Below are 134,418 nucleotides of genomic sequence, written 5' to 3'. Positions count from 1 at the left end.
CAAGCATGCTGCATGCTTAATGACTCACTGACGCTGATGAGATTTACTCCATAGGTATTGAAATTTGGTATCGAATGGCAAAGCATTTTTTGATACTCAGCATTTCAGCTGAATAACAGGTTGGTACCCAACACCCAATTTTTTTGCCAAATTTCTACAGTCCACACTGCTCCTATGGGTGTTACCACATCTAAACTGAGTATAGGTTGCCCCTTAAAAACAAATATGTAGTATCTATGATATCATGATTACCTGTGCCAGGTGTAAGCCTGGAGTCAATCATGCATTTGTGTGGTATCATATGAAACTAGATGACATGAGGCATCCATTGGTCCCATGTCGAAAAGAAGGCTAAAAACACTCCATACTTCTAGACAGTTGGCTGTAGATCTTTTCCACCTTCAGCTCAGCACACAGGGGTTCACAGTCATACATAAGTACACACAGCTGCTGAGCTTCTAGAAAATGCAGGGTCTCCTTGACCATTAACTCAGCCGAAATGAGGTGTGGATTCATTCTCTTTAGAAAATCTACTGCAGCTGCTGCTCTTATCCAAAGGACTGTACTCTAATTTGCAACAAGTGAGTAGAAAGTGTCCCACTGTCTTGCTCAAGGACAGTTTGACAGGCTGTTGATGGACATTTGATGTCACACCAGTCAGACCTGTGGCCTTTTATTTCCCAGATCTTCAGCCAGTGCACTCCATTCACTCTCAGCCTCTGGTCCCCCCTGGCACAATGCTGAGTTTTTGTAGGATGAATGCACAGGACTGTCAGAAGTCCCATTAGTGTATGCTGAGCATGTCAGAGCACACTCAGTGTTCAGTTTGAGCAGTCAGGCCCAGGGGCTATGTATTCATCAGGGCATTTAAATATTCCAGCGGTTGCCAAATGGCACCAAACACAGCCGTCCCAGCTGAGCTGGATGCCAGAGTAGCTGCAAGCTTGTCAGAGTACAGATAGCCACTGTGTTTTAATTTAAAAGGCAGTCAAAGTGGTTATTTAGCATTTATCCTGTAATTTAAGCAAAGCAAAGCAATTTGTCAAAAATGTTCTGATATTTAGATATTTCTAAGAGAACATTTGCGTTGTAAAAAGAGTATTGGTGTGTGATAAAGGGAAAATATACAGGGTTTTTCATCTTCAATGCCTCATATATTCATTTGCCTTTGGTTTGTAAATTTTCCAAATCATTATAAGATCTATCAACCAGTGAAATCACAGAAATATCCTTTGTTGTGTCTTTTCAAAAACATCACAGTATACTGACAGATTTATATAAAAATATAAATGCAACAGTTTTGCTTTTGCTCCCGTTTTTCATAAAGTACAAAAATCTAAGACTTCTTCTGTGCACACAAAAGGTTTATATCTCAAATTTAGTCACAAATGGCACATAGAGAAGCTGATTAAACAGCAAGATTGTTGTACAGGTGTGCCATGAACTGGTGACAATAAAAGGCTCCTCTGGCTACAGATGATATTTTTTTTCCCAGGAGGGCAAAGTCATGACCCGCGCTACTCTGCCTCTGATTAGCTTTCCCTAATATTTTAACCCTAACCATAACCAGTCACTCTCCATGTCTAAATCTAACCAACCCAACCAGTCACGACAGTGAGTACCAGCAAGTCGGATGCAAAGTAGGGTGGGTCACGACTTTGTCCTCCTAGGAACAAAATTTATCATCTGTAGCCCTGTGTGAAATAGCCTCAGTCTAGTGCCTAATAATTTTCATTTTTCAAGATAATACTGCACATTTTAGAATGACCTTTTATTGTCACCAGTCCAAGACACAACTGTGCAATAATCCTGCTGTTTTGTCAGCATCTCTACATGCCACACCTGTCAGGTGGATGGAAAAACGCTCACTAACATGGACTTCAACAGATCAGCGAACAAACTTTGAGATAAATAAACCTGAATTTGTGCACAGAAGAAGTCTTAGATATTTTACTTCACTGCATTTAAAATGGAAGCAAAAACAAAAGTGCTGCATTTATATATTTTTTTTAATATTTAGGACTCGTCATACTGTATGGTGGTGGTCTGTGGTGATCAGAATGACGGTCATCCAAGGTGCTGACACACTTTATGAACACGCTTCATCCCAAGAAGTTCCAAGGTCATTTCAGATGATTGGTGTTGACACAGGGCTGTGCAGATGATTTAATTACATCGTCTGTGTGTTTATGGATTTACTGTTTGGATCAAGTAATTAGCATGTGTCCTTAACAAGGTTGAACAACTCATCCGGCATTTTTGTTATATTTTTCTGATATTTTTTTGCATGGACATCAACTTCAAAGATGGAAACCACTGATGTGGATGTACAATAAATCTGTAATTCTCGGAAAACATGCAGACATTATGGTTAGCAGTGGCTTCCAGTTAAAATAATACATAATCAGGCTCTTGTCCTGTCGGGCCAGATAGTCCCTGATGCTGACGTTTTGAACTTGTACCACTGAAGTGACGCTGAAGCCTCTGGGATTAGGTTGTGTAACAGGATACATTTTGTAAACAGGTTCTTAAGTGTGCTCAGTGTTGTAACGCAAAGGCATGCACCCAAAACAAACACACACACACAGACTGTCCTTTAGACATTCATGTGGGAGCACGCACACACAAAGCCATCTTTTTTGCATTTGATGGTGACAGCAACAGTCTGTCCACTGTAGTACACGAGTGCAGCCCACACTGCGGCCTGTTTTCTGTATTCTATATTTAGTCAGGTCCAGCTCAGTGATTGAGATGATTAAACAGATGAGTCCCCTTCACTGGAGACGTGCCAGGGCTTGTTAAGGAAGAAGTGAAGGGGCAGCCGCCATTTGATCCGGGTCATCAATAGAGAAATTCAAAATATTTGAAGCTATTGGAGCGGTTTTGTGAGTTTGAGCCAGAAATAACACACGAGCAAGATGATTCATGTACAGTACAAATATTTGCTTGAATGCCTACAACGCCTTTAAAGACAATCATATAGGCTCAGTGCTCTCTGCTCTGGGTTGGTAGTGGGACAGAGGTCTAGTTCAACCTCATAATAAACTTTACTTTTATGGAGCATTTCAACGAGATGCAAAGTTCATGACAGGTGATAAAAGGGTAATAAATAAAAAGCCAATAGGACGAGCAGTAAAAATCCCAGAAAGGGAGAAAAAGGTTAGGCACGAATAAAGCGGGAAAATTACACGTAGTACCCTATTTCAGGCCTGGAAACACCCTGGCATGTTTTATGACATGCTGCTAATGAAGTCATGAATCGTCCTCATGACCTCTGGGCACAATGACATGCTGATATCCTCAGGTGAACAGCCCGCAGCCTCGCAGCCCATCTCCCGCGCCACGTCATCTCCCTCAGCTGCCTCTGCCTTTCCTCGGCTCTAATGAGTTATTGACCCCCTGCGGATGTGTAAAATAGAGTAGGTCTTCTTGTTTCTTTATTGCACATGGCAGCTGGTGTGTTTGTGTCTGAGTCCCTGTGTCCATGCATGTGCCTGTGTGCGTGTGTACACATGCATGCAGTCATGTGTGAAGCTATTTATATGTGTGTTCATGTGTGTATGATATGTTCTGCAGGGAAGGGGAGGCTGAAGACTGTATGACTAGTTTTATCCGCCTCAGGATTGCTGGCATAATCTGTAATTTAACAACTGCTGGTTGTCAGGATGATACAAACAGACCATATGGATATGTGTGGTTCATAGCACACGTAACGCTACATATGTCTTATAGTATTAAAAGCATATTAAAGGGATAGTTTGGATTTTTTTTAAGTGGGATGTAATTGTTACTGTATTACTGTATTACCTACTGCAGATGGTAGTCAGTATGCCCCCATATTGGAGATTTATAATAGTTTAAGTGTATTTACTTTGTCATCAAACAGCCTTTCCTGATGAGAAACAACTGTTATAAGCCAAATATCACTCTCTCTAAACCAACCAAACTCCATAGGCAAGATCAGTAACTTTACCTCCAGTGAGGTGGCTTGGTCGCTCAGTTGGTAGAACATGCGCCCTGTTTACTGAGGCTCTCCCTTTCCTATAATATTTTCAGCTGTCCTATCCATAAAATGCCACCAAATTGAAAAAAAAACCCTCCAATAGTCATTGAGGTGAACAGTAATTGTTGCTGGTTAGCTGCCAATATGTCATTTCTACTGAAGTATGGGTTTACTAAGCCGTCTCAAACTGCTAACACAATCCTTACAGAAGAACCAGACACACAAAAGGCAACTATGAGGAAATTATACAAAAATTTAGGAGTGAATGAAAGCAGGAGTTCAAGTGGCGAGAATATGACATATCTAATGACATAATGACAACCAGATGAGAAAAAATACCTCATCACAGTTCATGGGAACAGTGAACAACACGTCACAGTTAAAGCAGTGCAGAAAAGCCTGTGTTAAGTTGAATTAAATGGCCTTTTCACTAAGTTTACATCTGGGCCACCAAAAGTCCTTTTGCCACCAAACTTATGGGATTGGTGGCCTGTGAGATGTGAGGTGTCATAACACAAGCAAACTAACCAATCAAAGCATAACAGTGGTTCCTGTGTTCTGTTAGGTAAAATTACTGGTTTTGAATATGGACTTTGGTTCGTTTGGAGAGAGTGATATGTGGCTTACATAACAGCGATTTCCAGCCAGAAAAGGTCGCCTGGCGGCAAAGTAAAGCAGTGAAAATTTAGTGTACACTTAAACTGATATTGATTTTTTTTTTCTAGGCGGACCATTTTTTAAGTGGTTAAAATACCTTTTGTTGCTGGCTCTGTCCACAGCAGCACATCGCTTAGCTTCAGTGCTGGTGCTCCCCTCTGCTTCTCCTAACTGGGGGCGTTGCTCTAGGCTTGGGCGCAGATCCCAGGGAGGACGGAGGGTATGTGTCCGCCCCATCTCTGAAAAAAAAAAACAGGAGGTAAATTACTTTAAAATAAATGATGTAATTTTAAAGACATACTTAATAGAAGCCGCCTCCACTTTTGAAATAATTCACACCTAAACACAGCACTTTTTGAAGGTTTTGTTTATGTTTCTCCTATCTGTCTTGCTAAGTGGTATGAACTGCATACATCAATTTCGCCTGGTGTAAATTAGCGCTGTAGTGCTATAAATAGTAATATAAATTGAGCTGACCCACCTTTTAATGATGAACCTTGTAAGCAGCATAAAGTAACGAAGGACATGTGGCGAAAAGCCAACAGTTTTCTTCTTCTCTTGGCTTGTAATTAAAATTCACATAATCTGGGCAAATTGCAATCACCCCACCCCAGCTGCTCTAAGCAGATAGGTACAGGGCTGATTTTCACCCTTCAAAATTGTTGTGAGGTTTGCATTCTTTACTAAAGGTAACACACTGACTAGTACCTCATAAAACCCCACATCAAATAATCCAAACTATCCCTTTAAGTTTCGCCACCTCACAGTCTGTTACATGGGAGACAATCAAATATGTTAAAGCCTACGTAACTAGCAGCATTAGAGGCTGGCAGAAACACAAAATTGCTGTTTAAATATGGTCTTTCTCATTAAACCATTCTATCATTTATATACAGTACATTCTGGATGGGAAACAATGAGATGGGGATAAGTGTTCCACCCACTAGCGCTTTTTTAATTGTTTTTCACCTAGCTCCTTCTCACTGTGTCTATAGGGAAAGTAGCTCTTGTCATCTGGTGAAGAGGTGTAGAAGGGATTAGAAAAGAAAGGGAGGTGTCTGTCACTGTGAGTGCTTGTGCCTATAGCTAAAGCACACACACTGCAGCAAGTGTCTGGGGCTTTGAGAACTCCTCGAGTACAGTACATCACTGCAAGATCAGCCGCGAGTCCCTTAACTGTCGCTGCACGCGGGCACATCAGCAGGAAAATGTAAAGCACGGCCATGAGACTAAACTGAACCATACTTTCCCTCACCTTGCCTCATCAGTTCAACCTTGTAGCATTTCCTTTTGGCCTTGTAGCAAAGCAGAGAAATACAGATGTGTGTTTATCTCATGGTGTGTAATTAAAAACCAAAGACAGCGTGGCACCCAACTGGCACACCGACATTGAAATAGTAATTCTTTTCCAAGGGCATCGCATTGTTTGCCCGCCTCATCTGTTGAACACAATCCCCCCATTGCAGAGGTGCTGAGCAGATGCTATGTGAACATCTAAACAAAAGGCTTTTAACAGGTTCACACTGTCTGTGCAGTCGCAGCCCCAAATTGAAATGAAACTGTGGCAAGTGTTGAAACCTTTCTGTCCCTGCTGTGTCTGTGCACCGAAGTGACGGTGAAGAAAAGGGCTGTAAAGTTCGGCTCAGGATAGTTCAGATTTTTTCTTTTTCAGCGGGGCTGTATGAGGAACTTATCGATAGTCAGTGTACAGTATTATCTACAGTAGATGGCGGTCGACTCGTTCCCAGTCTGGAGAAGCAGCAGGAGGACTGGCGTAAGCAAAGTGCTGCTGTGGACAGGGTCAGCAGTGAGAACCAAACCAAACCAAACCAACCAAACTCCATAGGTGAAAGAAGTAACACAATACCACAAACAAACTGAAAGACTGAGGCAGCGGTACAACAACATTTCCCGTGTTCTGTGGCCTTTGCAACCATTAAATTCTCTCTTTTCCTCTAAGACATTTTTTTTTTTACATCCACAGCTAGCCGAGGGATGCCAAGGCACACCGAGGGGCTATCCAATATCTCAAGGCGCACCTGTTGTCATGTATACATGCCAAATAGCCTCTAAGATGAACCTAAACAACAACCTTTAACAGAAGCACAGTTCTCAGAGTGTGGGTGGGAAAAATACTCCCAAAAGTACCAAAAAGTAGTAAATTAAAGATTAATTCTATTTAAATGCCCTTAACTATTTTTTTATAGTTGTATATTACAATAATAATGTATGGTTGTCACAAAATCCCAAGGTACACCACAGCACATCACTGTGCCTCAGCACACTGTTTGGGAACCATTGATTTAGAGGATAAGATGTAGGCGTAGGCTACGACACACATTTTAGTTGATGAAATATTAAAACATTTTTTTATTTGGTGGGTAGGCAACACTTTTTTTTTTTTACAACTGGAGAATGTGAGAATAACTTTGGGTCTCTATCAATGATAAATGAAAATTAAAATGTTAAAAAAATAACTGTTATTCAGCTGCAGGTTGCTGAGCCTTGGCCTATGAAGTCTGGTTGGAAATGTGGAAAAATTCACACAACACTGAGGGCATAAAATTTTACATTTTTATCAAAGATAAATATAACACGACTACAACTTGACAGTGAGAAAAACTTTTAGAAAAGAAATGTTTTTTAGTATTCACAAGCCCTTAATTAATCTTAGAAAGTTAATTACGTTTATAGTACTGTGTGTTAAGCACATCATCATCAACGTTAATTCAAATCTGACCTCAGTCAAAGGAGATGTGGCTATGTGAGCACAGCAGCTTGTCTGTGTGCATCAACTCGCTAGCATCTCAAATATAACTACCTTATGCAAGCCTACTTAAAAAAAATGCAAACTGCCCCTTTAAGCGGCGCATTCAGACCTCACTGCCCATAATTGGCGCACATAGATTTAAACGACAGTTATGTTGGAGTGCACAGGACTGCAATCCAACACAGAAAAAATATTATCTAATCTACATCTGCATTGGAATAGTATTTGTTTGGCAGATGTGAGGTAGCATTTCATTGGATCGTGTTCAGAATTTCATCACCATTCAGCTGATTGATACTTAAATGTCACTGGATTTAATGCGGTTGGCACAGACGGAGATATTTAATCTATTTTTTGGATCTGCTCTCTGTTGTCTTTTTACATGACCTGACTGGCATGACAGTCCATAAATACCCATCAGTGTTTCCTCTGCACTCCCTAAACTTCGGTCTAATCCCTAAAGATATATTATACTTGTTTTTAGGCGTTCAGCTCTTTTCCAGAGGGGCTGTCTGTGACTGAGTGCTACGCTAGGATAAGCTTTAATTCCTAGATCACCACCACCATCATTACAAGGAACCAACAGTGAGGCAAAAGGGTCAGGAGGGGATCGGACTCGGTGGCAGGGTTGTTTGTTTGGGCAGTGACAGTGTGGGCTACTCCTGACGTCATTTGTCGGGACTTGGCATTGGCTGCCCTGACCAGTGACATTTGCTTTCCCACCATGTGGCCCCTGTACTTTGAGGCCAGATGGCAGATGATGCCTCCAAAGCAGACGACACACAAACATTCACGCAAGCGTCTCCACGCACACACGCGCAGACACATTTACATAAGCACACACACACACGCACAGACACACACACAGGCACGCTGTTCACAATCACAATTTTCCCTTCACTCAGCAGAGCGAGGGGCAAAGCAACAGATCGATTTGTCACCCAAAATAATTTATAAAGTCCTGATAGAATGCCAGAAAGTAAACTTGGGGAAAAGTGGATGTATTATGATTGGAGCCGGGTAGATCGATGCTTTCCTCTCTCTGTGAGGCTCAGCTTGTTTGTTCAGGGTGAAATATCATCATGAAGGCGCAGCACACGGCTCCTCCACCTCCCCTTTATCTGGACTGCAAAATTTGTATCCCTCCATCACATGTCTTCTTCCTTTTTCTGCGCTTGTATCCATTCCTTTAGTCCCACATGGAGGAATCGTCAGCCATCTGTAAATATATTCAGTGCAACCACAAAGACTTGTCATTGATGTAGTCCAGAGACCCACGCTCTTTGAAATAAAGGTTCTAACTAGAACCATAAAGGGTTCCTTGGCTTGGGGAACTTTGCAACCACTGAATTCTCTATTTTCCTCTGAACCTTTTTGGTTCCTAATATAAAGAATATATAGAGAAAAAACCCTTTCTGGTTTCTGGTAGAACCTTTTTAGAAAAATTCTACTTGGAACCCTTTCAGAGAGTTCTATCTAGATCCTAGATAGGATCCTAGAACCATCTGTGAAAAATTTCACCCCAAAACCCCAATGAGAGGTTCTACAGAGAACGCTGCTATGGTGTAATGGGTCCATCCAGAACTCTCTCTGGAATTTATTCTACCGACAACCTTTTTATATTCCAGGGGTTTTATCTAGAACCCATCTAGAGGGTTCTACAGAAGACCCTTTTATATTATGATAAAAATAATGGTACAGGATTTTTTGGCTTGACCCCATTGGAGATCTCTTTTTGGTTCCCGGTAGAACATTTTATAAAGGTTCCACTTGAAAGCCTTTCAGAGAGTTATACCTAGATCCCAACATAAAGGGTTATACTTAGAACCATCTAGTTCTATCTAGAACCTTACCACTGTCTTTGTGTTCTCAGCCAGGGGTTTCTATGATCACCTTTTTATATTCCGAGGGGTTTTATCTAGAGCTGGCCTAGAGGATTCTACAGAGAACCCTTTATATTATGATACAAGGAAACATAAAGGGTTTTTCAGCTTGGCCCCATAGTAGAACCCTTTTTGGCTCCTTGTAGAACATTTTAATAAAAGTTCCACCTGTAACCCTTTAAGAGAGCTACAGGTTTCACCCATAACCCCTTATGGGAGGTTCTACAGAGAGAAGTTCCATGGTGTAGTGGCTCCACCTAGAACCCACTCGGGGGTTCTATCCAGAACCTTTCCACCTTCCTCAGCTGCTAACAAGAACTCACCCAGGGGGTTCTACTTAGAACCCTTCTTTTTTTTTTTTTTACATACAAAGACCCCTTAATGAACTGGTTGTTTGCATGAAGAGCAGTTCTTAATGGAACACTTAATCATACAAAGAACGCTTGAATGCTTTAATCAAAATTGATTTCTTCAGACACAAAGAACCATTTTGGAACTGTTATTTCTAACAGTACAGAGAGACACGTGTTGGAACCTGAAGTGAACACTTTGTTGGGTGTATATAAGTGCGGCCTATTAACCCCGCTGGAAGGAGGCAAATCAATTTACTCCCTTTGAAAGTTTTATCAATCATAGGCATCGCAGCTCGGAGGAAGAGTAAATGAAGGGGGGCCTTTCTCTAAATACATCATATCAGTAAACTGTGATAAGCATCAGCACTTTAATCCAAAGCTTCTTTGAGCCGCTTTTGTTGTAAAATCATTTTTGTGTTACTAGAAAGCGCACAGAGAGGCACAGAGTCACAGGAAATTATATGGACAGAGAGGCGACAACGGGCACATGGTGATCAATCCATAAGAAAGCCCAGTGCGAGCCGCTTCTCTTAGCATATTTCATTATTTCCACATTCACTTCCCACTGCTTTTGTTGTGTAACTCGCCAGACTATAAATGAACAATTATTTTCTGCGGGGAACTGAGCCCAAGCAATCCAGAGTTTGACCAAATGAATGCACATGGCTTCACATAAATACTGTGTGTGCGTGAGGGGGGTGATGTTTCAAGCAGCGAGTTAAAGAAATAGTTCGACATTTTGGGAAATACACTTATTCTCTTAGATGAGAGGATCAATACCACTCTCATATCTGTCTGTTTAATATAAGGCTACAACAAACCAGCGCCTCCAAAGCTCGCTAATTAACACGTTATATCTGTTTGTTTAATTTATACAAAAACTGCAGTGTGAAACAAATGTTATACACCAGACTGTTTCTGGGATGGGAGCAATAACTTTCTGTAGTCTCCGCCGGTTGCCTGGAAACTACTCAGAGCCCAAAAAAATAGCTTAGTTCAGCAGGTGACCCCCGTGAAATGAAAAATTATTGCTTAAAGAATTCTGTTTTTGTAAAAAAAAAAAAAAAAATCAAATAAGGTATAAAATGTTATTTTGTGAACTTCAGAGGTGCTGGTAGGCAGATTTGTTACCATCATACAGAGCCATGTAAGCTGTTTATCCCTGTCTTCCAGTCTTTATGCTAAGCTAAACTAAACAGCAGCTGGTTGTAGATTCATATTTAAAGGGTATTTTTAGTGGGTTTGCATGAGGTACTTATCTATAGTCAGTGAATTTCCTACAGTAGATGATGGAGGCAGCGTCAGCAGTTAACATATTTTCACCAACCTAAAAAAATCTGTATAATTTTAAGTGTGCCCTATATTTTGATTTTTTTTTTCTACTTTACCTTGCCGTCACACAGCCTTTTCCGACGAGAAACTGTAGTCATATAAACTATGTTCACTTCTATGACAAAAAGCAGTTATTTTATCTTGTAGAACACAAGAGCTGGAGGTCTACAACCACTTTGATCAGTTTTTCTGTTACTCTCTGACCTCAGTGTTTTACAGGGTTAGTTCAGATTCATACTAGTCATACAATATCACAGATTGAGGTAACTCAATTGATTAGTGTTCTCTGAAATAAAATTACGGTTGTTTTTGCCAAAGGAGTAGGCAGTGTTGTAGCCATTGATTTCATCACGACACGCGGATAGATAATTTTTTCACAACCTAACTGACGGCAGGCCTCTTTTCCGATACTTGAATTATTGGCTACACCAGTGCACCCACACTTGCCAACCTCGAGACCTCAAAAATAGGGTATCGAAACCCAAAATTTGTGGTGCATTTCAGAGACTTTATTTCATGCATTCTTGAACATAATGGCATATATACATTGTAACAGTATTTTTGTGTTGAATATTTTTAATTTTACTTTAAGAATACAGAATAATTTGCCCATCTGGCGTGAACTTAAGTAAATCTCTGGCATAAACTGATAATTGTCAGTTTTCTTTTATTCAATTTTTTTTTTTGCCCTGCCCCTAAAAGAAAATTGATGTAGCAGATATTAGAAAAAGCATGCTCCTTTCCTTTAAAACTTTCCTTAAGAAGCAGGAATTCTTCTTACCAGGATGTCAACTTTGATGTAGCTGTATTGTCATCTGGGTGGAAACAGTATACTTTCAAATTATTTTGTGAACTTTAGAGGTGCTGGAAGGCAGATTTTGTTGCCATTGTGCAGAGTCTTGTTAGCTACTTCCAGTCTTTGTGCAGAAGCTAAGCTAACAAACTGTTGGCTGCAGCTTTATATTTAATGGATACGTATAAGAGTGGTAACAATCTTGTCAAAATGTCAAAATATTCCTTTTTTCTGGAGGTTTTAGAATGACATATGCAGCTATAGTCAGGGTAAGATATTAATGAGGAAATCTTGTAATCAGCATCTTTAGCGAGGCGAGTGAACACAGTGAAAGCGAAAAGACCAGCGCAGATAGGCTTTGTGTCATAAACTCAATTGAAATTCCATCGAGCACACGATTGTCTTACCCTTTAAAGAAAATCTTTACATGGAACCACTTGATACAAAGATAATGATGTATTTCAGTCTTGCAGAAAGAGCAATATAGCAAATGAATGGGTGAGCTGCAATGAATAACGAGATAACCTGCCTATTAAAGATAAAGGGGAGGTGTCGAGGTCATCAGCTCAGGAGCAGCTGCTATTGGATGGCAGTTCAATTTAAAAGGGGGTGGACCATCCTCTGAGAGTTTTGTAATTAATCAAAGTCCCCCCTTTAAACTCAACTATTTCACGTTCAATTTTATCTGCTCGTCTCCCACGTGCAAAGCCCTTGTGTGATGTGAGCCCATATCTTAATTACTCTCAGATCACTGATACCCCCCCACACACACTCGCGGTATCTCTTGAAGAGACAGAAAATCATTTTACAGCTGAGCAGATAAGTCCCCGTGCTCCCTTTAACAGCCCCCCTAGCCAAAGCACATCTGACAGTGTTGTAATGACAGACAGGCAGCGAAGGGCCTTGTTCCGATAATTCCTCGGCTACATACTAGTAATGAGCCCCCCACACCCGTGATGGATTTCAAATTGAGCCTCTGCAAAAATATTATAATTTCAAAGCAGACATACATCGTTAATATGTTATTAATGGCAATGGCTGCTGGAACTGGCCGGCTGCTGTATAAGTTTTTCAAGTTGAGTGAAGGATCATTATCGGATGTGTGTTTGGGCATGCGTATGTGCATTTGTGAGCGTTTACTGTCCGGCTTTATTACTGACCTATACTGAGGCCACTAATCACTGAGTCTAATTTGGTGTCATGTTCTACTTAATGCGACGTTTGATCGCATTCGCAACAAAACAGTGGCGTCGTACTCCCTCAGTTCCCTCCATGTCGAGTGCAGATCAGTCACCCAAAGCCTTCGAGATGTTTCTCTCTTTCTCTTTTTTTCTTTTGTTCGGCTGCTGTGATGCACTCAAGTCCCTTTAAAATGATCTGATGAAGGACGTTAAAACTTAATAAATAAAGGTTTTAATGTATATTTGATGGTTAATTAAGGAGCGACTGTGCAGTGGCTGCAAAAAGCAGTCGCAAAGGTATGTGTTTGAATTCATGAATACCTAAATGGAAAATGTTTGGAGCTGTATTACAGCGAGCTTTATTGACATCCCACAAAAACAGTCACACACACACACACACACATGCACACACACACACACACACACACACACACACAATGAAAGTGCCTGGGGCAACTTGTCAGATTTTACAGTTTTAGAAATTTAGAAATAAAGGTACTAACTAGAACCAAAAAAGGGTTCTATAGCTTGTCCCCACGCAAGAAGCCTTTTTGGTTCCTGGTAGAGCCTTTTATAAAGGTTCCACTTTGACCCCTTTCGGGGAGTTCTACCTAAAGTCAGTACCTAGAACCATATGTGAAAAGTATCACCAGAATTCCCTATGAGAGGTTCTACAGCAAACCCTTCTGTGGTGTAATGGTTCCACCCAGAACCATCTCCTGAGGTTCTATCAAGGGTGTCAACAAGAACATACTCAGGGGGTTCCCAGGGTTTTATCTAGAACACACTCGGGTTCGACTGAGAATATTTTTATATTCCAAGTGTTTTATCTAGAATATGCTGAGGTGGTTCTAACAAGAACCTCTATATATTCAAAGGGTTTTATCTAGAACACACCCAGGGGGGTTCTACCAATAACTTTTTTTATATTGTGCTACAAAAAATCCTTAATGAAAGAGGATTCCAACAATTCTTGAACAACTCTTTCCTCTAAAAAAAAAAAAGGGCCTCTTTAAATGAAAGAGGTTCTTAATGGGATCCCTAAGTATTACAAAGAACCCTTGGCAAACTGTTTCTTCAAAATAAGTTTTACTCAAAAGCACATGGTTCTGGGTAGAACGTCAGTCCTTCAGGAAGAACCCTTTTGGAGCCTTTATGTGTAAGAGTGTATGATGGTGAGTCGCACATACGAGCTGTAGAATGGCACAGCATGTCTTTTGATGCTAAAATAATGATAAATCCTTCATTCTATAAATAAACCTGCCACATTAAAGTGCAATGTTTTGAATATTTTGATATGCTGAACCAGGGGTTTCTTTATCTGTAAAGGGAAAAAAAGGCCAGAGGGCAATGTTGGGGCTTTGAGCGTAGCTCAGGGGCTACGCTGACAACACAAGTGTGCGGTTAAATTAAACAAGAGACTGAAATAAACACAAGGTGAACGACCCAAACTGAACTGCTGATATTAAATAGATTTTCGACTTTCTGATCTGCCTGAACACACACAGCAACATAAAAGCACTTCCATTTCACTGTGCCTCGGTGTGCCTTCTGTCTAATTTAGAGTAGTAAAACCACATTTTATTACAATTTAAGGTTCCCGTAATGTCTGGGCTTACCACCACGAGTATAAACATCGTTAGAGCGACTATTACCGCATAAAGCCACACAAATATTCACCTGCAGTGGTTTGGTTTCTCCCACTGGCGGATGAATCAGCACGCAGTTGTCTAATCACCTCCTTTCACTCTTTCAGCTTGTTACTGGCTAATCATGCTCATTTAAACGGCTCACATGTGTAATTACCGCCGTCAAGCAGTCCCCGGCCTAACAGGTCAGCTTGCTTAGAGGGCCAAGCCTATTATGGAGACGTTAAGTTATGATCACAGCTGTAGGCCAGCTGTAGTAATACAACCCCAGGGAACAAATGCCAGCCCTTCTCATTGGGAAAATAAAGTGTTTGTTTAACATAGAGCGAGGTATGTGTAGTGTGTAGCTTCGATTAGCATAAATGACCATCACTCATTTATGGCTCATCAGTGGCTGCTGTTTTCCAATCAGAGCGTTTCAGTGAAACTCAGCAGGCCCTAATGATGAAAACAGTGACTTTGTGCCTCTGCTTGTCTTCCAACAGTATAAAAAGCCTAATTGTGTGAAAGTTAATGATGGTCATGATGAAGCAGAGCTCATGCAGTTGATTGTGTTATTTCTTGCTTTTATGGACCGTGGCATTATGTGTTTGGGCTGTCTGTCCTCCCCATTTCTTGTAAATGCGATGTCTCAAGAATGCCTTGATGGAATTTTCTTCAAACTTTGCACGAGTGTCCAATTCGACTCAAGAATGATCTGATTGGATTTTGACGGTCAAAGGTAAAGGTCACTGTGACCTCACAACTGTCCCATTTTTGTGAATGCGACATTTCAGGAGCACGTCGATGGAATTTTTTCCAATTCAGCACAAACATCCGCTTGGACTGATTTGAATTTTGTGGTCAAAGCTCACACAGTTGATCGTTATGCTTCTTCACCAAAAACAGCCATGATCAGAGGCATTATCTTTTGTGGTTGTCTGTCCTTCCATCCGTCCATCTTTCCTATGGATGTGACCACGATATCTCAAGAGTGCCTTGACGGAATTTCTTCGAACTTGCCACAAACGTCCACTTGGACCCAAGGATGAACCGATTAGATTTATGAACTGATTAGACATTAAGTCTGTCCCAGGAATGTTCAGAGGGAATTTCTCCAAACTTGGCACAAGAGTCCACTTGGACTCGATGATGAACTGATTAGAATTTCGTGGTCAAAGGTCAAGTTCGCTGTGACCTCACAAAACACATTTTTGGCCATAACTGAGAAATTCAGACACTGATTATGACAAAATTTCACACAAGTATCTAATCAGATGAAATGATGCGGTGATGACATTTTACTTCCAAAAGGTCAAAGGTCAGCTTCACCATGACATCATATCATTCAGCTCTGTGTCAGTCCTCTGTACTTCAACATACAAAACAGCATGTTTCTCATTTAAAACTATTCACTGGAATTGGGCATGTCAATATAGTGATAACTTCCGTTTTGCCAAAAAATACCCTCACCACCTTTTATTAAATTCCTTTAAAGTCCTCACTACATACATCATTAGAGTCTGGACAGACATGGGTGTAAACTGCAACTTGACTGGTTAGCGGATGCATACAACCATAAGGCAACAATTCTACTTTGTTTCTGCGAGAGTAACGGTAAGGAGAGGCGGGAGGAGTGACAGAGATAGTCACGTCTTGGGAAGTGTCTGTACTTACCACACAAAAAAGGTTCTTATTTAGGATGCGGAGAGTGCAGTGACACTCAGAGGATTAGCCGCAGCGTTTTCCATAAAGCAAAAGCGCTCTCAGGACACCTTCAAGTCTTTCTCACTTTCCCTTCAACTCCCTGTTTCTTCCTCTCACTTTTCTTTTACTCCATCGCCACGCTCCCAGGAGGTGAAAGAAATAAGCCCTGAACTGTTAGAAAAGAGGAGGAAGAGGAAGTGAGAACAGGGTGAACATAAATTCGCTAGGTGTTTCACTAAAGATGTGTGTGCAAGCTGCATGGGTGTGGGAATACACAGCCAGACATCTGGGGATGTCATGCTTCCTGCAGGCTATAAACCAATGTTAAAAAAGCAGTGCAGATCCGCGGCTGGATTAAACCAGTGTTATGGCTGGTTTATGGACTGTGCCCATCCAATCAGCGCTCTAATTAAGCAAGAGCAGTGTGGGAATGGTGGGAGCAAAGCACCTCATAGCCCTCAAGATTATTCTGCTGTTTACTAGAGCCAAAAGACTTTCCACTGTGCTGCAGCCAGCGCCATGTTGACATGGCTGTTTTATTATGAGCAAATACAGTTTTTTCCTGTGCCTTCTCTGCTTAAAAGAGTCTTGGCGAGGCGGACCCAGGAGGCTGTACATTCTATTTCATTTCCATTTGAAAAACAGTGCAGTGGAAATGACAAATGTGTGAGGCCTATTGAGAAGCCTTCAGGGCAGTAATGTAAATAACAGAAATTAATCATCTTCTCCAAAGAGGGAGAAACACGCCTCACAGTCACAACAAAGGTCACAAATCCGGCCTACGCTTTCACATCTTCCAAACAAGAAATGACAGACTTCTGACACGCCACTAATGTTTGACTGTGTGGTCTGTGTGTTTTACTGTGTGTGTGTGTGAGTGAGAGTGTTTACCCAGTGTGTGTTGTCATGTTTGTGTACTAGTGTGTGCAAGCGTTTCTCTGTGAGAGCTTTTTTGTGCATTCTGGATCTGCCTTTGAATTTCTTCGGTTTATTTGTTTACGAGCGGGAGGTTGTGCGTGTGCATCTGCATCCGTATGCATATGTGCATGCACGCCTCCATTGTCTGTCTGAGTGAGTGTTTGGTCGCAGATTCACAGGATACCTTTTTCTCTGAGGCTGAACCATCTACTTTTAGCTGACAGCAAATAGTTGAGCAGAACCAATTTAATCTTGTTTTTCAGCCCAGGATGACATACGGAAGAATAAAGCAGTGAAGCTTGTCCTAACTCTCCTGGTGGAGGCAGCCACTACGGGCAGCTGTACACTGAGGAATAGATGGTAATTGCAATGTGTTGATTTGAACTTTATAGGCATCATGGGAAGCTGTGGCAACACACTGTGGTATTACCATACACCGGGCAGGGCAGAGACATACTGCAACCCTCTCATAGCAAGTCTAACAGCTTCCAGGGAAACTAATTTGCAGCTCGGGAAAATACTACCTGACAGATCGATTCACCAGTTGTTCCCACAATTAATGGACGATTCACTCTCATGGAAAAAAGAATCCTCTGGGTAGCTTTGGCACAGGAGAAAGGGAGCACAAATGTTGCTCTCCCACATCTCATAAATGTCACAATTAAAACCAACCACAAGCTCTGTGTACATTACAATGCCTCTCGGGGGACAGCTTGACATTTGGACAATCATGTTGAGTTTCTCATCACGAAAGAAGTTGGATTTTATGTACCCTGAAGAGCTTGCGCATTGCAGCATTATTGGACTCATTTGGAGAGAAAAGAGGTAATTGCATTGGAAATAAAGCACGGCACAATGTTGCACATATATTCATAGCAGCAAGAGCCGCTGAAATAGGCTTTCTCAATGACGGCGATCTATACATAGAGCTGGTCTGAGCTGAAGTGTTGCTGGTGAAGAGCACACACCAGCTGTCAGTGTGGGGAAAGAAGAAGAAAATAGCTTTCATCACTGAGGGGAGAGGACTGTCGGGCCACGGGGAGGCAGAGACTGAATCAGTCATACATTTTCAAATAAATTCACATGGGTAAACTAGAATTTTACTGCAGGAATCCAGAGTGGTATACGTAACGTAACCGAACTGCTCATCCTCCCCAGAGAATCCGCAGATGAACAGAGTAAAGCTACAAACAGCAAATCCTTTCAGCTCCCAGAATTCTGCAGAGTCCAAACCAGATTAACTTAGCTTTGCACCAAGCAGTCGATGAAAATTTAAAGGAAAGGCCCTCTGATTGTTTTACATAACATCAGGACGCGTGTGAATGAACTTGTGTTGACTCTATCTAGACTTCTTCCATGTTGAATGGCTGAAACCGGGTAGCTTAATCATTGCCCTGTTGCTTATGTTTTTGTTGATGGACAAAATTATGGGATTTGACTAAGAGGATTAAAATGACAGCAGTTAATGAGACACAGCTGGGACTGGATCACAACAGACAAAATTGTAACCCCCCCCCCTTCCCCTCGCCCTGTCGGAGTTACAAATCCATAAACACATAAACAGACAACACTCGGGCATACACATCAACACACAGGCGCATATGTTCCCTCTCTGTCTCCCTCTTCCTTTTTCTCTCTAACGCACACCTAGAGGCCAAGAGACAAGCTGCCACTCACTCCCATATAATGCTTATTACACAGGGTTTATTATCCCATTCAAACCAACCAGATTAATTCACGCCTTTTCTGCTGGATTTGAAGTATTTAGCCCAACAGGACACACTGAGAATAATAGCATAATTGTAAGCTCTCCCTAACCCTTCCTCCCTTTAAATGTTGGTTATAGGGACAGGGCCAATATATGTACATGACAATGAGGCCTCAGATGCAGTAAATGAAATTCAAGGTTGATCCACATCGCATTACCACATTGATCCACGTTATTATGTTATAAAGTCGGCTACCGTGACAGGATAAACAGGAGTGGCTGGACTCTGTAAGATAAAATATGACAACACCTGACAGCATCTCTCTCCTTTGACATGGAAACAGTATTGATAGGTCCACAGGAACGAGCTGTAATCACAACACTGACATGTTATCACCTTACAGGCCGAAAGTGTTAGCCAACAGTCACCTATTTAAACATCGAGCAGAGCAACATTGGCATATAGGTTGCAAATGGTTAAGCACTTTCCTCAATAAATCCTTGTAACACTGGCGATCAATTAGTCAATTAAAGACATAATATGTAACTTTTCACCATTAAAATATCTGAAAAAGCCAAAAGTCCAATATTCACTCTCCTTTTAGCTCTGTTTTGGTCTCCACCAACTCCTGAGCAAAATATCTGGCTCTTTAAATGGTAAATTCTCCAATATGGTCTCCAGCTAACCACTAACTTTACCTGTTAGTCCTTTCATGCTGGGCAGGTAGCAAGTGGAAGCAGGAAAGTTGCTAAAATGAGCTAAAAGGCACTAAAAGCTTCTGAAACCTGAGAGGAACAGCCAAATCAGGTGATAATTCTCTGTGGAACTTCACCCCCAGGTCCGAGTCTAACTCCACCCGGTGTATAAAAATGCTAAAAAGTGTGCAGAGGGCTGAGAGGGATGCTGTCTGAATCCTTTATCTGACTGAATCTATGACCCCAACCATGGCTCTGAAATATCAGCAGCCTAACTGTGCTACATCCAAGGTGCTATCCAAGGTGCTGAAGTCGCAGATGGATTTGTAATGGCACCTTTTTTCTCAGAGTAAGGACCTTCTGTCAGTTTCATTATGGATTTATAATATTCTTTTAACTATATGGAACCAAAAGAGTCATTCATGAATCAGGTCGTTAGTCGCAGGTGAACGAGAGGAACCTGGTCCATCCCCACCAGCACTAACATTTTTTAATATAATTTTTTGTAATATAATTAAGTCCAAATCCATTGACTATATATCAGCATTGGCCTTGCAATGTTCAGGGCTGATTTAAAACTATAGATGATGTGTTGAGCCATTTTCAACCCATGAAATCTTTATAAATTTGGTTTGAAATGTATATATTACCAGCAAAAATGTTTCATCACAGTTCAGTCAATAAATTTAGTTTATAGCTTAAAAAAATGTTCAAAGGACCGATCTGTGGGATTTAGTGGCTGTGAAACTGGAAAAAATGAGAGACCCTATCTAAAGCCAGTGTCTGCTTTGTCCAGTCTGGGCTACTGTAGAAACATGATGGTGTAAGATGACAGCCTCTGTGGAAGAGGAGCTGCACTCTGTGTAGATATAAATGGTTCATTCTAAGGCAAAGAATATACAACAATTCCGGTGATTATACACTAATAAAAAAAGATAACTATGAATATTATATTCAATTTCTGCCACATTCTGCCGATAAATCCCTGTTAATCTTTCAAACTGAACCCTTTAAGTGTGCAATACCTCTTTAATTATTAATTAAGGATCCAACAAAATGCTCATTTTCATAATCCAGTGAAAATCGTCAGTTTAATATTCAAAACTCCTTCTAATTTATAGGGCTAACTATTGGAGACTGGGCCTTTAATGACTTTTATAGGCACAGCATCGCCTTATGTCTTCTATCTAAATGTCACCATGTGATATTTAATGCAGTAAATATAGTATCATGATCATGTGATTGATTCCCTGGGATGACGATCGCCATCATGAACATTTCTGTCACCAGATTTGTCCTCCAATCTTTCCAATTAGTCAAACATTCAATCCTTCCAGACTTTATCTCTCCACTCCTGAGCAATGACACATCTAATGTATGTATCTGATGGTGCTGTGGGATGTCCGATGTACATAAAATGTTGATGACTTTCCTGGACATCGTGTCCCCGCGAGCAGCCTGCAGCAACCCCACGCACACACTAAAGACAACATGCTTAATTAAATTCACAGGGAACAAGATGGCTCTACATGACACTAATGTGGCCTGAACCTACATGATAATGTAATATGCATGTTAATAAAGAGGCATCTAGTTTAAAGATTCTAAATAATGTAAGCAACACATTATTAATCATGGCTGGGAGCATGTCTAGAAGACAGAGTGCCTGCAACGCATGCATTCTGAAGCAGTCCTGATGTGTGTGTGTGTGTGTGTGTGTGTGTGTGTGTGTGTGTGTGTGTGTGTGTGTGTGTGTGTGTGTGTGTGTGTGTGTGACCATCAGTGTGGGCGTTTTAATCTATGTACACCTTGCGACTTTCACACACAGCGATGATGCATTATATTACATTTTCTCATGCAGCAGTCAAAAATGACATTCCCAGCATCAATTTGCCATGGCACATTTGTTGTGATTCCTCTCATCTTTCGATCTTACAGACGGCCCGGTGTTCAGTCGGTACATTCAAAAGGGGGCAAGTGTATAATAATCAAACTTTGATAAAAAAACTGGCTGTGGCTCTGCCAGAGATGCATGCATTAAAGGGAGCCCTGCTAGTCAGATGCAAAGGACAAAATGCAGAGAAGGCCTGGAAATCAGAGGGAGATCACAGCGGCGCACGCTGTGGCTGTGTGAATTTCACCATTACATGGTGTGATGTGAGCTGAGGAGGAAGCCAGCAAGATCAGAGGGATAACCCATCCGTCCACAGCTTTCCTGCAGTCAAGCCTGCATGACGGACACGACATCTCCCCATGCAAGGCTGCCCGCTTGTATTAAAATTCAACAATTAAGTCCAGCAGTTGTTTAAGCTGTAAACAGTCAATCTGCTCTAATATTGGGAAACATATCGCCCTTTCAAAGCTCAAGGGCCACAGCATTATTTAGCTTGGCCTGATGCTGTGATGAATTACTGAATTTCTGTGAGTGTGCTCTGAATTACATTATGCTAATATTAACAGACGGCCCATCTGCAACAAGCATCAAATGGGGTGTATTTCTGTTCAACCAAGATATTTCTATCCGGTGGAACGTAGATTTAACCACCTGTGCACATATTCTAATACAACATGATTTTCATAGAAGCGCTGTGGCCATGACTGAAGGAATGTTCTGTAACCGGAATTGGCATAGTCACTGAAATGTAAAAAGCAGTGCAGGTGGTGCCCAATGACCCACAGGCCTCTATCATCTCTGGGTTAAAAGCTGATTGAGACCAATGACTTTGACTCTTACAGTAAGAGGGAACAAAAAGTTATGCCTCCATTTCGAATCAGGCTGAGTTTGAGCCCATACACAGGACATGCTTCAGTGATCTGAGAAATTACAGGATACCACCCCTTCCAATTTCGCCATCACTGGACCAGACTGTTGCAGGCTTTTGAAACAATTACCCCAAGGGGACCAGAGTAACCTTGTTTATAGCTCATTGAGCATCCACAGTTCCAATTTAGCGCAGGTAATTACAACATCGTTATCTTCCCCTAAATCTTCACCAAAGGTGTTATCACAGAAAGCTACCTTTGGCTCAGCTGTTTGCCTTTTGGACGTTGATCGAAACAAACACGGCATCAGTATGCCCGTGCGTTTCTTGGACAGGCTTATGTTCGTTCTCCAGGTGTCGGTGACCCAGCGCAGCCTGCTCACCCAGAACACATCAGTCACACTAACACACATCTGTCGCGCCGGTCCAACCCACTCCATCACAGCCATGGCTGGTCTCTCTCCTTGAATGTCCCGCCCTGCTTGGAGAGGACAAACAAATCTTCTGATTTGCCTCTAATCTGCAGTCTACCCTCAGCGTGGGCCACCGTCAAACCAGCACATCAAGGACAAGCACTCCACAGGGGGGCTATCCATTAGCACAGCATCCTGCTTCCACCATAGTGTGATAGGGACAGGGCAGAGGGATACGCTCCAATTAGAGATGGAGACATGGGGACTTTGCCCCTGACACGTCCCCGCTGCTTCACAAAAGAAGTGTGAGCACACCTTTCTCATACAAAAGGAAGGCTTTCCTTCCTGTCAGTCCTTCTGCCTCGGGCTGTTGCTGTTCATTCACCTCATGAAGCCAAACCATTTCGTATCACGCTGTTTCTTTGCGTGTGTGGTGCCTGTAAGTATGAACTGCTGGTCAAGCTTGTGTGTACGGAAGAAAAATGTGTGCGATCTCGTGTATGCGTGTGTTTGTGGTGGTCTTTGGCATGCATGTCTCGTCCGAGGCTCCCATGAACAGAAATCAATCCCTCTATATGGTACAGCATGTTCAGCTTGCCTGTATACTGGCTTGAGAATAATATTTTAGTTTTGTCAGTTATTAGTGCAGTTTTTTCACATTATTTAATCACATTCACTGACCTCCTTCTTCACTCTCTGACGTATCCAACATATCCTGTGTTTTCGCATAAGTTAAAGCAACTAGCTACCAACGACTGGCAATAAAAGTGACATTACCTTGGATAAATTCCAGATTCCTCTGTGTTTGAACAGTTGGAAATATTTACACTAATGTAACTACACAACTCAACAAAATATATAACATATGTCAAGTGTTTTTAGACATTTTAACTGGGAAATGTTACATATTGGCATGTAATCTAAAGCCTATGTGTATGGAAGAAAATGTGTGTGTTTGTGGTGGTCTTTGGCATGCATCTCTTGTCTGAGGCTCCCATGAACAGAAATCCATCCCTCTACATAGTGCGGCATGTTCAGCTTGCCTGTATACTGGGTTGAGATCGGTTGGACCAGCTTCATGCTTCATGCATTTGCATGCTGCATGAACACAATCTGCTGACGCCCGGTGGGAACTCCTTCCATCCATTTGCATTGTTTTTACGGTCCTAAGTGAAGGGAAACAATTTGCGGCCATAGTCCGTCTGATTTGTAATCAGGATTTGTGTACATGGGAGATAAGAGACACAGAAGAAAGCATAGCAACAACACTCTGGTATGAATATTTCATCTTTGTTCTATATGAATAAAACACAACATGGTCCTGATTCATCTACAGGACAGCATACCTTTCACCGGTCCCATGTGGATCGGTCCATTCTAAAGGAGAGAGATGAGCACTCAGATATGAATGAGCCTTTCCATCACAAGGCGCCTCCCGCAGACTCCAAACTTCACCAAGCAAGTGCAGCCTTCCACATAAACACAGAAAGAATCTAGTGTATTTGGTTGATTATGCAGTGTATCAACTATGCATGAAGCAATTACATAGCAGGGCCTTGGGGCTCGGATAGAAACCGAATGGATGAATTCCTACAACGATCCCTCCCTCCCCTCTCCCTACATGTCCATTCATTAATCCAGCCGGGCAGCCATTTGTTTGTGCAAACATTCGTTTAGCTGTTTGTTTGTCTGTTCGCTCAGCCATGGAAGTTTTCCTTTTTTTCCCCTTTTTTTTTATCCGAGACATCAGTGTCTTGTGACTTAATCTATAGGGATTTCCACCAGAGTTAAAAAAAAAAAAAAACGCCAGCCGCATTGATAAATAAAGGTCAAAGGTAGAAGAAACAGGCAGGCCCTCGGACAAGGCTTGTGGTGACAGAAGAAGCGAGACGAGAAATAAACCACTGGATCTGCAGAGGCTTAGATTGATTGGAATTTAGAGAGAGGGAGGAAAAATTAAATTGGGGGATCGGAGGGAGGGGGGAGGGCGAGGCTGGATCAGAGGAGATGGAGAGAGAGGGAGAGGAGAGCAGGAGTCAGCATGATAGGGGCAAACCAGAGAATGAGATTTCTGCCCTGAGAGCACCAACTTCAAAAGCTTTTGGGGGCATGCCTTTACACAATTTTACTCTTAACATAATCCAGATTTCTGACAGTGTGTGTGTGTGTGTGTGTGTGTGTGTGTGAAAGAGAGAGAGAGAGAGACAGTGAAGATGGGTGTGAGAGAGATGTAAAAGAGACAGAACCCCCACCACTGATCCCTGCTCAGAACAGAATTAATAAGTCATCACCCATTTCACTAACTCCAACATTTATGATTGCTTTGAAGGTTAAGCTATACACGCATTAGCATGTTTCAAATGGATTCAGAGCAGTGATTGACTAATATGCAGTAGAGGTATTTGTATTTGCATATGTATCTGTTCAACCAACGAAATTATCTGTTCTATTTTAAAGCTGTGACAATAATCAGTTAACTGGTTCAAGTATTTTATTTTATTTTTTTAAATGAAGTCGCAAAAGGACTCCTGCACACTATTTGGTCTACTCACCCCGGACTGCAGTTAGCTGCACAGCTAACTGAGCTGATTAGCTAGTGGCAGCTACACAGTGCAGGGCAAGCTACTTGGAAAATGTAGTGAACTAAGCTACAAGTTATTCTACATTAAATGAAGCTTCACTACACTGAAGCTACCCACCAGAGAAATGTAGCAAGCTAAGCTACAATAAAATGACAAAAATAGCTTAATTACATCAAAGCTATTTTCTAAAGTAAAGATAAAGTATCCATGTATCTGTCTGTCTGTGTTTAGTAGTATATTTATTACCCCCCTTTTGTACTAGGAGCCATCTACACAAATATCAAATTATTTATTTAAATTGACCACAACAGGAAGTCTGTAGATAAGTTTAAAAAAACTGCACAAGTAATATTTCTGAGTAACATAACCCGAAGTTATACTTTTCAGCTTCCCCTGTCTTCTTATTTTTCCTACCTCTTCCTGCCTAAATTCCCTTCACACACATGCACACGCACACGCGCGCGCACACACAGTCTTATTTCTGCTGTCAAAGGACATGTTGCTAGCTAGCGCCATGTTAGCTGATGGTGTTTGCTGACTGAGTTGTGATGATTACCGATTGTTGTGTTAACTTCGGGAAATACCTGAATGTGTGTCCTTAAATTTGTGTTGGACGTCGTTGACAGGAGCTTCCTTTTTAGGGTTCCACAGTAAACACCGGAACGTGTAACTGTTCTGTGAGGACTCGATAAGTAACATGAACTTGTTAAGGTTTGGCCATGGAGATTCACGACACGTACACGTCTCTGCCCCCTCCTCTGCCACTGTCTCCTGCTGCGCGCGCTCCATCTTGCCCCGCTGCGACAATTCGCGGGCATTTTTTTCTACAGTCGGGCACCAGCAGGAGGGCAGGTACGTGACGTCACATGGAAGAGACGCATTTAAGGTTCAGAAATGCGTGGGGAAATGTAGCTTCTGTGGACGCTACCGCGTTATTTGATCACTAAAGTAGCTTAACTACTGAAAAGCTATTTGATGAGGAAAACAGCGACGTTACGACTACGTTACTGAGAAATGTAGTTAAACTAGTAACGCCGCTACTTGTAACGCCGCTACTGCCCAGCACTGCAGTTACTCTGACATGCCGCCCCACATTTTGATTTGTGTATGAAGTCAACAGGTGCGTACAGCTGGTAACTTCTGCTGCTCAGGATCGCTCTAACACTAAAACAATGACAAAATACGTCGTTTGATGATGTCGTGTAGAAGTGTGGGATCATGGGAGTTGTTGTTTTCACTTTTAAACAACCACCATAGCCAATGAAAATCAGTCTGACATGTCTCAGGCAGAAATCATGTTCATGGACAAGGTCATATTACGGTTCTGCTCACATTACATTTAGTTTATTCTCTGACCTGAAGTTATAGCAACTGGCTAGCAATAGCAAGCTGTAAAGGCACCATTGCCGTGGATAAATTATGAATTTTGCTGTGTTTGAACATTGATGAAAACATTTAACGGCCCCTACAGTATTTCAAATGCTTTTTGGGATTGTTGCTGTGGAAAAAAATGATGATGTCATGGCAGTTTTCCACAAAAATATAATGCACATTGCTGTGCTTTAGGCGATTTTGCATTTCAATTGTGGGAGCAAGTGAAAATTACCTCTTTTGTTTGTGTAATTCATGAAATCATAGGTAACTTATTCTGGTCAGAATAAAACCACCACCAACCCGAGTGTTCTAATTAACCTTAGCAAAAAGGACTGCAAAAACTTTAACAAAATATGCTTTATTTGTAAATGAAGAGGTGTGCCTGAGGGGTATTCAGCAGAGAAGCAAATTTTTTTCTGGAGCTCAAACTCGGTCAAAACAGCAAGCACAAACCTGTATAAAAGTCTGTAGAACATTGATAAATGTCAATAACAATGACAAACCTGTTATTTTCAGTTCTCATGACTCACATACGCATATGATTGGTGGAACCCATGGGAAGCTACAATATTTGGTGAAATCTGCAGAAGAGTTGTGGTGATTGGACAAAGTTGCAAGGTTGTGGAGAATTCATGGGGATTGGTTGAATTTGCGTTTATTGTTGTGATCGCAACATCACATCCTTGAGAGACTGAGTACACAACTCAACAATATGTCTGGTATTTTTAGACATTTTAATGTGGAAATTGATCCAGGTAGATGCAACATTTTTAACTATTACCGAGGTAATCATGGAGCTGACTTTTATCGAATAATAATGGAGAAATATCTGTTTCCATTGCATTATTTGTGCTTGCCAGAATAACGTATTCAGATCTGGATGCATCCCTAATATGCAGTTTGTGTATTTTAGCTTGTCTCAAATGCATTTTAGCTTGTTTGTTTCTGTGTTTTTTGTGTCTAAACTGTGTGCCTGTCTGTCTCCCCTTCTTCCATCTGGATTCTTTTAATCCCATTCTCTTCCTCTAATCCATCTTTCTCCCTCTCTTCCTCCCACACTCTCTTTGCCCTCTCCTCCTCCCTCCCTCCTTCCTCCTCCTCTCTATCCTCCCCACCATCTCTCCCTCTCCCATCTCCCTCTCTGCTTGCTTGATCGCTGCTGTCTGCATAGCGAGGAGCTGTATCTTCCACGCGGCTGTGATTCACTTGGCAGCCACTCCAGATAAACATGTTGTGGTGGACAGACGCCTGGGTCCCGGTCCGGAGGAGCAGGACGGAGGACGACAGACTGACGTGGGTGGCGGGCCCTGCCCTCACTGGTCCCAACGTCAGCACGGGCAGCAGCGGGCAGCGCCAGCCACTTGGCCAGATGGTCCGGAGTCGAGCTCTCGCCACTGTTCATCAAATGCACCCGCGCGCTCGCTCTGTCTTGCCTCGCCATGGCCCCCAGCATCATGTCACAGTGGAACCAGAGAAAATTAGCACCTAATTATAGGCTCCTCTCTGTGAAGAATGGTACTGGTGCTGCTGGTGTGTGTCAGCGTGTGGAGGCTGGGTGGTTGACTCACTGTGGGCCTGCAGACCACGCAGAGGACATGACAGAACACACACACGCACACTCACGGGCCATGGAGGCGACACTCACATATGCATGGGAACACACACATGCAAAAGGCTGAAGCTCCCTCCTCTCTGGTTGATTTGTGCCTCAGCAGGGTCTGCCCTCTCCCCCCCATGAGGATGCCACAACAGAAACCACTTGTGTTCCATCTCTGATCCAACAGGATTAATTACACACACAATGGAAGCTGATGCCTCTGGTTTCTACGCTCTGCGGGCTCCCCTGTGTAAAGGCTGCTGTAGTTAATCTTCACTGGGAACAATGGAGATTTGGGTCTGGTGTATTTGGTTTAGAGGAGAGCTTGACTATGCTGCCATCTTGTGATTGCATCTGGACAAGTACAGGATGTAAATGAGAGGACAGGAAGAACATCAACTTCTCTATTGATGAAATCTTAATTAGTATTGTTCAACTAGTGTCAAAGTAGAGCTGCACGATATGATAAAAAAGTCTTATCGTGATTATTTTCACTGAAATTGCAATTGGCAATACGATTGGTGGAAATGATCAGTTTTTGCATTACAATTTTAATTTTTTATTGAAAAGAAAACAATTAAAATCATGATTGTGTGACATTTGTTCAGATCTAAACCAAACAAACATTTTCTTTCATGTGCAGATCAAGATTTTTAGGCCAGAAAACCCCTGCAACACTACAGTACCATCTTATAATATATATATATATATATAGCACATTGCCATTTTGGGATTTCAATAATATTGCAATTAATTGTGCAGCCCTATCTAGAAGGTAAAGAAATGCCTATAGGAGATGTGGAACTAAATATTGAAAGCCACGAAATTCAACTGTCCATTAGACACTAGTTGTACTAGATCACATACTTCCGGCTGAGAGCCTCTGTGATCAAGAGAAAACATCCTGACAGCAGCTCAGACACAAGATCCAGCAGTGGTCCGAAAATAGCTGCATGATGTAACTGTTAAAACCTAAAAAGTAAGAAATGCTTCCTGCTGAATTAGTGCTGCAAGAAATCAAATAAATTCACAAAAATCACTTTTGTCTGGAAAGTTAGCCATTAAATCTTTATTAGGTCTGCAAAGACTTACCAAAAATAGGTTAATATAACAAAAAAAAGTCATTCTTAAACCATACAAAACCATATTGCATCACACTTAAATACTGCTGATTACTCCGATGTCCCTTAACATTCATATATTATGCCATTCTTTTACAACATAACAGAACAGAGAGAGGAAATTTCATGGACTGAGCAAAACACTCAAGGACTCACACTGTTGCCTTTACATCACTCTGACTGTGGATGCATACTTTCTGTTAATACAAAACTTTGGCACAATTCATCAAGAAAACTGTAAGTATATGTCCTTGCAGGTTTTAGTGCTTGTTGAGTATACTGTAATCCGCTGAAGAGGAGTTTGACTGATGCGTGCACATGACGAGAAAACGGTGGTGGTGGTGGTGGGTGTGGGTCAGTGTAGGACGGGGGGGACGGGGGCATTGGTGCAGTTTATTTTAAGGTGCAGCCACTTTGAAAGGGCTCCCGGGGATGTTGTCGTCGCCCCATTTGACGATGATGGTGTAGCTGCCCTTGTCCTTGACGGCGTAGGTGACGTTATAGAGCTTGTTGCCCATGTGCTTGACATACACCTCCTCGCAGGGAGCATGGGGTCCATGCACGCCCACCATCAGCATGTTGGTACCTGGATGGAGCAGCGAGAGGGTGATTTAATGATTGAGATGTACAAAAGTTGCAGAGGTGTAGGTGTGTGGGTTGGTGGCAGGGATTTGGGGAGTAAAACAATGTTCCTGGAACTTAATTTAGACTCTGGTTCTTGCGGCTGAAACATATTGAGTTCCTCCAAACGTTCCTAGTTCCAGGGGAAAGTTTCTGCAGTGAGAAGCACGGCTTTAACAGAGCATTTAGCTGCTAAAGAGCTACATATTTCCCTCAGGAGTTGGTGGAGACCAAAGAGAACTAACAGGAGAGTGAATTCTGGACTCGGTCTGGTTGCCAGAAGCACGACTCCAAATGCATGCTAATTTTGTTCCATGTTTGCTGGATGTGTAAACTGGCAATTGTTTGCTCACACATTCACCACAACAACTTTGTGGGGTGATAACACATGAGTGTTGTGTTTACAGCTTGCTCCTCTGCCTTCAAGTGGCCAAAAATCAATATTGCTCTAGTCTGTAGTGTCTGTGAAAACTGTGTGTGTTTGCGTTTTTACTGCATGAATATAAAGTCTGTCTTTGTGTTGCTGATCGTCTCACCTGCTTTGCTGCAGTCGACTGTAAAATTGTTCTTCTGTCCGACCAAAGCCTTGGACAGCCCCGTTCCACGACAGACCACCTTGCTGGCATCAGATGTCAGTTTCGTCGAGGTGGTGGAAGAGGAGGAGGAGCTGTAGGCACCGCCCACTTTGGAGGTCTTGGTGACAGTTTCGACCAAGACGGAGGAGGTCTCGTGGAGGCTGTGTCCCCCTGACAGCCGGGCGCCTGTAGGGGAGGCAGAGAGAGGGAGAGAGGTTATCTAATGTCATCGCGGCTCAGTCCAGACATTATATAATGCACTCAGTATTGACAAAGACATGAGGGAAGCAAACATGCTGCTGCTCGTGGGGAAAGTTTCCCTCTACTAAAAAAAAGTGCCTGAGCTCAAAAAGGAAAACATTTCATACCACTATCAAATAAAGGGAACTTCTAGGACTCAGGGCATTATTATATTACATGAATAAAAAAAGGATTTTGTACTGTATATTATGCCATGTAGTGACAAACAAGTTGATGTAGTGCTAGACAAAGACAGCTTTTATGTAAGCTATACACTGTAGCAGCTAATATCACATAACATTTTCCTGACTTCCACACATTTTTGTTTCATAATCGAGACACTTGTCATCTGAGATCAGCAGATCAGATGGGAGAATGACTGTTGAGCAGACCTGTGATTTTAGCTTTGAACGGGCTGCCCACTATGTGCTGTGGTCCTCCGTATTTGATAGTGATGAGATAGTTGCCAGGCGCCATGGGTGTGTAGGTGATCTTGTAGCCTTCAGGACACTCCCGACAGTCCATCTTGACCTTGGATGGCCCGTCGATGTTGACCGATAAGGTGGCAGAGCCGGCGTTACAGGTGTTGACCACAAACTCTGAGGGTATGCCTGGAAGAAAGAAGGCAAAAAATTAAAAGACCGTCCAAAATTCTTCGAAGAAGTGGTTCATATTTGTATTTGTGGCGCTGATATGTACCTGTGGTTCCTCCCTGCAGTCCAGGGCCGTGTGCTGTCACCATGCCGGGGTCTCCGATCAGCCCGGGGTCTCCCACTCGCACGTTAAAGGGGCTTCCAGGAATGTGGCATCCATTGAACTTGACATCTATGGAGTGGACTCCGTTCTCCCGTGGAATGAAGCGGATTGCATTCTTGTCTGGACACAACACAGGAGGAAAGGTTATTCAAAAATGATGCTAACAGACAAAAAGCTCAAATCTACTTTGCGCTATGAATAAAAGACACTAAAGATTGATTTTTACTTGTTTTTAAGGGACTGAATGGTTTAGCACCTTCATACTTCTCAGATTGCTTATGCTGGCTGTGTTCCAAACCTTTCTCTTAGGTTGTTTAATGCTTTCTTTATCAATATACAAAAAATTACTGAAGCCGGTTTATAAATAAGCAAATAAGGCAAGCAACTCCTGAAGATAGTTTTAAAAAACAGCATTAATTTTGGCTTATAACAAAAAATGTATGCCAAAATGAATGGCATGCCATAGCAGGAGCATTTTGTGATAAAAACTTTTGTTAAAAACTGGTTAACGAGATGAGGGAGGGTGTGTAGCCGGCAGGTCATTCCAAGACTCGGGGCTGTAATAAGAAAGTGCTAGTATCATCCTGACACTGTTATTGATTTGTCTCTGCTGTGAAACACAAAGGTGTTACATAAATAAAGTTTCTCCTCAGTATCGTTATTATGAAGTGAAATTGGTGCATACCGCTGTCAAGCTCAGTGACATAGCATTCCTCACAGGAGCCAGAGGGTGTGTGAACTTTGGCGTCCACCACACCTCGAGCCCCGTTGCGCTGCACCATGAAGGAGGCCTCCTGGTTTACCTTCAAGTCCTTCTCCTACAAAAGACAGGAGAGAATATGATCAGAATACGTGTGTGTGTGTGTGTACGTGCATGTGTGTGTGCGCGCGCCTGCACCTCGAGGGACACAAAGTGTGTGACTCATGCCTGAACGAGAATAGATTGAGCGGTTGGGTGTGAGAGGCAGAAAAGGTCAGAGTTTACAGCGAGGCGTTTAGTGTTTTTGCCCCACAGGCGGATGAGCAGTCCTAGCAGACATAAGAGGTAGCGTGACATTTTAAACGCCGGTCTGATATTGCACTTCCCCTGGCTTCTTGTGGTGGAAAAGCACTCTGAAGTGGCATTTGACTTACCTAAAAATACATGTTTTTAGCATTGTTGGCAGTTGTAATGGAAACTGAAAGCAAATAAAGCAAGCATGTATGGAGTGAGCAGACCAATAATGTGAGCTGTCACAGGTATCTTCAGAAGAGTCTTTATCTACTGCTCCCACTTTTCTGGCTCTCTTCCTCTCAGACAGAAACACAATCATAGACGAGTTGCATGCCCACACATAGCACAGCTTGCGTTGCCCCACATTAGCAAGGGACAGTTAATCCAGCCCTTCATCACTGGCCAGCATCACAGTATTATAGTCGTGGATAATGCTCCAACACTGGCATTCAATTACACGTCAAGGGCAAAGTCCTGTTAGACAGAAATATCTACAACTACTCGTGCATTATTTTACATGCAATCTGTTCTTCAGCCCTGATATTTGGTGTCTGTGATAGTTTGTGCAACAAATTAATGTGGATTTTGTCAACTCTGTGTGTGTGTGAGAGCGTGATCTTACCTGAAGGCTTGTGACAGTGAGCCTGCGGGCCTCGTCTGACAGTGTAGCAATTGGAACGATGAATGGGCTGTCAGGGATGTGCTCGTTGTTGAACTTGATTGACACCTCGTAGTCACCTGGGGAAGCAGACAGGTTATTTACCATCGCCGTCAAATGAACTGGAGGAAGTCTGGAAGAATAGCTTAAAAGTTTAACAGTTGACAGACAAAAGAAAACGTTCAAATGAGGAAAAGTCTTGACAAAAGTTCTACCTGGTTCTTTAACTATGTAGGAGACGCCACAGGAACCATCCTTCCTGTCCTCAAAGGAGATTTCTGCCTTGCTTGGGCCCTCTACAGCGATGGACAGACCACCAGCGCCTGCCTCTCTGGTCCAGATACTAAATTCAGCTTCAGAGGATGAAACAAATATAAATTAGAAGGTTCATGAAACATAAAATCACGTCTTGAATAGTCTTTCCAGAAAACACTCTGTCAACTTACTGGGTGCTCCGGCCACGCCTCTCTCCAGGCCAGGCCCTCCTGCGCGGACCTTGTGCGCTCCTCCCTCCCCCATGGGCCCCACGGTGAACTGGAAGGGGCTGCCGGGGACGTGCTGGCCTCTGTACTTGACGTTGACAGTGTGGGGTCCCATTTCCTGAGGGATGAAGCGCACGCTGTAGGTGTTGCTCCCTCCATCCACGATGTCAGCGTCCACCGTTTTCCCGCTGGGGCTGGTCACCTGAGCCGTCATGGCCTGAGAGCCGCTCTCAACTGCAGGAGCACAGAGGGGGTGTTTAGATACAACCAAGACATTTGCAAAAACAATATGAAGCGTGTTAGTCAGGGGTTGTTCCACCATGACTCTCCAGAACAGCTGCAGTGCTCCTTGTCAGAGATTCTCCAAGTGTTAAACTCGACTAGAGGGACGGTGGTGGAGAACACTGTCAGACATGCTGCTCCAAAATCTCTCATTGGTGATCAGCCCCTAAATTCCCCTGAAGATCCACTAGAACCTCTTCAATGACCAGTGACTAAAACCTCACAAATACATCCTCAATGGCCATCAAAAGAGTGCCCCAGAATCCCATCGATAATTAGTAATATTTGGTCCCTAGAATCTCCTAAAGGCACTCTAGAACCCAGGAGCACTTCAGGATCCAAAGACCCTCCTTAAGGACTACTAGAACCACCTCAATGGCTACTTAAACATCCAAAACAACCCCTAAAACCTCTTAGAGGACTCAGAACTTTCTCAATGCCCAACAAAACTCCTATAGCACCCTAGGACCTCCTCAGTGACTACTTAAACCTCTAAATCAACCCTAAAATCTAAATAACTTACATTAAGTGTGTTTTCCTTTAACCTGTCACCTGTCGGTATAACAGGTGTCCTGCATGTCACATTAAAAATTGGGTTTAAATTTGGACTCTCACCCTCAGGTCTGGCAGTGATGCCGGCGAAGCTGGTGAGGCTCTCTCTGCCCAGAAAGTCTCCGAACACGTCTCTGAAGGGGCTTCCTCCTCCGCCCACCTGGGTGCTCTCCTCCACTCGTACCTCCCTCTTGGTCTCTCCACCTCGGGTTTTGCTGATCTCCGTGCGCTCGGTGCGCGTGTAGGTGTGGCTGCTGCGGGTGAACGTCCTGGTCAGCCTCTCCTGAGCTGAAACCATCTGGAACCAGTTTCCTGTGGCGAGAAAAAAGCAGCGAGAATACAAATGTGAGTTCACAGCAGGTTCATCTATTTTAAGGTGGTTGCCCGCTGCCCTCTAAACACTTCTGACTGGTTTCTGTACTCACCTGGGATCTTGAGGTTAAGGCCACATGTGCTGCCCACCGAGGCAATAGAAGACGCCTGTCTCTTTCTGGTAATACTCTCCTTCATCCTTCCTTCTCCCGTCACCTTCACTGTGAAAGGACTTCCTGGAGGGAAACAAATACATTTATAGTAAACAAATTTCATTTAGGCAAATGCTTTTTGCACCCAGGGTAGAACAGACAATGTAGCTTGTAGTTTAAGATGTAATATTGTTGTATTTGTGCATTCTCCAAGTAAGATTTTCTAACCTGGAATGTGCTTTTCAGCAAACTTGATGTTAACAGTGTAATTTCCAGGTTCTGTTGGACAGTAAGTCACTCTGCACGTCCCGTCCTCCATATCTTCACAGTTGATATCCACTTTGCTCGGACCCTCGATTGACAATGCCAGACCTCCATAACCTAAAGGAAGAACAGAGGTAGAGAGGAGTTGTAATTTTTTCCAACAATGCCTGTCATGAAGGTGAAACGTGCTGCTTCTAAAAGCTTACCTGCATTCCTTGTATCCACAAAGAATTCAGCCATTTCGAAAGTGTGTGCTTCAACCAGGCCTTTCCCGAAAGCCTTCACTCTGCTGGCCTCGCCAATCTCTGACTGGCCAACCATGATTTTGAAAGGGCTGTTGGCCACGTGCACGCCGTTCTTCCTCACGCTCACTTCATGCTCGCCAACCTCCTTGGGGGTGAAAGAGATACCTGCGAAGAATAAGGAGGTAGAAAGAAAAAAAAATCAAGACAAAGCAAAGAAATTAAATCTAAATGCATTAGACGAATCCAGCAACGTCTTATCTATGTTCTGCTCTTGCTGTTATTTCACATATCTCACCGAGGTGTCTGTTGGGCAGCTTCTTGAGCAGACAGGGCTCCTCATTGCCTGATGGAGCTCTGATACTGGCACTCAGGGAGCTCAGATCAGTCTCTGCGATCTTCAGGGACACGTCAGCCGCTGTGCCGACATTCAGCTGGGACGTCCTGGTTATGGAGTCATCGCCTTGATATAAAAAAGGTGGTTTAGACATTTGTCAACCCCCTAAAGCCTGATTTATATTATGCACACCCACTATAAATACATATAAAAAAGTCAGTCTGTGGGAGAAATTATTTATATCCTCACCAGTGATCTTGGCAGTGAAGGGACTGCCAGGAATGTGCTTGTTGTCAAACTTGACGATGATGTTGTAGTCTCCAGGAGCCGTGGGCAGGTAGGACACGGTGCAGGTGCCGTCTTTGTTGTCCTTGCAGGTGATCTCGGCCTTAGATGGACCTTCCACTGCCAGTGACAGACCGCCTGAGAGGGACAAAAATGCCAAGATTCTTAATTTCCTGCAGTTTTTTTTAGGTTTAACTGTACACTGTGCAATAGCAAACATCTCTGGAAAGGTAAAGGTACCTTCTCCTGCATTCTTGGTGACCACGGTGAAAGTGGCAGCCTTGTTGACCATGCCGTAACTTAGACCTGGACCGTAGGCAGTCACCACTCCGCTGTTTACAGCATCCACAAAGAACTGCAGAGGGCTTCCTGTAGAGGATATAAACATTGGTAGCAACAGCAATGAGACTGTGTATGGTATTGGTGAGACATCTACCATATTTGGCATACAAAAATCCTCAGAGAAATCTTTTTTTTTTTTTTTCAAAAGACAGCCACAAATGAGGTCTGGGTTAAAGTGTGTAAAGAAATTAATATCATATTCAAGAAAAACGGCCCTTGAGCATAATTTCTGCATTCTTGGGATACAATCAGCCACATTGAACCTTGGCTCCTCTTCACCGAAGCTGTTTAAGGTGCGTCTATTCAGTGCATGAAGATGAGTCCTTCCTCTTCCTCTCGGTGGATTTCAGACACTGTTTTTGCAGTTTCACACTGGACTCAGAAGATTATGGAACTTATCTTGGGCCAATGATTGTTGTGATCATTAATAAATTGATTTTCTTGATTAGTTGTTTGGTCCGTAAAAAGCCCAAGATGACGTCCTCAAATGTTTTGTTCACAGCTTAAAGATATTCAGTTTAATGTCATACACGACTAAAGAAAGTAGAAAATATTTACATTCACATTTGAGAAGCTGAAATTAATTTAATACTTGACAAGTAATCGACTTGACTGTATTGGAGATGACAGGATCTAAGCCCTTCGGTGATCAGTATCGACTGAGATCTCGAGGTACATCTCCATGATAATCTTTGTATTTAATATGGCATTATCTAAAAATCATGCCTGATTACCCTTTTTACATCTAATTAACCTTCTGTCTTGGTGTGTTGTTTTTGTTTTATATTTTTAATGATCTATTCATTACATTTCGCCACCCCCTTCCCTTCCTTAACATCAGCGCTGGCACTTAAACTGAAATATGCACTTCTCTCAAACTGGAAGAGGAACATCATTTGTTTGATTTAGTTGTATATATTTTAGTTGTTGTTTTTAAGAGATTTTTACATATATACTTATTTATCTCTTGTGTTACACTGCAATGGGCCAGAAGGAACAGCCTTTTGTTTTTTAATGTATGCAAGTACACATGCAAATGAACTGAATGAAACTACTGAATTTTTCTCTATGTAGTTATTTGTTGTATTTAATTCATTTTATTTTTTGGTAAATATGTAGAATGTGTTCTGTTTTGAGGATAAGTTGGAAAAGAGTTTATGTATTTTTTCATGCCCTTTCATCTGTGACTGTTTGACCCTCTGAAAGCAATAAATATCCTCTTAAAAAAGAGAGGGCAGTCACTTCACATCCTTTCAACGAGGTGCGTTTCTGACCTGGAATGTGGTTGCCCTCGTATTTGATGTCCATCTCATGCAGGCCTCTCTCTGTGGGCTGGTACTTGATCGTGATGGTGCCGTCCTTGTTGTCGGTGATATGTGGGCGCGCGGTCTTGCCTGAAGGCATCCGCACCTCACCTAAAAATGACAGTGGTTCGGTTAGATGTCAGCGACCTAACAGAGACATTTTGTGGGCGTGTGTGTGTTGTTTCTGTTTGAGCTGTGTTTGTCACACCTGTGATTTCTCCTTGCTGTGGCGTGAAGGGGACGAGGAAGTTAACAGGACGGAAGAGAGGGTCCACAGTGTCGCGGGGAACGACCGGCTCATTTGTGGCCTGTCAATACAGAGAGAGGGGAGAGAAATAGTTGGTTTCATGCGACTAAATGTCAGAACTGTAGCAGCTATTTAAACGCTCCTTCACTCACCACCACATGGAAGGGGCTCTTAGGGATATTCTGCCCTCCGAAGCGGATGGTAATAACATATTTCCCAGGTTCAGGGGCCGTGTAGTAAATGTCAAAGGTCCCATCGTGATTCTCCACCACATCCATGTCCAGCTCCATCCCCTGTGGCGTCTGCACCTTACAGGTCACCTTGCCTTTCCCTGCAGCCTTGGCGTCCACTGTGATAACCGTATCCTCGGAGGTCTGCAGCTTCTGGAGGCTCGCTGTTAAGCACAGAGAGGGAATGTGAATGAAGTGCTGCATAAAAGCGCGGATTATGAGATTTTCTAGCAATGCAGCATTGAAATAAAAACAAAAGGCTTGGTTACTCACACACGCCGTGTCCTCCGATGGAAACTGGAAAGGAAAAATGCAGGTTGTTAATATAAATATGTAAGTTTGTTTTTGCCTGTTTCAACAAATTAAATAAAGACATTTTAAAGACAATTATAGATGCAATTTAAGACCTATTTTATGTCAATTCTGGAGTACAAAGTACAAAGATTTTAGCGATATCAGAATCAGGGATCATTGCTTGAAACTTCTCATCTATGTCTTCATTGCAGGAGTTAACATTAGGTCCATTTTAGTTGTTTTGTAGTTGTGATAGCGTGAGTGATACAATTTGTTCTCAAAAACATGTTTAAAAGCAAGACTGTGGTTAATGAAACATAATAAAGGTAACATTAACACAACTGTAGTTTTTAAGGCAATTTGAGGAAAGAAAATCATATTATCGGATGTATTATCTGTATTTTTGGTAAGTAACCATGTAATAAATAATATTGTTCAGGATTATTCGAGACCCTTGCGCTTCATCAAGGATTTATTTTAGAATAATGACAATAATAATATAGTTTGTTTTTTACCTGTGAGGAGACATTTGCTGGCGTCTCCCGTAGGCAGCGACTGGATGCGATATGGGGAGTAAGGGATCTCATCTCCTCCATATTTAATGGTGATGGTGTAGGGGCCTGTAGAGTCAGGCACATAGGAGACAGTGTATGTGCCGTCCCTGTTGTCCTGGATGGTTGCATTCTTTGGCTTGCCCTCTGGGTCCTGTCAGTAAACAATATGGAGTTATTTTAAAGTTAATGGCGCTTTATGGTTTGGAAATGATCATGTAAAAGGTGGCTGAACGCACCAGGATCTGCACGGTGAGCAGTCCCTCTCCGGCATCACGAGCGTCGATGGTGAACTCAACAGGCAGGCTGGCAGACACGCCTTTCTTGTCCAGACCGGGGCCACTTGCTCGCACCTTGCTGGCGTCGTGCCCAGGCTGAGACATTACCTTGAATGGACTGTGGAAGAAGGAGAGAATGTCAAGTGTAATTACTAAACCCAGTCCTACAAAAGACAGAAATGGGAATAGAGAATTTGCTGAACTACACTTTTCTTTTTTAAAATCCAGCCAGATGGAGCAGAACTTTAATTAAGACATATCTGTACACTCTGCCTGGCCCTGTGGGTTTCTTTTTTAAATTCACACTGTACCTGTGTGGGACTTCCTGATCTGCATATTTGACATCAACAGTGTAAGGACCATCCTGAGCTGGAGTGTAGTGAACTGTGTGGGTGCCATCACCGTTGTTCTTCACACCAACTGGCTCCACAGTACCTGGAAATAAGACAATATGGAAATGATCATTTAAAAACAACTGGCTGTTATATATCAGCTGTCTTTTTCACTTACCATCAGGCAAGTCGTCAGAAATCTACATGCCCAAAGTCATTTTTACTTGTCCCTATACAACTTGTTTTATTTATTAGGGGTTATCAAATTACAACAAAGACAAAAATTAATTGTCATGTTTCATCTACGGCTAAAATGTCTGTATAAAGCCAGATATTGTTCAAAATGTCCATCCTAGTTTCTCAAAGTGCAAGGTGATGTCTTTAAATGTCTTATTTTGGGCCCACACATATTCCATTTTATATTATAATAAACAGAAAAAAGGAGGAAATCTCAATATTTGAGAGGTTGAAAACAACATATTCTGCCATTTTTGCGTGAAACATTACTTTGATTTGATCAATTACATTGTAGTTTAATAGTTTAAATGCAGGGCATGTGAGTTGTAAGATTTACTATTCTTACTCCTCACCTGATGGTCCGTAGAGTTTGACATCCAGCGGTGCCTGTCCTGCCTTGGTGGCGTCGACCGTGAAAGTCTGAGGAACATGAGCTCTCACTCCGGCGCCCAGACCTGGACCTGAGCACTTCACCTTGCTGGGGTCCACCGGGTCCCTCACTGGGACACGGAACGGACTGCCAGGGATCGGGTGACCACCATAGTTGATGTTGACGTCGTAGTCTCCGGGAGTGAAGGGGATGTACTCCACGCTGCAGCTGCCATCTTTGTTGTCCTTGCAGGATATTTTTGCCTCTGAGGCTCCCTCGATGGTCAGGCCCAGGCCTCCTGTACCAGCACCCCTGAAAAAGAAGACAACACTTTTACTTTTACTGCCTTTTTTTTTTTTTAGCAGTTGTGCTATCTCACCATGTTGATAGCTTCCAAAATCATTGTTTGGAACCTCACACCAACCTCGACCTCAAAATCCAATATGGCATCAACGGTAGTGAAAGCTGTTTATTAGCACCTCTATCTCATTAAATCAGTTCAACACACAGTACTGTCTGTGGACATGTTGCTACGGTGTTATCAATCACAAAAAAGTTTTTTCCGACTTGTTGTACTAGAATGGGGTCAACCCAGGTGTGACCTCATTCCCAGCTCCGACTTCCGAGGCAAATTGAAGGCACCATTACGTCCACAGTTATAGAAATATAAATGCATATGCAAGCACTGAGAAAAAAATCTATATATCTATGTGTTTATATATATGCATGGTACATTTTAACAGTCCAGAGTAAAAAAAGAATGGAAGAAAGTGCATTGTACCAAAAAATATAGTTTCTCAGCCCTATTTTGTTTCAGTTGATTCATAGTCATTTTCTTTTAATTCTCAGGGGATGAAAAGGAGACATAACATAATTAAATACATCCAAAGAGGAAGATATAAAAGGAATAAAATAAAATAAAGTGCTTGTAGCAGTTAGACTGCACCGTTGCATAAATTTGACAGTTAGATAGAGAGGTTTGAACTAAGGTTGTCAAAAGACCAGAATTTTAAGCTTTGATAAAATGCTAGAATTAAAAAAGGATACTCAAAACCTCTTTTGATACCTCAGCAAAAAGAAAGTCCTTGGTCCTAAAAAAGATTTTTTTTCCTTCTTTTTTTTAGTTTTAAATTAACAACCTCCACACAGTGCTGGTACAGAAAAAGTCACTGAACGCTGCCTGGGTTTGCTCTGCAGTGAGCCAAAGTTCAGGAAGGATAGTAAAGACTGAACTGAACTGACATCTTTTTTTTTTATAGCATCGGTACTTCCAATATTTTAAATGTTACCATTTTATTGTTTTTATGTTATCTTATGTTGTCCTATGTTATCTTATCTTATCTTGCTTCTTGGGAATGTATCCTAAATATATGATTTTGAAATCTGATGGTATATGTATGATCTGTGTTGCCTTATGTCTTTCTTTCCAGTAATTCTATATGTTTAGACTTTTCCACACATTTCTCCTTTAAATGTGCTCCAACAGTACCTGGTCTCCACAGTGAAGCAGTTGGGCTTGTTGGTGATTCCTCCCTCCAGACCTGGTCCGAAGGCACGCACACGGGTCGGATCACATCCCTCCACCACAGACACTTTGAAGGGACTCTTGGGCACAGGTGCATCGTCGTACAGCACCTCAATCAGATGAATTCCTGCACACAAACAGATGCACAAGTTTGATGGTTGATCTGCCTCTCAGCTCGAGTGTTCTCTAAGCAAGCAAATATTTCCTGTTATTGCCCCTTGCTTTTAATTATGGGCCAGACAAACTCCCTTTTAGGGAGATAAACATCTGTTTATTTATAAAAGACGCCATCTAGAGTGCAGACGCTCTGGTGAACGTACAAGGCGTTACATCTGTTCCCTATTCATTATTCTGTTACAACATTTTTCTGACAGAGCCCCCTCAGTAGGCCTATATGCTGGATTCCCAGCCGCACTGCGATGATATTAGAGCATGTCTGGTGGTGGAGAAGTGCTCTGTGATCTCTTTGCTTTGTGTTATAGGTCTCTATTAATATCCCCTGTCATATCCCTGCTGTATAGCTGTGTGCAGGCAGCCTTCAGCACACATACCTGCCTGGTTAAGAGCTTCTGTTCCAGAGCACACTATTTATAAAACACAGCCTGTCTGCCTTTCTGCCTCCCTGCTCTCTGCCCCTCACATCATTGCTCCACTGCATCATCCTGTATTTATACCCCACTCCCTCACTGCTTTCTTTTCCAACTCTCCCGCTTTATTCCCAAACGGCGCCCAAAATGAGCACCTGTTAGCGATTTCTCTGTCTGTCTGTCTGAATGCACTCCTTCAGTCGGTCTGTCTATGCAAAATCCTCTACCTATCTGCAGCAGGTTGGGTTTTATTAATGTTACACTTATGTAAGACATTTTTTTCTTCCATGTTATGATGTTTTAACTGTGTGAATTAACATTGTTAAATAAAACATTTTGTAATGTTTTTCTCCTACCATCCTCGAAAGCTGTGTACTCCACTCTGTAGGTGCCGTCTCCTTTGTCAGTGATGTAGGTGTCTGTGTTGGTGCCGGAGGGGTTGATGATGCGCACCTTCACATGACTTCCTCCAACCTTGTTGAGAGCACGGGCATCAACGATGAAGTGGGTTGTGACTTCTCTGAGGACCCCTGGAAGCAGAAGAAAGTTGCCAAAGAGAAACAAGACAGAGTACGCTGAGTCTTGACATTATAAATCTTCATAATGCACTAGTGAGAAGTTTATGAACTGGTTGAAATAGTACATACTAGGACTGCAACTAAAATATTTTCCTTAAAGATTATTTTTTTTACCCTCAATTTAGTTTCTAACCTAAAACGAGATTAAATTTAATTCTGTTGCACAAAACTTAACAACTCCAATTTCATGCTTTCTTCATGATTTCAGCAAGGAAATTATATCACTTTTTTTTTAACTTTTATCCTACCTAGCTAACAATGTAATATTTTGTCAACATTTTAGCTAGCTTACTTTTTCTCTAGGTTTGTTTATAGCTAGCTAGCAAACAATGCTATATTTTGTCAACAAATACGGATCTGGGTGAGAAAGCATTTCCATATTGATTAAACTTGATTAAATCTTATATTAAATTATCTTTGTTGGTGCGACCCAGCCTCAGACACCAGAAAATACTGTCAAATATCCATTACAATCTGATACAGTCCGAGGTGATATCTGATAATAGTGTTTTTCCTGAGCCAAAGCACAAAACTCAAATATATTGAAATTACGATGATATAAAATGGAGAAAAGCAAGAAATCTACACATCTGAGAGGCTGAAACCAGAAAACTACTAATTCTTTGAGCACTAGTACCCTTAGTTTATCTAAAACCTACATAAAGTCCAAACTCATTTTAAGCTCAGGTTTTTGTTACCTCTAGGCTCCACTCCAGGCCCATAGACATGCACCCCGCTGGTGTCCACAGAAGGCTCGACCTGCAGGACTTTGGGAAACTGGGGAATCATTTGGCCGCCATACTTGATCGTGATGGTGTGTGTGCCATGGAAAGATGGGATGTACGTAACAGAGAAGGTCCCCTCTGCAGTTTTCTGGATGTGCACCTCGGCTTTAACCCCGGTCTCTGACACAATCTCGATGGTGAGCTCAGCATCGCCTGCCCGGGTGCAGTCCACAGTGAAGGTCGCTGGTTCGCCTGCCTTGGCCCTCTCCAGACCAGGCCCGCTAGCCGTCACTTTGCTGGGGTCCAAAGCTGCGCGCGCCGCAGCCTTGAAGGGAGAGCCGGGGATGTGCTTCTCAGCAAACAAGATGTTGATGGCGTACTCGCCAGCCTCGGTGGGCAGGTAGTACACCGAGCATGTGCCATCACCGTTGTCCTGGCACTCAATCTTTGCTTCGCAGGGACCCTCCACAGTCAGGCCCAGCCCGCCTGCACCAGCTCCCTTTGTGTCAATAGTGAATGGAGCTGGTTTACCCACAATGCCTCCCTTCAGGCCTGGGCCATAAGCTCGCACCTGTGATGCAAGAGTCAGGTCAGTTTTTGAGGTGTGGTATTACAAACTTGTATTCAGAAACATCGAAACTGTGTATGTCATCTTTCCTGAGTCTCACGTTAGGACAACGTGAAGAACTGCATGCAGCTTTCATGAACTTTTACCTTTGAAGGATCAGCAGGCATCACTGCTTCAACCCCAAAGGGGCTTCCCATCACCGGGTTGCCATCGTAGCTGACATCAACCTTGTACTGCCCCTCCTCTGGGGGAATATACTTCACACTGTGAGTGCCTTTGGCTTTGTCTGATTCCAGCTTGCATGGGATTGGTCGGCCAGAGGGTGAGGTCATCTTCACACCTACATTACCCTGCCCACCAGCGCCCTTCGTGTTTACTGTGAACTCCTGATCTTTTCCGACCTCCACTTCTGCAGCAAAGATTAACATGAAACACTTAAACCGACTGCACTTAACTATTTATTATGGTAAATGGTTCAAATAGTAGTGTTTGTTACTCACTGTTATCTAATCCCTCTACTTTGACCTTTCCGATATCCAGCTGTGGTGCCACAGTGATGTGGAAGGGGCTCTTGGGAATGGGATCTCCTCCATGAGTGACTGTAATAGCCATGTTACCCTGAAAAGACACAAGAGGAAGAATGAATACTGATCGATTTGAGGTGTTATTGTGAATAATCTCTGTGCTACATTAATGGGCTTCAAACAAAGGCCTACTGTACCTGTTGAAGAGCCGTGTACTTGACAGTGTAGGAGTAATCGTGGTTATCGATGATCTCAAAGTCACGAACCGCCTCTCCTGGGCCTGATGCTGCAAAATGCACCTCAGGCTTGGCCTTGCCAGCTCCCTTTGTGTAGATGGTGAAGTGGGTTGGAGTGCCCACCTCCACACCTGAAACATGCACGTGTTTTGTCAGTGATACCAATCCAGGTCTAATCAAATATTGTATTACAGTGTGTAATTGTTGCAAGTGCATACACCTGTACACTGATTCTGTTTTTTTGTGTGTGTCAGTGGATCTCACCTGTCTTGTTGAGTCCGGGGCCTTCTGCTCTCACCTTGCCAGCATCATGGGAAGGATCCACTTTGACTTTGAATGGACTGATGGGAATTTCCTGACAAAGCCAGTCATAAAACAGTTATAAGAAATTACTTGAGACGAAGGCTGGGTTGAAGCCAATTTTTCATGCTTTAACTTTAAATTATGTTGCAAATGAAGAAACCTCTCTTAAAACCTCATTTTAGTTTTTAACTTAAGTTTTTTAACTTTTAAGATGTCTGCCTTGATTGACAGCAGAATAATTGAATAATTGAAGAAAGTTAATGAGCTATCATGAGTAAGTCAGCTAGGTTAGCTAGCAAAAGCTTTAAACCTAAATTTTCTTAACTCTGATCAGAAATAATCATTGTTGGTGAAACCCCGTCTAGATAAAACTTCATCATCATTCTTCAAAACTGTCTTCACCGTTCTTGAAAACTGTATTCTTACCTGGTCTGCAAACAGCACCATGATGGTATATTTGCCTGGACCGGGGGGAGTGTACTTGACAGTGAAGGTGTCATTGTCATTCTTGATGATGTCAAAGTCGATGTCTGCCTCGGCAGGGCCAACCACCCCTGGGGCGCACTTGATTCCAATGCTGATGTCCCCTAATGGTGCATAGCAATGAGCACAGTTCACTAAGGTCATTCAAAAGTAGATGATCTGAATAAATACATGCAGCCACTCGACTGCCCACAGCTTCACTTTAAATACATTTCATATATTTCAAACAACTTTCCTCAGCTTAGTCAGCTGAAGTGCACATATTTGCTTATTCTTTTCATTATGTGCTTTATATTTTTCTTAAATTTCATTACGAGACAACTAAACACTGAAGGGTTTTTGTAGCCACCCACGCCATCTCCTCGTACACGCTCACCTTGACCAGCCTCGCTGCAGTCCACAGTGAAGTACGTTGGCTCGTTAGCCTTGAGGCCTGTCTTCTCCACTCCAGGCCCATAGACCTTGACTTTGTCTGGATGAGAACCCTCTCCAACCAGCACCTAATGAATCCACAGTGTACTTGAGGCAGAAGCAGTTGGTTCAAGTACAACTACCGCAGTCCTCTTACTTTTCTCTATAATCCGTGGAGAATCATTACATTAAACTGGACTATAAGTGCAGCTGTTGTGGGTGTGTGTGTGTGCGTATTGTCATGTGTCTTACCCTGAAAGGGCTGTTGGGCACGTTGACCTCCCCCCAGGTGATGATGATGGTGTGTTTAATGGACTTGACAGGAGTGTACACACACAGAAATGTGCCGTCTCCCTTGTCAGTGATCTTGATGTTGATGGGGCAGCCTTCAGCATCCTTAGTGGGTACAAAAGCATGTCAGCACCGCGCCGTAGAGCCCCATGAAATATAGATGACATGTTTTTATAAATAAACAATGAAGGTTTCACAAACTGGTGCTCTGCGTACCTGCGCGTAGATCTTGAGGTGACCCTTCCCTGCCATGCGGGCATCGATGGTGAATTCAGTTTGTTTGTTCACAATGACGCCAGTTGGCTTCAGGCCTGGGCCAAAGGCTTTCACCTGCAACGAGAGAGAGAGAAAGAGAGCGTATCACCACTGTTTTAACATGCACTGGCTTCCACTATCTTTTAGGGTTGATTTTAAAGCTCTATTACTTGTTTACAGGGAGATTAATGGTTTGGAACCGGCTTACATTAACGATTATTTGTCCTTCTATAATCCTTCACGGCCTCTTAGAACCTCTGCTGCTGTCTTTTTTAAACTACAAACTATCACACAAATAAGAAAATCAGAAGCTCAGCTTTTCTTTAACGATGCACCAAAACTGTGCGCTACCCAAGGCTATACAAGATGCAGGCTCTGTAACCAATATCAAAAGACAATTGAACACTTATTTATTCAACTCGGATTGGACCGTGAACATCAAAGACTGGAATCTTCAGCTGGGGACCCCTCAGTCGACTGAGATTCCTTCAAGTCGATCAGTTCATTGGTTTTGTCTTTTTCAGTGAGTGTGGACTACAATAACAGAATAAAACAGATACAGCTGGTGCTCTTATTAAAAAACTCCCAGTGACATCCTGCACTGGTGAGAGATGGTGAAACGAGTGGCTGGTAAACAAGTTAGAGCTCTTGTTTTTTAGCTGCCTCGTTGCACACAGAGCAATGGAACAGCACTTAGCATATCTGCTCTTGCCTTTTGCTGACTTTTATTTGTTCTTTATTTGATTAGTTGGTGCACTTGTTTTAATTTGACTACTTATTCTCATGCCTCTTTACTTTATGAAAGTACTGTATTAAAGGTGCTATATAAATTAAGATTAATTTATTATAGTATTATTTTTATTATTGTTATTTATTTAATTGTTTTAATGCTTAGAATATGATCAGAACAGGTCACCAGGTATATGCGTCTTATATAATTGGGAATTACCTTCTCAGGGAAGCAGTCATTGACTGCAGGGAGGATGTGGGCCATGAAGGGGCTGTCCTTGATGTCCTCGTCATCACAAATGACATGGACAGCATAGTCACCAGGCTCAGTGGGCCAATAGCGCACATCACAGGAGCCGTCACCCTTATCATCACACTCGATTTTAGCCTGTGACGGGCCTTCAATGGAGAAGCCTGAAATAAAAAAAAATAACAAAAATGCTTGCTCAGATTTCACATTCAGAATACATTTAAAGAAATCCACTTTTCTGCTTCTATAAGAGCTCATAACAGTTGCAAATGTCTCACCCAGAGTTCCAACATCAGTGCCGATGGCCTCGACCACAAAGTCAGCAGATTTTCCCACCATGCCGGTCTTCAGACCAGGACCCCAGGCCCTCACCTTCTGAAAACCTGCCTCCTCACCCACCTCCACTTCGAAGGGACTGCAGCGCACAAGAACACACAGTATTGCCTGGTGAAAATGTGGATGTGCATCGATGCATTGTTAATGAACAGCTAAGGGCAGGAATCGGACCCTACCTGCGTGGGATGGCCTGGCCTCCCCAGGTGATGCTGACTGTGTATTTACCAGGCTTAAGAGGGTAATATTCACATTCGTACACGCCGTTCCCTGCATCTCGCACTTTCACTTGCTCCTCTGCTCCAGCTGAGGATGAATAATAGAGTTAGTATGGATTCCTCTAAAGTTGGAGATGCATTTTATTCAGTTCTTTATGATACACAGATGAGAATCCTACCCCATGAAACAAAAACCCAAAAACAGGAAGGAATTCTAAAAATGTACAACGGCGAATGATCCAGAGAGGAAAGAGCTGTCTGACTCACTTGGTCCTTTGACTGAGACACTCAGCTCTCCACTGCCAGCCCCCTTGGTGAAAACTTTGAAGTCTGCAACCTCCTTCACTCTCACGCCTTTGGGCTGAAGGCCTCTGCCTGTAGCTCTGCAGGCATTCGGGTTCATAGCTGCAATGAATAACAACAAGTGTGAAAGAAATATTTAGCAAAAACAAACAGCAACTGAGAGTAGCCAGCAGTTGACAGCAGTGTTAGTAGCAAAGACATTAAAATATCCAATTCATGAGAGATTTCTTAAAGGTTGACTGACTGAACCTGTAAATGAGAATTATGCTTTTTTTTTGCTGCACGTATAACTCAAAGTGCAGAATGTTGAAGTGGATATTGACACATTTGAGAGCATCGAGGGAGAATCTGACAACATTTCAGTCACTCTGAAATGTTGACTTCAGGCTTAAACTGAATGCTGGCTGATGCAAATTTAGCTGCGATAAAAACAAACATGTCAACAGCAAAACAAGCAAAGATATTGAACAGAGAAGAACAAAGTAGACAGAAATGCAAAGTGGGGCAATCTGTAAACTATTTGTACAACGTCTCCCTCTGAACATAAGTAAACCATCAAGCTGCAAGATGCAAGAAGATGGAGCAGGCGACCAAGCACGACACTGAGCCGCGGCATCTGCAGCGCACGGCATGGGGAAAGGTTTGGGGCTGAGCTGAGCAATGGGCACAGGCTCTTCCCAGCAGGCCATACTAACTTGGGCGGCCAGGTTTTGGGGGAGGTACCCCCTTCCCACCCTTCGCTCCAGGAGGGGTGCGCACTGACTGAGGGACTATGTGCAGTGGAGCTCCCGTGGGAGGAGCAACGGACGGAGCTAGAAATGACAGATAGGAAGGGTTATGGCCTGCACTGGGTGGTTGTTCCCAGGGAGAATGAAGATGACTGCAGATTGTGATGGATGGATCACCCTGACACTAACAGCACGTTAAGAAATCAGATTTGTCTGACAGTAATTTACAACGCAGACAGATGGCTCACCCTCAGCGATGTTGACAACAAAAGGGCTCTTGGGGATCTCCTGGCCCGCAAACAGCACGTGGATGGTGTGAGGTCCTTCCAGCACAGGACGATAGGTGCAGCGGAAAACGCTGTCGCCCTTATCCTCCAGGATGAGCTCCACCGTGTCCTTTTTGCCCTGAGGATCGACGATGACCACGCTGACGTCCCCATTACCAGCACCTGAGCGTGACAGGAAAATAATCTTTAGTCTCTCTGAGGAAATTCTCTTGACTTTTCATCAGATCAGAATCCTGTCTACATATCAGTATGTAAAGTGATTGAATTTTTCATAGCAGATGAATTTTTCATACTAACCAGCTGTGTAGATGTCAAAGTAAGTGGGCTTGTTGGCCACGTTGCCTGTAGCCTCCAGACCTGGTCCCCTGGCATGCACTTTGCTGGGGTCACCCATGGCCTTCGCTACGTTCACTGTGTAGGGACTCTTGTCAATGTCCTGACCGGCAAACAGCACTTTAACCTGGGAGGAAACAAGCAGGACAAATTTATGACACATTTAAACAGAGCGGTTTGTCCAGGTTGTGCTCAGTGATGTGTGGACTCAGTCTTACCTTGTGGACACCCTCAACTTTAGGAACATAGGTGACGGTGTAGGTTCTGTTTTTGTCTTTGTTGGGCTTAACCTTAGCCTGCAGAACAAACAGACAAAGTAATAATTAGTAATCATACTCTTATTTAATTACTTTATGTATTTGCTAGTATAGTGCAATCTTATCTTTTGTCTTTTTTATTTTTCATTCTTTTAATATTTTCTTTTTCAAATACTAGGCACTGGAGAGTGTCTTTATCAAGCCCCTCTGAGGACTTTTTGTACTTTTCTGTCACATTCTTTGCAATATCAATATTTCTCCTGTGCAATTGGTGTAAATTCAAGTGTTGAGTCTGCTTCTTGTTTATATTGTTCCTATTTTTCATATTTCCTCCTGCTTGTAATGCTTCTTTACCCACCTATTTATTATTTACTTCTTGTTATTGCTGCGTCTTTCTATTTTTCCTCCTCTTTTGCTGCTGTAACACTGCAAATTTCCCCCATGTGGGACTAATAATTATTTTATTTTATCTTGTTGTTGCATATATTAAGTGGTATCTTTTGTTTATGTGTGAACAAACACAAATCAAATCAAGGCTAAAAATCAAATTAAGAGAGGGTGTGAATAAAGACTACATGCTACACTTTGCAAAACTTTAAAACCTGGCAGGAGTTGGCTGTAGCAGGCTGTACGCCAGTCAGGTATAACTTGCCTCCTCTTTGTGCCCCTCAGGATCCTCCACGTAGACCAGGACCTCACCACTGCCAGCTTCCAGAGTATCCACAGTGAACACAGCTGGCTGCAGCACCTTGTTACCATGAGGCTCAATACCTGCAAAGTTAAGGGCAATACAAGATTCTTAGCAACGGGCAACAAAGTGAAACACCGACAGAAACTTGTAGTGTTGTTAAGATGCCCATGTGGAACTGCTGCCTAGCATTCAGGTGAAAAACATTCATTATAGATTCACACTGCTCATATGAACTGTTGTGATCTGTGCAGGTGTTCATGACTACTGCTGCTGCTGCTGCTGCTGGGCTACCCACCAGGTCCGTAGGCTTTGACTTTGTTTGGGAAAAGCTGTTTGGGCTTGAGAGGAGCTCCGGGCTTCAGCTTGGCTTTGGGGAACTGAGACAGGTAGGTCATCACTGAGTGCTCATCCACATCTGGGTCCACAATCTCCTCAGGGGCGATCACCTACAGCACAAAAAAAAAGACAACCAGCACATCAGGGGTGTGGATCACTGGCTGGGTTTTGATTGAAAACTACAACATAAAGGCTACCATTCAGTTTTTAAGCAAACTCCATAGCCTTATATGAGCATAAATTGGCTGTATTATCATTGTAAAAGGGGTATGATTGACTCTTTATAGAACTTGCCCTTATTAAGCATAGTGCAATGGGATTAAACAAGGATTAAACTTATTTATTCCCTCAACCTCTGACTCCTCTCTCCCTTCCAGCACTTGTTTGCCTGTCCATCACACAGTGGCACAAAGCCATGCTCCACGCTGGTTATATTTAACCCCAGGACAGCAGGGTTAAGGATTGTTGCCCTCAATAAGCCAGCCACGGGGATTTATCCTGAGCCAGACCTCTCCCACATCTCCTTAACACCACCACACTGGAATCCAGCCCCCAGGCCTGCAGAGCCATGACATACAGCCCACGGCTATCTCGCCAATGCTAAGCCTCATGGAGAATAGCTAACCCTGTGTCTTAGACAAACAAGTAAACAACCTGCATAGTGCACATTACAATACGGAGACGCAGAGTCTCACAAACGGGACTGGAAATATTGCACTCTGGCTCTGTTCACATTGTTATTCTGATGAGCATGGGCATATTTACACCTCTGTTCAGCGGCTGGCTCGGAAGGTGTTAAAGAAATCTCACACCTCCACAAATTCATGAATCTACTAAATAAAACTCCTACAATAAACTCACTTACTAAGAGCTACAATACAGTAAATGGAAATATTAGGAGTGAGCTGGGTAATAAATATTTCATGACACCCTGCAGCACGATCTCCCTGGAAAAACACTAGGCTCCATATCATGCACAGTTCTCTTTTTCTCGGCTCAGTGTTGCCTCACAGATGCATGTTCAAGTGGTGAGGCATGTTTGCAAATGAAATGTGTAAATGTGTCTTGGCGCTTGCTTTAAACTGCTTGGAAATGACTGGTGCTTGGAGTATAAACTATGACGCCAATCAGAAAACAGAAAAGACACCTGCTTCTCTTGTTGTTTTGCCCAGTGAGATCAACCCCACCCCATCTGACACAAACTACAAAGCACTTTGTGACTGACATCTATCATGCATCTTACCTGAGGCACACCCAACCAGTCGTCAGCCTGCTGCATGGCTTCTCTGGCATTCTGCACAGGCTGGTTTGGGTCCCACTCTGCCCAATCAGGACACAAACCTGATGGAAGCAAACAGACTGATTAGACAATTCTGCACTGCTATAATAAGGTCACTGGGGCAGTCACTACTATCACCACTATCTGTCTAACACCTCCAGCTACAGCATCGTATGACCTTACCCACGCTGTGAATTCAATAAAGGTCTCCCTCGAGTGCTCGAAAGAAACAAGGAGACGTTCTGGCACTTTCACTGTGGCTAAAGCTAGCCTACACCACACTGCTAATGCCTAAATTGGATTAGTGTTGGCGATGGAGTGGCCAGTCACTCAAAAGGCCCATACAGGCACACCAGAGAACACTATCATCCAATTAACATAGACTCAGGAACACAGTATTAACACGGTTGTGTTTACACGCATCTGCAAGGAAGGAGGGTGCAGTGACAGACAGACAACATTATTGGTCAGGTGATTTTATCAGCCTGATATTGGCCTCGCATGGCTATATTGGTCTTAGGGCTGTGTATTGGCAAGAATCTGGTCATACGATTCATATCACGTTACAGGGTTTACAATCGAATAAATTGCGATAATGTCAGCCAGGTGATATATTGCCTTTTTTTTAAATCTAATTTTAGGAAAACTTTCACAATATAAAGAACGCACCATCGTTTGCATAAAATCTAAGTAAAAAGTTCACATTTTTATGCAATCAGAACAGCAAAGATAGAAAATAAAACTGCAACTAAGCAATCAGGGGTTTAACAAAACACTTTTTACTCCCTAATATTGGTATCGGCAACAACCCCATAAAAAACATTATATCATTACTCTCAATGTAACAAACATATTTGTTTGGTACTGACCCCGACAAATGTCAAATCATCATGGGTGTTTTCAATGAAAATGTACATTTTAATGCAAACGTGATTCATGCGAGTCAAAATAATCCCCATATGATTTTTTTTACCATACAGTTCAGTCCTAATCTGCAAGGACTGTGTGTGCAGCGACAGTACAGAAATGACTTACATCTGTCTGTTACTAAGGGAAATCAGTGCTCTTTAAAGTGATGTCAGCTCTGGAGCGAAGCCATGTATAGACAAGTCGTCATAATGCAACACCACTGCAATACCAAAGGAGGTAGACGTATGTAATGGTTGTATAAGATCATACTGGATACACCAAGGGAAATGGTTGCTATCTGTCAAATAGAATAGTGGTTTCTTTCTGGTCTGGACAATTAAATTGTTTTGCACATTCGTGTCTGAATTAAAAGCAGAGCTTCTGTGTTTCTGTGTTTGAGAACAGAGCTTGTTTCGTCAGTCACCCTGCTGTTTGGTATTAGCTGATGAAACAACACAACCTTGTATGGTCAGTATTGCAGCAGTGTTTGAAAGATGCGTCTCCTCAGATCAATGGCTCATATAAACACAGTTAAACACAGTTCTGTCCTCCTCTTGCTTCTCCTCCACCTTTCGCTCTGTGCAACACAGCGAGGAGACGATTCTCTGCTGTTCAGTGCTGGAATCAGTAGCTGACACTGGCACTGACTCAAATAGTGGCCTTGTGGTCCCTTGGATCTGTGGCTTAGGCACCTCCCTGTGACAGATCACTCTGCATTTTGATGCGGAGCCAAGCATCCCCCCTTGACAGAAGAGGAGGAATGGTGCCCAAATTTGGGGGTGTTGTGTAGCAGCGAGGCTATAAACACTAAAGCCGGGGCTTGGGCCTCAGGGCCCGAAACAGTGAGAGTGAAAGCTTCAGTCATTGTGGGACAGCTGGCAGGGACGTCCTCCGGCCATCAGCAACCCCTCTACAACCCTCTGACACTACCTGGTCTCCAGAGACACATTTCACTGGCTGACGTCTGAATCTGAATCTGGAAGTGCGTGTGTTTGTGTGTGCGCGCTCCAGAATGTGTGAGATATATATACAGCCCTCCTATCTAGATGAGGAGCAAAGGAGACAAATTCTCATGAGAAGGTGATACTGTTTCAGATACGGTGACTGACAAATGCTTGACCCCGACCTCCATAGCAACCAAGGAAAACTGTTACATACAACAAGCCCGTTAACAGGCACCGCACGTCTTCTGACTCAGCACTTACTCCGCCCGGCCTGTAGACTCAACTCAGACCCCTACGAAGGGCGGGAGTCTCCAGGCACCTCACGATCCGAGTCGATTCAGATTCAGAGGACTACGATGGAATTATAAAATGATTATGATTGCATCTCAATGCATCAACATTTTGTGATTATATATATATATATATATTATACATGATTTTATTTTAAAGCGTATTTGCAATGATCTGTAATGAGTTTGGTTGGATGCATCTTGCAGATTCTGGGGCTCTGGTCTAAGTGCTTTTCCCTTCACCTTCATTCTAGCCAAAATGCTTCCATATGCTAGCCTTTTCACCCGGAGGTGCCGGTCAGATTGTATCCATCTGCAGTTGCTCACGCTCAGCCATCCTCACCAAAACCCAAGAAGCAGCCTAGCTTACAATCAAATTGTGACACACATGTTTAGGTCTCTTACCTTTCACCATCCAATTGATTGTTCAAATCATTCGTAGCTAGCTATCCAGCATTTTGCTAACTTTGCGTCAGCTATCTTAAGATGTGACCCTATATGTTGTTTTTTACAGGAAAAGGAGAAAGTTGATCAAGCTACCAACGTCGCTCAGATATTATTGAAGCACAGACTTAGGGAGGGTCATTCGGTTCAGCTGGTCACCCCTAGTGATTACACACTTCTTACCGGGTGCACAGTTGTCGACCAGAGCTCCCAGGGCTTTGCCATCCCGCCAGTCACGGTTGAAGTTGTTGATGGGCAGCTGGGGCACCTTGTTCTGTATCCAGCCCAACAGGCGCTGTTTGGGGGTGAGCTTCTTAGTCTCCTCGTCATCCTCGTCATCCCACATGGGCATGGAGATAGAGTAGTGCAGGATGAGAGTCCAGATAAGGCCGAGGATCAGCTTTAGATTCCCATCCACAATGGCTTTGCTATCTGTAGATGGACAGTGGAGACAACAGCGTTCATGAGGATTTATAACTTTCAAAAGTTCAGATAACACTCTAGTTAACTCCATCTTCCAGCTGTATTTTCATATTAATGTCATGATTTTGGGTTTTAGTTTGCTTGCTTCCTGCTTTATTTTGAAGTTCTTGTCTGTCGCCTTGTTTCTGCTGTTTTACTTCCTGTGTTTTCCATCCTTATTTGATAACAGATCCCCTACCTACCCCTAATTAGCTTTCCTGTGTATTTAGTCTTGTCTTTCCGTCCCCATTCCCAGTTTGTCTTTGTACATTTGTGTCAAGCATCCTAGCGTTTTCACCCGGATTTCCTTGTGGGGTTTTTTTGGACTTTCTTTGGATTAGGTGGACTTTAGACTTGGTCTGTGCGCGTGGATTTGTTTGCCTTTGGACTACTCTGTGTAAGCTTTTGTTTTGTGAGTATGTGTTCGAGTTTTCATCAAATCGCTTTAAAATGCACCAGTCTGCCTCTTCCCTACATTTGGGTCCAAGTCTCTGTTTTCCTGATACCTCGCTCACATACACACGATTGACTCTCTGTGTCCCACCCCTTTTTGCTCTGTGGTCCAATGACAGTTGAGAAAGCTTGGGACCTCAGGCAACTTCCCTGTTTCCTCTACTTAGATATTCTGTTGGCTAGGCTCATCTATGAAAACCAAATTTTGATAATTAAAAAAAGGCATGGCTGGGGAGCCTATAAAGGCAACATATATTTCCATCTTAAGTTAGCTAAAATTAGCAAAACACTACCTAACTGGCTAGCTAATAGACATCAATCATTAGCTGGCTAGTAAACAAAGGTTATGCTAACTTTAGTTCCCTAGATAGCCAATGTTTTGCTAAGAAAGGAAAAGGAAAAAGTTGACCAAAGTACCAAATTTGCTCAACTGTTACTGGAGCACAAAGCAAAAATGGGAGATTTGTGTATCTGTTTGCATCTATCTACTAGTAAATCAGTTTACAGTCTTTCCTTGCTGTTCTGCAGAGTTCACCCGGCTATTCTGAGTCGAAATATAAACAATCATGATTGACTGCTGAGGAGACAAGAATCTAATGCTCCTCACTGCTTCCCCCGAGCCCCTTTCTCTCAGACAGCTGTCTGGCTGAGGACCCCTGACAATCTGTCATCCAGTCACAATGGTACTCAGAAGACAGTGACAGCTGAGGATATGTGCAAGTGGATCCCCTCTCTGCATAAATACCACTCGGATTTCAATTACGTCCAAAACTTGTAGCCCTAGTGTGTGTGATAAATCAAATAGGTGGAGATTAGATTCATTGACAGCGAGCACGCGGCTCATTTCCTGACGTTCTCAGAGGAAAAGTTTGGCAAATAAGCCATTTTGACTCCTCTCTCATTTAGAAATTCAGCCATTTAAGCCGAGAAACCTCAGAGGAGAGCTAGACTTTAATGTTTCATCGACTAATCTTGTGTGATACACTCCAGTTAATTCAGTAAGACTTTAATAACGGAGGGACTCTGATGCCAGTCGCTTATCACGGGGCTGTTTTATTGAGACTATTTATCTTTTCGTAGATGAGTGCCTCCCATAAGAGGGTGATGTTTGATGTGTCACCGTTTGACTGGCACAGGCAGGTGGCATGATGTGGCACAGTCAGAGTGGTTTTGATCCTGCCGTGTGTCCCCGGCTTTAAGGGCAACTGTGTGGTCAATCCATCATCCATCAAATTGTATCAGTTACACACTGACACATGTTCAGCTAAGCCTGCGGTGATTTTTTTTAGTAGGGATGTAACAATATATTGACTGTGGGGATGACCTGATACCACTTTTTCACTTCCAACACTGCAACCTAGAGTATCTGCTGAAACAGATGCTGTCTTTCTCCCCTTCTTAAACAACTAAGCCGTTAATACATTTGTGTGGATGGCCTTTGCCATCTAAAAAAAACATCAGGTCAAACTGTCAAACAAACTTCCTCAAGGAAGAATACAGACCTTTTAGCTGTTCTTTTGACTGGTCAGCACCATCCAAACATTCAAAATAAAGTTAATATCAGCAGCAGTATCAGTCCAATACTGATACTGAGAATCAGATCCCTAACTGAATATCGCGATATCTCAATAAATTAATATCGTTAATTATTTTTATTGTATTTTTATTATTATTTAAAAAAAAGAATTAACTGCAATTTTACATATCTAACCAAACATTGACTGCAAGACGATTCATGCCAATTTGCTACTTTTATTTTATTTTATTTTATTTTATTGAAGAAGGCGCACAAAACAACTTTAAGTTAAAAGGAAAAACAAATTTTACACAATCTCAAATAGCTCTACCAATCAGTTACTGCTCAATGAAGAATATTCTTTCACATTGTTATTTTTCTTTGTTTTTTAATATCGTGATAAATATTGTATCATGGACTTTTTATCACGGTATTATACAATTCAGTATGTATTGTATCTATTTTTCGAACTTACCACTCTGTTATAACTGTTCATGTCATTATATCTACAGTAATGAAGATTATTTATCAAATATCTTATTATATTAACATTTTGTGAAAACGCCAGTAGTCATCCCTATGATGTAGCTGCAATATTTGGTGAAAAAACATCCTGATATTTTTATTTTGTCCAGATCACTCTATAAGAGCAACATTTGCTTGCACTATTTGAGTATTTACGGTGTGTTATTTTTGAGAAAATTCATATATTGTATATCAGACAACAGCCTAAAAGTAGCCTAAAAATATTGACATTTAAAGCTTTATCGCCCCATACTAGTTACATCTCTGTTTTTTTAGTGTCTCTGGGTAACTGGAATGAGACTGAGACATTATCTTAAGAGGGCTGCACTGACCCACTAAAGCTGCATGCAGAGAGAGGGTGCTAGGAACTAAAATGCCAGGACTTCTATTATCACGCCCTATTTCTGTCAAAACAGTCTGACCCAGTGTGTGTCTACACAGCTGGGACACTAACATATTAAGTCCTAGACACACTATCTTGGACACGCAGACTTTGAGGTGATAGCTATGATGGTAACCTTTGCCCCCCCTCTCTCTCTCTCTGCTCATCAGAACCCCTGAAAGTTGAGCTGGTTTCCCCCACTATCATCGCACACACTCAAAGTAACACACTGCTGGACACGCTGTGGCCTTCACAGTCCGCCGGCCAAAGCCTCAGCCACTCCGGGAATTTCACTCAAGTGTGTGGCAGGCCCATTAGTCACCAAAACAGAAAAATACTCTGTCAAAATCTTAATAACTCTCCTCCTGTATGAATTGTGAGGTTGTCTACAGGTGTATAATTAAGCCATAACTCTTCATCTTACTATATCTGTGCTGCTTTTCATATTAGGCTACTAGTTACTCCTCAGCTATTATTAAATGTGTCTAAGAGGTGGCATTCTGTCCACTGTGCCGGAGTGAAGTCTTGTGGATGTGACACATATCCACAACAATTTACTGTAAGTTCAGCAGCTATCTGTACCACAGTCTGATCCCTCAAATCCCACCGGAGTTAATCCTCACCTCGCAGTGAGGAGTTGCTGATGGCTCCGGCTGTCAGCGAAGAGCCCCAGCGAGTCGTTCCGACCCCTGACCTGACAGAGACGAGTGTGTGTGTGTGTGTGTGTGTGTGTGTGTGTGTGTGTGTGTGTGTGACGCTGTTGTCCACATGTATAAATTGTTCTCATTAGCACAGTCTTAGTGAATTTCCAGCCCATAGTTCACCACAGTGCTGCAGCAGGAGTAAGCTAAAGCAAACTATAGAGGCCTGCTGGATCTGACGCAAGTTAATGACCTCAGTGACACCTCTGCTGGAACTTTCCAATAAGATGTTGACCTCAGTTCAATGCAGCTTTCCACAATGTAAAAATAAACTGCTTCTTAGTTAGCGTCTAAAAAAATTTCAGTTGGCTAGATTCAAAAAGATAAGTTGAGCTTAGTTTGTAACGACACAAAACAAACTTTTCTATTTGAGAAAACACGTTCGCTAAACTTAAGTTGAACCAACAACTCTTCAGTCTGCGTCCAGGCTGCCTTAAAATTTTAAGTTGACTGAATTTGAAAGGACAAGTTGAGGTAACGATTCAAAACAAATCAACTTTTCTGGTCAAATAAACTTGAGAAAACATGTTGAGTAAGTTTAATATATTCCATTTAACCAGCAACTCTTTAAATTCAAGTCATCACGTCAAAATCATGCCACCACTGAAAATAAATACTAGAAATTTTAAGTTTGATTAACCTAAATATTTACGTTAAGTCAATGAGAAAAGATGTGTTGATTCTAGGGTTGTAACTAATGATTATTTTTTGTTGTCAGTTGATCTGTTGATTATTTTTTCAATTCAGCAATTATTTGCTCTATGAAATGTCAGAAAATGGCAAAAAAAAAGTCAAGCAGTGTTTCCCGACACCCGAGATGACATCCTCAGTGTCGTTACCCCGCCAACCAAGTTTGTTTTAGTTTACTGTCATATAGGAGTGAATAAACTGGAAAATATTCTTATTTAAGATGCTGGAATCAGGGAATTAGTTGGCGATTCATTTAATAATGGATTCATAATGGATTAGTGGATTAATTGTTGCATCTCCAGTTGATTCCACTAATTTCTTGTATGTGTTTTTTTACAGTGCAGAGGCCTGTAAAAGTCATGAGTCACTGATAACATGCTGCAGAGCAGCTACAGAATGTGGATCTGGTGCATCCTCTTATGAGGCAGGCACACATAAAGTCATTTTATTACTTGTTCCTATCTAATAATAGCCTGGTAACCTTTATGTTAGCATTTTATACTGTAGCTGAATTGTTTCCTATCTTTTAAATGCCAAGTCAAACTTACCTATTGAGACCAGTTTGATGCGCTCTCGGTCCAGGAACTCCAGTGCCACAGAAACATTTTCCAGTTTCATCTGACGGAAGTTGGGTCTGGTGTGGTACTTTCTGTACATTTTCTTCTGGCTCAACACCTCCAGGAGTGAAATGAGCTTGAGCCCGTCAGTGAATTCCCTCTGCAGGTCGGTGATGTTCTTGTTGACACACTTGAGGTGCTCGTTGCACCACCTGGTGAAGGTGTTCTGCTGGATCTTCTTCCATGGCGCGTCCTCGGCCAGGTCCTTCTCCGTGGCGGGCATCTCGTCGTCCTCCTCTTCCCCAAAGTCGGTGGCCTGGTAGTACTGCGGAGGCAGCTGGTCGTCGCTGTAGTTATTGCTCATCATGATGGCTTTTTCCGAGTCCACTTTTATACCTCGGTGACACTCGCCCGGCAGCGCGGAGAAACTTTTAGCAGGTCGATGGCAAAGCGCGCTCTCGGAGGAGAAAAGTTCAAACTTGGAGGAGTTTAAGAAGCAGCTCAGAGATTTTTCGGACCTACTTGTGAAGACGCTTCTGGTGTCAGGACAGTGATGGATTAAATTATCCGATTTACAAAGCTGGTCGTCCGCTTTTTTTTTTTTAATTGGCACCCTCTCGACAAGTCGTCCCTCTGTAATAAGAATGTCGCTTTTTGAAGAATGGAGTTTGGTGGCAGGTGAGCTGGAGCAGCAGTGTTGGAGTTGACTCTGTGAAACTTGACTGTGGAGGGAGGACAGACCTGGGTATATAAAGGACCCGGGCCCACGTCACTCAGCCTCTGTGATCATAGTCTATTTGTTAATCCATAAGGATAACGGGAGTCGGGCTCGGTTTACCGGAGGATGGGGCAGGGATTGGTCAGACCCCGGGCAGCGCAACAGTTGCGGCATGCTCCTTATTTTTAGGCGCTCCTATTTGGGCGTCTGGGGGCTGGGACTGCGCGATTGTTGCGGATGTGTGTCATGCTCAGGGTCCAAGTGTCTGAACAATTGGACTAAGAAAAGACAGTGAGAAGTGCAGAGAGACGCTCTGTCTCAATAAACTGTCTTTTTTTTTTTTTAATACACGGTATAACAGTTAAAAAGTGGGATTTAGCCCTTCTGATCACTGAGGCCTGAAGAGAGGAACATTTTAAAGTCTGAGGTCACCCTGGTGAAGATGAAGCAACTGCATTACGTGTGATTCACAGCTATCTGCCACCACTGAGTGAAATATATCTCTATGAAGACAAGCAAAGGTCAATACGAGCTCAGGGAAGGTTATAGGATTATGTCTGATAGTAAAGAAAAACAGCTGATTTGGATTTTGATGTACCATAATTCATCTTTCTGCATGATCAAGCAAAACAATCGATTCAATATACTGTATTATCACAAGAACTGAGAGTTGGTAGTCTATAACTTTATATGATACCCATGTCTGTAATGAATTATAATGATTTAGAAACATTTTAAAGCATTTTAATAACTTGAGACAAATAAATATAATGGAGGGAGGATATTTTACAATTTAACAATAAACTGTATTGTCTAAAACGAATATCAGGACACTAAAACAGTAAACTTTCACTGGTACACAAATAGAGCAAAATATATGTATATATTAAACCTGAATTAAGAAAAAAGTATCAGATATACACAGGATGCTGCATAGAAAGCTAAAAACTAAAAACAATATGAATTATGTTCTGTTAAGCAAAATGTTTTCATTTCAGTTTAGTTTAATTGATTTATAAAAGGACATGACACTGATCATTTACAAGAAATTAAAACATGGTTACTTTATAATGCAATATAATCACTGTTATAATCCATGGTAATGTGAATATAAGTTATTCTAAACTGTCATCAGGTGCTTTAAATAAAGTAATGAAATTCCTGCAGTATAGGCAGATATAATGCGTAATAAGCTGGTCATGAGTTATTTTATGGGGTCATTGTTTAAAGTGGGAAAAAAAAATCTTTGCTATAACGACACAAAATGTTGCAAATTTGATTTATTTGTTTAACAAGTGTTGATGGAACTTGAATACTCTAATCTGACACAAAGTTTTGATGATGATCATAGTTGACATAGTTGTGTTATATTATAATAATTTTATGACAAATTATTATGACATTATATAATCATAGCAATTACTATAATGCATTATAAAATGGTTATAGTCTATTACAACTATAAGAGTTATAATACACCATGATCCTTACCAAAAAATCTCTGTGACCAGACATTATAAAGTATTATGATACTTGACCTAATAAGTCATTATAAAATGCTTACTGACTTATTATTGTTATTATTATAAAGGATTGTGAATATTTATGAGTGCTTGAAGCTATAATTAGACACATAGATATGTTTATAAATCATTATAATGCATTAAAGTAATGGTTTTCTTAGAAAGTATTGCTAAACTCGACGTTTACGGCCCAGTTTAAACATGTAAAATGGTCCTTCTTTTAAATGTCTTTTTTTTGTACAGAACAAGAAAGGACAAAATGACTTCATGAGTCGACTAAAAGCAAATTAGTGTCATCTCCAGCTCTTATCGGTGACAACATGACAGCATCCACCGGTTGAAGATGAGGCCGTGTGTAGAAATACACTGAGACGCTTGTCAGTGTCTGTGCATAGTAAAACAGATCACATATACAAAATGAGTCAGTTCCAATAAAAAACGTGTTTTCTGCAGGTTCCTGGACCGTCAGGGTGTTGTGACTCAGCAGTCAGTGACATGGCAGTGACACCAGATGCCAGCACCATGCTTGATGAAGTAGTGGGAGGTAATAATAACTGTGTGACACACGCAGAAGGCATTCTCAGGATTCTCAGTCCACAGACGGCCAGGGGTCCCCATGTTGATCTCCCACCACCAAGTAATGAGATACTCTAAAGATTTTCTGTTTGTTCTTTTACCCATTTCTATTTAAAACAATTCCGCATATGAATCACAGACTAGAACCATGAGCCAGAATATTCTACAATAACATCTGAAAATAAAAGTAAGGAATTAAACTATAAATACCGGTGTTTCTAAATAGAAATCATTCCGTGGTGTCGTGACACAGGGGTGGAAATAATTCAATTATACCACTGTAAATATCATTAATCTCCATAAAATTCTCTTCTATTCTAATCTCATGTTTTAACAGGAGTGGAAGGAGTATCTACATCTTTCAGTAAAGTGAAACTATCAAGGTAAAACATAGTAGTAGAGAGATTCAACCAGCAAAATCTATTTGAAGAATCAAAAGTAAAAGTACGACAAGTCCTTATACTTTTGATGTTTGTCAGTGTCTGTGTTGTTTATTACTGACATGTTGCTGTGTATGCTGCATTTTATGTTGTAGCCAACCAAAGTCGATCTAAATTTTACCACTTTATTTACTTTTTGTATACTTTATCATAAGTTTTGCATCTAAAACCTTTTTTTTCTGTTGTTGTTTACTATAGTCCAGTGTTTTTTAAATTTTCGTGCCCAAAACAAACCTGTCTCTATAACAAGTTATCACTCTGTAAATGTTTATTTTTTTTATTTATTAATGCCAAATAAAATTTGACAGGAAAAAAAATAGATCACTCATAAAATATTTATTAACAAAATAATTTAAGAACTCATTTGAACTTCTGTAAAATTACATCAAAGTAGCAACACACCTTTTTAAACCAGGTCACAATATTAAAAATGAGGTGGTGAAACTGAAAGGACGATGACACAACAATAATTCCCACCATCCCGCAGCTGCATGAGAGTATAGAATTTGCCTCTGTATTGGAAAATGAATGCACTCAAGTCCTGATATGGAAAATTAAATATTCATTGATAACTTTTTGTGTAGTTGTGTATTTTAGTAATAATTCATGATTGTCACAAAATCCCACAGCACACCTGGACTTCCCTCATGGCACATCAGTGTATCGTGCCACACTGTTTGGGAACCGCTGCTGTGGTCATGTAAATGCAGTGGAGTAAAACATTCAATATTTGTAAGGAAGCATAATATGAAAATACTCAAGGAACAATACAAAAACCTCAACTTATACTTGTAAATAAATGCTTAGAAAATTTAAAATTCACAAAATCCATCACATCTGCATGAAATATCTTTCTAAATCATAATATTATTTTTTCCTGAAACAAAAACTCATGTATTAAACAAAAGTTAAACTTTTCATTTTGTGATTTTTAATACTTTGATACATAACGCCACATATTAACTCAATAAAAAAACACAGAGATCTGTTGACCTGGACACTGTTCACCTGACATTATATCCTGAGACACTGCCCATGGCTGCTCTGACGCTCAGCTTCCCACCTTTTTTAATTAGCTTTTTCCCGGTTAGTCTGTCAGTCGAACATATTAAATATTTAAGCAGGGATTTGGGTTGAATTTGTTGGACAGATAGGCCGGAGGCCAGGACCCAGCTGATGAGGTTTCATGGGTGATCTGGATCTGACATCATGAGCGTTAGGACTCTTTTAAACACAAATCTGACACGGACTGAGACAGAAACCTGATGTTAGAATATGTTGGGGATATTTGCAGAATCGGGAAACTAATTAAAGCTGGACCTCGAGCGGCACACGGCTGTTCAGTGAGGGTTTACGCTAACTGTACCACATGACTACGTCTGCACATCCCGGCTACTTTTAGATCATTAGGAACACCTAAACTCAGTAAACCATGAGTCGTGTCAACGCAGTAATGAGTGTAGTTCAGAGACCCTCATCAACAACGTTGACACACCAGTTCCTGCCATCTGTAAAGAATACGTGTCTGTGAGCTAATGTCACGTCTCTGGAGTGAAGGTTATTAATATCCCTACAACCCGTGTATGTAATGCGAGGCCAAGCAGAGAGATGGTCCCCACTCAGGTTTACTGCTGGTGATTTCATGAATGGGATTCTTCTACGACACTTTTAAACCCTGAGACCCTGCGGTCGCCAGTGAGGCCACCGACCAAGAAAAGACAACTCTCAGACATCATGTGGGGTGGGTATATTTATTTTCTCAAGTCATTTACAGTACAAAATAGACCTCCAGGTAACAAAATAGCCACGACTATATTGAAAACAACGACGCTATCAATATGTAAAGCAACAAGCTGAGAAACACAGAGCAATATAGAAGCTTGTGGAACTAAAGTTGATGAAATTAAGTCAAAAATTAATGAAAAATAATGTTCTCTATCAGACAACATTCATTATGTACCATTGGAAGCAATGGGAATGTAATTTCTCTTGCAAACTGATCAATTTTTTAAAATAGACAGTGACAACATTTGCAGTCCAGTGGCACATTATTACCGTAGTGTGTGTTCATATGCAGAAATAACATCGGTCAGGCATTGCTTATCAAGGTTCTGTTTAATAACAAGTGCTTCAGAAAAAGATTTCAATACATTTCTGAATTTCAGCAAACTGGAAAAAACAGGAGTCGTATTGCTCTGTCTGGCAACTAATGTCAAATGCAATCTAAATGCATGCAATGACTACACCACCTTTGAACAAAGAGGTACTGAATATGAATGTGCTGAGTAACGTCACCATAAATAAACATTTGGACAGCATTATATTTTTGGCTATCAAATATACGATGCTCTTTCAAAATAGAATAAACTTTCTACAAAGCTAGTACAAATGGATTTAAGAAAGATCTCTCCCATAGTACTGTATGTCACATCTATTTACATGAAATACAAAGTAACAGAACATAAATTATATATTGTGCTTCTGTATGTTTTCTAGCATGCTTTTTCAGTTTTAAAATATTTTCACAAAAAATAAAAACATTTCACAGATGTAAACAATAATCGGAGTCCTTCCACATATACATATATTTATTTGAATTGATGCTTGAGCAGACTACATTTTCCTGACACCTTTCTATTTACAGGATTTGGAACCAGATCAGTTTTTCACAACTAACCCTGATTTTGTCAGTTCGGTCACATCAGTGGTTTAATCTTAGGTGTGACCGGATCACGTGGCCTGCGATCCCATAAATCTGGAAAGCCAAGCTATTCAAATCCATCTCCACTTTTAAATCAAAGCTGAGTTAAAATATTGTATAAAACATAATAATATAGCTTAATATGCTCCTAAACTTGCACGTAACAAACACTATTATAAGTGTAACTGTGCAGCTGTGGATGTGGGATTTCAGTTTGTCACAGTGACCTGTGAGCAGGTAAGATGAAGCAAAACTGCAAACTGGCTTTCAGGCATCTTGCTTAACCGATAATTAAAGGGGAAGGTGGGAGTTGTCTGGTTTCAGATGCAAGACAGTCGTTTTGAGGCAGGTGGAAGCGACAGAGCCTGGAGCAAAGCACGTAACTGAAAATCGCTGTGAAGAGGAGCTGGTTCTGCCACATGCATCAGCCATATGCACTGAGCTTACATTGACAGGTGCTTAGTTAGCCATACCTGTTCTCCATGTCATAAAATATCAGTCGGTTTGATACTGGGGCAGAGATACAGTGGCAGGATAGATGTAACGGTAGGCTGGCATTAATTCATGGAGATTTTTGCACATTTTAAATCAGCTTTGCACATACTTGCCAACCGTGAGACCTCAAAAAATAGGGAGGATTCTGGGGTATGGCTGCAAAAATAATAGAAATGTTATCAAAACTGCACTACGGCCAAGTGCAAGATCCAAGTCACATAAAGGAAAAATGTGTGACAAGGCAGCATTATAATGAAGCAGATATGCACTGGCCTGATAATCTTGTCTTGGTACAGACTTCACATCATTATGATTTTAAGTGTTTTCTTTTAGTGAAAATTAAACTTCTGATGCAAAAATGATCACTGCCACTAACTGTGTGACATGATAATCACAATATCTGTTAAAATAATTGCAATATGATTTTTTTTTTACCATATCATGCAGCCTAAGTCTCGGGATCCTCCTCCAGAAAAATTTGCCTTTCACAGACTCTGTTTTCTGCATCCTGGTGACTTTAAATTTGGAGACTAGATTATAATTCTGACATCTGGTGAAGCTTATTGTTCGGTTCCTCAGGGAAGCTACAATGAATTCTGCTTGACCTGACAATTTTGTCCAATCGCCACAACTTTTCTGCAAATCTGACCAATCACTGTAGCTTCTCTTGAGCTCCACCAGTACTAGCTCACTGCTTTGACTGAGTTTGAGATCAAAAAAGATTGCCTGCTTGTGGGATACCCTTCAGGCACAATTCATTTACAAATAAAGTCTATTTTGTTAGAATTTTGTAAAATAGAGTCTTTATGATAAGGTTACTTAGAACACTCAGAACAGAGTGCAATTTTATTCTCCCTGGAATAAGGAGGGAAAAAAAGGAGGGAAAATTTGTCATAAATCGGGAGGATTGTGACCCTGGGGGGAAAGGTGGGAACTATGAAAAACAGGAAAACTGGGAAGGTTGGCAAGTATGGTTTTGCAGCTTTTATTGCAGCTTGTATATGGGGGCGGAGCAATGATGAATATAATTAACGGTGAACTTTCCGATTATTTCTAAGGGCACATGTACATTTCAGGGATTTCAGTGCATTAAATATGTCCAGACTCCACGTTCGTCATTATTATCAGAGACAGCTATGAACAATATTTAAACAAACGAACAAACAAATAAATAAATAATGGTTAAATAAACTGAAACCCAGTTGGTGCACATTTAGAATCAAAACCTTCATTTTATCACATTGTAGCTAAAGGAGAGAAAAAGAACACGGACACAGAGGAGGAGTGACACAGCACTAGCAAACATTTAGTGGAGTGAGATCATGTCCTCGCGTGGGCTCTCTGCTCGTCAACTCTTCATCAAAACCGTCTTTGAGACTGGGCGCATTATTCTCAATCTGTGTGTCGATGTCGTACCTTCTCATTAGAGACCAAATATTTCCAAACTTTTTTTTTTTTTTTTTTTTTCACTACGCAGTCAGTCGTCAGCTCTATCACATTTAGAGAACTCCGGGTCGGTCTATAGACGTGGCAGGAGAGAACGAGGGCTGGTCTGAAGCAGACGTCTGTCCCTGTGCAGTTGTTGCCCATCCAGTCAACATCGGACGAGAGCTCTCAACAAGCTAGTCATCATCAGCAGCACTGCTGTGGCTGCAGTGATAGTCAAAATGGAGTTCCAACCTACCTCACTCCCCTGAGGGAAGACAGGAAAAGAGCGGTGTTAAGTCTCGGTCGAGGCTTTCCATCAGCCATAGATGAAACCGTTTGGGAAACACTCTTATTTGCTTTCTTACAGAGATACCTGCACGTTTAGCGTGGAGCTGGAGCCAGGGGGCGATTAGCTTAGCTTAGCATGCAAACTAAGCAAGTGGAAAGCTAGCCTAGCTCTGTCCAAAATTCAAAACAAGCACATCCAAAGTTCACTATTGAACATGCTGCAACTTGTTTGTTTACTCTGTGCACAAATAGAAATATAAAAACAACACATTGTGGTTTTAGGGTTGTGACATGCTGTTACTAGGTCTTTGTTTATCTGTCCGCCCAACACTTACATGCTTTCTGCTGTTGTGGTGACAACAGAGAAGTTACAGCGCTTGGCCGACAATTAGCTAGTACAGCTTTTAACTCCCACAAAGCCCATGCATTGCTATTTCTTCATTTCTTTTTGTGTCTAGATTGAACAAACAAGATGCAATGTGTTAATTACTGAGCTTCAGATGTGTTGGTAGGAATGTTCTTCAGTTTTGGGCAGAGCCAGGCTGGCTGTTTCCTATTGTTTCTCGTCTTTATGCTAAGCTAAGCTAACCGTCTCCTCGCAGAAATGAGCGCGGTGTCAGTCCGCTTGTTTAACTCTTGACAAGAAAGCAAACAAACATTTCCTTCATTGTTGAATTGAAAAAATTGAAAAAAAATAAATAAATAATTGAAAAACTTTGCCAAACTGCCCACCCGCCCCATGTCCGCTTGATCTACTTTCATTCACTTAAGATTTTCCCAGTGAGTTTAGACCCTCCCATAACAACAAGCACTCTAAATGAATCTCGAGCAATGATTTATATTAAAGGATCACTTCACCCAAACAACACAAAAACATATCTTCTCTCTTAACCGCTTCCACTATTGAACAACGCAGATGCAATGCCCAAGTTTGAGATATTTCTGCCTCCACTCAAACAAAAAAGGAAACAGTGTCCTGATTACTCTGGATAATCTACTAGCACAAAGGTCTTCGGTGGTTTTCAGTCCATGGACCTCTTAGCTGATAGAGAGACAGAGCAGGGACCTTCTGCTAGAGTCCTGCACAAGTTCAGGTACCCACGAGTATTATATTCAGATAAATTCATGAGTGCAGTCGAGGGTAAAAATGAACAAATTGCATAACACATACAATGCAACAATATGCTTTTTTCCCCTGAGGAAATTAGAAATGAAAAAGATTATTATAATAATCATTCTGGCAATATAATATTATTTTAAAAACATTAACACTGTGCCTTTTTTGTGCTGTATGTCCATTATGTCTACCTTTATGTCGCACTTTACAAAAAAAAAGGAATGAAAATGACGGGGTAATATTTTTGACATTTATATCTGCTAATACAGTAATATCAAGCCTAACCAGCCTGCAGGATCTTATTGTGAAAGCCTTTGACACAACAGCTACAAACAGTGGGATGTCACTATCTGATCTGACAGCGAGCTGATAGCTTAAACTAATGACATAAAGGCAAAAATATCCAGTGGAGGATACATTGTTGAAGGCCAAGTCGGACGTATGGGAGGATTTCGGTGCACTCAGATACATGAGACTAATACTGTCACAGGCTTTGCTGATGGTAAAATGTTTCACGATATATTAGCTTTTGATAGCCATAAGTAAAGCTCGCCGTCACTATGGAAACACATCGACAGCTGCAGGCCCACAGGCACTGCACCAGTTGAGAGCACAAATGAGTGACTCTGCATGTGTCTATGTATGTAATCACATGTTCGGGTCGGGTCGTAGGGTTTATATTAACGGCTTGAGGCGGTAGCAGATATCTCGCATTGAGTACTTTCAGATCCTCTTGAAAAAAAAAAAAACTTTCAGAAAATGAATCATTCATCTGGACCCTTGCAGTGACACAGACCCCCTGTTGAAGACCCACTAGAATTCACTAGAATATGCACTAGACTAGAGTCTAAAGTTGTCACTGAACTACTTGCTTCTGTAGTATTTCTGACATACTCCCTCTGAAAAGTGTTGACAGTGTGTGTCAGCAGTTGTTTTGAATTATCCCGAGTAAACAGGAACAAAATTCTTTCTACCTCCTGTACACAGGTAAGACAAACATCTCAAAACCTGAGCAAATAACACCGAAACCATCTGCACAGCTAGAGAGAATCTATGTTTTTTTTTTATGTTATTTGGGTGAACTGGCTCTTTAATCTGCGTGTAAGAACCGTACGAAGCACTACACATCAGGTAGAGATAAGCTCCTCCCATTACCTTGCCCTCTGGGACGCCAGCTCCGACAACCAGCACCAGACCACAGCCACTATTACAATCATTCCTATGAAGGGGATGGAGAGAACAGGGTGCTCAGACGGATGGATGAATCTCTGAGGAGGGAACAAAAACAAACACAAGGACCATGGCGATGAAGGGGATGAACGGACGGATGGGCTGAAGAATCAAAAATAATAAAAACACGGATAAAAACGGTGTGACCACAACAGCAGGAATGGAGCACTACTACACATCACTAAATTAAAAGTGTGACATGGTCTATGGCCGTGAAATAAAGGGGGAGGGTTGTGATGGAGTGATTTACATTTCACGTTAAACAAACAATGCATAACTTCATGGTGACATACACATCAACTCAATGCGAGTATGTGTGAGCAGTCCTGTGTGGCATTTATTGGCCGCGTGTGATGTTATGGTGACAAATAAAAGAAAGACATACATGGTGGTATTTTTGTCTCTCTATCCTCATTTTATGGTTCACTTGTTTTTTTGTGTTTTTGGCTAAATTTGTTAGAATACAGGCTGAGAGGTCATGGACATTCAGAGAACAAGGACAGCATCAGAGACAGGCACGGGTAGACAGTTTGACACAACGCAGAGACATCTCATCACGGCTGTTGTAGACAAAACACACAGTTTTAGTCCTGTTTGTCAAATGCAGAAGACATAAAGGACTGTATGAGTGAAAGTGCAAATGCAAATGACTTCCAATCACTGACATATGTAAAGATGGACGACATGACAGCTCCCCAAAAGTGAAACATCTTGATCGCCGCCTGGTGGCTGGTTGCAGTATACGTCATAAAGCCCACTCCCTCAATGTCAGCAGAGTGGACGTGAGCCAAACTAAAAAAAAAAAATCTGAATACACCTCATGTTTCCCACGATGGTTTCTGTCATTTTAGGTGGTTTTATCACGTTGATGCACAGGGATTTACCTCCGTGTCAGAAAAATTATTTCAATGCAGTTTCTTAATTCATCTCCAACGTGATGATAATTGATTTTTTACACTTTGTAGAGGACTGCTGCAAATCGTGGTGAAATATGGTCTAAATTTGAATGTTTTTTCACTGGTGACCGTAGGTTTTAACAAATTTTCAATAGAAATTTTCTGTTTAATTGCTTATTTTTTTGTTTAATTGTTTATTTTCCTGTTAAGTTTGTTTTAATTTGTTATTTCACACTATAAAAGGGAGTTTCATGTCATGATTGACAGCTGAGCAGATATTTTCTTTTCATGTTTGTACAGTTTGAGGAAGTGGAGAAGTTAGCCATGTTTTTATGTCAGAAAGCTCTTTCAGGCAAAAAACTTGCTGCCTTTATTTTTTTCCCCTAAACCTAACCTTTCTGGCAGAAAGCCTTGAACGCTAACTTCTCCCCACAGAAAGTGGAGCTGTGTCGTCCATCTTTATACCGTCAATGCTTCCAGCCAATTTCCAAAATACGGCATAGTTTTTATTTAATTTCATGTATTTTGTATGTTTGTCGTTGGAGATTTTGGATGCACATTTCCTTTCAATGAAAATCAACTTGCAGAATACTGAGCAGCTGAAACCACATGTTGTCCCCAGGATGATGCATTCAAGTGCCACACTGTGCTGCGTTCACAAAGGGTGTTATCAAAAAGTTAAATCTGGAGGACAAACAATAAGCAAAGAAAGATGTAATGGAAATGACAATAAATTTGGCGCATAGGTCGTAACACTGCCATGACCATGTCCCATGAGCACTTGAAAACAGAAACGCAACAGTAATGTAGCTGTGATAAAGTGAAACAGGGAATTCTGCCTATTGTTTCAAATTCTGTTTCATTTCACTGCAAGTTGACTCTCAAACTTATTAAAACGAATAGAAATGAGTCTTAAAACAAGAAAAAAAACATCCAAAAATCCAACAAAGGTCCTTTAATTACTTTTTCATACTTCGCTTGAAGCCTGAATGCCTTTTTTTTTTTTGCAGATTTTGTGTTTTTGTCCAACAACAGTATTAAAGCACTGCCGTCACAGAGGAGTTAGAACACAGACACAGTGGGGGGAAAGGTTCCCCAGCCCAAAGCACACAATAAATACTGATATGTGCTGACAGGCCAGGTCAGTTCATATCACAACAGATATTGCTACAGTATGAGACACATAAAAAGTGGGCTCAACAGACACAGGGTGCAGTAGGTGTGACGTGAAGTGTGTTAGGTGTTAGTTGACAGCGTGGGTGCAAAGAAAAAGAGTTATTTTTCTTTAATCATGTAGAAATCATGGCTGGAAATTCTTAAAATTATTCTAGAATAAATTCACGTTAATTTGAAAATGGACGAATTGAGATCCAACACAACCGGCTCTATAGAAGCTGAGGTAAAGAATGCAAAACTAAACAGACAATTTATATGTCCTACAAATTATCATTTGAAGGAATAGTTCAGGCATTTTTTAAGGAAGGTCGTTTGAGGTATCGATCCACTGTTAGTGTATTACTGACAGTAGATGGCAGTCGGCATGTCTCCAGGTTGAAGAAACAGCAGGGCACTGATGCTGGAAGCTAAACAATGTACTGCTGTGGACAGCTTCAGCAGCAGAGTATTTTAACTACCTGAAAAATATGACCAAACCTGTGCATGCTGTTTTGCACTGCTTTCTATACATTTCACATTTTATAACAAGAACTGTACCTCTGGACTTTGTTTGGAATCCTTTTATATATTTTGGTACCGTCACACATTTTATTGATCTTTGATTTTATTGTAAAGTCTATCACATTGTTCTCACTGTTCTACACTTCTTTTTTTTTTTTACTTTTTATGCTTATACTGATGTACCCTGTTCTTGAATTAATATTATTATAGTTAGTATCTTTATTCTTTTATCATCTATTGCCTAGTATGTTCTTTTTTTCCCCCTAACCCTTTATGTCTCTGCTGCTGCAAGACTGAAATTTCCCCACAGGGATAAATAAAGCGCTACCCATCTACCATTTAGGATATTTTCACCACTTTACCTCGCCATCAGACAGCCTTTTCCGATGGAAAATTGCAGATACATAAACCAAATATCACTCTCTCCAAAGCCACCAGACTCCTTTGGTAAAAACAGTAATTTTACTGGCTGATCTAAAGCTGCCTTGATCAGTTAGTTTGTTTGTGTTTTTGTGTGACTTCAGTGCATCACTACACCGGCATCACACAATAACACAAACAGACTAAGTGATCAAGGCAGTAAAACAGCAACTCCTGTGTTCTGTGAGGGTATTTGGCTTCTATAACAGCAGGAAAAAAAGCTGTTCCACAGCAAAATAAACCGGTGAAAATATTGGAAAAGGAGCATACACTTAAACTGATGTGTGTTTTTTTTAGGTGTGTTTTTTTAGGTGCCTAAAATACATTTTGCTCCTGTCCAAAGCAGTACACTGCTTAGCTTCCCACACCAGTAATACACCGACTATGGAATCTCATACAGTCTCACAAAAAATCCAAACTATCCCTTTAAGTTGCATAACATTTAAATCAGTTTCCCTGATTCTGGTATCAACTGTATGCTACTGTGTTATTCATGTCTGTCCCTCACCTGAGCCCCCCCTGACAGCTTCTCCAGCTCTGCCTTGCAGCGCTGCAGCTCCTCCTCCAGCTCTGCTCTCTCCCTCTGACTGCTGTCATACAGTACCTGCAGCTCCTGCAGCTCCATCTTCAGACCGTCACACTGAGGACACAGAGACAACAAATTATCTGTCTTCTCTTTGCAGCAGTGCATTTATTTACACCAATGTATCTGTATTTTTTAGTGTATTTGACTGAAAACATTGTACCTGAAATCAAAAGAATTTGCTCATAATGCCTGACCCAAATCTGTCTATGTTTTATTCATGCTTATAACCCCCGAGGCATTGCTTAAAGGCATCATACCTCTCTCTGAACCTGTGACGCCTTCTCCTCTGCCTGTTTGAGCTGGTCCCTCAGGGAGAAGATCTCCCCGATGCCTCCGTTCCAGCCGGTCGTTGTCATGGGCTTCCCATCGAATGAAATATTTTTCTGGATGGAAGCGTCCACCAGGCGACAGTTCTCAGACTGGGCCATGGTCATGTAGCTCTCTGTCATGACCTCGTCGGAGCCGGTCTCCATCTCCTTCCCCTCTGTGCCCTCTCCTGCGTCCTCCTCCTTCAGTGACAGGTAGACACTGGAGCTGCACGACAGGGGGAAAAAAATGGTGAAAAATACAGTTTACTTTCAGTTTCAGCTGAAAATGTCTGAAAGCTCATAAATGGGCTCCAAATGGGGTAACAACTTCTGTGATCAAAGGCAGGAAATGGTTGCTAATGGTGTTTTATGTGATAATCTACAGGATGAATATGCCATTATTCGAAACAGAAAAAGGCTTTGAAAGGTTGAAATCTAATAAGAAAGGTTTTGCAAGATTGAAAAGTAATTTTGAAGGCTTGTATCATGTTTTGTTAGGCTGAAAAAAAAACAGAAACATTATTTTGTATTTAAAGGGACAGTTCAAACCAAAATAGATACATGAAACTGCTCACAGCAGTGTGGAATATCTTGAATATTATTTTTCAAATGTTTGTTTTTGGCGCATTAAGCCAGTGTTTCCCAACCCTGGTCCTCAAGGCACACTGCCCTGCGTGTTTTAGATGTTTCTTTGCTCCAACACACCTGATTCAAATGACCAGGTTGTTATCAGGCTTCTGCAGAGGCTTGATGACGAGCTGATCATTTGAGTCAGGTGTGTTGGAGCAGGGAGACATCTCCAAATGGCTCCATTAAGCAGCCATTTAGTTCCATTATATCAGACAGAAATACTTTTCATATCTGCAGAACTCTGCAGCTCACACACACACACAAAAAAAAAAAATCAAAATGGATAATTAGCACGACAGGCCAGAAGAATTATATGTATTTTTGATTTTGAGGTGAACTGTCCCATTAAGTTTTTCTTACTGCAGCTCTCTATACAGTGTCTCTCCAACACATTTTCAGAGTTTCTAATTTGTCACTGTTCTCCCAGTGTATTATTTTGTTTTCCAGATGCAATTGCTTTGAAATTCAAGTTTCAACCTTTCAAAACTTTTTCCATACATATGCGCACAAGTTTTCAGATCAAAACTTAAGGTGACAAATTTGAAACCATGTTGGAGAAACACTGTTAAAAGAGAGCTAAACATAATTAAACTAAAATACAAATAATGTTGCAGGGATTTCAATTTTTTGCAACCTATCAATACATTATATAAGCCTTCGATTCAACCTTTCAAAGCTTTTTTCTCTTTCGAATAATGACATTATATTCACCCCATCATAATCTGAGAACTAGTTAGCATTGTGTTGTCACATTCAGTACACAGAGATTTCATTATGTTGTACACAAAGTCTGATAACTGTTCTTTTCATTATTTGTGCTTCTGCTATAGACATGCCACCACATGTATCTAACCAGCCTTGAAATAGGACTGCATCCAAGGATTACTTTCATTTTTGACAAATCACTTTTTTTTTTTTTTTGTTATTATTATCAGATAATTGTTTCGTCTATAAAATGTCAGAGGAAAAGAAAAAGACCCCATTAAAGTTTCTCGATTGCTTGTTCTGTCTGACCAACAGTCCAAATCAAAAACCCAATGTTTTAAATTACATTCAAAAAATATGAAAAACAGACAAAGGTAGCAATCACGTTTAAGAAGCTGGAACTAGAGAATGTATTTGTCATTTTTGCTTGATAAATTAAATTTGATTCATACTGTTTTTAAATTGTATTGTTGTTGGAAAAACAATTCAATCACAGGGTCCATTAAGAGCCATTCTAGTCATCATGCTGATGTTACTTATCGACTCTGAAATGACAAGGTCTCAGTGCACAAAAAAACAACAACTTATAGACTCAGTTGTTTTATGATATCTACAACCTTATCTGACCTACTTGATATTAAAGAGCCATTATCCTAAGCTGAATGATAACCTCTTCATATGAAAGCCTCTTCGTTCGCTTTCCCTGAATCACTGCCTACAGTCTCTGTTGGATATAACATATAGATCTTCAGAAGCAGGAATGCAAAAGTTTATTCAAGAAAGAAAAGTAAATTATCTCCACATAACATTATTAATTGGTAAAACTTTTTTCAAACCTTAAAACTTTGAGTTGAACTCAAAACTCATACATCTATTGACATAAGTTGCCTTCAATTTTAGAGTTTTTTTCATCTATTTCATTTTTACATCGTATACGACTGTTGATATGCAAATAATACCATGCAGCTAACGAGGGCTGGGAGTTAATTGTTGGGCATTTGTTTGTGTATGTTGCTTATTACCTATTTAATACACTAAAAATGTAATAATAAAAAACCTCATTTGTTTTATTTGGTGTTTTCTGGATTTTACAAGCAGTACTTTGTGCATTATTTTCTCTGTTTCTCCTTTGTCTCTTAAGTCTCCCTGCTTCTTCCTCTTCTTGTAAAACACTGTGCAATTTCTGTTTCGAGTAGCGCTATAAATAAAGTTTGCTTTTGCTTCTGATGCATCACAAGATCTTCCTCAGCAGATGGAGCGTGCCCAGTTCTCCATCTGCTGAGGTAGACTGTGTGATATGTTCATTTCAGATGCATTTCAGAGCAGCTACTGAATAGATCTTGTCTGGTGATTATTATCAAGGTCAGGAATGAACTCTCAATCTCAAATTTGCTGATTATTCCGCCAATCAATTAATGAACTAACGGTTTCAGCGCTTATGCAATCCCTCCTATGATATTACAGTTATATTAAACAGGTGGCCGGTCATTTCTAAACGGGACATGACGAGAACGGCGAGTGACAAGGGGGGTAGTATTCCAGAGGGTCTCCCCTCCAGCTGATCCAGTTAAGCACAGCTGATGAATGAGCAGCCATCGACCTCTCACCATGTCCTCTGTCTCTGCAGCAGCTGCAGCCGCTCAGAGAGACGTCTGTTGTCCTCCTTCAGGGTCTGACACTCCTCCTTCAGCATACGGCACTCCTCCTTCAGCAGGTCCACGTCACCTGACAGAACAAGGAAGGTCGGAGATGAAGACATTAAGAGGACGCAGGAAGTAGAGCGTAGCATATATCTTACTGCTTGAGGCTTCAACATCATTGCAACGTGTATAGAATATATTAAAGGAATAGTAGACATTTTATGAAATATGCTTATTTCCTTTGTTGCCAGGTGTTAGATGAGACGCTTGACACCAGTCTCACATCTGTATAAATATGAAGCATTGACATAAACAAAGATGGATAACATGACAGCTGCAGTATAGGTCATAAACCCTGCCTGCTCCATGTTAGCAGCTGGGGACAAATTTTCCCAGAGACAGTTTCCAACATTTTGGGTAGTTCTTATCACACCAACGTACTGTTCAGTTTCATTACAGCTGAGCCCGTCAGCGCAAGATGGCAGCGCTCGTACCGGGATATTTTGCACAGTGGCAGGAAGTAGAGATGCATCATCCATTTTAATAGAGTCAATGATGCAAAGCTACAGCCATCAGCCGATTAGCTTAGCATGAAGTCAGGAAATGGGGAAAACACAAAGTATAAAAATGACAATTAGCAGTTTTACATAGGGTGAGGGGCTGGACTTTTTCTTGGATGGGTTCAGTTGCCAGGCAACCACCAGAGACTCCAGGAAGTTACTGGTCCTGGGTGAAGAAATAATCAAGCACAACCCCCCAACACACGGTCAAATAGGGCATTCACAACCAATGCACTTTGGGAGTCATCGACTACTCCCAAAAAGTAGCCGAGACTGTTTCTCAATTCTTATTTTTCTTCATAAATGTCTACCCTTGTAAAGGGTTTGGTGGGACTGTCTTGGGAGTAGGTCCTCAATTGGCTCTGAGCTGTTAACAAAATAAACCGCAATCTGATTGGACTATAACCCCAGCAAACGTGCCAGAGCTGAAGACACTGGAACTGCTTTCTTACAGGAAAAGAGTTTTTCCTCCTCTAATTACCTTGAATGCTGCTAAAACTGCAGATGAAAGATCAGCCAACAGCGAGGCACTAGCGTCAACTAGTTGACCAGTCTGTGAAACCTCTACCGTCAAGGAACCTAAATGTCAACCTGCTCCTTTAAAACAAATGCCAACTGTGAGTTAGATTGTACTTGAATATAAAACACATTTTGGTTAATGTGTCCATGAAAGAGCAGAACAATGAAATAAAATGAACCCTCCTCCCTTGGTCCCACCCCAGCCTCAGCTGCAGAGCGATGACATCATGTGTTAGAAGTGTGCGTCCCTCCTACTCATGACTTCATGTCCCTGGTATCCTAAATGCAGACACACATCTGCACACACACTCACACACACACACACACACCACTCCCCTCGCAACACTCAGCAGTCACATTTGTAATCTGTAATATTCATTAAACCCCACAAATGATTTATGTGCTTGACTGTGGGATGTGAACATGATGTGAGCATGAAATAAGAACATCCATAACATCATGCTTTGTTTTCATACAAACACTGATCATGGGCTATTTGTGCAAGTTGGATTAAATCCTCAGTCCCAGCAGAGACAGTGGGTTTGTGTTTTTAGTGTGATGGTGTTAAGATGAGGTGTAAAACAAAGATTTATTGTGTTTTCACTTTGATGTACTGCAAGTAAAACAAAGTTGTAAGGGAGGAGAAGCGCTGAAACCTCCTCCACCCTTCTGTCTTCTTCATGTTCTTCCTCCTCGACCCTCACCCTCTCTCCTCTCGGCCTCCCTGCGCTGGCTCTTCATGCTGATCTCGGCTCTCAGCGTGGTGATCTCCAGCTCGTACTCCTGCGTCTCCTCGCTGAGGCGCTGCAGCTCGGCCCGCCGGCGACACAGCTCCTCCTGCAGAGAGGCGATGTCGTTCTCCCTCTCCGCCGCCGCCTCCTCCGCCGCCTGCTGGAGCAGGAGCACCTCCTCCTGAGCCACGCGCAGCTCCTCCTGGGCCTCGGCCAGCTCGCTCTCCTTCTCCTCCTCCAGGCTGTCCATCTCCTCCTGCACAGAACGCAGCTGTGCTGTGGGGAGACGAGGAGGAGGAGGAGGTTATGGGGGGTGTGTGGGTTAGACTGCAATGTCAGGATGGGTGCATATGTGTGTGTTTGTATATGAACCTTACCTGGAGTTTTGTAACAGTGTGTGTTTGTGTGTGTGGGTGGTGTGTTCTTGCATGTGCACGCGCTTCTGTCTGTGTGTGTGTTTGTGTGTGTGCACAATTGTTCTGTATGTGTGGGTACTGTTTGAAAGAGCAGCTGATGTAACTGAGGGTAACAGACTGTTTTTTTTTTCAGGGTCAGATTCAGATTATTAGTTTAGTATTTTCAGGAAAGGAAAATCTCCACCTCCATCTCTCCGCCTCTCACAACAAGAGCATTAATGCACGGAAATGGCAATAAAACCAGTAGAAACATTTAGACATAATTCTCAAACTAACGCAGATGCATCATGAAATAGTTTGGCATTCAACAAATATCTAGCAGCTTTACAAAGAATGTTCTCCTCCTTTTTTTTCTTTTTCTTCTGTCTCTCTTTTTGTGAAAGGATTGGGCTCGGAAACAAACATTTTACTGTAATGTATAGTTTTTTCTTCCTCCTTTGTATCTTTTCTCTTTTTCTCCTTTATTCATCAGTCCTTCAGTCATTATGACTTCTTGATTTTTTTTTTGGATGAGTTGTACTGTGTTGGTGTGTTTTATTCACCCTTCATGACTGAGCACATTTAGTCTATTTTAAGAATAAATGTGTCTGTGTGTGAGTTTTTTAATTATATATTTATATACAGTACCAGTCTAAAGTTTGAACACATTTTCTCATTCAGTGTTTTTTTGGAGACATCAAAACAATGAAATGTGGAATTATGTCTTAAGCAAAAAAAGTGAAAACAATGCATAATATGTTTTATATTTTAGACTCTTAAAATACACATACTCATACACTGTCTTCTGCATCTGCTATATAAGACTTAATAATGTCACATTATTAAATCTTTGATTGCAAGTGCAGAAGACTGCATGAGACTCTGCTTTTTTTTTGTCGATCTACAAGTGTGCAAAGGGTTTTTGCTCTTTGATTTTGAGTTTGAGTGGCCACCTTTTGCTTTGATGACAGCTTTGCACACTGTCGGTATAATCTGAACCATTAAAATAAAGAAAAAAACACTGAATGAGAAAAGTGTGTCCAAACTTCTTACTGGTACTGTAATATATACCAAAATGTTCATTAAAAAAATAATAAGGACATGTCACAATGAATGCAAGCAACACTTCAGGGTCTTTGAAGGGGGTTGTATGAGGTACTTATCCAGCTGTGGACAGGCTCAGCAACAAAATGGATTTTAGCAATCTAAAAAAATCAATATCAGTTTAAGTGCATGCTATATTTAGAATATTTTCACCACTTTACCTTGCTGCCAGACAGCCCTTTCCAACAGAAAACTGCTGTTACATAAGCCAAATATTGATCTCTCCAAACCAGCCAAACTCCATTGGCGAAATCAGTAATTTTACTTTGCTGAAAAACAGGAGCTGCAGGTCTACCACCAAACTCCAAACTAATATTTTAAAACACTGAAGTCAGACAATAACACAAAAAACTAACAGATCGAGGCAACAGAAGACGAGCAACTCCTGTGTTCTGCAAAGTAAAATTACTGATTTTGCCAAAGGAGTCTGGTGGCTTCGGAGAGAGCAATATTTGGCTTATAAAACTGCAGTTTCCCATCAGAAAAGGCTGCTTGACAGCACAGTAATACGGTGATCATATTCTAAAAATAACATTGCTTAGCGTCCTGCACCAGTAGTCCTGCTGCTTCTACAAAACCTGTGCTGTGCTAATTATATAACACCGTCTGTCTGAGACTATTCAGTAGAGAGCTAATGGGACAATATAACTCAAGAATAATCAAATAATTAAATGAAAATAAATGCATTGGTTATTTTCTGGGTTTATCAAAGAACAGAACTTCTTGGCTGAGTGTTTTATTATGTCGATACCTTGTAGATTCTGAATCTGACGTGTGAAGGCTTCAGCCTGATGGGCACTGGCCAGACGCTCATCCTCCAACAGACCTGGTGGAGAGGTGAGGAGAGGAGTGGAGTGTGGAGGAGAGGGGAGGAGTGGGGAGTGGGCACAGAGATAAGAGGTAAATGTCACTTCAGCAGGCCAATAGAAAGATGACAACTTGATAAGCTGGTCAACCTTGAGACATGTCTGAATTACACAAGCACTTCTTGTGTCTCTGTCTGTCTCTGTTAAATACAATACAAAAACCATCAGCATTAGTTCAAATCATCAGCCTCAGCTGCACTTTGTGTTTAGTGCTAATTAGCAACTATTGGTATGCTAATATGCTAACATCTAACATCAACATGTTAGCACTGTGATCATGTTAGCTTGGTGACAAGTGCAGCCTCATAGAGCTACTAGCATGACTATGAACTATGAACAATTTTCATGAGGACTGTCCAGACAAACTTTTTGATCCTCAAGTTTGTTAACTTGGTACATATTATTAATAATAACTGTATTTACTGTTCCTTTTTTGTGTCTAGTGTTTTAAAGATTAATTGCCTCAGTGCATGTCTTAGATAACCGTTAGCAACGTTAGCGATTTCATTCACACGCGACAGAAACAAAATGAAACTTGCCAAAACTGTTTTGGTTCTCGTTTCCACCACTCTAACCACTAACTCTGGATTGGTCAAAATAAACCCTTAATTTACCACGCTAGATATGAAAATATCAAGAGTCAAGACGGTTTTGGTAAGTTTAACTTGTTTCTGTTGTGTGTAAATGAAGATGACAACGCTAGTTAGCTAACGTTGCAAACAGTTACCTAAGACACTGAGATGATTCTCAAAATTCTCAAAACCCCTGTGTACAAAATGGACGGGAAATGCAATTAACAATATGTACCAAGCTAACAGTGAAGAGTAAATAACTTCAGGATGAAATATCACAGAGTTTGTAGGCGAAGGTAATGTTACTTTAACTTAGCGTTAACAGGAAGTAAACAGACTGTAAAACTGATATACTTCATGTTACATTATGCAGATTTTTCCAACTGGTTCAGAACTTTTAGTCACACACCTGCCATCCCTTGTGTTCTTTAATATATAATTTGTGAGTGCAGGATGATTGGCAGCTTTTACTAATCATCTGTAGTCATAGATACCCCTGATCTGTACCTCCACTTCACCTTACATCATCCTTTGACCATGCACACTCAGGACCCCCACCACGTCCACCCCACCAACAGCTGCCGGCAGCCTGAACAGCTGACCGTTCCCACTGGGACTTGACCAACAGTGATTTCTCGATGTGGACTAGGACAGCCAGTCTGGAAGCTTCCCTCACGCAGTTGTCTGAGGAATGCCTGTACCGCTGCCAGACAAACAACTGAGCTCACCACGCCATGTCTTTTAGCGTGACACACACTCATACACACATACACATACACTGAGCACACAGCGGCCCCATACCCAAGGCCTTACTCACTGCTGGTGTCCCTGAACGTTAAGCTCATCATTTCTAAGGTATGATGTGATGCTCCATTTAGCGGTTATGAGGAACAGACCGTGTCAGTGACCGCATATAAACATTTACGCTTCTACGTGTCCAACTAGATTCTGATGAACAGGACGTCTCGGGTGGAAAGTTAAGATGTCCAGGTAAAGGACAGGTTTTTCTTTAGTGGTTGTGTGTTTAAGGAAGTGAGAAAATGTAAACAATCACTGAGATACGGAGTGAAATGTTAATTTTATAATAGTTAAGGTTGAGGAAACCATTCCTTTGACATCTTAGAACGTAAATGAAGTTGATACAGAAGACTCCAGATGGCAGATGGGCCATAAATGTCAGTGTTAAATTGCATTCTCACTATTTAAACTTGTTTTGCTCGTTGATAATTCTCTTGCGATTAAAGAAAAACTCAGTTATGTGTCCATCTGGATCTTATTCTCACAATTTGTCCACTTTTTTTTTAGGTCTAGATAGATTTTACTCACCATCTCCAGTGTAGAGATTTAGGACACCTGGACTCAAGAAACGCAAATGCAAAAATGATGCTGATCAGTTGTAGTGAAGTGAGGCCCACTGCACAAACTGCCAGTGTTTATACAAAGATTGAAAATGGAGACAGTGTCAAGTTAAGCCACATTTTCACTGCAGTAACTTTCCCCAGGGACGAGGAACCTTTGGAGGAATTTACAGAGTTTCCACCACAGGGACCACGGTCTAAATTAAGTTCTGAGGACATTATTTTATCAGCTAAAAAGTCCCTGCTCAGGAGGAAGTACTTTCCAAAAGTATGGGGATTTTGGGGGGGTGGGGCTTGCAGAGCTGACATTTCTGATGGCACCAGAAGATGGTTATGTCTGCACAATTTAATGAAGTAATTGCAGAAGTAAAGCTACACACCGTGCAGGTTCTGCCTCATGCTGCAGGTACGATATGCTAAAACCCAACCTGCACTCTATGGCTTTCGTTACACAGCAGTTGGTCGGACCTTATGTGCCGCGGCAGCTTGTATGCAATCCAAAACCTGTCTGGTCTTTGTACTGTGAGACTGTGACCCTAGGGGACAGTAGACCATGGGAGACGACTGTTAAATAAAAAAAAAAAAAAACTCCAGAGGCCAGAAACCATCGATGGTTTAGCGTAAGGCTTGCAGCACCCTGTAAATAAAGCGTATGGTACAGAAACTGCAACAATTTCACTGCACTGAAGATTTTTGCAGCCATGCATCCCACCTGGGATGACGAGGATAAGTTAGTTAAGTATCACTGTGCAGATTGCATTGAATTTCTCTGGCAGCCACTGCACCTATATGATTAAAAGAGATTTTTTAATTGCACCACAGCTGCTCTGCAGTAGCAAGGATTTCCAGGGGTTTACTTTTAGTTGGACTGATAACACAAGAAGGGTTCAAAATAAGTTGCTTGTTGCAAGTTTGGTGGAAAGTTTTATCTAGAACCCACCCAGAGGGTTCTACTGAGAACCCTTTTATAGTATGGTATAAAGAATCCTTGACAAACTCTTGATGAAAGAGTTCTTCAGTTCTTTCAACAGCCCTTCATCTCTTAATCCAAAGAACCCTCTTTTGGATGAAAAAGGTTCTTAATGGAACCCTTTCTTCAGAAAAAAAGGTTCCTTAGAAGCAACTGGTTGCAGGTGGAACTTCAGGCCTTCAGGAAGAACCCTGTTGGAGCCCATATTTCTAAGAGTGTGTAGCTTCTTTGGCTCCTTGTCCCAATCGTTGTCATTTTTGCCAAAGTCTAAATTTCACAAATCTCTTTAGATGATGAGTGAAATATTGTCATGACCTAAGAGACAAAAATGCTGAGAATAAGACAAATGGCGGAGTTTCCCTTTAAATGCCTCTAAATGTGTCCAGGATGACAGGCTTGTTGGTATGTGGAGGATGTTTGTAATGTAGTCATTTTCATCACTCTTGATTTCAGGTCAGATAGCTGTCAGTAAACAATGAATAAAAGATTGATAGAGGAAGATTAATGATTCAAGGTTTTAAATAATGAATCAACACTATAAGAAGTGACAGTCACATCCGGGGCTGCTGGAAGTCTCACCTTGCAGCTCGTGGAAGCTCTCCTGGTGTTTATTGGACGTCTCTCTGGCGTCTTCCAGCTCCAGCAGCAGCTGCAGCACCTGGGCCCTCAGCTCCTCCAGCTCCTGCTCCTCCGTCAGCGGCTCCTCCTGCTCCTTCTTCCTCTTCTCCTCCCCCTCGCCCTCCTCCTCCTTCAGCTTCTTCTCTTCCCCCTCGTCCTCCTGAGCTCTCTCCTGGTCCATCTCCTCCTTCTCGTTGTTCTCCTCCAGGACGCCTCTCTCCTTCGCCGTGATCTCGTTGTCCATGGTGGGGCTGCACTCTGCTTTCAGATCGCACGGGTCATCTGATGGAAAGATGACAGCGACATTAAAAAGGGACGCCTGACAGGGAACAGAGAGAGACACAGAAAAATGAGATTACAGGTGACAAACCCCTCTGTCATCACCCAAATTCAGTCATGCTTTAATCACGGCAGAGATTGCGTTTTCTTTTGAATCAACAGCACCATCTTGTGATTAAAGAGGCATCGAGTCTTTTATACAGCAACCTCTATTCTACTTTAATTCAACACACCGTCTGCAAGACAGAAAGCTGAAACATCAGACACTGATACCATTATTATGCACAATATTACTTTTCAATATCATGGGTAATATTATGTTCATCATAAAGTGCAGTATTACTTTTCATTATTATTATGATGTACAATATAATGTTTAATATCATATGCATTTTTACATTCATTATCTGGTGTAATATAACTTTTTATTACTTCTCAATATCACTGCCAGTATTATTCTTAATGCCATTGCCAATACTACTTTTTCTATTGTAGTTAAATTTTTTACTTAACTTAGTAAACTTAACTATTGTTATTTTATTAGGCACAGTTTCTTTGCCTTTACACTTTATATTTAATATTTCACTCTATTGTTTTTATTGGTATGTTACTTTCATTCTGGAGCAATCTAGCACAAGAATGTCTTATAACTACTGACAACCCTCTTAAGAGATTAGAGCTGAGATTTTGATCTTGATTTATATTTTGATTTATACCTAAAACCGTCTGATATGTCCAAGTTTTCATTCTATGTTTAGTTTAGTTTAATTTTGTGTATTTCACTAATTTCTCTGTGTTTTACAGCACCTGTTTTACAAAAACAGATCGTACACTACAACACAAACTACTTACACACTTTCCACGACCGAAAAGAGGAGGAGCAGGAAGAAGAAAAATCTTATATGGCCTCTCTTGATAATAGTGTAACATAAATATGGATGACCTTTTTCCCCACACATTCATGATTCAACAATAAATGCTACATACAGTTTCTTTCTTTTTAATAACATTTGAGCAACATCTTAAATCACTGTCCAAAGATTTCCACAGTTTTTACTCATATACTGAAATGCACAATTGCTTAAATGTCGTGAGCACATTCATTAAATTTCCTTCTATGATCCTATAAACAACACACAGTCTATTTCTGCCTTTACACCTGACTAATAATGTTTTTAAATTGACTAAATCTTTAAATTTCAACACATGTGATCTGATAAGCAGTCCTTTGCTGCATAACATCCCCCGACTCCCGTCCCCCCAACTTCCTGTATATCTAAAGCTGACCTGTTAAAAAAAGATCATCCTTTCTTTGATTACAGAAAACCATAAATTTAGTTTTATTCCAATTCTAAGATAATTTATTTCTATCAGACATCTCTTAAATTTGACCATTTTAAATATATACTGTCTGTAACTGCCTTTAAATCACACCCAGAACAAAAAATATTTGTATCGTCTGTAAATAGTAGATAATTATTATTAATATTAGCAATATTTTGGATATTTCACAGATCTCAATAATACAATAAAGGCTTTTGGGCCCCAAAACTGACCTTTGGAATTGTTATGTGAGGCATTATTTATATAAAACACCGTAACCGTACATCTTTGCTTTACATTTCTCTATTTGCACAGTCAGTTAAACTTCTGACCAGTAGGTGGAGCAAGTTAGCTGACACACTGTGGGGAGAGAAGTGGGGAGGTGGGTCTGTATGCTGAAGCAATCACTGTGACTCACCACTCAGCAATGCACCTCAAAGTTCATAATAACACGAGCGAGCGCTCATAGTAAGACAGATGTGACAAACACACATCCCTCTCTTATTACGCTGTCACATTGCATCGTCGTCTGCCTCTTTTTTGTTTGTTTGTTTTGCTCGTCCTTGTAGACAGCCTGGGCTGGGTCAAGATCTGCTGTTAATGCGAGTCTATAAAGCTAAATTAGACATTATATATGATGTAGTAATAGACTTGATTTGAAATTAGAGCAGCTGTTGCTTGCGAGAGCTGCAAAGAGAAATGCAGAGCAGGTCAGACAACTAGAAAGGAGGGCATCATTTACAGCACAACAACATGACGTAAATTCCCATTTGACTGGGATGAAAAGTCTTTTCCCATTAGTCAGATGAGATTTGCTGTGAGGCAGAAAAGGCCGCAGCTAAATGGAGATTATATTCACAGTGTTAGTTTGTTCTGATGTGCAGTTCAAAGGTAAAAAAGAAAAAATCACTTTTGCCCCAGTTGTCTCATCCCAGGAAATTCTGCTTACATCTCACACACCGGCCTGCTACCATTCCTCTCTTATTTCTCAACAACGTGCCCTCCGGGGTCGAGTCCATCTCAGAAATAAATTGATATGTAGCATCACACATTCATGTTCGAGTGCTCTCCGAGTGCCTCAAAATTGCTGTTTGTACTCGGTGCGAGGAGGACGGGAGAGGGGAACGGTGTTTACTGTGAGGGGTGGGAATAGAGAGATGTGACGAGAAAGAAGGTGCAGCTGGGGACGGGGTAAAGCATTAACTAAAGATCTACCTAATTAAGAGTGATGCTCACCGGTGTAATCTCGGCCTCAGGGGATGCTTCCATTTCTTCTGGTAATTATTTCTCTGCCTTGTTGTTCCCCTCACAAGATGTAACTATTTCCATCACAACCGAGCACATCACGCAATATACCCTTTATCATATCTCTATGACATCAGCAGCAGGCTGCACCCTTATTCCTTCCTGTCTCATAATAATGTTAATTTAAACAAAGCAGCCCCTGAGAGGCCAGTGAGAGGTTTCATGAGCACTGGGCTATTTTGTCATTAAACTTTGATGCTGCTGTAATGAGTTAGTCATAAAGAAGAGCGCTGGAGCCGGGTGGCAGGGAGAGAGAACCGGAGCTGCTTGTATAGCCAGCGGCAGCTAAAGGCCATCAAGAGACAAAAGGCTTCCCACTGAATATCACTCACATCCAAATCCTCCAGGATGTCTAGTTCGGGGTGTAATAACTCGGAAAAAGCTTTGGCTCGTGTGATTTGTGCTGCGTTTTACTTCTTCGGTTTTGTAGATGAGTGTCCTCCAACGGGCACAAACTGTAGCTGATCAGAAACAGTGATACTGTAATCAGATTTCGGTGAAAACACGGCAAGAATGAAGCATTATACACACTCTTTACAGGCTTTCTGTACTGCTGCTGGGCGCTGAGAAATTGTTTGGGACGTCCACTGATACTGGACAGATGTGGAGGGCAAGAAAACCCATCGACTTTCTTCAACTTCCTCAGCATCTTTTCAAAGGATTAAGCCTCTGCAGATGTGAAATGTGGGAGTACCCCATGGCTCCTTTCTTGGGTCTTTGCTCTTCTCTGCATATATGTCACCCCCTTGGGAAATTTTATGCAGCTATGGATTAAATTTTAACTGCTTCACTGACGATATTCAACATGATCACTCTCAAATTATAAATTTGGAGGCCTGCTTGTTTTCCTTACCAAAATCAAAGGTCTAAGGGCAGATAGTGCCATAAAACCCCCTGAGGGAAATTGTGTGATTTTGGGTTATATAAATAAAATTTGGCTTGACCTTTGAGTTTACCCCCTTACTATCTTTCCACATAATTCTGCCTACTTTAGCTTTTCCTAACTGGCTGGGCACTGAGAAATCATTTAGGACATCTGCTAATACTGGACAGATGTTGAGTATTTTGTGATTTGGATATATAAATACAATTTGACTTGAAAACTTTCCCCAGAGTCAACTCTGATGAAGACAGATCTGGTGTTGAAATGTTAGTCTTTGAATAAAAGTTTGTGGCCTTGAGACCGCGTGCTCAAGTAGACTTTGGACTAATTTTCCAAGTTTCTCCTGTGGCAACATCATCCTGCCCTTGAGAGCACTGGACAGACCTGCAGGTCCTTGTTAGCTGGCTGCAGCACGTTTACCTCTTTCTTGACACCCCTACGTCCATATCTTTCCAGCGTCTCCCTTCTTAGCTTTTCCCAGCTGGCCTGTTAATCATTTCCCTCCTTAAATAAGCTTTATCACCTCACCTTGTGAGTGAATGTCAAACACGTTGTGCAGCAGAATCAGCTGCAGTGACACCTGTGATCACTCCGCTGCATTCTTGGCACAGCGCTGGTCTTTAGTCACGCAGGGATTGCATTAGACATGGACGCTGCATGCATACAAGAGCAGGGACGGGCAGGAGAGTCATCTCAGGAGCGGTGTTACCGCTCCAGGGAGAGGATGGCTTTATCTAGCCACAGCACATTCCTTCGTAATCACGTTGCAGCAAAACACATTGAGAATGTCAGTGCAAACACTGTGCCACTTTCGAAACAAGACAACAAGCAGACTGAGTGTTCTTTGTCAGCATCTCAGAATAGCTGTCTGAGATTAAATTTAAACATTAATGTAGCAACACAGGCCCTTTGTTTTGCCTCTGATTTGGTGTTCGGTGATGGAGTGAGGAGGAGGAGTGTAATGAAATTTGCACTTTGCAAAATTGAGGAGCAGAGTGAGGATTTTAGTGAACAGAGGCATGCTGGGAGAGGCGTGGATGTGGGACACAGAGGAAAACCATTGTGTGATTCTGCAGTTAGAATTATAGCTCTTTATATTAAATATGCAGCAAAAACTGACAGTGTGATGGAGTGGATAACATTATACTGTAGACATGGTGTGTCTACTTTTTTTACTAGCTTGATCTCCATTTTTCATACTGCTTTATATAATCAGGTGTTATACATCACTTAAAATGTGGCACAAAGCAGTTTTCAAGAGAACTTCCCCCCGTAGTAAATGAGTCTACTCCATTCTCTCTCCATCACTGCTACTTGAATATCTAATTTTACGGTATCGAGAGGAACATCTGGAGGTAGATCAGCTGCGAAAAAAGAAATGACTGCTCGCTGAAACAGGAGCTGGAGGCTGTCTACAGGTGTAGTGTGATGGGTGACTTGTGCTGAGCCACGCTGAAAATGGGACTGAGCAGCAGACAGGTGCTGGTGGTGCTGGTGGCAGTGTAAGCGGTTCGGGTGTGCGCAGCATTTTTGTGTCCGTGATTCTGTGCATAAAGTGTTTGAATGTGTGTGCATGAGTTTATACTGTGGGCAAACACCTCTGTGTGCTCACATACTTGTATGAGTCGTCAACCGATATGAGTTTTCCAGTGTCGATGTGTTCATGTAGAATTCCAGTATTCCATGCACATTACAAACAAATTCACATGGTTATTGTGACATGTTGTTTTAGACGGAATAGAGAAACACACTGGGTTATACTTTAGATTTTACAGCATGAGCAGGGTTTAGTATGTCAGAAGTAATGTTGTGGTAGTCGGTTTTGGTCTTGGTCAGTTTTTGACATTCTTGGTCTCAGAAAAAGAGAACCAGGGATTTTATTTCAAAACCAGTCAAGACTACAACTGAGGGCTAAATTCCCTGAGCGCAGTCTGATTCATTTGCTAACATCATAACTGTGACTGAATGTAAAATTTCCTGCTTCAAATGCAACCAATGACGTGACTCATTTCTAATTTTACATTTTTGTTACTGTACTCCATGAATGAATGAGGGAGGCAAGAGACACAGCTGTCTGGGATGAGATGTCAGACAAATCGTCTCTGATAATAACATGTGGCTAATTAAACCACAAAGAGTTCACACAGCGGTGTGTTAATTCTGCAATGCAATGCTTACTGACACAGCTCAGACCACATCAACACTTATAAAGGAAGCATAAGAAAAGACAAGTCAGGTGCAAGTGACACTACCAAAGCTAGCTACCATTAGCGATCTGCAGAGCAGGGCACTAGTTTCAGGTACTTTCCAGCTATTTGCCACCTAGCTAGGTGTGCAAGCTGCCCTTAACTAGTGTGTTTCAGCTCAGATATAAATGCCACACGCTGCAACGCCACTCTCAGAGATGTGACAGCATTTGGTCTTGTCTCAGTCTTGGTTTCATTTACTACAACATAGTCAGAAGCGATGTTATTCAACTGCATTATTCTAGACAGTATAAAATAATATATGTTTAATGCTATCCAAAAACATGTAATTTCAAATGTCAGAAACATGTTAAGATGAGGAAAGGGCAAATGCTTACAGGATGCATGAGAGTAAGAGCACAGGGCTCAAAACTAACTTTTTCACTTCCTTCCCAAAACTCACATTAACATTGTTCCACAGCAGCCACACTGACAAGGCTGCCTGCAGATTCGTCTGCAAACATTTTATGTTTATCAGCCCTGTGACTGCAGGCATCAACTGATGCTGATTATCTCAGTGCCAACTGATTTACTGGTTTATCACTAGTATGTGTATACATTATGTGGGCATGCAGGCTTGTGAAACAATGTTTTATGATCTCTGAGCTCCACTTCAGGTGAGCCTATGTACATGTACACATATATCATCAAACAAGTCTGCTATGTTGAAGCTGCGTGTGTTAGGTATCTGTATGTATGCCATGGATCTCTGCAGCTGTGTAGGAGGCCATGCATAATGCACACCACCCCCTCCTACCCCAGCTTTGAAGCCAGCCCAGCGCTGATGTTGTAGCTCTTTCCCCTGCACTGGCACACTTCCTTGGCAACACATAATTCGGAGCGGGGAGGGGGAGTTGAAAAAGGCGGAGAAAGCGTGTGCGAGAGCAAAAGAGGAAAGGAGGAGAAGACAATAAGAGAGATGCAAGGAAGGAGAAGGAATTACGATACGGCCCGAGGGCACTCGAGCTGCTCCCTTGCTCGGGAAACTAACAGGAGTCAGGTGAAGCTGTACACAAGTTCATCTCCATGGTGACCTGCACACCATATGGAAAGTCACCGTGGTAATAAAGCTGTGTTTTGGTCCACAGTTCTGCTTACCATGGAAACCTTTCTGCCTTTGCCCCAGAGAAAAGCCCAAGTGATCTTATAAGGTGTCTTGCATAGTCAGGACACCATCATATGAGATCTGCTGACTTCAAGCTGCGTGAACTACATGGGGTGGAGGTCTTGTGAGGTTAATGTGAGTTTATCTTTTCCTCTCTCGGCACTTTGAGCCTGCAAACTCCAGGGAGAGTGAAGAACAACCGCAGCAGCAGAAGACAAGAAAAGAAACAGGAACCACAAGCACCCAAGAGTTGGGCCGACTTAATGAGCCGCTCTGTTATTTAAATGGAAAATCCATGTTTGCACTTTCAAAGGGAAATAAGAGAAAGTGGGTCAACGGGATAGAGATGCATTGCAGAATGTGCTACAATTTGGCCTCATTAGATAAGCATGCACAAATAGCATGTCAGTGTGTACATATCATACTGTAGGTGATTGATCCAGGGAAGATGCACATTTTTATGGGAACACGTGTGGATGTGTGTCAGTGGATACATGTGTGTTGTTTGTTTATTCCGTTGAGGGATATGAATAGCGACAGATAACAAAGCATGAAAATGACTGATGCAGTAATAATCCATTTGATCACATATCAGTGCCTCCCACCTGAAAGCAATCTCTCTGGAAGGTTTTCCATCACTTAAATCACAGAGGGAAGCTGGGATACCACAGCGCACCATGCAGGGGCATTTCCAGACTTTTGTGATTGGGGTGACCCTGACCTGTATGCAGGGGTCGGATGAAGTATGTGGACTCCTTACATCGCTCTCATTGTCTTGTTTGAAAAAAAAACAACGCAAAAAAGTCCTCTTGGGTGCCCCTATGGTAGATAAAACATGATTAAGTGTCCACTATGGTTCCTTTCTAGTGGATACAATCTGGTAAAGTGCCTTCCAGGGTGCCCTCCTAGCGGACAAAACGTGGTAAAGTGCCTTTCCAGTGCACAAAATATGATAAAATGCCCTCTGGGGTGCTTTTCTCATGGGCAAAACATTGTTAAATGCCCCCAAAGTGCCCTTCTAGGTTAGGCTACATTACACACTAAAAGATTATTTGGCCCCTACGTGCCTTGAAACAGTTAAACAGTTCCTTGTGTGTTTTTATTATGATAGGTTAGGGTTAGTGTGTTTTTCGCCACACTGGCGCCCCATCACATACAAGTGGTGTCCTTTATATTTTTTTCGCCCTGCTCCTCAGACACCCTCTGAGTCTGTGTACACATTTGTCATATCTACTTTAATCACTAACATTACATTATCTTACAGTTTCTTACAGTTTCTTACATTACTGTGTTTTAACTTTTCATTTAAAAGATATATAGTTCTACCAATCATAACACAACCCAGTGGCACCAAAGTGTCCAAACTTTATTCTGTAAGTCCTCAAAAGTTCCACTGTACCTCCATCTTCATCTTCCACATTCCATCATGAAAACTACTTTTATTTTTATGATTTCTTATTTTTGTAAATTAACTTTGTAAATAATTAAAACTAGGTTACATACAAAAGAAAACAATGACTAAAACTAATTTCCGGCCTTTCATTGGACAGAAAGCCAATCATACTTGAGGATAAAGGGGTGGCACTTGGGGGCGGCCAATCAGATTTTCGATATGACCCTGTCACAGAGAAGCTGCCAATTCAAGAAAGATAAAGACCCAGCGGGAGAAAGCCGGAGCACTAATGATAGGGTGACAATGCCGAGCGTTTCTGGAGGGGAGACAAGAAGTAAGGAAAAGAATCCGTAGAATAATCTGTAAGACGGAGCCACACAAGCTCACAAACCTTCTCTATTCACTCCAAAGTTTTAGGAATTTTTCCATTATGCAACAGAGAGAGAATAAAAAAAACATGTGGCACACTCACTTTTGTACGGGAGTGCCTTGAAAGCCTGTTTTAAAATGAGGCACTGACAGTCTGATGGGGGAAACAGGGATAGGGTGGTGCAGCAAGGAGGCATGTCACACTTTTTAGGGCTCCTGGGGCTGAGAGAGAAGGAGCTCGGGAGGCCTGAGGGTGGAAAAACATCCATTATTTGTTTTCATTTAGTCCCACGACTGGCCATGTTAAACACCGATGTGAGAATCTCACTTTGTTGTTGTTCTCAGAGGTTTGAGAGTTTGTCTAAGGCAGCAACTTTGCTGTTTATTAGTTCCAGAGAGCCGAGAGAAATCCTGTTTGTGTGCACCCCTTAGGAAGTATCACTGCTGCTGATGTGGATTTCACAACGTGAGGGCACAACTCTGGAGAGGACAGGAGAGAAATGCTGTGTGGGCTGAGGCACTGCACGGCAGGTGCAAAGGTTTGCGTGTCTCTGCAGGCGCACGCACGTGCATGTGCATGTGTGTGTGTGTCTGTGTGTGTTGGAGGGTGTGTGGGCGCTGAAGAGAGCAGCGGATTGCGACTGAAAGAGGGGGAAGAGATATTGAGTGGGAAAGCAAAGAGAAGGATGGAGAGAGATATGGTCAGCGACTCGTGCAAGTGGGAGGAACAATATGGTGTCCGATGGTTGTAAAGACACACAGACAGCTTGCAAATGTCAAAGCAGCCTCTGATGGTGTTTTATTGATCAGCGGGAGCGTGTGTTTGTGTGAGAGCATTTGTATTCCCTGTTGGTAGATGTAGCGAGTGATTTAGAAGCGTCTCTTCCAGTGTAGCGTGGCATTCATTCCCAGCAGGACTTACGAAATAAAAGCCTAGAAAATAACTACTGTTCGCAACAAACAAAACCACCTTTTTGTTCTGAAGATCCCAGATTGATGTCTCAATAAAAAAGACCTCAGCCAGGGTAGAATAAATGCACCTCAAACCATTTAGATCCCCAACTGTATTTATTCCAAAATGCCCTTGTTAATACTTGCCATCGCCCGCTGTATGTCTATCCTTATTAGGGTCAGTCAGCCAGGATTCACGCTACATTAAGACCAACACTTGCCATCACTGGACGCTGAGTTTCCGGCTTTAAAAGCATGCCTCAGGCTGTGATGAAAGGAGAGAGGTCCCCAGAGTTAAAGATAACAGGAACAAGCTTGTCAGGGTAGAAGAATTTCTCCTGAGACAAACAACATCCACGTTACGAGTGTCAGTACACAGGCTTCAGCATTATAAACGTCATATAGCAAATTAGAGCTGCAACAAAAGATTATTTTCATTAACGATTAATCTGCAGATTATTGTATACTCGATATAAAATAGAAAAGCATGAAATCTCCATGTTTGAGAGGCTTTAAAACAGCATTTTCTACTATTTTTGCATGAAAAACCAATCAATTGATAATCAAAACAACCATTCTTTTTCATCACTTGTCCTGTTGGGCAAATGACTTGCTAGATTTACTCGCCCAACATAGCATTTTACTTGCCCCGGGCAAGCGGGCAATCTTTATTGTTGAGCCTTGATGATCTCCCAGAACCCAAAGTGAACAATCAACAACCCAGAGACTCCTCATTTACCATCAAAAATGACAGAGAAAAGCAGCAAATCCTCAAATCTGACAAGCTGGAGGCAGCAAATGTTGCTGCAAAAATGACTGAAACGATTAATCAATCGTTGCAAGTCGCTGCATCTAAAGGCAATTACTCACTGAATACTCTCAACAAAGTGATTTAATAAATCTACAGCTAAGAAATAAACTACCAAATACATGTCATTTAAAGTTACTATGAGGAAATTTAACATTTTGTTGATTTTGGAGGCCCCTGTGGACAAAAGCAGTAGTGTTTCCACCATAATAGCCATAAAAATATAATGTCAAAAATAAAATTATCTAAATAAAAATCTCCACCCACTAACATACATGAAAACAAACACAGGCACAGGTCATCTGATTTTTTTTTATTCTTCTCATGAATGTAGGTCATATAGAGGCCTCAGTATTAAACTGAGATTATTCTATAACCAGTTAAAAACTCCTTATAGTAGCTTTAAATGATTTATTGTTTATGTTGTATGTTAGTTGGCAACACATTTTTCCAATCTACTAGCCCAACTGTTGCCACTCTAAAGAGAATGACTCACCTAACACTCAGAACAAGGTGACTTAATAAGTCTACAGCAAAGACATAATCCACCAAATTCATGTTGTTTAAGGCTACTTGCAAGGAAGTTTAATATTTTGTTGATTTTGGAGGTCTGTGTGGATAAAAGTGGTAGCGTTTCCACCACCATAACCATGAAATGTAAATTATCTAACCAAAAATCAACCAGATCCCCCAAAAATCCTCACATTTAAGAAGCTGGAACAAATGTTTGACTTTTCTGCTTGCAAAATGACTGAAATGATTAACTGATTCATGGAGACAGAAAGAATAAGTCAGCTAAGAGGAAGTACTCAGTGAAACAAAGTGGCTTAACGCGCCTACAGCTGCAAAGCAGCAAACCAAATAATACATGTCAATGAAAGTTCAGAACTGCACAGGAAGAGGAAGCCTGCATCTGGCAACCTGGCCACCGGTCAAAGGGCTGCTGACCTGTGCTGCTTTCCACACCAGTAAACATCCTCCCAGCAGCGTCCCACACAGAGCTGCACTGTCCGCACGCCCATCCACAACATACAGAAAACACACTCTTCTTCTTTGTTGGGACACACTGACAGAGAGAAAAACACATTCCACGCATTCTTCTTCAGATACACAGTTAAAAACAGCAGCATTCAGCGGTATGAAGTTTCTAAACAAGCAGCTGCGCAACTGAAACCACTGCATGCACGTCAATTTCTGACTACAAAGTGTAAAAATAATTCAGAAGCTGTGCTGAAATAACATCCAACACTTTGCATCAATTGTCAATCAGCCTCAGAATAACATATGCAACTCATGTAACACAGCACAGACTACTGCTCTGGCTGCCAGCTCTCCCTCCATTACCTGGCAGCATGCAGCCTCCATCAAATGTCCACAGATGCCACAGCTGACAGCAAAGCCCACTCTTCAGTCAGTCAGTCAGTCACTCAGTAAGTCTGTCAGCTCGACCACAGCAGCGCCTAATAAAGACACGATAATCCCTCCACCTCCTTCCACCACCTGACCACCTCCTCTCCAGCTCCTTCAGTCCGCCTCCTCAGTTCAACATCACTTTAGGAGTAAACACTCTTTCCTTGCAGTGGTTAAACATCACCTCCTCTACCTTTTCTGCTCATCACATCTGATCTGATCTGTAGTGCAGGGCTAAAAATAGCCACCGTACTGCATCCATCCAGATAAACACACACACACACAGAGAGAGCGACAAAGCTGCACAGACCTGTAGAGTCCAAAGCCTCCTCGATGAGTGGAGGTAAACGCAGTCCATCCATGCTCCCCTTTAGCTGCAGCAGAGAGGGAGAGACACAGAAAGAGAGTGGGCGAGAGGAGAGGGTCAGAGGCTCCACACGCCCACCTCAGCTGCAGGGAGAAACACACACACGGAAAGTACTGAGAGAGCACAGCGTCAAGTACTCAACGCAGGCTGCACACACACACACACACACACACACACACACACACACACACACACACACACACACACACACACACACACACACACACAAACAAGGCTGCACCTCGGGAGATTTTGGGAGGATCCGGGGAGCTGAAGGCTGAGCTCTGGAGCGTGGGAGAGATGCCGAGAGGGGAAGAGGGGAGGAGCAGAGTGGAGGGAAAGATGCTGTTTTCCAGACGGCAAGCTCCGTCTCTCCCCGCTCAGACCTCCCTCTCTCTCTCTCTCTCTCTCTCTCTCTCACATACACACACTCACACTCTCTCTCCCTGCCTGGTTTACACTCTGTTCACTATTTTTGTACTCTTCTTTCAACTTCTTCCCTCTTTTCAATTGCTCCTTCCTCTTCCCCCCCTATTTTTGTCTCCATTATGTATATACTGTAGCTATAGAACAGATTTAGAAACAATAAGGGAACCTATAGATGAATACACACAAAAACACATGCAACAATGCACAGTGAAAATGAAGATTAAAATAAGGTCCACATATCAAGATATCTGTTTCCAAAAATCCAAATTCACAGGGAAATCATAGAGTTTCCTTTTGATATAATAGACTTTATCAGGTGTTAAAGAATTTGAGGTGCAAAACATAAGCAGCATATCACCAGAATAACCCCCAACTGCTGCTAACTGTTAGCTTTTTAGCTCATTTAGGGCTTGATTACACCGCTTCCTGACTGGAAGCAAGTGACTGAACTTGGGCTGAACTTGTCCCGTATTTGTAACTCCCTGGATTTCTTTCCAAACCTTATCTTTTTTCAGGATATTCACACAAAAAGCTGCTGTGGATCATATAAAAGGTAACTCTTCTCAACCTTGTTAACAAGTCCTGGTTCATCCAATCACCTGTCAAGTGTTTTTTTTTTTTTTAAATGCCTGCCCTTTTCCAGACAGCTTCTCATTTCACTAAAATTCACCTTTTAAATTCTGTTTTTATCAGTTCCATCCCCAATTATTGCTAAAGAGTGATTAAAATTTTGGGGGTTGGGGAGATCAAACTTTTATCAGCTTCTGAAAGGGGACATGCCAGAAAACGTAGTATCACAGGAGTATCACTGGAACAAGCAACAGAACCAGAATCAGCCTCCTTGTGAAAACAGCTGGACTGAGACCCAACACAGCCTCGGAGACTGACGGAGGCCTGTTTGACGACATGTAATACAGTACCAAGGTGTTATACAGCAGGTCCAACCAGGGACGATACAGCGGGTTCAGGAGGGGACTGGGAGCCGTGACGTGAGGGAGGAGCGAGAGGGAGGTCGGACATCAGTCAGCACCTACCTCCAGAGGCTTGAGTGGAGGTTACGGTGGGGTCAGTCCTGGTGCCAGGAGCGAAACCCGTCAAGAAAACCAACTGAGTGTTGCTGAACTTAGGGCAGACTGGATGCTATAGTGACTCGTTATCGTCTTTTGAGGTACAAAGTGGTGTTACGAGACAGGACGTGCCAAAACTAGCTGCTTAGCATAGATATCTCTGTAATAATATATACAGATATCTTTGACATAGCGTCAGAACTGTTATTTTCTCACATTCTGTTGCTAATTTCAGTTCATTTTTCAATGTAATAAATTATAACTCTTGCATATTGTACCTTTAATCCAACAGTGTGTAAGAGTTGGCAAAACAGTAGATCTCCAGTGAATGGCAATGCATTTAGCTGCCAAATGCTAAATCTCTATTCCAATTGGCTTGTCTAGCTCCAAATAAACAAAGTGGAGGATTCTAATATGTGTCACAATGAGTGTAAAGACATAAAATATGGTGACAAACAACAAACAAATTTCCAAAAGGAGCTCAGAGCATCACAGAACCAAAACAGACTCCATCTTTGCTTCCTCCAGTGTTCACCACGCATCTATGCTTCCCTGCACACACACACACACACGTGCTTCCTCAAACACTCGTGTAAAGTCCGGCCTTGGCCCTAAAGCCAAATGAATTTACCTATAATGAGATCCAGAGTCTGTTGTAGTGGAGGCTGACAGCTAGCACTGCAGATTACTGATCATTTCCTCTTCCATTGTTCATTTCCTCCCCTCCTCTTGCTGACTGCTAACGAACAGTGTAGTGTTAAGCTATAAACAGCATCTCAAACACCCCCCCAACACACTCCATCTTCATCACTACCCTTCACACACTTACAATCATCTATTTCTCTCTGTGTCTGTCTCTCACCTCTTTCTTTCTCTATCCATTTCAGCCGCTATCACATCTGGCAACTTCTGTGCCAGAAATGTGAGGTGTGCCGTGAAACAGGCTGAAAATATGTCAGCGTAGAGAGCGGGGTGGGGGGGGGGGGGGCCTGGCTTAACTGTCCGCCGGCCCGGTAGGAGGTTATTCCTATCACAGCACTGTCAGCGAGCAGGAAGTGCTCTGCAGACACACACAAACAATATGGTCACACTCATATATAACCTGCAGACATCTAAAAGAGGAAATGTTAAAGAAGAAGTGTGTAACTGAAACAGAACTAAGCAAAAAAAGTCTGAGTCTGTACATCTGCTTGTTTGTACCTGCCAGCTTGGACTACATGTAATGGGATTAGTAATCAGGATACAAAAAAGTAGTAAGACCAATTGCCAATGTTTACTACACGGGACAAACGCTAAAGTTAGCTACGTAAACCAAACACCAGTGCTATTAAGGAAGTGTAATAACTTACTTTCTACTTTTTACTCCTATAAAAAGTAACGTTATTACTTCACTTATTATTTGTATTAGTTACATTACTCTACATTACTTAAAGTTGAAGTGCTCATCCAGTGAAATGTTTGTTAGCTGTGGTGGAAACAAAGTCGACCTCTCTGAGTGTCGTCTTCAAATTAGATTCCATCACGACTTTATTCTCTCTCGAGGAGCCGAACAATCTCAAAATAATTACAGTATTTCCACCTGCTCTCCCTCCTCCTCCTCCTCCTCCGTCCTTTTTGACGTGACCTGACCTGCTGCGCGTACACACCATCGTAAGATAAGTCATATCATATCACAAGCCTACGTAGGTCAAAAAGTAATTCAGTGATTTGGATTAACTGTAACTGTAATGTAATTACTGTTCTGCACATTGTAATCCCTTACAGTACTCATTGCTGACAAATAGTGATAATATTAAAGTAATATATTACTGCCCAGCTCTGCGAAGCACTAATGTCACTTGCACAGAACATCTGCTAACGTTAGCTACGTAGAAAATCCACTTAGCTAGCTAACCTGTCAGTACAACTACAAGCACCACTGAAAAAATATTTTGGACTGTAGGTGGTGATGCTGGGTAAAAAAAACAAGCAAGTTTATGTCAGTTAACTTTAAGTTTAAATGTGAAGTGTGAATAGTTACTTAACAAAATACATTTAATGTGCATAATTACCGCTATTGATCTAAAAGTATTTGTGCGTAACAATGAAAGAAATAGCTTTGACAAACAATTAATAAAATTAACACATAAAAAGTTAAGCTAAACAGTGTCACCATGTTTAGTGAATCAGGTTACATTACTTTAATGTCATGCAATTCAGATTAGACTACATTTTTTAACAGGTAATTAGTAAGTGCATCGTAATACATTTTCAAGCAGCCCTCCCAAACCTGCCTGTGATAAACAAAAAGTGACTTCTCAGGGACAGACAACAAGTGACGAGGGATAAAAGGTACCAGATTGAACAGACTGATGCCTGCGTCAGTATAAGCACTTCCTTCACTGTGGCTCTGTGCAGCTTTCCTCAGGCAGCTGTAATCCCCCAGACAAGGCGACTGAGCATGGAGGCATCTTTCAACTTGAATTCGTCCCACACACAACAACGGCCTCCCACACACACACACACACACACACACAGGAAGGGAGAGCTGTGGAGTGGAGAAAAAGTTGGCTGACAAGGTGTTGATAATGAGATGACAATGTCTGGCTTCAATCCACCCGTGTCACTCTAGTGTGGCAGGATTCCTGGTCGCAGAGCAGAACGGGCACAGGAGGAAATGTAGATACCATCAAGTCATGGTCAAACAGAAAAAAAAAAAAAAATAATTCTCACTGTTTGTTTGGAAGTGCTTGCTGAACCAGATGGGCGGGATGTTACTGCCTCGGGACAGCTGACACACACTCAGCCATAAAGCTGTTTGCCAAAGTACACCAAGATGACTGTTAAATGTTGTGCTGTTGGAAGATAGACTGCAATTCCTGTCTGTGGAAACCCACACCCATACTGTAGCTATACCTAATAAAATAACGGTCGCACTTTATTTTACAGTACAATAATAAGACTTACCAACCTGTGCTTTATATAAAATTTGAGAAAAACTCAAAATAATGTCCTTTAATGGACAGTATTATTTAATAGACCTTATTAGAGTGTAATTCATATTACAACAGGACTGTACTGTAAACTAAAGTGTATTATTTTCCACTGTTGGACCCTTTATTAGACTTTATGAGAGGGTAATCAGTGACATTACAACAGAGCTGTACTGTAAACTAAAGTGTATTATTTCCCACTGTTAGATCCTTATTAGACTTTCTTTGAGGACAATTTGAGACACGGATCTTTACTGTAAACTAAAGTGTATGATTGGAGGGTAATTAAGGACACATTACAACAGAACTGTACTGTAAACTAAACTGTATTCTTTCCCACTGTTAGTCCCTTTATTAGAGGGTATTTAGGGACAAATAACAACAGCACTGTACTATAAACTTAAGAGTGTGTTGTTACGACTGTTAGACCCTTTATTAGACTTCATTTGAGGATAATTAGAGACATAGTACAACAGAAATGTACTGTAAACTAAAGACTATTATTTCCCACTGTTAGACCCTTTTTAGACTTTCTTAGATAGTAATTAGGGGCAACAGAAAGTAGGAAAGAACATATTATTTGTGTAATTTGATACAAAGTAGAGATTGTTACCTCTTACAGCTGTAAAATAAAGTGTGACCAAAATAACAATTAAAAGAAAAATCAAACTACAGAATGTATCTTGTGTTGAAGTGCCATTCAACAAGCTCTGATGGTGTGTCAGAGATGAGCTGTTTGTTCTGTAACTGAGCGCCGTCCCACAGTGTGTGAGGTCATACGCAGGGAATCTACTCACACATACTGTGGTCTTTGTTTTGTCCAGATTCAACAAGTCATATGCAGAGACGCCCACAGCTACAGTATAAACCTCAGGAATGTGAGCCTGTAATTGACATGTAGCACAAATGGACACACGCAGACGGAAAAACACACAAAGAGCCAACAGTTTCTTAAAGTATTTGCAACGAGAATCTCTGATTTCACAGTTAAAATCCAATCCTCCATTCATGTAGTCTTTAGTGGAGTTACGGTTTGAATGGGAGCGTTTTAAAAAGGATTTACACAAAAATGTGCATCGTGAAAATTATAGTGTTTGGAATTATGTTGCATTCACTGGGAAGTCATTCTTCCAACTTTGGTGGTAATGTGGAAACGACATGGATACTACAATGGGTAGGGTTTTTGTGTTGTAATGTCATGTTGCTATCCAAGTATGCTTATAAAACAGTGTGAAGCTTGTGTCCCAGACTTGTTGCTGCACCAGTATATTCCCTAAAACCATTAAAATATTGTTTTACCTCCCTTGTTATCGGGGTCAGTGCTAATAAATAAGCTTAATTACTAATCTAGGTCACTCTAAGTTATCTAAATTAATCTAACACCACAGCTATCACAAGTTAAATGTGAGCAGAAAATTATATGCAATATGTGAATTAATGAAAGGTTTCTTACCATCAGTGAAATATTTACTTTTGTCTGACATGTTTCTGCGTACATGATGTCCTCAGGCAACAAGTCAGCGAGTCTAGGACCAACATTTTCAGAAACTTTTCCACGGTGTTGTTCTGACTTGTGGGGGCGTTCATGTGAATTTTCGGACACCACATGAATGCAAGATTGGCGCAATGTTGGATTTTTTTTGCCATGGCTCTGAGCGTTGCAACATAATTCCACCACTTAGGTCCAGAGTGAAATATCCAAACCGCTATTAGATCAGTTACTCCCCCAGAAGATGAATCCCACTGACATTTCCTTGCACTGCCAACTGACATTTTTGTTTTGTTTTTCTAAGGTCCAGGGTGTAAAATTCAGGATTGCGAACTGCCATTTGTGTCCAGTTTCCTATGGAGGTTCCCAAAGCCCAGATTAGTCAAACAGTGTCATGTTGATCAAATATGGATCGAGATTTTGTTACTATAATGTCTACTTCTAGCCCCAGATGTTTTCACAGCTGTTTGGTTGAAATATGAGAAAGTTTCTTACCAGGTGGCCATGTTGAAAATGGACACGGGGAGGTCAGAAGGGGACACTAACATGCATGCACAGCTGGACTGGATATGAAAACAAAGAACAGAAAAGTTCAGATTGCAGCTTTTATAATCTTTACATTGTTTTTTTGACATTTAGTCAGGGTGAATGTTATATATGGCACCTTCAATGAAATGTCTCCAACAACTATTGGATAGAGTACCAGATATCCAGATATCAATGGTTCTCAGAAGGAAAAATAATTTTTGTGACCCCTGACTTTTAATCTACACCATCAAGTCACATTTTCAATTTTGTCCATTACTGTGGACCTGCAAAATTAACGCTGTTCCCATCAGCCTCAGCTATTCTTTGTGTTTAGTGCTAAAATAGCAGTTGCCGTCATGCTGACATTTGCATTTTAGTTCAAAGAACACCCTCACAGAACAGCTTGCAGACTCTTGTTTGTTGATTTTTCTAAAATAAAATCAAAAGGCTAATTCTCATCTACAGTCCCTGGGTAGACTGATGTTAAGAATTAAAAGAAACAACAACCAAAAAAAAAAAAAAAAGCTGACAAACTACATCAAAGCACATTTAGTACAATCAAAGCTGGATTACCAACTGGGCAAAGCTGGCTACTGCCCCAGGGCCCCAAACGCCTCATACTCTACCACTTGGGGGCAATGGAACAACCCGTAAACACAACACTGACATATTATCACCCTGTAAAGCTGTTGAGGTGAACACGTTTCCTATTTGTTTTCACATCCGGCAGACACAGAGCAACATTAGGATTCATTTGGAGTCGTGTTTGTGGCCACCAGAGAAGTACAAATCCAATACTCTCTCTCCTTTTAGCTCCTAAATTAAATATCTGGCTCCTTAGATGCTAAATGCTCCACTATGTTCAACAGCTAGTCACTAACTTTGTCTGTCTGCTGCTTGGTGCTGAGCAGGAATTATAACCTGCAGTGGATTCAGAGCTTCTGTGCTGTCAAAAGGTTGATGAGAAGAGTGAGACCGAACCAAATTAGTAAAATTGTAGGCCATAAAGTCACAGCAATGAGCTGAATTACACTATAAGACTCAAATATCTCAGCATAAAGCTTCTTGAAGAGGAACCCTACAAGTATTCTGCTTTAAGAAATATATTTTTTAGGTGATATTGTGTTTGCATGGTTCATAGTGCTGAATGAAAATGTGAGCAAACTGGGACTACTTGTTGTTTACTGGCTCCCCAGGTGAAAAATAATGTTGTCATGTGTATTCTGCAGAGCGCTTTTAATAGGATATTTGGAGGTGATGGATCACACACACACACACACAGAGCAGGAGGAACAGATGGTCAAAACGGCTCCAAATGCTCAATTTTGTATCAGGGCCCCATAGTGATTTGATCACGCCCTGAGAAGAACACGGTGAAAGAGACTTAAAACACAGGCACATACAGACCAGTAACAGACATCATATCATGGTATGCAGGCGTTAATAAGACAGTTCAACACGAAAATCAAAAATCCACATTTTTCCTCTCACCTGTGGTGCTTTTGTGTGAGTGTGAGTTGCAGAGTTTTGCAGATATTGGCCGTAACGATGTCAGCCTTCTCTTGAATATAATGGAACTAGATGATGTCGTGCTCAACATAGCAAAAAAATACATTCAGAAAAAACTCAACTGCAATTTGCTATTTCCAGAAATCTTGACCTGGTTGTGAGCAGTTTTATTTTCTCTTTATTAAACTACATCTACTTAACCTGTTCTCCTGGGTTTTCCCTGTTTCTTTTTTGTTGTAAAGTAGCTTTGCTTGTTGCTAAAGTAGCTCGCTGCTGCTAACTGTACAGTTACCTGCTATTAGCGGGCAACAGAACTGGTCTCATTAGCCTCCCAGGGAACACAGCTGGACCAGGACTGAAAACAGCCTCCAAGACCGACAGGGAATACTTTACAGAGGTGATGGAAAGATAGCTTTAATGTTGCTAAAGTAGTTAACTGCTGACTGCCACACATTCAGCACAAGTGACTAGTGCCTCCCTAATTGCCTGTTTTTTCAGGGCACAAGTAAGTATAAGGAAGCAATAAGGACTGGCGCTGGCGGTTTCATGGGAACTTCAATATCGTCCTCTTTGGCTGAGCTGTAACATTGGCACCACTGAGCTAGCTAGTGCTGTGATAAAGTTGGCAGGTGTCATTCAGAAATGTTCAATGCTCAGTGTTCAAATGAAAATTCAGATGGAGCAGAATGAAAATGAAAATATGATCAAATAGCACTGTTGTTTCTCCAATAACCAAATTTTCAACGCTCAGGCATTAGTACCATATGTTGTTAAATCTCCCCAATTAGTTCTAATGATTATAATAGTTAACTGCTTGTCCAGTGGCACGAGCCCCAATGCAACCATTTGGCTGATATAATTTGCTTGCGGATACACCAGAGGGATAAACAGGCTGTGTAATTACTCTCCAGTGACAGTGTATCATTGTCACTGTCAGCTGGCCATGTAATGGAACCTCGGAGCTATAAAAGACAGTGATTCACCCCACAATCCACTTTACAACACTGGGCTGCCAGCCTTTAACACCAAGCATCACTGTGGCGCTCTGCGGTTGCCTAGCAACTAAAGGAAATTGGAGGTGCCTTTGAATTAGGAGATTTTAAGAGGTGATTTATATGAAGACCTTGATGATAAATGTCTCCATAAATCTTGAATTTTCTACCGACCATTTCTCTGCGTTCGTCATTGGAAGTTCTAATTCTGGTCACAGACGCTGCGGCAGCAGAGCTGCAGACCTTGTGCCAGCTGATGAGGTATGAGACTGTGGCTCTTTGCTACATGCAGCAGGGCACATTTTTATGTTATAGTGCAAAAGCAGAGGAAAGGGAACGCGGCCTGTTTCCATGACACCATAAACAGGAAATGGGAAGGGGCGAGTGCTGCCAGAGGAGTCTAAATCAGCGTGGAAGTTACCGGAGAGGTCAGAACTTTCCCATAATACGCGTTCATGACTGAAGCACACAAACACACACTCACACATGTGCACTCAACAAAAACATAAATGCCGCAGTTTTGGTTTTGCTCACATTTTTCCTGAGTTGAAGTAAAAGATCTGCAGGGGACCTTTGTGCACACAAAAGCTTGATTTCTCTAAGATTCTGTTTTGTTGCTGAGCTCTTCTGCTTTGCCAAAATAATCCATCCACCTGACAGGTTTGGCATGCAGAGATGCTGATTACACAACATGATTATTGTATTGAATAAGTAGTTAAAGTGATGATATGTTTTGAATGACTCTCATTTAGCTTTCTGCTTTCGTGATGCAAGTCTAATTTTATAGAACAATTCAGAAATTTTTTTTAAAAATTCAGTTGTTTTTTTCCATTTGAAAACTATTCACTTACACTGTTTGGGGGATTCTGCAACACTGTCTTCCTGTGAAACTCCAGCTGTGTTTTGTGGACAAAAAGACTAAACCTGACCTGGATGGATGCATGCACATATGCACAGCTATTGCAAATTCACATTTGTTCAAGATAAAACTGCACATTTTAGAGTAGCCTTTTATTGTGAGCAGTCCGAGGCACACCTGTGCAATAATCATGCATTTAATCAGCATCTCTATAAGCCACACCTGTTAAGAGGATGGATTATCTTTGCAAAGGAGAAGTGCTCACTGACACTGGCTCCTGAACAAAATTGGAGAGAAAAAAAAAATCTTTCGGGTGCATAGAAGAAGTCTTTTTTTACTTCAGCTCATGAACAATTGTAGCAAAAACAAAAGTGTTGCCTTAATATTTATGCTGAGTATATTTAAAAAATCTTAAACGAACAACTAAAATTCATAAAATTTAAATAAACCATGCTTAAAGCTAATTCTGTCCCCACACTTCCCACTCTCTCCTTTATCTTCTGGGGAGTGAAAAAAAAAGAAAAGTGTCCCTCTCACTCCCCCTCAGCGGAGGAGAACAGGAGCGAAGCAGCGGCGGTGGCGGTCCTTTTGGTGGCCTCCTCCATGCAGGTCCCTTCCCCTACGGTCACCATGCCAACCTGTGCGAGGAGGAGGCTTCGCTGCGGGCCCTAAAGAGACTCGATGAGGTCCTGGGATAATTAGCAGCTCATTATGGAGCCCAGTGAATAGGCCAACGAGCTCCAGGAGCCACGAGGGACAGCACAGTGGAAAACACACAGGATCTGAGCACACATCAAAGGGACGCGCTCACTTTTGAGATCACATAATACAGAGAGAAGAAAATATTGCTCTCCATTCACACCTACAAATATAGCCCATAATCCCCCCTTTTTTAAGCTTCTCTGTGTGCGTGTGCGTGTGTGTGGGTGGCTGTGTGCATGTGTGTGTTAGTCAGGATCTCTGCGTCACACCAATCTGAGTGTTTTTTTTTTTTCTCCCCCAGAGGCCTCAGTTGCTCCACAAATGCATGAAACGCACAACTAGTCCTCCTACACACACACAGACAGACATATGTGCACACAACTCATGATTCCGCTCTTAAACTTAAGCTCTCATAAAGTATGGGAACACCGTGTGAGAGCCAGAGATCCCCTGTTAAGCTATCTGTCTGTCATCACCGTTCCTGTCCCCGTATCTCGCCGCGTGCCCGTGCCTCTGTTTTGCATGCAGGCAGCCACTAGTCACGCAGACTAAACCACGCACACCGCTGTGCCAGGTGACCCACATTACACTGTGCATGAGCCATTGTGCGTGTTTGTGTGTGTCCCTGTGTCTGAATCTACTGCTCCCTGACAGTGATGTGTGACATGTTGCTGGGGCTGAGCAGCATGTCAACATTATGTCAATTTTGTGATGAGACTACATATCATCTTACATTTTGGATGTCATTATGTATTCTGATATGGCATAAGTGTTGTCTTTTCCTGGTTTTAAAGTTTGAATTACAGTAAAGTGATGTCAGCTATCTGAACTTAGCAGACTGTTCTAGCCGTTCTATTATTCACCTTTACCTACTTAGCCATTAAATCTACATAACTGGTGATTATTTGTTAGAAATCTCATTTTGTTATTTATATCTACAGAAGGCACAGGTCCTCTTATGTGGTGGGCGCCAGTGCCATCTTTCTACAGTAGCCCAGAATGGACAAACTAAACGCTGGTACTGAGGCGAGGTGTCTCCAGTCTGCAAGCTCACCACTAGATGCCACTAAATCCTACACACTGGTCCTTTATTATTTTTGCTCAAGCCATAATAGTCATCCCTGCAGAACTGATTAATATCTATATTGACATATTATATATTATTGACATATATTATGACATTTGACTTTTTCCATATTGTGCAGCCCCACATATTATGTTATCTGTTGATTGAAGGTGATATTTAACATGTAGTTTATGATGTGTCATTATATATTATAATAAGAGCACAAATCATATACTGAAGAATTACTCAACTAATGCTTGACTCGTGATAATTTAATGCATGGCTTTACGCAGGATGAATCATGAATTCCTGTTGCTCACCATTAGCAAACGATCAGATCACTGTGGATTTATCAAATTAGTTCACACATAATAGATCATCAGTGAGGGACTGTTAATTTACTGCCTCTTTATGAGGCCCCTTACTGCCTCAGTGCCCAAGACTAGTCTGGTGTAATAGTCCCTCGCTGTGTGTGTGAACGTGACTCCAGCTCTGACAAAGGCAGCAGGAATGTGGTATTCGCTAGCCAGCAAGTTAAAACATTATTATGTTTTTTGTATGATTACCATTTACAATAATATATCACAAAAACAGCCTATTTCAAGCTCTACTGGGGGCCCTTTGGCTCTAAGCAGGTGCTTAGTTTGCTTATGCCTCAAGCCGGCTCTGGTTATTGATATAAGATCTTTAGTATAAGTTTGTTTGTGTAACTGCATTTATGTATTCATGTTCATTGTGTAAATGTTTGCATCTGATCTAAAACAAATAGCCTCATATTTCTGTGGGAACAGGTAATATGCAAATACACGAGTCTGCAAGTTTTATGTAACTGGAATTCAGCTAATTTGGTCCATATCAACTGATGTATGAAGAAACAGTGAATTAACATTCCTTAATTAAGTGATAACTGGAACATCATACATAATTCATGCATTAAATCATCATGGGTCATGCATTAGTTAAGCATTACTTAAATATATGATTTGTACCCTCATTATAAAGTATTATCACATATCTGAGCTGCAGAGATTATCATTAATCAGTTAGTTGTCAACTATAAAATTAAGTGGCAACAATTTTGACACTCGATTAAGTATCTCTAGCCACTTTTTAAGGAAAAAAAAAAGTCAAAATTCTCTGATTTCAGCTTCTCAAATGTGAACTTTTTCTGGCTTCTTTAGTCAGTGAACTGAATATCTTTTGGTTTTGAACAAAAGATTTTTCAGGACATCGCAGAATGATTGACAGATTAACTGCTAATGAAAATAAACGCTGCAGCCCTAGCACACAGTGTACCAGCTTGCTTGGCTGAGTGATCACCGGTCCATCTCTCATCCTGGGCACCAACATCCACCCTGATGTGAACCACAACAGTCACAGTTACAGACAAGTATCAGCCTCCAGAAAGCATTCCTGTTCACAGCATGGAACGCAGCCTGACCCAGATCCGATGTTAATGGAAATGTGCAGAAATATGCTGCTCCACTGGAGGTATGTACAGCAGAGAAATTATAGAAAATGTGTAGAAAAACTGCAGCTTTATTATCCATCAGTTACAGCAGCAGAGGGCGCTACTCTTCCACACTGCTTCTGATATTAATTCCACAGGAAAGTCTCCTGTTGTCTTCTGTGATGCTTTGGTCTTAATGTCTGTGTGAAGTCATTTTATTGATTTTGATGGAATGGACATAAATAATTTAAACAGAAAAATGCATCAGTTGTTACCATGAAGGCTGTGTGAGCTGTTGCATCCATCCAGCATGTCTTCTTCATCTCTGTGGTGTTAACAGTGCAGCACCTGCGCCCCCTAGTGGTGGCGAAGGAGACAGTATTCAGTGATAACTTATTAAGAACTCTATGCTTATTAAGGTTTTTTCTAAGGCTTTATTCTTCTGGTGCAAATGTCCCAAAGCAATATAAAAGGGATAATTACAAAGAAAGCTTTATTCATAAAGAGTGTATCCTCTGTGAAGATTACTTTCAGGAAGTTCAAGTGAGTTAACAAATTTCCACCTCAGTTTCTTTCTTTCTTTTTTTTTTTTTTTTTAAACTGCAGTGGCTCTGATGAAACGTATCAATAGACCTTTTTCACAGCAGCCATGTTGACGGTGGGTTAAACAAAGGTGAGACCAGCAGTGCTAATTAAGGTTTTGTTCCATTCAGCTCAAACAAAGTCAGGTTGTTGCTGTTTTTCAGTATGACTGGTAAAACCTGTGTTTACCCCTCTATGTCATGTCAGTGTGGCTGACCTGAAAAAGGTTTATTCTGGTATATGTGCGGAAAAACCCAATCACATGACAAAACACACCAATGAAAACATGTGGTAGAGAGTAATTAAGTACATTTACTCAAGTACTACTAATTTTAGGCACTTGTGCTTTACTTTATTGTGTACTCCCACTAAACCAGTGTTTTCCAACCTTTTTGACTTCTGATGTCTAACAAAAAGCAGTGTGTTGTCTGGGCCACATTTCAGATGTCTCTAAGTTGTTAACAGCTTTGTTAAATAGTGAGTTTTCAATCTAAACCTCTTTCATTTCAATAAATCTTCAAATGATCCAATATCTCACCAAAATTCAAAAATTAGAGGAAAAGTCCAAAAACAAATTTGTGTATCAGAACTTCTGTCTATCCTTCTTTCCTCATTAATCAGCTCACAAACCGTCAGATTATATCTGAGATTATATCCACACTTTGCTGCTAACACTTATTTACTTCTGCTTCAGTAGGATTTCCCATGCATACTTTACTTAGGAAAAAATGAGTTGCATAAAATCATTATAAGAATTTCCGTGGGATGTAAGGGGAAACTTTTGATACCTTAAGTGTTTGCCCTTAGCTATTTGAGTCCTCAGCCACCATTTTCCTCAAAAAGTGTACAGATTTGACATTGGCACTAGCAACTTTCTAGCTATCTAGCCCATTGTTTCCCAACCCTGGTCCTCAAGGCCCACTGTCCTGCATGTTTTAGATGTTTCCCTGCTCCAACACACCTGATTCAAATGATCAGCTCGTCATCATGGCCTTGAGGACCAGGGTTGGGAAACACTGATCTAGCCAAACACTGCTCATATACTGACGTTAGCTCCATTGTTTGTTTTTAATTTTAACAGTTTTTGTCACTCTGTCGATTTTTAACTGTTCCCTCTCTTGCTGTCAAAGTAATATTTTCATATTTCTATATTGCTTCAGTTTGTTTGCATGTGTGTTATAGCTGAGTTAAATTCACTTTGGATTATGCTCTTACACTTTCCATATTCTTTGAGGAAAACAACACTCGTCTTCTGTCCAGTCTCACTTTATTTTTCCTTTCTTTTTGTCGTCCATTTTGACTCCCTAAATTAGTTAAGTTAGATAACAACAGACAATAAAATGAAAGCCTTAGCTTAAGGGAAATATTTAGCATAAGGGACTAACTTAAGTTTCAAATGTCTTTGCAACCGGACACAGAATACTTCTTCCACCACTGATACGCACCAAACATCAGTCACAAGTTGATTAAAAAGTCTTGTTTAATTTAACAGAAATTGTCAGACAAAAGGCACGTACTGCATGAAAATACAACTGATTGATCACATAGTGCACCAGAGATGAAGAGAGAATGTAAACCAGATCTGTAGTTCTGCAGGTAAAACTTCCTCATATCCGTCAAAACGAGAACAAAAACGTATGATACAGTCAGTAGACGACAACAAACATCAACATGAACATGTTATTATGGCAGACAAACATTAAAAAGTGGTCCGTAGCTTCATGTGAGATCCTCATGACAATGTTCATAAGACAAACATGAAATAATACATTAGTCAGTCCGAAGAAACAAAAAATAGGCTCGTAGTTCATGAATGAGAGCCTGTAATGTGCTCCTCTGAAGGCTGTTTGATGCTCATTTAAAAAAATGGGAATTGCATATTTCCTCGGAAAAAGGCTTTTATCACAGTATAACCCATCGCTTCTCCATCACATTATTAGTAAAAGAAAAAAAAACATCAGACCCATAAGACATAAAGAGAGCCAAGTGATGACTCTGTTTTTGTGTTGTTTGGGTGTGTGCGCATGTGTGCTTGCACCAGAGAGCTGGTGTGTGTTGATATCACCATGCTATCAGCACGGTAATGCAGTGGGATTGATTTTTGGCCCTTGAGAGAGGAGACAGCTGGCCTTATCAGAGCCCAGCAGTGGCTTCAGTGGTTATGGATCTCTCATGCCAACATTAATGACACTTCCTCACCAAAACCACACCCCCCCCCGACCCCCTCCAGCACCAACACACACACACTGCCGCTGCAAAACACTGACGTAAAACGTTCGAGAAACATTTTAAAAAACAGTGCTCTTAGAAATCAAATATATTGCACTTTAAATAACATCAGGAACAGTAAACAGAAAAAAAAAAACTCTTAAGAAGACTGACCACACAGGGCCGACAAGGCAATGAGGAATAAAGAAAATAGAGACATAAAAAAAAAAAACAGAATGTCCACTGCCTCTGTGCTGTAGTCTGGAGATTCTTCATCAGAAGATTAGAGGAAATATGCTTAGAAATACGTTTTGTTTTGCTGAGAGTAAGATTAAAAGATTGATACCACTCTCGTGTCTCTATGCTAAACATGAAACTACAACCAGTAGCCAGTTAGCTTAGCTTAGCATAGAGACTAAAAACAGCCTGCCTCTGTGCAAAGGTAACAAAATCCGCCTGCCAGCCACCTTTAGCATTTCAAAGCTGTGGCCGGCAAGACACCAACTTTGAGGTTTCGTTTGTGTGTGCATGTGCATGCCTGCAACAGTTTGAGAGATATTAAAGTCAAAGCAGAATGAAAAAAAAAATAATAATTTGCTAAATTCTTCCAAAGAGTGAGTCCCCTGTTGCTGCATTGTAGTGATAATAATGCACTCCTCTTCACCCTTCTTAATCCTTGCATTGACTACTTATGTCTTGTGGTGATTTCATAGCAATCCTCTGGGAAGTAACAAAATTTACTGTTATATAAATATTATTTTAAGGTTAAATGAAAATTGGGTAACACTCCAGTTGAAGGGGTGTGCATAAGACTGTCGTAACAATGTTGTAACACCTGACATGACCATGAAGGAGTCTACATGAATGTCTATGGCTGTCATCATTGAATGTCAATTGATCAATTATGTTATTTTTATGCAAAACTGACATGGTTTAAGATGTCTTTATTATGACAAGTTGACATTAACCAATCCAATAATGTCTTTGTTACGACACCTTGACATTAACCGAGACAACAATGTCTTTGTTATGACAATGTGACACTTAAGCAACAAGTTAACTAGCAAACTGCTGCCTGTCCATCGAGTAACTCTGTGAGCTAAATCCACCTTGGTGTTGTACTCTGTCATCAAACTGTTTCAAATACATTTGACACGATAACAAAACTTAATGACATCTTATGTCAAGTCCAGAATGTATCACTTTACTTAAGGTCCAAAAAAATATTCAAGCTGTCATGACGACCTGGACAGGTTATGTTGTATTGATTAATAACGAGTTGTCGTAACAAAGATATTCTTGCCATGGTTAATGTCAAGTTGTCATATTGATGATATTTTGGTCTTTGTTAAAGTCATGTTGTCATAGCATAAGACATTACTGACTTGATTATTATCAAGATGTCATAACAAAGATATTAATGGCTTGTTTAATATCAAATTCGACAGGTATCATAACATGGTTATGACAGTCTTATGCACACCCCTTCAAATAAAGTGTTACCGAAAGTTGTTAGCGACACACATTCAAGTTCTAGACGAGAAAGAATCACAGAAACTTAATTTCAGTCTGACTTTAAAAAAACAGTGACCTCTGTGAATGCACGGCGATCGTGTCTTCTGACGATTGTACAACCAATCCTCGTAGACAGTCCTATCCTGACGACTGACAGCGTCCACGTTTACCGCGAGTGTGCACTCCTCACCATCAGGCAGGCACCAGCAGCCTGTCGATGGCGCACTGTAAACGGTCCCAGTTCTTCCAGAATATGGTCAAAAAACAGACTCCCAGGACGGTAGCGACCACATGGTGCCGGCTCCTCATCAGCGGAGCGGCAAACTTGGCGGCCGTGGAGACGCACACCAGGATGACGGTGATGATGGCCAGCATGATGTTGATGCTCTTCCCCAGCAGGACTCGGGCGTCATGGCTCTCGAGCTGGACCGTCTGCTGCTGCTGCTGCTGCTGCAGCTCCAGCTTGGACACTCGCGTCTGACACGACTCCAGAGCTTCCTGAGAAAGATGGAGAGAGATTTTAAGGGTCGAGATGGTTCTGAAGTGGCTAAAAGGCATTTTTTCTAACCTTTTAATGACCCAAATTCACACAAAAGATTATATGTTAGCAGAGATACACAAAGACAGAAAGAAAGTTTTGTATCATAAACTCAAAGCGTGCACAAACTGCGTTCAACTTGTCTGTTTGTTTGTTTGTTTGTTTGTGTGTTGTCATGGATGGTTGTTCCTGTTCTCAATTACTATATGGACCGATTTTAAGATTTCACACTGCAGCTGGAAATTAGCTTCGGGTACCAACCAGTATACTGTGCATCAGACACTGTTTACGCAACCGTCAATGTTTTTCTGTACTTCTTCCTTATGAATAGACAAAGTTAGGGCCGGGACTCATTTGGATCGGGTCACATATTGGCAGTGGGGATGGGTGGGTCGATCCTGTGGGACCGATATTCAAGATCCATACTAAAAAACCTACTCGTTTGGTCTTTATTCCTTTAAAATAAAAACTGTGATAATAAGACTATATAAATACAAAACGTGGGTGGCTGCATCACTCAAACGCTTTCTGTCCTTTTGTATGTTTGTGTGAAAACGGCCCTGACATGCTGTAGTGAGCTGGCCCGTGGTCACATGACTGCACAGTCACACACTTCCTCATCAAACTTGTGAGAGTTGCAGAAAGGAAACGTAGCGTGGTGTGGTGCAACTTTTCACTTGTAGATAAAAATACAGCAAGGCGCAACATGAGTAACTTCTTCATTTATTTCCTTCATTTATTTTATCATTATTTAGTCAGAATATTTCTATAAATAACATGACTGTTTTTGCACTTATTTACACAAGTAATTCTCTTTAATTATATTCTATTTTTTCTATATTTGCTTCTGGAATTAATGTGTTATTAATGGTAGCATGTGTCATGACATTTGCCACCTCTCTGGAGATTAAAACTATAAACCAGCGCAAAAATTGCAGCGAGGCTACCGACACAAACCACCATGATGATCAGCACGGAACATAAACAGAAAATGGTGCAAACATTAACATAAACTGACATTAAGCCACATGGTCTGAAACTTCTAAGTCAAGCATCACCACGTGACAGACTGACTGTTTTACCTGTATGTCTCTGGCCCTTTCGTGAGCCTGGTAGGCCACCCTCTCCTCGATGCTGGCGAGTTCCTGCTTCAGATTAGCCATCTCATTTTGGTGAAGCTCCGTCAGGTCGTTTAGTTGGTCCTCCAAACGCTCATACCTGGTAAGACATGCAGGGGGGACGCAGAAATATTAGTCAAAATGTATTATATGTTAAAAACTTCTTAATCAGAAAGGGAATTCTTGTGCCAGAGATTGTATTTTACAAAATTCCAATGACATAATAATAAAAACAATAATGTAATAAAACCAGTGTCTAACAGAATAACAACAAAAGTAAGATAGATTTAGTAAAATAACAAACTAATAGAAGACTACTACTTCAAAGTCTCTAAGTACTATGGAGGTTTACATTTTTAGAGAATAAAAACAACAAAGCTGAGAAAACTCAAAATTTCAAGGCAAGTAGCTTCAGTACATTTTTGAGTTTTGAGCCCAGCTCGACAATATTTTCTGAAAAAACAATATACCGACCCAAAACGCCAGTATTTGATGTCTTTCTGGTGCGTTTATGAACAGCTCGGACAAATCCTACTGATTCTATTAGTTTTGAATAAGTTTTACAGACAAGTAATGTTTTGTTATGATAGTTTACTTTTTTCTTCAGATATACTTGAATCGTTGAGTTTTAGAAACCCTAAAAATTGCATTTCAAGACTTGAATGATTTAAAGACGTAAAGAAGTGAAAGTGAATAACTGTTAATATCTTAATATTTACAGTTGCAGCCATTTAATTTTAAAACACCTGAACAAATGAGTGTTTTGAGTGTCAATGAGTTTTCTCAACTTTTTCTGTTTTTCCAGTGTACTATTTATCTAAAAATGTAAATAACCATAGTACTTAGAAAAGGTAAGTATTTATTAAATGGTGTATTTGTTCACACATTTTCTCAACTTTTTTTTGCAACCTGAGATTTAGCAAAAAAACAAAACACACTATACTGTAAAGAAAAGGGAATATGAAGTAAATAAACTCACCTGTATCTCTCCTCCTGCAGTGTTTGGCTGATGATCCCGTACTCTTTCTTGAACTGAGCCTTCAGCTCCTCCATGTCCTCCTCCAGTTGGGTCTGGGCGTCTTTGATCTCGCTCACCTCCAGACTCAGGGCCAGTCTGCTGTGACCGTCCGCCTCTGCCTGCTGACCCTGACCCTGACCCTGCGCCTGCCCCGCTGACCCTCCAGCCCCCGCCGGGTTCCCGTTACTGTCTGCTGAAATTGAAGCGCTCCCCGAGGAGCACTCGTCATCACTGGGATACTTGGGCTTTCCCACCAGCGAAGTGCTGCTGCTCAGGCCCTTCCCTGCGCTGTCGCTGGGCAGCGGCGAGGAGGCATCCAGGGAGGTCTTGAGGTGTGCGATGTTGTCAGCGCTGCCAAACTTGTTTCTGATGAGGTTGGCGAACTCTCGGGGCTTGCTGAAGAAGAACGGCGGGGAGAGGGACACGCCTGGTCCGATGGTCTTGATTTTGTCCATGGTCGGGTGTCGTCCGCTGCCCGTCATGTCCCTCAGCAGCTCTCTGGGAGACTCCCTGGGTATGGTGCTGTGTTTGCCACTGGATGGGTGAGGCGGCGGGCTGTAGAGGATCTCATTGTCCTTCATCTTTCGATGGTACTGCTCCAGCTTCTTCTGCATCTGGGCGATGTTCTGAGCTGACTTCTGGTTCTTCTTCTCAAACACCTGCTTGATGCGTCCCACCTGCTGCTTGTCCGCACTGTTCACGAGCTTCAGGTACTCGGCGACGTTCTCCTCCTTCGCCGTCTGCTCAATCTTCAGCTGCTCTGTGACTTTCAAGATCTTCTGCTGGAGGTTGTCCAAACAAGAACGACTCCGCTGGACCTCGAAGCCCAGAGCAGGACCGGGGCTTCCATCGGTCAAGTCCAGATCTAAGTTGTTCTCTGAGGAACCCCGACGCATCGACGCAGAGATGCTCAGAAAACTGCCCTCGGTGCTCCGGTCCTAAAAGGAGGAGAAACAAAATTTAAAAACACATCAGTCATGCATAATTCATCAAATAATTATACTATAATAAGGGGGTTCAATAATGTAAATTTAAGTTAATATTCAGAGCTCAACAAGGTCAGGAAAACAAATTAAAAATATTATTAAAATATTCAATCATTAAAGTAATTTTTCATGCAAAATGGCAGGAAATGTTGCTTTCAGCTCTCAAATATGGAGATTTGCCACTTTTCTTTGTTTATTATCATATTAAACTGAATATCTTTGGGTTTTAGACTAACAAAACAAGACATTTAAAGACTTTAACAGACCGTAATGACATTTTCATTATTTTCTGTTATGTTATAGATGTTGCAGCCATAGAATAAACATGACAATTAACTTTCTGTCCCAGTTGTCTGACTGGGCAAGTAAAAAAAAAAACGAAACAAAAACACTTGAACCCTGGTTTCATATTCAATATTCTAATTTCCAATGCGCTTGTTAGCTGCGGAAAACTGTGAACTGCCAAAAAAAAAAAAAAGTCACAAAAGAAGAAAGCAACAAACACGATCATGCTCACTGTGAGCGGGAAGCCAGCGTCTGTGTTGAATAATCTAGAAAGTGGACTTGTGGTAGGCTAAAAAAAAAAACACTAAGCAGTGCGAAAAAAGTAAAAACAGAACTAGCATCATACTGTGAGGGTCAGGAGGAGCATTTATAGTCAATGCCGCAAGATGTGCACAGACACACATTCTGTCACACAAGTTAAGTATGTGTACAGAAGGTGTGAAAATGTCTGTTCAGATCGTCTTGTACACAACTGTGTACTGCACACTTGTGGTCGAACTAGAAAAAAAAGTGAGAGTGGTGTTGCAGCGACATATTGTGCCTCCTTATATATGCTTTTTTTTTCCTTCCAAAAAACTGGTCATTGTGTTTTCGGATATTTCAAAGTGGGTACATTATTGGAAAAGAGAACAAGTACATTTACATTATATAACCACTTAAGCCTTTGCCTATACTGGATTTTCTGCACAGGGAATATTTGCAGGGATGATCTTTTACTATGGAGATTTGTCTAATTAGCAAAACAAGTTGTCTGGAAAAGGTCAGACACGACCTACAATTCAGGTTCCATGCATTACAATCAAGAGTCTCAAACTTCATACAGTTTCAACTTGGACACTATTTTCTAGTTTTGGCGATAATCCCTCATTTTACTTTAAATCACCAGATTTGCTCGGCAATATTAGGCACAAACTCAGGCTGTGTACATTTGGACAAGGTTGAACTGCTGAACAGCTCTCCAGTTCAACGGACACTTACAACAAACACGATATTTTCACTCTCACATGAATGGTTTTGATAATTGGATTAAGCTGGAGGGTTGTTGTTTTTTTTTAAACCTGATCTGCTGCTGTTGCTATGCCGCATGGTCCGACACTGCTGTGTCTAATGGTGTTGGTGCTTTGTCATGTTTCTAGACATCTTTTTTTAAATTAATTTAACCTTTATTTATAAAAAATGTTATTTGGACAGAGGAGGTTGTATTAGCATCAATCTGAAAAGCATGTGCATGTGAATTTGTGGGGTGATTTTGTGGGTTTTTGTGTAAAAATATCCGACAGTTTAAATGCATGTAGACAGAATGAGGAAGGGGAAAATAAAGCACTTTTTACATCCTTCATTTGGGAGCGTTGTTCATAAGGTATGAAGAGGATGAACAAAGCATTTTACTTGTGGGGATGAAGAGTGGGTCTATGTGATTGACTGACTGACTGATCAGGTATTGATCTATTAATATAGAACAGGGGTAGGACGAGACAAGCATGTTGCTCCTTCCTACTCCGTTTTTTAATTGTTAACTGTATGTTGCTTGTTCAAAGTCTGTAGAATATTTTCACTGTTGAGGTTCAAAATAATAAACAGGCCTTACGTTTCTGAATTTTCTCTATATATACAGTAATTCTGCTTATAGTGAGTCTCTGTTCTATTCATCCTTTCTGCTATTGCTGCTATGAGACCATCTGGGTGTGCATGTAATGCTCTTATTTGACACGTCTGTTCCGATTTAGGAGCCAGAATTTAATCCTGTTTGTTTACAGTATGGCACAGATGACAAAATTCAGATAACAGCTATTAATGTGTGTGTGAAAGAAGTGGAGCGTGCACGTCTAATGTGGGTCAGTAATAATGTCACACAGGGCCACGAGGCTCAGGAAATCCCTTTTCCAGACACTGTCCCCTTTTTTTTTTTTTTTCTTTTACAATAAATTACCATTTTCCTGATAGAGGCTCAACACTGCCGTCAGTTTGCGGCTGATGTGTCAATAGTTCACTGTCGGGCCCTGAAGCCTCAGCTGTAGATTTGAGGAAGTGAAACAGAATATGGTTCAGTAAGCAAGTTTAACTACGTCAGGAAACCCGAAGACCTTCCATAAAGAGGAAACTGAGGAAAGCAGCGAAGAGAGAATGTAATTGGGTTTCGGAGCTGCATTTTTAGAACATAAGTGTCACTTCAAGTGTGACTGCAATGTGTCCTAACAAGCCACCGGATCTTGCAAGTTGATCACAGCACAACGCCAGTGTAATGATAGGAAGTGTAAGCTGATAAAGCCTCAAACAAAGTGTTGTACAACAGGCGCTACAGGCTGTACAGAGCTGCGCTAATCCTTAACTAATGTAACACAGCTAGTTTCAAATAAATAAACAGATCACAGCTAACTGAGGCAGACTTAAGGGCTCAGTCCTGCTTAGCATTTCTACATCACGACGTCATGCTTACATATTGCAAGCTAAGTATATTTACAATTATCTAGACTTCACCACACACTGACGCTCTTCAGCACATGACTGTCAGGTGGAGCTCAAGACAGGTTTTACTAACAACAGGGTGATTAAGTATTACTGTTGCACACACACGCACACACACACGCACACACACACAGAGCAACATATAATTAGACTAAAACAAAGACACATTCAGCAGGAGGTTTGCTCTTCCAAACCAGTTGGATTTAAGTGATCCAGTTACACATGTACTTTCACATTAACTCACTGCTCTCTGTGTGACCTCGCACTCAATCAACTCGTCAGACTTGTTCTGTGTGTGTGTGTGTGTCATCTCTGAAATCTTCAGTTATGACGAGAACACACACCACAGCGTGCAACACAGAGACTGCTTTATATTTGTCCTCAGGCATGACTGCAGGGATGGTAACGTCAGGTTTGCCTGTCTGTCCACACATGTTGTTCCAACCATGGGATGAGCTGACTGTCAATCAGAGAGGATGAATTCTGAGACTTCACCTGTAACACCTTTATGTACTCCATTTGACCCTTCATATGCACCCCCCCCTTTTTGCATTGTCCTCCAATAACAGCTGAGCAAACTTGGCACCTCAGTCAAATTTCTCATTTTCCTGTAAAAGCGACATACGGGGTCACATCTTAAATAAACTAACGTCAGCTAAATGTAGGCTAATTAGCTAGCCAATGATTAATTACTATTATTATATCTAAGTACAGGAAACACTATTTTTTCCCCAGCATGGTGAAGACAAGTCCCGCCCCACTCTGCCTCTGATTGGCTTACCCTGACCCCACTGAATCACACTTCTCATGCCTTAACATACCCAACACCAGCAATGTAAACCAACAAAGGCTAACAGGAATAGCCAATCAGAGTCAGACTAGGACTGGTCATAACTTTGTCATCCTGGAAAAAAAAATTTGCACAGGAAACAAGTTGAACTCCCCTTTTTGGTCTGAACTCAAACCAAAAAGGGGGCAGAACTTAGAAAAGGTCAATTTTCCATTTTTCCAATACTTTGGTTTATGACCAAATACCTAAAAAAAATAATGTCATTCACATCCGCCTCACCTGTACTTTCTGTTTAGTGCAAGTTAACATGCTAAACTAAGATGGTAACAACGTACCTGCTAATAATCAGCATATTACCATGCTAGCATTAGCATTTTACCTCAAAGCAGTAAGTAAGTACAGCATGAACGAGCTGGTAGCATGGCTGTAAGCTGCAGCCTTGTTTGTACACGTATATTGAAAAAATGTGCCTATAATTATACCGTACATCGAGGTTATTAAAAGTAGTGATACTTTTTCAGTGTGTTTAAAACAACACAACAGGTGTTAATTATAGTATCGAAAGTCATTCAAGACCTCAGTTCAGTTCAGTCTTTATTGTCCTGCCTGAAATTCATCTTGCAGCAAAACAAGACGTGTTCACTGACTTGACCAGCACCATGTGCAGGTTGTCAAATTAAAAAAAAAAAGAGAAAACTGTCCTGTTTTGTGGACTATTTTTCCTTTCCACTGTGGTATCAAAAGAGGTATTGTATCTTTTCTCATGCTAGTAGTAATAGTTGTGTGGATGTTTATAATTCTGGTATTTTGACAACTCTACTGTACATACATAATATATATTTATTTATGTATAGTGTGTAACCAGAGAAAGCCACGCTTCTTTCTCCAAGCATGCCTGGGGTATTTCAGCCTCTGTCCTCAGCCCAATCTCTCCCCCTCTCTGGCATCTGTCCTTCTTGAACACAGGACTCTTTGTTTGCAGAGAGAAAAGCTCACTTTGTCATGTCCTACGTACCTCTGCTCCGAGCAGGACTCTGATGAGCGAGCTGCTGCATATGGATTCACTGGCCTGACGTATAGCCTGAGGAGCCCTGTGCCCAATCACGACCCGGCTCCTTCCCTCTACAGTACGTGCAATATCTCTTGTCTACACAACCGGGTTCACACATGCGTTGCCCTTCTGTCAAACCCGTTTGTCTTCCACAAGAAAGAGAAGCCCGATATCCTCCTTCTTCAAGGGGAAGTTTAGTGTGTAGGTTGCTCGTATCACCCAGTTTTAGTTTTCAAACCGAAAACACAAAGAGCTGCCTGTTTGAGCAGACAGCTCGGACTGCAAGCTATTTCTGCAGAACTGGAACTAAGTTAGCTCCTCAGGCTCTCTCCCACCACCTGCCTCAACCCTTTACTCTTATGCAATATTCTCTTCTGTAGCATTAGGGGCCAAACACGGAGCACAGAGGAGTAAGTTTATTGCTTCAAGCTGCTGTGATATCATACCGTAGATAGTATGAGTGTAAAATAGATCAGATTGTGACCTGGCAACCATTGATGGATCACCGCTGAGGCCTGAAGCAAAAGCAAACTTCGACAGTAGTGGGATGATGATGTTTGAAAAGAGGAGTCCACTCATTCCTGAGAACTGGGACGAAACTGGATTTTGAGATTTCTGATTTTTACTCTCTAATTATGCTGAGAAAATATATTTCAAAAGATCAAACTCTTGGGTATTAAACTTTGATGGGACAACCTCCTCATGATTACATTTTTTAATCACTGATTTGACTTGACAAAAAGTTACATGTTCATAAAAATACACATTTTTAAACCATAACTCCTATTTTTCTTTGATTTAAAGGGGCTAAGGCGTTGACATGTTTTGGTTGAGACGCATCTGATAGCAATACTATTTAGTGAATTTGTCAAAAAATATAAAGTTTACCACTGCTTGAGCAGTATTCCCACTTTTTTTAACCCAGGAAATGAGACAGAGGTCTTTAGGATATAGCTAACCCTTTTTTATGCCTGATTAAATCATGATTTTGTAAAACGGAAATCTGGGACAGAAGTTTAAAAGGGCAGACATTTTAATTTAAAAATATTGATTATAATAGCACGTTCTTTACTCATGTTATCAATAGATAAAGTTAGGTTTGGATTTTGGAGGCTTTTAACACATTTTTTAATTATTTGAAGTCATTAATTCTTGGGACAAGGGGGGTTTTCTGGTGCAGGGCAAGTTTAGAAATAAAGAAAATTAGAGAAACCAAAACATTTCATAAATTAAACATAGTTCCTGTATATATAATTATTTAAAAGAATAAATTTCCCCAAAAACTTGGATTTACAGCATTGGTATTAAGTTGTTTTTGTTTGTAGGAGATGATTTGTCCCGGTCCTCAAGAACGGGTCCTCTACAACTTCCAAATGCACCTGGAGTAGTGAATGTTGGGCCAAAGTTATATTTCGCAGCTGGAATGAAGGGAGTCTTACAAAAACAAGATGGTTCTTGGCAGGACGAGGCCTGATTCATGAGAGCAGCTCAAGTAACACCAAAAACACAACCCAGATGTTTTCACTAGGACCCCAAAAAAAAAATTAACGTGACTGTTTCCTGATAAGATATTCAACGGAAATTGTAAAAATTTCTGTTTAATAAGCCTATTTCCACCGCTGCTGCTGCTGCTAGTCAAGATTTCTACCAATGCTGCTGACTAACTGCTGGAGCAATCTGAGGGTCTCTCTGGATGAGTGGCTCTGCGAAATGAATTAGCCTCACGCTGATGAAAATGTCCTCCCAAATCTGCAGAGGAGCTGCCCTACTTTTCACTCCGTTTCTCCCAAACACTTATGCACAGGCGTTCTCCAGGGGTTGTTGAGGTGAAAGGAGGGCGAAACAGTGCGGGGATTGAAGGTCTTTGGAGATGGCTGGAGACGGCGGAGAAGGAGGGGGGGGGGGGGGTTTGAAAGCCCAGTAACTACAGGAGGGGGGGAGCTGCTACACTGCAGCAGATGGCAGCGGTAAAGTCTGACGGTTAGTCGGACCGTCCTTAAACGGAGAGGTCAGAGATTCAACCCAGGGTAGAGTTTGATTAGATGATGTCTTCATCTACAGCCAGGCGACCTGTGTGGGTGTCCTCAAGCAAAACACGATGAACTCCTCCTCCTGCTTGATGCTTTGGGATTTAAAGGGATAGTTTGGATTATTTGAAGCGAGGTTGTATGAGGTTCTTATCGATAGTCGGTGTATTAGCTACAGCTGGTCGTCATGCTCTCAGTTTGGAGAAGCAGACAGAGGAGGAGTACCACTATATGAAAGCTAAGCAATGTACTGCTGTCTACGATTACTTTCATTGTCAATTAGCTGTCTCATCCATAAAATGCCAGAAACTGTTGATCACTGTTTCCCAAAGCCACAACCCAAAGAAAATCAGTTTATTGTCATAGAGGACTAAAGAAACCAGAAAATGTTCACATTTGAAAAGATGAAATCAGAGAATTTGGAGGGTTTTTTTTCTTAATAATGGCTAAAAATGATTAATCGATTATCAAAATGGGAAATTAATTTAATAGTTGAAAAACTAACCAATGGATTGTCTAATCGTCGACGGGAAACCACCGTTAAATAAGCAAAATATTGTTCTCTCCAAACCAGCCAAACTCCATTTGCAAAATGAGTAATTTTCCCTTCCAGAACACAGGAGTTACTTATCTACCGCTGCCATTTGTTCCTGTTATTGTGAGACTTCAGTGAATCTGACCTCACCCTTTAAAACTCTGAAAGCACACAATAACGCAAACAAACAAACAGGCGGAGGCAGCAGTACACCAACAACTCCTGCAATCTGTGAGGTAAAATTGCTGTTTTAGCCAACGGAGTTTTGTTGCTTTGGACAGAGCGATGCTTGGCTTATATAAGGGCAGGTTTCTGTTAGAAAGGGATGTTTGGCGACAAGGAAAAGTGGTGAAAATATAGCACAGACTTGAACTGATATTGATTTTGTTTAGGTGGACCTTTTTCAAGTGGCTAAAATACTACATAGTAAATAGTAAATTGGTTAGCTTCTGCGCCGGTACTCCTCTCGGGCTCTCCAAACTGGGGGCGTGCCGACTGCCATCCACTCTGTGTAATAAAGTGACTATGGATAAGTACCTCATACAACCCCACTTCAAACAATCGGAAGTATCTCTTTAAAACTCGGGCCACATGAGAGCCATCTGTCTGATCGTATGCTTAAAATTAGGTTTAGCACTACAAATGTGTGAAAATGTTGTGTTTGAAGTTAACGAGCCAGGCGTCCGCCCACTGCTGCTTGACTCACCCATTGATATTAGTGTGTCAGTGGAGCAGAAGAGGAGAGACAGACAGAAAGTGGGAGACAAAACAGAGAGAGAGAGACACACAGAAACCGAAACAGGAATAGAACAAAGGGAGGATGCTCCCAAACACGGCACAGCAGCGCACATCATCCCCATCATCTTCATCTCCACCAAACAGGATCTGCGGGAGGCCTTCATGCCCCCAGGGTGGCTCCTTCACACCTCAGCCCAGCATAAGCCCCCTGTCCCCCACGCTGTCCTACATAACACACGGCGTCTGTCCAACGTGACCCATTTAATATGCTCTGACCTCGCGAGACAGAATATCATAAAGATCCAGCTGCATTAGCCTCAATCTCAACCCAACAAGGCAGAGCTGTGTGCTGCTCCGCCTGCCCGAATCTCTGCTACAATATTTGGGGGCAGAGTCTGGAGGGGGGGGGGGTCGATAGAAACTGCAGATGCTGCTTATCTTGCACTGCAGTGTGCTCTCTCTTGGATCAATGATCTAGTTAGTGATTCAATTTTCATGCAAAAACAGACCTCACGCTCATCTGCCCACTGCAGCACCAAAGAAAACAGAGGCAGAGCAGCGATTCAGCATTTAAGTCCCGAGCTGAAATGAGCTGAAACCACACAAATAATTTAGAGCTGGGCGTGAGAGGTGCTGGTGAATAAATATTGGTTCAGATTAGCAGAATGCACAGAAACCGAGCCAGTTTCTTGTTAAACTCGCTGTCCCACCCCTGTTAGAGAGGGCGTTTTCTCTAACACTTTATTTTAAGGAGTGTGCATAAGACTGTCATTACACAAGCACGTTGTGACACCTGTCAGGAACACAAAGGAGTTTTTATGACATGTTATTTGGTAAATTATGCTATTTTCATCAAAAGTTGACATTTTTCAAGATGTATTTGTCATGACAACTTGACATTATCAAACTTAAAGAGCTTTATGTTCTTGTCATATGTGGTTGGTTTTAACACTGGCCATCATGTGACTTTTATAAGAATATTTTCCTTGATCTCGACTAAGTGGCACCATCTGGACTTACTAGGAAGGTGCGCATCATTACACTGTAATGACAGACACCTGCCATGAGCATGAAGGAGTCTTTGGCATGGTTATGACAGTGTAACAGCAGTCTTATAAACACCCCATTTGAATAAAGTGTTGCCACTGTTGCACACAGGAAGACATTGTCCCCATTACGAAGAAGCAATGTTCGTAAGTACTCACAATCGCAGCTGTAATCTGGTGGAGCCATCAGTTCACAATGTGGGGTCAGGTCATGCATACGCGCACAAACATGCAGCTACAAGCACAGGTGTTTGCAGTGATCTGAAGAAATTAGATCACCACGATAAAGCTGTGGTGTGTGCATGGTACATCGGGTGGCACTTGTTCAGCGTTCTCTCTGTGCACCCCAAATAAAAACACACACAAGGCAACAGAGCTGGCACACTCGTCGAGATGGAACAAAACCGTCCCTTCAGCACAGAACAGAACCACAGAGGGGAAGAAGCCCGCTGTGCTTATTGGTATTCCCTCCAGCTGATCCTCATGGATACAGACCCTCTCCCAGTCAGAGCTCACAGGGGGGAAACGGGAAGAAAACCAGAGAGGGGGAGAGCGAGAGCGACAGGGAGCACATCTTTGACTGTACTCAGAAAGCTGACCCGACGTCTCCTCCTCCTCCTCTCATCTGCATCCCACAGCTGCCTATGTGGCCACACTTTGATTACAAAACCTTTCTTGAGAGGCCCAACAGTTCGCAGAGTCATCGGAATAAAAAGAGGAAAAAAAAACTAGCAACAGAGTTTGAAGTCTTGAGTTTCCTGAATGACTAATCCCCGGGAGGTCAGAGGACTGAATTGCTTAAGACGTATTCACCATTATCTCATAGACAAGCTGGTCCAAGACTAAATCAATAGCCCATTAACACTCCCAGCGTCTGCTCGCCCCTGTGGACTGGGAGAGTATTGAATGGGTTTCAATTAAGATAAATATGCAGCTATATTCAATGCACTGATTCAAACCGAGAGCGTGAATAGAGACAATGACGTAGCAGGGTTGGTGAAGACTCAAGCAGCTCATTAGGTATGAAAAACATAATAAACCTAAAAAAAAGAGAATAAAAAAGAGGACTATAGTTGCCATTTAATGATTTATACAGAATACAGAACACAGCATATTAAAAGGTTGCTAATTATACTGATCAGATGGCTAATATGTTTGTTTTTTGTCTGGAGACAAAAACTTTGTTACTGTGCTTAAGTAGAGTTTTTTAACTCAAATATCTGTACTTGCTACTGCTTACATTTTCAGAATGCATTTTAAGGGAATTATCAATTATTTTTATTTTGCATCACTGCACGCCGCCTCCACAATTTCCAAGTCCGATTTCGACCTAAATGGATGGGACATGAACACGTAGAAAATATAATTCCTTAGTGTGTTAATGACAACAGATGTAACAAGATGAAAATGACGCAAAGGACATAATAAAACGAAAATGACATGAAAGACATAACGCAACATAAAAAGAGGTAACAAGATGAAAACATGTAAAAGAGGCAACATGACATAAAAAGACAAAAAAAGATGAAAATGTAAAAGATGAAAACAATATTAAAGATGTAACAAGCATAAAGAGACAAAACTAAAATGATCTAAAAAAGACATAAGATGAAAACAATGTGAAAAAATGTAAAAAGACTGAAGACAAAAAGAACGTAAAAGACATGACAAGACAAAAATTATGCAAAAGACGTACCGACACGTAAAAAGATAGAACAAGACGAAAACAGCGCAGTAAGACGAAAGAGGTGGAGACTCAACCGTGAAGAAAAGGTGCGGTTCAATAAGCTCTGCATAAAAACAGCCAATAGAAATGTTATATAGAGCGCTACTTTTTTTCCTCTTTCCTTAACAGTACTTTCTACTATTATTTTTTTTAAACCTATTATTACTTTTATTTGAGTAAAGTTCAGAGTCTGTGTTCTTCACTTTTACTTGAGAGAAGAAGTTGAATCAATACTTTGACTTTTACCAGACTTTTTTTTTTTACACAAGTATCTATATTCCACTACAGGTGAAGCATGAAGTTCATGCAAGGACAGAAGGGTCGTTGAGAAAACGCACGTAAATCTCTGCAGAGCCGCCATCCAGTAAGGGTTAAAGACTGGAAACGAGCCGCTCAAACTGAGGTGTTGCATCATCTCTGGCCTCTAACCCACTATATCTGCTGCACAATGGCTTTTTGAGGAACAAAACTGGAATGTCACTTGCAGCCAACAAAAGGAGGAAAAGCATAATTACACAGCCCAGTGGTGATAAACCAGAAAAATCATCAGATATGTTGCTCCATTATATCGTGCTGCTGGTTGTGCCACAGCCGTCTAATTGCTTACTTGAGAAGTTGGCTCAAATTATTTGCATACCGCTCTTTCAAACTCTGCTCCGAGGGGAAAAGGTTATTGATTTCATTCAATTATATTCAGGGGTGAGTAGTAATGAGTTACAAGTAATGCACATGAGTAGAAAGGAATGAGTACTTTTCATGTTCCCTTATTTAAACAGCACTTTTACTCTCTACTTGAGTATATATTTAAAGCAATTAATCAACAATGCATTGAATGCCTTACCACATCTGGACAGACTTTTTACACCAAAATTGTTAAAAAAAAAGAAAAAAGAAAAGAAAAACAACCACAGTTAGGCTACACAACGAAAATGCAAGCTGTGCCTCCCGAAAAATGTTAATTTTGGACATTAGGGACATGAACTTCTCTTGTAGCCAGTGGTCTGTTGGGCTTTTAATTTGATGTGCTTCAGAAAACAGTTAGCATGCTGCCAACTTCAAAATTAGCGAGTTAGCCAGCTAGTTACATAGTTAAAGTTGGCTATTTTAAGAGAAAACAGTTATCCTAACGTAATGCCAAATAACATTACGTTAATTAGAGCACAGCCTATAAATATTAGAATGGAAACAAACTTGTAATTTGAGTAATTTATGAACTAGATACTTTTTTAAACATTTATTTGAGTATGTTTCTGCAATGATGGCTAATTTACTTCCTCTACCACTGGTCACAGTATCTGTATCTGCTCACAGTGCAGCAGGGGAGTTTTAACACGAGCTAAACAGGTTGAGGAAAACCTGCTAGACCTTCTGTTAAGATGCAGGATCCCATCCCCGTCTAGATCAAAATGCCACGCTCCACCTTTGATCGCAGGTGATAAGCGTGGCGGGACTAAAGGCTCGTACGTGAAAGACCAGAAAGAGAAACAACCTGCTGCACCAAACTGTGGCGGCTTTCTGGTTGCACAAGACTCACACCTGACGGAGCATTCCTCTGCTCGGCGTCACTGTGACTGAAAGCACCTGGTTGTTCTGTCCCAGCCTTCAGGGGATTTTTTTTTAATGAACATCAGACATTAACATTCGAAAATGGTTGGATGGTTTTTCCCCACAAAACCTGCTCATGCAAGGTGGAAGGTTTTCTGAGGAGTTGCTTTTTTTCTGATCTGCGTCAGTGGTTTATGGATAAAGGGAGTCATTTCAGTGATAAATAAAAAAGATGTCATCACTATGATAAAAGGGGGAAAAAAACAATCATGTTTTCAGAAAACCATGACTTGGGCAGCCACCACTACATAACAAAGAAGACTCTTCAAAAACTGTGCCAGACAATGACTCACTGAGTCACTGAGAGGCCACAAAAACACCTTAAGCCTTTCTGTTTCAGTTTAGATTACTACTTAAGTTGTTTTTGTATTGACTCATATTAATGGCACAATTTGAGGCTGGACTTGGCTGCGCTGCTGTTGTATTGGAAATAAAATTCTTTTTCTATCTTATCTGGTTGGAGGACGAATAGTAGAAACACCTGCAGCCGAATAAAACATCACCACAAACTACAAAATCACCACTTCGACTCAGAACTACTACTGCAGCTACTTGCACTGGATTACAATGCACAAGAATCTCTCTGTGAAAATCTGCATCTACGTGGCACCAGAACAGTCCAAGAGACTGACAGATGATTAATTGATTGGTGAATTGATAGAAAACTAATCCATAAACAATTCTGATAACCAATCATTTGAGTAATTTTTAAGCACAAATTCCCCAAAATTCTTTGGATCTAGCTTCTCCCATGAGAATATTTTAGGTGCTTCTTGAATTTAAAATCTTCAGGTTTTGGACTGCTGGTTGAACAAAACAAGCTGTTTTTAAACAAAGACATCAATCCACCTGGGCTCTGGGAAGCATTTTTCACAATTTTATGACACTTAATGAACCAAAATAATCAATAAAATGATTGGTGGGCTAATCAATATGGAAAATAACCTTAGTTTCAGCCCTACGGCAGATTATTGTACACAATGATCATCAAAATCACCAGTTTAAATTTAAAAATACTTGTAATAGTGGTGATGAGGAGCAGTGAATTACAGTCTACAGGGATTTTTTTTCCCTTAGTCACTCAGCATAAATCTGCATTTTTGTGGCACTACAACCATGAGACTAACATGCATGCTCGTATCGATTAGAGCAGAAACAGTTTAGTGTAATTTATTTTACTTTAACAACACACACACACACACACACACACACACACACACACACACACACACACACATTTTCTTATCTTAATAGACCAATGAACAACAATGAGCAACAAACAGAAAAAAATATTAAATGATCAGCAGATTAATCAATATAGGAAACAACCTGAACTGTTCATTTAACAAAACAAATAATCAATATAAAATACATAAACTTGAGGCACTTTTCACCATTTTATTAAACTTAAACTTTTTAAGCCCAACACTCCCCAAATTCTCTAGAACCGACTTCTCCAGTGGGAATATTTTACATTAGTAGTACTGCTAGTAGTAGTAGTAGTGGATTACAATGTACAGGGATATTTATTTTAGTTAGTTTATAGTTACAGATTGGTGAAGATGTCTTTCTCAGTAAAACATATTGATAATTATCGATCATTTGAGTTGTTTTTAAACCCCAAATCCAATATTTTGCATGTTTCTTGAACTGAAAATCTTTGGGTTTTTGGACTGTTGATTTAACAAAATAAATAATCATTATAAAATACATAAACCTGGATTCTAGGAAGCACTTTCCCCCACTTTATGACACTTAATAATAATAATAATAAAATGATCAATATCAGACAAGGAGGACAAATCCATTATGGCTGGAGCAACACTGACGAAATTACCATACGGATGATCATCAAAATCACCTATTTTAATTCAAAACTACTACTTATAGTAAAGGTAGTAGTACTTTATCACAGTGTACAGAGATTTTTATTTTATTTTATTATTACACTGTGTAAATCTGCATTTACGAGGCTCTACGAGTTCTAAAATGCACTGGTTTCAATTAGAGCTGAAACATGCAGATGATTCATTGATTATAAATTAATATGTATAAATGTTGATACTCAACAATCATTTTGAATGTTTCTTGAGGTGAAAATCTTTTGTTTTTGGACCGTCGGTTGATCAAAACAAGCAATTTTTTTGACAAACATTTTTTTTCCCTCTGTTTTATGACCCTTCATAGACGAACGAACAAACCGAAAAAATCGATCGGCAGATTAATCGATCTGGGAAATAACCTTAGTTTCGGCCCCGAGAGCAGCACAGACGGATTAAGGCGGTGTGGTATGTGGACAAACCCATTTTGTCCAGATGAAGATTTTCGTGAGACTTGAGGACATCTCCACACTGACTGTGTCTCGGGGTTTAAAGGCTCTTTGTTCGTTAAAAAAAAAAAAAAAAGATAAAACGTGCGGCGGCTTTGAACGGACGCAGCTGTTAGTTTCACATGACGTACAGATGAACGGACAGAAAACAATGTATCGCTGGTACAGTACGGACCGACCTGTGGTGACACACCAGCGATGATGAATAACACACACACTCACACACACAGAGAGAGTCAGTGTAGTTACTCACCATCCGGCTGCCGAGGTATTTCTCTACTTCAGATAAACTTCGCACGGAGACGTTGGCGCTGGGCATAATAATCCCTGTTTGTTGTCTGCGAGGAGCCGCTGGGTCTTCACACCGGTTTGCCGCTCACGCCTAATCTCGTCTCCATGTTTAACCCCGTCTCTCTCCCCCTCTTGTCTCCCTCACACACACTGGCTGCTCCCCTCAACATACAAAAACTATGTGTGTACCCAAACTCCGCCTCCCTGTGTCTGCAGCCTGCTGAGAGGAGAGGAGAGGAGAGGAGAGGAGAGGAGGGGTTAACTCTTTCAACACACGCGCCTCTCTGTGCAAGAGTTAAAAAAAAAAAAAAAGATCAACAGCAATTTCTTAAATAATTATGTCCCCACAGTTGACCCATATTGGTTTAAAGTGTGGTTTTAGTTCATTGTGTCTTATGATTAATGACTTTCAAATTAAAAGTATGTCAGGAATCTTAATTTGTGGGAGTGAAAATAGAAAATAAATTCCCATC

At 41.3% G+C, this 134,418-nt stretch overlaps 3 protein-coding genes across 9 annotated transcripts; all 3 read right to left on the bottom strand.

The window, feature by feature from the left end:
- Nucleotides 1-29,397: 29,397 nt before the first annotated feature.
- LOC146316893 (filamin-C-like) lies at nt 29,398-61,092 on the bottom strand. 2 transcript variants are annotated; one of them, XM_084735061.1, is made up of 47 exons: nt 60,510-61,092; nt 55,416-55,664; nt 52,610-52,707; nt 51,326-51,476; nt 50,992-51,110; nt 50,301-50,378; nt 50,047-50,209; nt 49,711-49,911; nt 49,430-49,546; nt 48,699-48,836; nt 48,393-48,519; nt 48,159-48,295; nt 47,851-48,044; nt 46,863-46,976; nt 46,608-46,751; nt 46,321-46,444; nt 45,888-46,048; nt 45,423-45,513; nt 45,120-45,289; nt 44,899-45,016; nt 44,545-44,807; nt 43,804-44,401; nt 42,884-43,057; nt 41,905-42,067; nt 40,399-40,727; nt 39,788-39,911; nt 39,438-39,594; nt 39,163-39,352; nt 38,627-38,650; nt 38,276-38,517; nt 38,085-38,184; nt 37,847-37,987; nt 36,471-36,599; nt 36,195-36,368; nt 35,907-36,071; nt 35,573-35,776; nt 35,331-35,483; nt 35,064-35,186; nt 34,702-34,950; nt 33,769-34,038; nt 33,538-33,675; nt 33,287-33,402; nt 32,356-32,488; nt 31,614-31,790; nt 31,307-31,525; nt 30,636-30,860; nt 29,398-30,064 (listed from the first exon to the last, which is right to left on the bottom strand). In XM_084735061.1, exons 1-47 carry the CDS (start codon nt 60,883-60,885, stop codon nt 29,877-29,879), a joined length of 8,238 nt encoding a protein of 2,745 aa, XP_084591187.1. In that variant the 5' UTR covers nt 60,886-61,092; the 3' UTR covers nt 29,398-29,876. The 2 variants fall into 2 exon arrangements, with proteins under 2 accessions (XP_084591187.1, XP_084591188.1); XM_084735062.1 differs by lacking the exon at nt 49,430-49,546.
- Nucleotides 61,093-68,291: 7,199 nt separating this feature from the next.
- On the bottom strand, nt 68,292-98,399 carry LOC146316892 (uncharacterized). 6 transcript variants are annotated; one of them, XM_084734075.1, is made up of 10 exons: nt 98,270-98,399; nt 97,972-98,035; nt 85,551-85,908; nt 81,957-82,031; nt 79,680-79,982; nt 77,864-77,981; nt 74,871-75,147; nt 74,536-74,667; nt 70,960-71,072; nt 68,292-68,664 (listed from the first exon to the last, which is right to left on the bottom strand). In XM_084734075.1, exons 2-10 carry the CDS (start codon nt 98,017-98,019, stop codon nt 68,652-68,654), a joined length of 1,437 nt encoding a protein of 478 aa, XP_084590201.1. In that variant the 5' UTR covers nt 98,020-98,035; nt 98,270-98,399; the 3' UTR covers nt 68,292-68,651. The 6 variants fall into 6 exon arrangements, 5 of the variants coding, with proteins under 5 accessions (XP_084590201.1, XP_084590203.1, XP_084590200.1 ...); XM_084734077.1 differs by having other exon boundaries at nt 85,551-85,871; nt 98,270-98,393; XR_014771749.1 differs by lacking the exon at nt 98,270-98,399 and having other exon boundaries at nt 70,960-71,023; nt 97,972-98,217.
- A 17,177-nt stretch (nt 98,400-115,576) lies between these two features.
- Nucleotides 115,577-134,138, bottom strand: LOC146316891 (transmembrane and coiled-coil domain protein 3-like). The gene is made up of 4 exons (XM_084734774.1): nt 133,908-134,138; nt 118,032-119,008; nt 117,017-117,152; nt 115,577-115,894 (listed from the first exon to the last, which is right to left on the bottom strand). Exons 1-4 carry the CDS (start codon nt 133,971-133,973, stop codon nt 115,589-115,591), a joined length of 1,485 nt encoding a protein of 494 aa, XP_084590900.1. The 5' UTR covers nt 133,974-134,138; the 3' UTR covers nt 115,577-115,588.
- Between the last annotated feature and the right edge of the window lie 280 nt (nt 134,139-134,418).

This window comes from Lutjanus erythropterus, chromosome 13 (genome assembly GCF_056507025.1).
Source record: "Lutjanus erythropterus isolate fLutEry1 chromosome 13, fLutEry1.hap2, whole genome shotgun sequence".
In the NCBI taxonomy this organism is placed as follows: domain Eukaryota; kingdom Metazoa; phylum Chordata; class Actinopteri; order Lutjaniformes; family Lutjanidae; genus Lutjanus; species Lutjanus erythropterus.
This window is presented reverse-complemented; position numbering and strand designations above follow the sequence as displayed.

What these genes read in the sequence shown, in the direction of transcription:
- LOC146316893 (XM_084735061.1), bottom strand. Translation starts at nt 60,885, where the DNA reads ATGATGAGCAATAACTACAGCGACGACCAGCTGCCTCCGCAGTACTAC. An exon ending in CCTTAACCTCAAGATCCCAG is followed by an intron (nt 34,951 to 35,063) that starts GTGAGTACAGAA and finishes TTCTCGCCACAG; the next exon opens with GAAACTGGTTCCAGATGGTT. An exon ending in CTACATAGTTAAAGAACCAG is followed by an intron (nt 33,403 to 33,537) that starts GTAGAACTTTTG and finishes CTGCTTCCCCAG; the next exon opens with GTGACTACGAGGTGTCAATC.
- LOC146316892 (XM_084734075.1), bottom strand. Translation starts at nt 98,019, where the DNA reads ATGGACTGCGTTTACCTCCACTCATCGAGGAGGCTTTGGACTCTACAG. An exon ending in GGAGGCTTTGGACTCTACAG is followed by an intron (nt 85,909 to 97,971) that starts GTCTGTGCAGCT and finishes GTTCCCTGTCAG; the next exon opens with GCGTCCCTTTTTAATGTCGC. An exon ending in GGAGGCCGAGAGGAGAGAGG is followed by an intron (nt 77,982 to 79,679) that starts GTGAGGGTCGAG and finishes TTGTTCTGTCAG; the next exon opens with GTGACGTGGACCTGCTGAAG.
- LOC146316891 (XM_084734774.1), bottom strand. Translation starts at nt 133,973, where the DNA reads ATGCCCAGCGCCAACGTCTCCGTGCGAAGTTTATCTGAAGTAGAGAAA. An exon ending in AATACCTCGGCAGCCGGATG is followed by an intron (nt 119,009 to 133,907) that starts GTGAGTAACTAC and finishes TCCTCCTTTTAG; the next exon opens with GACCGGAGCACCGAGGGCAG. An exon ending in AAAGGGCCAGAGACATACAG is followed by an intron (nt 115,895 to 117,016) that starts GTAAAACAGTCA and finishes CATCTTTCTCAG; the next exon opens with GAAGCTCTGGAGTCGTGTCA.